At 39.6% G+C, this 125,038-nt stretch overlaps 4 protein-coding genes across 4 annotated transcripts; 2 read left to right on the top strand and 2 right to left on the bottom strand.

Annotated features, from left to right (window-relative positions):
* Window positions 1-26,016: 26,016 nt before the first annotated feature.
* Window positions 26,017-58,016, bottom strand: LOC136395486 (keratin-associated protein 13-1-like). The gene is made up of 2 exons (XM_066370379.1): window positions 57,983-58,016; window positions 26,017-26,836 (listed from the first exon to the last, which is right to left on the bottom strand). The coding sequence occupies exons 1-2, from the start codon at window positions 57,999-58,001 to the stop codon at window positions 26,322-26,324; spliced, it is 534 nt and encodes a 177-aa protein (XP_066226476.1). The 5' UTR covers window positions 58,002-58,016; the 3' UTR covers window positions 26,017-26,321.
* On the top strand, window positions 44,865-45,309 carry KRTAP23-1 (keratin associated protein 23-1). Its single transcript, XM_066370381.1, is given in 2 exon segments — window positions 44,865-45,033; window positions 45,036-45,309. Coding segments are annotated over 2 exon segments (255 nt in total). The 5' UTR covers window positions 44,865-44,921; the 3' UTR covers window positions 45,179-45,309.
* Window positions 58,017-66,986: 8,970 nt separating the features above from the next.
* Window positions 66,987-67,776, bottom strand: LOC136395488 (keratin-associated protein 13-1-like). Its single transcript, XM_066370380.1, has one exon. It carries the CDS (start codon window positions 67,752-67,754, stop codon window positions 67,269-67,271), a length of 486 nt encoding a protein of 161 aa, XP_066226477.1. The 5' UTR covers window positions 67,755-67,776; the 3' UTR covers window positions 66,987-67,268.
* Window positions 67,777-85,580: 17,804 nt separating this feature from the next.
* Window positions 85,581-86,120, top strand: LOC136391858 (keratin-associated protein 15-1-like). Its single transcript, XM_066363741.1, has one exon. The coding sequence runs from the start codon at window positions 85,581-85,583 to the stop codon at window positions 86,118-86,120; it is 540 nt and encodes a 179-aa protein (XP_066219838.1).
* The last annotated feature ends 38,918 nt before the right edge of the window (window positions 86,121-125,038 follow it).

The raw sequence follows: 125,038 nt of genomic DNA, 5'->3' as shown, positions 1-125,038 counted from the left end.
ATTATTAATTTTAGTGGGGTGACATTAATAAAATAGGTTACATATGTTCAAAGAAAACATCTCCAGGTTATTTTGACATTTAATTATGTTGCATACCATCACCCAAAGTCAAATTGTCTTTTGTCACCTTCTATCTGGTTTTATTTGTGACCCTCCCTTCCCCTCACCACCTCCCTCTCCTGCTTCTCCCCCACTCCCCGTAACCACCACACTCTTGTCCATGTATCTGAGTCTCATTTTTATATCCCACTTATAAATGAAATCATATAGTTCTTAGTTCTTTCTGATTTATTTATTCCACTCAGTATGTTATCAAGGTCCATCCATGTTGTTGTAAATGATCCGATGTCATCATTTCTTATGGCTGAGTAGTATTCCATAGTATATATGTACCACATCTTCTTTATCAATTCATCTATTGAAAGACTTTTTGGTTGTTCCCATGTCTTGGCCACTGTGAACAATGCTGCAATGAACATGGGGCTGCATGTGTCTTTATGTACCAATGTTTTTGAGTTTTGGGGGTATATACCCAGAAATGGATTGCTGGGTCATATGGTAGTTCTATTTTTCGTTTTTTGAGGTACCACCATACTTTCTTCCATAATGGTTGTAGTATTTTACATTCCCACCAACAGTGGATGAGGGTTCCTTTTTCTTCAAAGCCTCCCTAACTTGTCTTATTGATAATAGCTAATCTAACAGGCATGAGGTACCTCCCATTGTAGTTTTGATTTGCATTTCTTTAATAGCTAATGAAGATGAGCATCTTTTCATATATCTGTTGACCATTTGTATTTCTTCCTGGGAGAAGTGTCTGTTCATGTCCTCTTCCCTTTTTTTTTATTGGATTATTTGTTTGCTGGTTGTTGAGTTTTATGAGTTCTTTGTATATTTTGGATATTAGGCCCTTATCTGAGCTGTTGTTTGAAAATATCATCTCCCATTTAGTTGGCTGTCTGTTTGTTTTGTTGGCAGTTTCTCTTGCTGTGCAAAAACTTCTTAGTCTGATGTAGTCCCATTCATTTATCTTTGCCTTCACTTTCCTTGCCTTTGGAGTCAAATTCATAAAGTGCTCTTTATAACCAAGGTCCATGAGTTTAGTACCTATGTTTTTTTCTATGTACTTTATTGTATCAGGTTTTCTGTTTGGGTGTTTGATCCATTTTGAATTAATTTTAGTACAAGGGGACAAACTATAGTCAAGTTTCATTCTTTTGCATGTGGCTTTCCAGTTTTCCCAGCACCATTTGTTGAAGAGGCTTTCTTTTCTCCATTGTGTGTTGTTGGCCCCTTTATCAAAAATTATTTGACCATATATATGTGGTTTTATTTCTGGGCTTTCTATTCTGTTCCATTGGTCTGAGTGTCTATTTTTCTGCTGATACCATGCTGTTTTGATTGTCGTGGCTCTATAATATAATTTGAAGTCAGGTATTGTAATGCCCCATCTTTTCCCTTAAGATTGATTTGGCTGTTCGGGGTTTTTTTATAGTTCCATATAAATCTGATGATTTTTTGTTCCATTTCTTTAAAAGATGCCATTGGAATTTTGATGGGAATTCCATTGAATTTGTATATTGCTTTGGGTAGTATGGTCATTTTGATTATATAATATTTATTCTTCCTATCCAAGAACAAGAAATTTTTTCCATTTTATTGTATCTTTTTCTATTTCCCTTAACAATGCTTTGTAGTTTTTATTATATAGATCCTTTACATTCTTTGTTATGTTTATTCTTAGGTATTTTATTTTTTTGTAGCAACCATGAAGGGGATTATTTTTTGAGTTTGTTTTCTGATGCTTCATTGTTGGCATATAGGAAGGCAATGGACTTTTGTATATTAATTTTGTATCCTGCGACCTTACTATAATGGTTATTGTTTCTAGTAATCTTTTTGTGGAGTCATCAGGGTTTTCGATGTGTAGGATCATAACATCTGCAAAAAGTGAAACCTTTACTTCTTCTTTTCCAATATGAATGCCTTTTATTTCTTTATCTTGTCTGGTTGCTCTGGCTAGAACTTCCAGCACCACGTTAAATAAGAGTGGAGAGAGTGGACAACCCTGTCTTGTTCCTGATTTAAGGGGAAAAGTCCTCAGTTTTATGCCATTTAATATGATGTTAGCTGATGGTTTGTCATAGATGGCCTTTATTATGTTGAGATATTTTCCTTCTATACCCATTTTGTTGAGTGTTTTAAACATAAAATTGTGTTGTATTTTATCAAGTGCCTTTTCTGCATCTATTGATAGGATCATGTGGTTTTTGTTCTTTGTTTTGTTGATATGGTGTATTACGTTAACCATTTTACATATGTTGAATCATCCTTGTGATTTTGGGATGAATCCCATTTGATCTTGATGAATTATTTTTTTAATATTGTTGTATTTGATTTGCTAGTATTTTATTTAGTATTTTAGCATCTGTATTCATTAGAGATATTGGTCTTTAGTTTTTTTGTGTGTGTGTTGTCCTTGCCAGGTTTTGTTATGAGGGTTATGTTGGCCACATAAAATATGTTTGCATTTTTCCGAAGCTGGAAACAGGGAGAGACAGTCAGACAGACTCCCGCATGCGCCCGACCGGGATCCACCCGGCACGCCCACCAGGAGCGACGCTCTGCCCACCAGAGGGCGATGTTCTGCCCCTCTGGGGCGTTGCTCTGCCGGGACCAGAGCCACTCTAGCGCCTGGGGCAGAGGCCAAGGAGCCATCCCCAGCGCTCGGGCCATCTTTGCTCCAATGGAGCCTTGGCTGCGGGAGGGGAAGAGAGAGACAGAGAGGAAGGCGCGGCGGAGGGGTGGAGAAGCAAATGGGCGCTTCTCCTGTGTGCCCTGGCCGGGAATCGAACCCGGGTCCTCCGCATGCTAGGCCGATGCTCTACCGCTGAGCCAACCGGCCAGGGCCCATAAAATATGTTTGAAAGTATTGCTTCTTCTTCAATTTTTTGGAAGACTTTGAGTAGAATGGGAACCAAGTCTTCTTTGAATGTATGATAGAATTCACTAGTATAGCCATCTGGCCCTGGACTTTTATTTTTGGGGAGGTTTTTAATAGTTTTTTCTATTTCCTCTCTCTTTAGGCTTTCTGCTTCTTCATGACTCAGTCTAGGAAGATTGTATTGTTCTAGGAATTTATCCATTTCTTCTAGATTGTTGAATTTGGTGGCATATAGTTTTTTATAGTATTCTACAATAATTCTTTGTATATCTATGATATCTGTGGTGATTTATCCTCTTTCATTTTGGATTTTGTTTATATAAGTCCTTTCTCTTTTTTCCTTGGTGAGTCTTGCCAAGGGTTTGTCAATTTTGTTGATCTTTTCAAAGAACCAGCTCCTTGTTTTATTAATTTTTTCTATAGTATTTCTGTTCTTTAGTTCATTTATTTCTTCTCTGATTTTTATTATTTCCTTTTTTTCTGCTGGTTTTGGGTTGTCTTTGTTCTTCTTTTTCTAGTTCCTTAAGATGTGAAGTTAAGTGGTTTACTTGAGCTCTCTCTTGTTTGTTCATATAGGCCTGAAGTGATATGAACTTCCCTCTTATTACTGCTTTTGCTGCATCCAGAGATTCTGCTATGTTGTATTGTTATTTTCATTTGTCTGTATGTATCTTTTGATCTCTGCTCTTATTTCTTCTTTGACCCACTCATTTTTTAAAAATATGTTGTTTAGTTTCCACATTTTTGTGGGTTATTTTTACCTCTTTTTTGCAGTTGAATTCTAGTTTCAAGGCTTTATGATCAGAAAATATGCTTGGTATAATTTCAATTTTTCTTAATTTGCTGATGTTATTTTTGTGGCCCAACACATTGTCAATTTTTGAGAATGTTTCATGTATACTAGAGAAAAGTGTATACTCTGGCACTTTGGGATGAAATGTCCTGCAGATGTGTATCATATCCAATTGTTCTAGTGTTTCATTTAAGGCCAATATTTCTTTATTGATTTTCTGTTTGAATGAATGATCTAGAGTCATCAGCGGTGTATTGAGGTCTCCAAGTATGATTGCATTTTCATCAGTTTTTGTTTTTAGGTCAGTCAGTAGCTGTCTTATATATTTTGGTTCTCCTTGGTTTGGTGCATATGTATTAAGAAGTGTTATGTCTTCTTGATTCAGTGTTCCCTTAATCATTATGAAATTATCATTTTTGTCTCTGATTACCTTTGCTGTCTTGTAGTCAGCATTGTTAGATATAAGTATTGCTACACCTGCTTTTTTTTGGATGTTATTTTCTTGGAGTATTGTTTTCCAGGCTTTCATTTTGAATTTGTTTATATCCTTGTAGTTTAGATGTGTTTCTTGGATTTTCTTTTTTAATCCATTCTGCTACTCTGTGTCTTTTTATTGGTGAGATCAATCCATTTACATTTAATGTAATTATTGACACTTGAGGGTTCCCTATTGCCATTTTATATATTGCTTTCTGTTAGTTTTGTATCTTGTTTGATTCTTCTCTTTTGTTTTTCTATCATTTGTTTTTGTTTGGTTGTAATCCATACTTCTTTTCTCTGTTACTTCTTTTTTCAAGTCATGTGCTTCTGTTGTGTTTTTTTCAGGGGTGGTTACCATTAAGTAATGGAAAGGGTACCTACCATGTTCATTGTAGTACACTTATCTCATGAGTGCTTCTGCACTCCATCCTCCTTTGCTACTATTAATCTTCGTCCTCTCCCCTTATTTGTTTTTGTTGTCACAGTTTAAATTTGATTTTATTGTGTTCTTGGTGGAGCTTTTACTTGTGGTTTTATTTTGTTTTGTATCTGGTCAGAAAACCCCCTTTAGTATTTTTGAAGTGGGGATTTTCTGGTGATAAATTCCCTCATCTTTTCTGTATCTGTGAATGTTTTTATTTCTCCTTCATATTTGAAGGATAGCTTTGATGGGTACAGAATTCTTGGCTGGAAGTTCTTCTCTTTCAGAACTATAAATACCGGGGTCCACTCTCTTCTAGCTTGTAGAGTTTCTGCTGAGAAATCTAATGATAATCTAATAGGCCTTCCTTCATGTTGTGTTCTTCTTTTCCCTGGCTGCCTTGAGAACTTTTTCTTTGTCATTTGTTTGTGCCAATTTCATTATGATGTACCTTAGAGTAGGTTTGTTGGGATTAAGATAACTCGATGTTCTGTTTGCTTCTTGAATTTGAGTCTTTAGTTCTTTCCATAGGCTTGGGAAGTTCTTGTCTATTATTTGTTTGAATATGTTCTCCATTTCATTTTCTCTTTCTTCTCCTTCTGATATACCTATTATTCTTATATTGCTCTTTTTGATGGAGTCAGACAATTCCTGTAAGGCTTTCTCATTTTTATAAATTCATGAGTCTCTCTTCTCTTTTCTCTGTTGTGCCTCTAGTTGCCTGTCTTCTATGTCACTAATTCTCTCTTCTATTAGCTAAGCTTGTTACTTTGTTTTTCAGTTTATGAACTGATTTTTTCATCTCTGTTTGATTCATTTTCATAGTTTTAATTTCCTTGGTAATATATTCTTTCTGTTTATTGAGTTGTTTTATGAGCTCCCTAAATTGTCTTTCTGTGCTTTTTTGTATATCTCTGAGTATTTTTTTAGGATTTCTATTTTAAATTCTCTGTCATTTAACTCCTAGGTTTCCAATCTATTAAATTTTTTTTCTATATATTTTTCCTCATCTATCTGTGCTACATCTCTGTCTTTTGTATTCATGATATTTGATTTCCTTTTTCTTAATGGCATCTGAGTGTGGTTTTGTTAATAACACTAGTAAGAATTGATAAAGAATAAAAAATAAAAAAATTATTATTTTTTTTTTCTTTGAGAAAATACCATGAGAAACTGAGAGTTATATTGTGCTAAATGGAACAAAAACTACCTGGAATGGAGGACCTGAGTTGAGGAGAAATGACAAAGGAGCAAAACACGAGGTAAGGACCCACAAAATGCTACAAGGAAAGAATTTGGATCAAGAATAAAGTAATTTGCTTGTAAATGATGGTCAAGTGAGAGATATAGTGAAAGAGACAAAAAGAAAGCAAGAAAAAGAATATTATTGTATTAAGTAGAACAAAAACTACATAGAGTGGAGAGCCAGGGTTGGGGGAATGCTAATGAGTTAAAAAGCAAAGCAAAAGCACAAAATGCCACAAAGAGAAAATTTGAATCAAAAATAAAATAATTTGTTTGTGAGTGAGGATTGAGTGAGAGGAAAAGTGAAATAGAAAAGAAGAAACCAAGAGAGAGGGAGAAAAAGAAAAAAAAAAGGGAGAGAGTTAAGGTTTTTGAGATGTAACGCTCATAGAGAGAAAGAAAAAAGAAAAAAAAAGAATGGAAAATGTAACACCTATGGGTAATAAAGTTAAGGATGAAGAGAAAAGAATAAGAATAAAAGAGGATAAAAGGACCAACATAGATGAAAGAAAAACAAAGATAAAAAAATGAAAGAAAAAAGTGGAAAAGGTTATAAAGACTGTGGATCATTCTTGATTTTGAGAGGTTATCTTCTTCCATTTTCCTTCTTCTCTCTCTTTTTGGTCGGTGGCAATGTACCTCAGGCTCTGCCCCTGTGGCATGCTTAGGTAGAGATTTGCAGTTGATGTGTCGCTATGTCAATGACATACACTAAACCTCAGTCTCCTTGGTAGTTGGGGCTTGTGAGCATTTGCAGGCTCCAACAATGGGAGAGTCTGTTTTCCCGGAGCCTCTCTCCAAGTCTCTCCTTCCTGAACCAGCATCCTGGTGAACCAGCTGTGAAGTTGCCCCTGCCACTGCCTGGAGAGTAAGAGAGTAAGAGGCCCTAAGAGTTGGCAAATCCCCACTCTATCCCCACTCAATGTAGGGCTCTGGGTAAGGCTTTGCCAGCCAGAGCCACCAGCATAATCAGGCAGGGCTGGGAGCCAATTGCTCTCAAGATGTATTTCTATGAGCCTCCAGGCATATCCTAGTATGTCTCAGCACTCTGCGGGACCACTCTCCCCAGGCTTTTTGCACTTTGTAACCTGTATTGGCTGGGAAGAAGATGCCCTAGTTGCTGCCTGCAGAACAGGAGGTCTTAAAAGCTGCCAAGTCCCTCCTCCAGGTCCTTTTAGGGCACTGCCCTGAGTATGAAAGCTCTGCTGACCAGAGCCACCAGCTTAAGCAGGTAGGGGGGCGAATTGACTTCTGTTCAGGCTCCTTTTTATGGTTCCCCGGGTATATCGAGGCAAATTTATTTGCCTTAGCATTCTGTGGGACTGCTCTCTGCAGGCTTCTCCCTTGTTAAGAAGCCTTCAGCCTAGCCTTCCCAACTTCTGCAGACTTCTCTGAGGTCTATTCCATAGGAATGTTTTTTACCCTGTATCAGCTGGCAGGAAGTTGCCCCAGCTACTGTGTGCAGAGAAAGAAGCCCTAAAAAATATCACATCTCTCCATCAGGTTCTCTTAGATCACTGACCTGAGAAAGAAGACCTTGTCAGCCAGAGCAGGGATTACACCGAGACTCTGGTCGCAGCCCACACAGAAGGCTACTACTGACAGTCTCTGACCCTGCCCCTCTGTCTGGGAACACAGGCACCCATGCCTGGGGCGCTAGGAGGAGCTACTCAAACACTGTCCATGCTCGCTGACCAGGATTTCGGGAGAAAACAAGGCAACTGCTCACCCACCTCTGCCAGGGTCTGTCACTGGCATTATCTCACGTGGGCTGAGCCATAGGGACACTCTCTCCTCAACTTGAACATCTCTGCCCTAGATGATGGGGCTTTTTCCACGCCCCCAGCCCTCACTTCCTCTCAGTTCCAAGTGAAAGCAGCCCTTGCTCAGGTCAGTGAGGAAGGCGGAGTGCTCCTTTCTTCATCTTATTTCCTTCAGAGTTGATTATATATTTAGCTACCATTTCACCCAATCATACCTTTATTTGGTGTATGTGTATTTCAGGTGCTCCTGGGATTATTTTTCTGTCTCTAGTTGAATTTGTTGAAATTTTGGGGAGAGGTATCGGGTACCGTCCTCACGGCGCCATTTCTCTGATGTCCAACTGCTTTCTAATATATACTTTGACCAGGGATCTACAGCAGACCAAGTAACCTTTTGCTCAAGCCAGCGACCTTGGACTCAAGCCAGTGAGCCTTGCTCAAACCAGATGAGCCCATGCTCAAGCTGGCAACCTTAGGGTTTCGAACATGAGTCCTCCACATCCCAGTCTGATTCTCTATCCGCTGCGCCACTGCCTGGTCAGGCAGCAATAGCTTTTTAATGCCTTCAGTTACATGTTTTGATATTCAAAGTTACCATGGAGATGATTGTCTCAAACTATCTTCCCTTTGTCCTCTTGTTAGCTTATCACTTATCCTGAAGTGAGTCACGTTATTGTTTCCAACGTGGAGGTTTTGGATCCTTTTTTCCAGATGAGGCAGAGACCTCTGTGGAAATCACTAGGCTATCCTGAGAATAAATGCTGAAAACTGATACAGCTTGAGTGAGTTGGCTACCAATGAAATACATTTGCAAAAACTAGAATTTTAATCATACGCTAACCTTTACCACCCAGCAGGAAGTGAGAATGAGACACCTTAGCGTGGTTCCTCCCACTCCTTGCTGGGTTCCCTTTTGCTTGTCCCATAAAGACAAAGCAGCAGGAAACTCATCTTTGTATGAATTTGTGAAAATCGTCCTTATCACTATAAAAAAAACCCAACGGTAGAAAGAAAAGTCCTGGAATTAGAGTTTTTATGTTTTTGGGTGTTTTTTTTTTTTAACTTGTTATCACATTCAACTTCTGCCTCAAAGCATCTTTTAGAAATTGGAAACCAAGAAGCTATTTATGTAATTGGATCTTTTCTATTTGTTGCAAAGATAAATGTTTTTTCTAAGCTCTTATAGAGAGATATTTTCTTATCTGGCACCAATGGAAGTGCCTGTCTATTGTATTCCTTACAAAATTCTACCAAAGGTATTGCTTGTATCTCCAAATCCTTCCTGTACCTCAAAGCCAAAAATCTCTGACAGGTCTTCATCTCACCTAAGCTTTAACTCTTCACCATAAGGATCTTATAGTCTTATAATCTATCTACTTGAATGAAAACACACACACACACACACACACACACACACAGCCATGGAGAAATGGGAAAGGATTGCTTTTGAAATGGATCCTGCAGATTAAGTTCTTTGAATTCTCAGAAAGGTCACATCTGTGGAAACAGCTGGGAACATGGGAATTCCTCAGGGTCAGCAAGTGGGTTTTGTCTTCTTTGATTCTGAATTTGGCACATCATGGGTGCCCTATTTATGAAGTGAAGGAATATATCAAATCATTAACTTCTCATCAGCATACCATCTAAAATAAACATATACGTGTGAACAAATTTATTTTTAATTTAGAAACTTACCTTTAATAAAATACCAAGTGAACCTAAATATCTCTTTTGTAATTAACTGTAATCCCCAAGATAATCATCACTAGTTCAGTGCTTGAAGTGGCCATAGATTCTGTCCCCCACCACCCCAAGCAAAGCTACCTTGGGGACCTTGACCAGTTATTATTTCTTTTTTCAACAGCTTTGCCATAATGTGTTATTTATTTATTTTTATTCAACAAGAGGAAGGGAGGAAGAGACAGACTCCCTCATGCACCCCGAACAAAATCCACTTGGCAAGCCCACTAGGGAACGATGTTCTGCCCATCTGGGGCGTTGCTCTGTTGCTCAGCAACTGGGCTTTTCTTAGTGTCTGAGGTGAAGGCCATGGAGCCATTCTCAGCACCTGGGGCCAACTTGCTCCAATCGAGCCATAGCTGCAGGAGAGGAAGAGAGAGAGAAAGAGAGAGAGAGAGAGAGTGAGGGAAAGACAGAAGCAAGAGGCAGTGGGGTGGAGAAGAAGATGGGCTCTTCTCCTGTGTGCCCTGAACAGGAATTGAACCCAGAACATACACACGCTGGGCCAACATTCTACCACTGAGCCAACTAGCCAGGAATGTCATAACATGTTTTGATGATTCTGTTTCCTCAGCTTTATAAATGTGGTCAACCATCTTCAATCCAAAAATTTCAAATAGTGTGATTTCCTCTACAATTATGTAGCTCTTTTCATTTTTAAAGAAAGACTTTTCTAAAGAGTTGTGTGATCAACTTGTGCATTACCTCACTTCTTATATCAGTAACCGTGCCATTTCTCTGCGGTTTAACACATTCTGAGATCTCACTGACACTGTCTGTGGTGGTTCTATGCTGCTCCATGTGATGGATGTTGTTAGGGTAATCCCAGCTTATTTTTAGTCCATCAGTCACTGCATGTGTTCAGTTGACCAAAAATATATTGTTTCTTTGTCTGAAAAGTATAAAAACATGGCCGGTTCATCATTATTTATGACTTAGACACACATATTAAATTTTTTTTTATCCTGTTAATCTAATTTCATGTCAATTTTATTATTATAAAAGTTTGGTCATAAGGACTCAAGGAATGGGTGGGAAGAGTTTTCAGCCTCCCAGAAAGTATATTTTCCCCATAAGGAGGCACATATAACAATCCATTTTCTATGTCATTCAAATGAATATTTCCAGCACATAATTTGAATTAAAATTCTAGACCCTAATTTCCAGTTACTTACTTGCCATTTCCTTTAGGAGTTTTCATAAGAGTGCCAAACTTTTATGTCTATGAACCTGAACTACACACACACACACATACACACATTATGACAATAAAAAGTGTCCCAAAATCACGTGGGGGCCAGGCGGGTCTGATGGGGATCCCCAGCTATAGGTTGAGGCCATCTCCTTTCTTGGTGGAACTCCTGCAGGGTTCCAACATGGCCTGTCTCATTTTCAAAGGCATCTCTGCCAATCTCTCTCTCTCTCTCCTGCCCTGCCTGAGAATCTTCTCACAACGAAAAGCTGGTCACATCACTCCCCTGGTGCAGCCTTCTCACTGTCCTCTAATCCATGTGTGATGAAAGCCTTCTGCCTGATTGACAAGGCTGTATGTGGCCCCCTGCCCACATCCCCAGCACTGTCTTCACCCCACACTCCTGCTCTCCCACACACCTCTGCTCCATAATAAACTCCCTCAAGCGTCTTCCTACCACAGAGACATGCTGTTTTCTCTTCATCTGGGTAATAATTAAGATAATTAAATGTTTCCTCACTTTCTAACCACCAGCTCCCAGGGTACATTAAGTTCCCCTGTGCTGATATCTGTTATTTCTGCACTTAATTCTATCATTTTAGAATGCACTTATTTTTTTTAAACTGTCCTCTAGACCAGAGCAATGACACTTAAGCTAACCTGGGAGAGTTCATTGAACACTCTGCCATGGGATTAATCTATCAGCAAGTAAATCGATGCATTTGTTCCTTCATTATGAAGTCTTACATGATTAAAAGCAGCTTAACTAATTTATGTGTTGGGCAACATCATTGATTTGTCTCGGTCTATGACCCACTCTTTGAGTGGTGGTACCTCTTTGTAATATCTAAGGGTAGTGGGGATGGATAACTATGTTCTTGCTTATTCAACACTGAATTCTCAGCCCAGAAGCAGTCAAAGTCCTATAGTGTTTGCTCAGTAAATAATCCATGGATACGTTAGGAAATGGATGGTTTTGTGGTCACCTAAATATCTTCTGTCTTCTCCTGGCTCTAGACCTCCAGGCTCTTTGAGGGTTTGCTGCACATGGATGGTTGCACAGATAATGAGGGTGTTTCATAGAAACAGGAAACCGGGGAGGCTCACTACCTCACAGGCAGTCTCCTGGCCTGGACTGTCCTCTGCTCACTGACACACCAGCTTGGTTACAGTGTACTGTCTATGCAATTCAGAAAACAGTATCATGGGAGACATCTAGGACTTCCCTCTGCCTCCTTGCCCCCATTCAATCTTGGGTCAGCAAGCTTTGGTATTTTTATCTCCAAATATGTCGGCATCCTGTGCTTTCCTACATTACAGTAGCTTGACTATTTTGTCTCTGGGGTCACAGGTGGTCCTCCACGTGCCTCTCAAGACCCTGATCTCGCCTATTTCAACTCTATTTTCCATGTCTTTGTGGTTTTCTAAAAGTCTATATTAGCCTTTTCAAGCTCAAATTTAATTTCCTAAATATTTTACTCAAGTTGTGTTGTAATCTGACCCTCAGTTATTTCATGTCAATGTGGTCAACCGTCTCATAAAGTGGTTGCAAAAAGAGACAGAGAGAGGGATAGACAGACAGGAAGGGTGAGAGATGAGAAGCATCAAATCTTCGTTGCGGGACCTTAGTTGTTCATTGATTGCTTTCTCATATGTGCCTTGACCGTGGGGCTACAGCGGATGGAGTAACCCCTTGCTCAAGCCAGTGACCTTGGACTCAAGCTGGTGAGCCTTGCTCAAACCAGATGAGCCCGCGCTCAAGCTGGCAACTTCGGGGTTTTGAACATGGGTCCTCCACATCCCAGTCTGACACTCTATTCACTACGCTACCACCTAGTCAGGCAAGAATAGCTTTTTAATGTCTTCAGTTAATGCCTTCAGATGCCAGGTTGCTTCAGCTCATCTTAACACTGAAGACAGAGAAAAAGTCAATGAGGTACCTGGGTCTTGTTTCAAGAAACATAGCACGCACAAGCAGGGAGTGTCAGGGGAGGAAAGATGGGCGACAGGACTGGGACAGACAGGAGCTGGATTATCAGGGGCTCCATAGGTCGTGGTGCAAATATGGACCTTTTTCAAAGGTCCAAAATCTGCAAATCCAAAGGATATTTTCAGAACTAATTTGGTGGTGAAAGGCGCCCTAATCTCGTCTCATTATATGGAATTATGTGACTCAAACTCATGAAAACTAGTCATATCTTTTCTTCTTCTTATAGTGTGGATATCTTTATGGTGTGCCTCAGAAGTGAGTCTGTTTGATTTGGGGGTGTTGTTTCTGCAACTACCTGGGGTATTATATATACTATGCAGTTCATCCAACCATCTTTCTAAAATGTGGGAAACTCTGCATTCTAAAACTTCTCTGTCCCATTGGCTTAGACAAGAGAACAGGTTATAAACATGACCATAACTAGATCAAATTTGCTTCCTCCAGAGATGACTCTGGCCGCACAAGAAAGAATGCTTTGAAGGATCCCAGAGGAGAAAGAGTGGACCCTGGATTGTAAGCCTGGCAGAATCACTCAATAGGCTATATATATTTTTTTGTATTTTTCTGAAGTTGGAAACGGGGAGGCAGTCAGACAGACTCCCGCATGCGCCCGACAGGGATCCACCTGGCACACCCACCAGGAGGTGATGCTCTGCCCATCTGGGGTGTCACTCTGTTGCAACCAGAGCCATTCTAGCACCTGAGGCAGAGGCCACAGAACCATCCTCAGCACCCGGGCCAACTTTGCTCCAATGGAGCCTTGGCTGTGGGAGGGGAAGAGAGAGACAGAGAGGAAGGAGAGGGGGAGGGGTGGAGAAGCAGATGGGCGCCTCTCCTGTGTGCCGTGGCCGGGAATCGAACCCGGGACTCCCGCACACCAGGCCAATGCTCTACCACTGAGCCAACCGGCCAGGGCTTAATAGGCTATATTTAACCACAGTGCTTGGCTGCCTCCCATAAAAATGGTCATTAAAGCCCAGCAACATGTGTTGGATAAGATGGGAAAGGAGCCTGGGATGTCACCCTGAGAAAAATCTTATACTTAAGAAATTGGCAACATAAAAGGACCCCACACCAGACTGACAAAGAATGGCCAAAAAAAAAAAAGCAAATTGGCTAGGTTACAAAGTCAAGTGCAAAATGCATTGCACATCAAGGAAAGCTGCCAAGAGCATCCAGTGTTAGAAGGAGGTCAACTTTGGCAAATCCTCCTGGGTACTGAGCATCTCACTATCAGACACTATATATCTCTATCTCTATCTCTACCATCTACATCATTTTGTTGTTCTGCTTTTTATTTAAAAATGGCCACAATTTCAGTAGTGTCTGGTGCATAGTTCCTGCCAAATAGAAGCTTGTTGAACTGAACCATCTTGTCCAAGGTTTTGAAAATACATTAACATGGCATGTAAAATCTGAAGTTTGATTTCAAACCAAGTCTGTAAGCAAACATTGAACCACCCGGCACTGCCGTGGGGGGTGAGGATGGGAGACTGTGAAGGGTCCTCTCCAAAGAAAGTGTGTCTTCTGCCATCTCTGGGACAGGAGTAGAAATGTGTTAAGAGAAGATAAGTGACTTGAGTCAAGTGTCTTAGAGGCAGTTCAGTTCAGTCACTTTTGTTTCCCTTAAGACCCCTCAGCTATGACGCAGAGCTGAAGGAGATCTTGTGCCCTTGGGATTTACATACGGTGAATCATTTTGAATTCTGTTTATGTTTTCCACAGGAAACAGAAATTCTTTAATTAGAAGTCACTTCATTCTGCAGGATTTTCCTGCTGGTACAAATGTGCTGTCCTCGCTCTGTTTTATACTGCTTCTCACAAAAGCAGTAACCAAAGTGATCCATAGAGTAACTATATATAAAAATAAAATGCAACCACAGTAAGCCAACAGCTCTAAAAAAATTTTCAGAAAAAAATGAGTTCAAATTCTATAAAAGTTTTATTTATTAAAGAGCAACATATCTGTCCCATTGTAAGAGAGCAAAACAACATGACCTAGCCTCATCATTTCTCTTATATATAACTTCTCATAATAGCTGACATAAAACTCGGAGGTAGTTTCCCAGCTTGGACTATTCTTAGATTGTATTATGAGAACAGAATGTGCGTCTCTGAGAAACACCGAGTTAGTGGTGGTCGGTCAGTTCCTGAGCCGGGGGTTGTAGTAAATGGGTGTCACAGAAAGCATCATGTGGTGTAGGCATGTGATGAGGCGTTAAGCTGATGTACAGAAGCCAAGACTTGTAGGCTGCTCTGCATGAACGGGATGCTCATAGCAGGGAAACAGTTTGTGTGTCAGGAGCAAGGATGATGAATTGGGTTTTGGGACTCACAGGTCTCCAGACAAAAGCTGGTTTGTGGCAGCTGGTGGGTGAAGAGCAGCCTTCTGGGCAGTCATTACAGAGCAACCTGACAGGTGGAGTGGGAGAACACAGGCCAGTGTGTGGACAGAGAGGCTGATATAAGAGCAGCCACAGCATAAGACCGATAGACTAGGAACCTTCTGACAGGCAGGAATGGCTGTGTCCCACTGGCAGCTGTAACATGTTATCTCTACACCTGATTCATTTGTTATCAATGTCAGAGAGTCTCTGATTGTTCTCTGCTGGACTAGAGAGCTTCTATCCCCTCACCATGTGGGTGTGATGTTTTTGACAGCCAACTTCAACATCCTCTTATGCTACATTTGCCTTAGAACATCTCCTTACTGTGTTTCTAATGTCAAGCACATAAGATGAATACCTTTGTTGATATTGGCTGGTTGGCTCAGTGACAGAGCTTCAGCCCAACATGTGGATGTCCCAGGTTCGATTTTTACTTGGGGCACACAGGAGAAGCAACCATCTGTTTCTCCATCCCTCCCCCTTCCTCTTTCTGTCTATCTCCTCGCCCTCAGCCATAGCTTGAATGGTTGGAGCAAGTTGGCCCCGGGCACTGAGGATGGCTCCATGGCCTCACCTCAGGTGCTGAAATAACTCAGTTGCTGAGCAACGAAGCAGCAGCCCCAGATGGGCAGAGCATGCCAGGTGGATCCGTTCAGGCGCATGCAGGAGTCTATCTCTGCATTCCTGCCTCTCGCCTCTCCCTTAATTAAAAAAAAAAAAGATGAAAACTTTTGTAAACATGCTTACTTGTATTTTATAGCTAATAGCCAGTTTGCAATTTTGTCTGGGACTTTCAATCTGTACTGCATACTCAACACTGTCAGTCATCATTGCAGGTTCAATCAGTGACTCATGTGGTCATTTACAGGATGCTGAGTGTGAGCTCTTACCTGCCTGCCCTAATCACCAGTTCTTGTCTCGGGCATTCCTAACATGGCCCACCCTCTTATAAAGTGTGTGTGTATGTCCTGTAACAATGAACACGTGTGATATAAATGGTGCTGAAAAGATAAAACCGTCACTGCATGATCCCAGCACCCCACCAGCATCACGGGGTTTATGTATGGGTGTTTCTGCTGGGCTCTCTTTTCCAGCTGGGTGGATGTGGGGTGCCTCCTAGACGTGGACTTCCATTATATAAGCTAAGGAGATGGAGATTTCAGCTCAAATACTTTTTAAAAAGTAATTTGCTGTCAAATTTATAGCATGTAAAATTTTAATGGCCCCTCAGGGGCTGTGCTTATAGACACAATAATTTACTACATTATTTTCTTCAAGCACACTGAAAATTGGCGAACAAATAAAAATTTCCAAAGCAATGTCACAAATAGTCACATTTTCATATTATGTGAGGGTGTGCATTGCATCGAGAGAGCCTTGGTTAACCTAAATAGAGGGGTGTGGTGTCTTGAAGCACAGATAGATGCTGCTGAAACCAGGAGTTAAAGGCAGAGAGAACACTGCCCAGAGGGTCACAGTATACAAATATTGATGGACTTACGACCTATGCAACTTACGACCATTCAATTTTACGACCACAATTGCTAGCCATGACTGCTCCGCATCTGGCAGCGCAAGTGTTGCCCAGCTGGGTGTACAACAGTGTGGACCAGCTTCTGGCAGCACTACCATCTCCACGTGCACCATTTCAACTGTTATCCCAGACTCGGTACAGCAATTTGTGTTTTGTGTCTTGAATATTTTTCATCAAACCCCTCCCAAGATGTCTACCAAGAGGAAATTGTCTTTGCAAATATTAAACCAGTTGTACTGGTAATGCAGTGTTTTACTTAAACCTGACAAATTAAAAATAAGAAACAAAATGATGTAGAGATGATAAAAATGGCATAAAATGAACAAAGAAAATTATGATATATAACAATAATGAAAGAAAATTATGATAAAATATAACTTAAAGATTTTTATAACATCATTTCACAGTACTGTACATATAGCCTACTCAACTTACGACCAAATCGTGTTACGACTGCTCTGATAGAACAAATCGTGGTCATAAGTTGAGCACTAGCTGTACAAGAAATGTTTAAAATATACATAGATAGATAAATAGGTAGGTAGGTAGGTAGGTAGGTAGGTAGATAGATAGATAGATAGAGCATTATAAGGAAATTCTGAAGTAGGCTATACCTAGGATATAAAAAACATATTGTAAAGGAAGTAGATCAAAACATGTTTCTTTACATATTATGGTGTTTGAGAAGAAATGGAGTACATTATTGTATATTTTAGCAAATAGTTAAAATATTTAGAAATTGATAAATATTTCCTTTTTGGCTGTATAAAAGAATATGATGGTTCACATAACCAGAGAATTAGGTCAAGGGACCCATGTACATTTATGTTTTGGACATAAGTTGCAAGTGTTTATAGTCTAGTAATAGTTAACATTTCTAGGTGCTTTCTGTATTTGAAAAACTGAGTTGCTACTCATATCTTAACATAATTTTGTGATATATGATGCCACTACTGTCTCTCTTTTACATTAAAAAATCAAATTTTTTGAATTAAATTTCATTAGGGTAACATTGGTTAATAAAATGATAAGTTTCAGGTGTACAGTTCTGTGATACATCATCATTACATCTGTATGATGTACTGTGTGTTCACCACCCAAAGTCAAGTCTCCCTCCATCACCGTTTATCCCCATTTTGCCTTCTTCTACCTCCTCACCCCTTTTCTTTCTGGTAATCCCCATGCTGTTGTCTGTGTCTATGAGATGGTCTTTTTTCTTTCTTTTTTTTTTTTATTTTGCTTTGCTTAATACCTTCACCTTTGATTTTTGAGAGGGTCTACAATACATATAAGACAAATAACCAATGAGTGTTAAAATCAGAGATTCACATATGCATAGTATTTTTTCAGAAGTCACATAATTAGACTCACTCCCACAGCAGACAGATTAATGCACAAGTAAAGAAAAAAAAAGTGAGACTTCTTATCTAAAGGATTCAATATTCTAAGAAATAATTCTGAAGCACAAAGACTCAGAAGGTTCTCTAGGTAGAAAACTTGGAGGTGACATTCTGATAGTCACATGCTCATGTTACCTGGAGGACAACACAGGACTCTCATACAGATTGGGACATCAATTGCTCAGTACACCTGACATCCCTCACTCCTCTGCCCTTTGAACAAACTTGATCTTGACTGATTCTGTCCCTACCATGAGAATGGGCTACCTTAGGTTTTGTTGCAGCTTGGGAGAAAAAAAAATTACTACCAATAATCAAGTAATAACTTACCAAGAGACCCCATAACTCAGGAGCCGTGTGTCTACTAACAAGCAGAAGCTCCTTGGACTGTATCTGTTCTGCATGGTTCCCAAAGCTTGAAGGCCATATGCTTTCACTAGCTACCATGTTGACAAGGCTTCAAAGGTCAACAACAAAAACAGTAACAATGGCGCTAATTCGTTTTGAGTTCCAAGACTATTAATAAGCAATTTTCTGTTTAACATTCCCAACAGAATCATAGAGTAATGACACTGTGATCCTCCCCCGCAGAATAGATTTTAGTGGCTAATGGGCACCAGGTGGCCCTTGGCTCCATAGTCATGCTTGTCTAACTCAACCTATGTGTCAGTGAAGTTTGCCTGTTTGCTCTGATCCAGTGTAACAACACAAGGGAATATGTTAAATTGGTTACGAGTGAACTTAGAAAGACAAAATTTATTTTCCTCCTTATTTAAGAAAGCAACATTTAGCTTTGCTTTAAATCGTGATGCTATGAGGATATATTTTGGAATCTCAGTAATGCAGACCGAAGCCTGTTCTATGCTCCACCTCATCACTAGAAGGAGATCAATTTGTGAACACTAATTGCCCAATAAATGCTAATCACATCGCATATTAAGGGGAAACGCGCAGAGAAGAACAGCGGTATCCGAGACCTAGTACCTTCAATGTGTTCCTAATCTAAAAGCCCATACATGACACAATTCTCACATTCTACAGGGTGTGGCAAAAGTAGGTTTATAGTAGTGAGTATGCACAACACAGTTTATTCCTTTATTATTATTTATTAGTTATTGTATGATTTTTCTATATGAACAACTGTAAACTTACTTTGTCCCAACCTGTATATTTCTCAGAATAGCCTTATAAGTTAACTAATATTATTTTTATTTTTTTCCATTATACAAATGTGACCATGTGTTCAATACTGTGTTCAAAGTATTTTGGAAACAACTTCATGAAGCCAGAAAACGTGAGACTATGTCTGTCTCTGGTCACTTCATTCCTCAACCTTCTAAGTGTGTGAAGCCACATTATCTCACTTAATGAATGCAGGAGTCAGAGGGGGGAAGTTCATTACTAAGCTCTGGGGCACTTGAAACCCTCAGAGGACAGGCCTGAAATGGAGAGGAAAAGAAGCATCCCCTGCTCCCCAGGCAAAGAGCGACACCATGTCAAAGGTGTAGATTAAGAAAAGGACAGGCCAGTCATTTTAGACCCATAACCATTCTTTCTGCCCATCTGAAATTTGGAAATGACAAATTTGCTGAGCAAACTTCCATCTCATGACCTCAGTGGACCTCGGTGGACATGGGTTTGCTGTGCAAAGCCTTCCCCTCCCCCTTCCACATGAGGACAGGCAGCGAGGACAATGTTGCCACCTCCTTCTCCCAGAGTATTCTCAATGCCATTGGACTGTTTGCTTTTCCTTCACCAAGTTCAGTAATGGAGCATGAAAAAATGCAAAAGCGGTTTTCAAATTAGGTTTATAAGGGAGAGAAGATGAACAGTCAATGATTCCCCCTCACCTCACAATGTCCATGGGATAAAGGGGATGTCCCTGCAATCAAGCAAGGCATTAACCTCTTGGTCAGTAATTCAGCAAGAAAAGCAAACTGTTAAAAACAAAAAACAGAATCAACCACTGCTCACTTTTTCTATCATGATTATGTGTGTGATAACTTGTTTTCCTTTCATTACATGACTTGAATTATTTTGCTGATAAAATACCAAAAAGAGAGTGTCTATCAGACATAAATCTAGGTCTTATATCTTTGCAGGAACTCACTGAAATAAATACTGGAGTATTGGTTTTGACTAAATGTTATTATAATATTATTTGGCCCCAAAATCTTGAGGCCCCCAAATCTTGAGACATCATATGTGGTGTCTCCACCATGGTAGGGGAGGTACTAGAATCCTCCCCACCTCCATTGGGCATTCACAATATGCTCAAGCATATTTAAAAACACTTCAGGGAATAAAGCAAACCCGGTCAAAGGTTCAATTTTCAACACGTTAATGTAAGCTTTGTATCTAATCAATCACTGTCTTCTAAAATAGTATTCTAAGAGACAGACCTTGAGACGTGGAGTGAACATGGGAGAAAAGAAAACCTCTGGGCTATTTCTAGTCCTTTAACTTTATTCACAACCCTTCTGTCTACCCTCAGTGAATTCAGAGCTTCAATACTCCAGCCAGACCTGCATCTTGTCACTTTGACTGACAGGTGCCAGTGGGCCTGCATAAATGCTCCAGAAATAATCCCCATTGTAAACCTGCAGCACACCAGACTGTGGATAGTCTACTTTGTCTCAAGAGATGGTTCATTTTCATTCAACCTTTTTAAAAAAAATTACTGTAGACTTACAGGAAGTTGTAAAAATAGTAGATAGAGTCCCATGACCCTACCCTGATTCCCCAAATAAGGACATTTAACTGTACAACAGCAAAACCAGGAAATTGGTATTAGTGCAATACTGTTAGCTAGACCCCTGACCCGACCCTCAGTTTATGTGTAAGCCCACACTCACATGTGGACATGGGAATGTATAGACATCTATGAAACTCTGTCCCACGCACAGAGTTGGTGTGACCACTGCCATAACCCAAGTGGAGAACTGCTTCTTTGGTTATTAACTGTTTTTCTTGTTACAAAAGTTAAAAGGATAAAAATGGAGTCACTTTTTCTTCTTTTAACACTTATTTTGTCATTTTATATTTACATAATGTTATTGAGTTTAATTAAATCTGAGATTTAAAAATAGAGTGAAGCTTGGCTTTGCTAAAAGCAAAATGACTGAGTCGTGTAGTAATTGAGGTTGAGGTGAGGGCACGAGGTAGGTGGCAGAAAGAAAGATCAAGTCACAATATCACATTCTGTGTGATAACATTCCTTTCCCAAGTAACAAGCAGTCACAGTGCCATTAAAAAGCATGAATTGTTAGTAGACTAATTCCACCCATCAGCCCTAACTGACATGTTAGGGCACACGGTGAACAGCAGGCATAATTTCTTTTTCTTTGTAGTTTCTTCTTTTACTTCTTAGTTTCTATTTTAAAAGGGAAACATTATGTTCACACAGTTGCAGCACATGAATCACTGTGTCTTACAATTAATATTACTGACTTCATAAGCTGTTGTCAGGGAATAAAAATAAGAAGAAAACAACAATGAGACTTTGAAATGGGGCGTGTGGGGAAGGGTTTCTGTGTGACCTGTCGAGTTCACCTGTCACAGTGCCCCCACTTCTCCTGGCTTTTGATCTATCATGTAATTCTATACATTGTGGAAAACAGATAATGAGGCAAGTGAAAATGATTTTAGTTTAATGACATGCACTGACTTTGACTCTGGTACAAGAACCACATTGCATCTGTCTTTGTGAATTGGTTTTTAGCGTCCAGACAGCTTTGAATTCTCCTCTGGACCAGTTGTAGCTTCTGAATGGCCCCCTCATTCATTGATGAGTTAAATAATTAACATACTGTTTTTTTTTTATCTGCATGAGGAACATGATTTCACTTCTTTGAAGTTATCACCGAATACTATGCTGTTTTGAATTGCATCACGTGGTAAACATTTGCTTTATATTTACCCACTCAAGGCCATGTAGAAGAATCTAATGTGTTATTGAGGTGTTACCAGCCCACCTCTCACATGCTACTATTATCATATAATATGGACAGGTGGGCAATGCTGGATGGAATGGTAGAGATCACAGATTATCAGGGACCATCTCACTTCACAGGTCAGGAAGACGATATCCAAAGAAGCTAAGTGATGTGTGTAAGATAAAAAAAAATACTATAGTAAGAGAACTGGGAATAGACGCTATCTCCCAACACATTTTTCTACTTGCTTTATTTCTCTGTATGTAGTACAATAGAAGAGAGGTTTTAAAACTCCAGTCTACCTATTGGACTCATACATATAGTAGCATCCCTCTATGCTAAAAACTTAGTGTATATTTCATAGGAAAAGGAACATTACTTTAGAACCCAAAGCATCCCAAATATACACATTGACACACACATACTAATGAAAACAGAGTGCTCATGTTTGTGACCCGTGAGCTGCATCTACACAATCTCATTTTTCTCTATTGTTTTCTACTTGCCTGTAAGGTTTCACTTCATGCAGGATATGCCTTGATATGTTCCTAAGACTAAAATTTTTTAATGGAATAATCAAATGGAAGATTGATGGACAGAGGCTCTAAGTAGGTTATCACTTGTCCGGCTGTAAGGGCACCTAGAAAGAACAAAGTCCAACAAGAAAGTGGTCACACCTGACAGGTGATGTTTAAAGGGCTCACCATCACAAGAGCCTCGTGTAATTTTTGCCCTAAAAATTCTATTATGCAGCAGTTGTAAGAGCCACCCGTATATACAGAGGGTTTTCAAAATAGAGAAACAATTTAGCGAATAAGAAAGTAGCTTGTGCGACAGGAACAATCCAGGGTGGAAAGGACTGTGTCCTTAAAGAGTCACATCAACAGTTTGGCAGGGTCTGTGGAAGGCAGCAGTTCTCAGGGGGCAAGTATGTGACAGCCAGCGTCGGGGAAAGTGGAAAGTGGAGGTGCATATAGGACAGACTGGGCCAGGGCAAGGCAGGTGGGGAGCCTAGGGGGACAGCATTTAAGGAGCAAACAATGGTGTGACCTTGAAGAGAGTGTCTTCTCAAGAATGAGATGCTGCAGTAAACAAAATTGATGGGAGAGGAACAGACACAGCAGGACCCTAAGACATCAGCAGCTCCCTAAGGGACAACATGGGATGATGCCCCAGAGCATCCATGAGGAAGGCATGACTTCCTGTGGAATAACTAATTAAAGCATTTTGAACTTGAACAGTTCCCTCTCAGGTGACAGTCCACACATCACATCTGAACTCTGCCCCACATGCATTAGCATTTTATTAGACTGTTAATTGCAATCGAACAAACTCCCAGTGGCATAAATGAACACATTGATTTTGCTCCCCACAGTAACAGAAGCCCAGAGAACCAGGCCCACATAGTAAACGTGAAGGTTGTTTCCTGTCATTGACATCTTGCCACCCTGGATGTGAAGCTCATGCTTTCTCAGGGAATGGTGTTGCTTCTGTCTCTGTGTCTTGACCTGTAGGGTTGGGCAATCCTACCTATAGTTCTTATGAAGTCTTCTTCCCAGATATCACACTTTAATAAAAAAAAACAAAAAAACTCATAGCTTTCCTCCCTAAATCCTTCATCATATTCTTCCAAGTAACTGTGCCGTTGACCAGACAGGTCCCCCCTGCCTCTAGGTCTCTGCACAAATCCCCTTCACGCCAGTTTAATGAGGGACAGTGTGTTTCTCTCACTCAACATGATGCAACTCTTCAAAGACAAACATCCTGGGCTTTTCTAAATTAACAGCATTTTCCACAAAACTCCAATGTAAAGCAGAAGATCAACCGTATTTAATGAGCTAAATTCAGAACACAGAGTTGACCTCCCTCGGTGCACTGAGGGCATCGGAGGTGGGCAGCTCTGACGACCAGACCAACTGTGCTTGGAGGCCAGGGTGGGCCCTTTCACTCCTAGCTTCCTCTCAGCCAGTGGCAGACCCCCGTCTTCCCTTCCGGTTTTTGTCACCACCATGTAGCTCAGTCACTGACACGATGTCCCCTGGTGCCCAAACTCAACAAGATGGACAGAAGAACAGGTGTACACAGAAGAGGTAAAAAAATTCATGGAGACAAAGGGAGAAAGAGAGAGAGAAAAAAGCTAAGACAAGCTAAATGGAAAAACAGGTGGAAATCAGCAGTGATGAGATACTATGAAAAGATTATATAGAGAAAAAAAGATGCCAATGTACTTACATATCTTGTCTGGTTCCTGGAATGTGGACCTTCACATTATACTTGGGAAGGGTAAACACTGAAGTATTCAAACCTGTGACTCTCCTCCCCACCCTAGGCTTCCCTGTTTCATTTTTTTGGCCTCTCCCCTCAAAGATTCCATCAGAACAGAGAAGTTCTCCGAGTCTGTCCAGAACTGGAGCCTCTAGGGTAGTGGAGACCCTTTCCTTCCATCTTGAGGCTGTCCTCAGTTTTAAGCATGTTTATGTGCTCGTCACTCCTTGCTTGAAATGAGAATTTTCAAGTTCTAGTGGGTTTGATGATGGTGTTCCCAGGACGTGCCCACTGGCAGCACAACTGTGACCACTCTGTGTCTGGTTCCCAGATGAGTTCTTTATCCCACACTTTCCTCACTCTGCGTCATTTAAAGAAGAATGACTAGTCCTCCTTTGATGCTAATTCAGGCTCAAGGGATCTTCTCATCTTGCTAATGGAAAAACTAACTGCCTGTTTACACCAATGTCAAGGAGTAACTCTGCACTCAATGACACATTTTTAATAGTTATTACTCTTTGGATGTGAGTGACAGAAATCTTATTGCACTTTAATTATTTTAATTAGTTTAAACCCAAAGAAGATTTTTACTGGCTTGTATACTCAAGCGCATGGAGGACCAGCAAAACTGTCTCAGGGGTGATGAGAACCAGGGGTTCAAGAGCCCCTCTCTGTGTCTTCTCGGTTCCTGTCTCTCTGTGTTTGAATAGATTCCGCGCACAGAGGACTGGGTCCCACAGCTCCATGCTGAGCCCATGATAGTCTTGAGTATATGAGGAAAGGGGCCCAATTTTCTCAGGTTCAATTAGAAAAAGGTTGAGGAAAGGTGTCAGGGAAGAGAAATCAATACACACGCAGCACATGTTTGGAGTAAAGGATGATGGCTGATGCTTATTCTCCCTCATGGACAGTTATCACTACATACGTTAAGGAAAAGTCTTAACAGAATTCTGGCCATGCATTTAGCCACTGGTACAAACACCTTACTTGAATGGAAAATGAACATGGATCTGAATATCTTAGAAGGACCTGTTTTCTTCTCACTATCACAGCAGAGCAGTGGGTCCCAAGGATCTCTAGGCAGGTTATAAGATTCAGAACATTAAACATGATTTAATTATGTCTCCAATGCAATGCAAGAGTCATCAAACACCGGGGGAGAGTATTCATCATCTGCTACTTGAGGAACTCAATAAGTTAAAAAAAATTTTTCCAGGTTATAAAAATTCTGTAAGTTTATAATTCATAAATATATATTTCTTTGTAACAAGCCAATATATTCCTCCCTATAACTCTCGCCATTCCTCACAGTTTTAGTCTTTAAACTTTTGCCTTTCTCTCTCTCTCCTTCCCTCTCTCTCTCCTTCCCCCTCTCTCTCTCTCACTCACACACACACACACACACACACACACACACACACTCACACTGAAAAACCCATTTGCCTATAAGTATATTTGGAGATAACTATAATGCCTTCCAACCCCTGGCATTTTATATTTTCTCTTCTTTATGCCATTGTATTAGGTTTACTCAAATAATTTATATAACCTTTTATAAATATTTCACCACCTAGTGTCATCTGAACAAACTTTAATTCACTATTGTTTATAAAATGTATAATCAAAACCAAATATAATTGTCAGTCTGAAGTTCCCTCATTGAAAACACAGTGAGGATGTTGACCATTGTGGGCAGACTCTCAGTAGTAAAACCTCACCAGCCTTTGTGGTAGGACACTCGCAGACTTGTCACCTGCCAGGCAGTGAAGTGACCAGAGGTCTCCCCCTCATCCAAGGCCTCGTGCCATTTCCTGGGAAAAGAAAGTACCCCGAAGGTCTGGTGCCCAAAACAGATCACAAATCAAACTTGGAAAACCAATAAAAACAAAAACAAAACAAAACAAAACAAAAAAACAGTGAATATATATCAGATGCAAGAGTGAATGCGTTTATTAGGTCAAACAAATGTGAATTTCCACACATTTTGTGAAGGGAATTTATATAAATCTGAATCAATTGTTTCAAAATGACAGACACTAGGTAACATTTTGATCACTGATTGATTTCAGTGTTTGAAAGAACAAGGCTGTTAGTCAGGCTTAGTGCCAGTGAAAAGGTCAGAGCTGGTGGTGAGAGGGGTCAGCGACCATCCCTTGGAGAAGTTGATGGTAGCAGGTCTAAGGAGATCTGGAGACCTTTTGCTCGGAAGGTCTGGGAACTCAAGAAATTGATCTAACAGGTTGGTTGGTAACACAATGATTGGCAGCTCCTAGAAGACAAGTAGGTTGGACGGCAGAATCTGGACCCATAGCTCTGGGAAGGGAAGCCACAGACTCCAGAACCCAGGGGTCTGAAGCCACTGGACCCACAGCTCAGGGGGTAGCATCTTCTGGATCTGTAGCCCAGGGAGCAGCTGCTGCTGGACCCACAGCCCAGAGACCCAGAGTAATTGGTCCAGCGAGGACGGCACAGTGTGGCGGTCGTTGGGCCAGAGCGGAACGTCTGGCAGCTGGTGGGCTTACAGCGGGTCTCCTGGCGGCCACTGTGAAGAGAGGAACCCCGCTGGCTGGTGCTGGGGAAGCAGAGGTCAGCGCCGTAGACCAGGTTGCCGGAGTAGGAAGAGCCACAGGAGGAGCCTGGGTAGCGGCAGTAGCCCCCAAAGGAGCGGGAAGAGAAGTTTCCAGAGCAGCAGCTGTGGGACATGTTGACAGGAGACGAGAGTTCAGCTGAGTGACAGTGAGGAGAGTCTGAGTTTCAGTGTCATAGTCTGGCCTCCGAGTTATATATACTCTTAGACTGGGTGTGCCACTGTCTGGGTCCTCCCTCTTTTTTGCTCACATTTTATGGAAGAATGACTCTTTACATTATTGCTTAAGTTCAATTTATCACATCACCACATACTTAATTGTACCTTAATCACTCTGATACACTTAGGAAGAAGCTACTCAGTTTCTTTCCCCAGGGATTTTCTGTGATTTGACCCTCAAGGTTGTATTTCCAAATGTCCTCCCCCCTTATTATCTGTGTGCCAGGAGTCCTTCTTGCCAGGTGGAATTGTATCAACATTTTCCTCACTCCCATAAGGTCATCAGGAACTATATAGCTATTCAAAATAGTTTGTCTTCTTCCTCACAAGGATATTATCATGAATGTCTCCAAATAGGACATTCAGTAGTCTCAACAATCATTGCAACCTTTCACTTGCTTTTTTGTTGTTGTTTGAACTAATCCATTTAATTCTTGATTGAGCTTAATTAGATTGTGGGCTCCTTGGCAAAGCACTTGGCTGGCCTTCCCTGTGACATTGACTTTCTCATGTCTTGAGCTAGTGATTAAAATTAAGGGGTGCAGGCACCATCCTTGGCGTTCATGCCAATAGACTTCCACACAAGGGATAGAAGCCTAACAGGGTTCCTTCCAACCCTTTTAGTGGAACTTCTGGTAGAAGTCTTTGCTACAATGTCTCTCTATGTATTTTCTGGTGAGCCTGTCTTGTGGTGAATGCTATTCTCTGCTTTGTTGTGAGTCAACTCACAGCTTTTTCTTTTGATTACCTGATGGAAGGATGTATAAATTCTTAGTGGTGATGATGACCTTATACCTAAAATAGTATTTCAGGAATGCTTAACATTTTCTGAAGCAACAAACTGGAAGTATTACAGCTATGTGGGGCTTTAATAGCCTGTGGTCAACTCATGCTTAGAGAAATGATGTCTCAGAGAGATTCTATAAATTTCTCCTAATTGCTCAGTAAGATAGAAGCAAAATTAAAACTTGAACCATGGTCTCCTCGTGCAGAGTCAACATCCTGATACTCTGCAAAGATAAAAGCGAATTCAACTTTCACTTGTCTCAGACAGAATCTATTAAATTTATTTATACTAAGATATAAAAGTCTAAGAAAGCCTTATTTCCCTTTCTTAAGAATATTTGTATTGAATCATGTTCATGAGTAGAATTCCATGCACCACTGATCTTTATACCTATGAAGTATATATTACATTCTAGCCCAAAAAACAGAAACAAATACTTGGATTAACAGGGGGAAAAAAAGAGGAGGAGGAGGGAAAGAATATCTTGTTTGTGTTTCATCTGTCTTCTTTTGAATCTGATATTTTATTTGGTTCAAATGAAGGGAAATGGAATTCAGGACTGTCACTGAAAAGAGAACACCTTCAACACCTGGAAATTCCCTGCTTCTCTCAAGGCACCGTGCTCAGAACCCCATGTTCCTTTGTCTGATTATCTCTCCCATGCAGAATCCAAAGCATGGCGCCCAGTGCACAAGCTTTCTTGTTGCAGGTACTTAACCTGTTGCTCTGATTCAAGGATGGAAAACAAGCTATGCTTTGTGAATGGAAACCTATAAAGTTTACCTAAGGAGTTAATGCCACCCCAACATACAGGAATCCTTATAACACCAGCTTTTAATTCTGTTTCAATGGGTGGTATTTCTCTCTTTTTAGTAAGTGTTGATTCTGCTTAAAATAATAATAATTAATAATAAATAAAAGACTTGTTAATACCTAGAAGTTCTTGCTTTTCCAGGCCAGCTCCCAAATCTGGGAGTTAATATTAAAATAACTCAGGAATAAGTCAAGTCTAGTTAATACCCCCACACACACCCACCCATTCCTATTTAGGTTAACACTTTTCATTAGAGTCATTTGTGCACTTAATGCAAATGCAAATGAATAACTCACAAAAAGCTAATAAAAATGTCCCTCTGGGAGAAGGAGCAAAACCAAAGTAGAGTCACTTGAATGGTCCAGAAGTGGATCCTAAAACTGATAAAATAATTCGTGTGTGCTGTGTACACAGACTGAGCGTTTGAGGGGAAAATGATTCACCATCTGGATATGTCTGAGGAAAAGTGTGATAACGGGAAAACGTGTTTTTCTTTCAGACATGGAGGAATGCTAGCACTACATAGAATGAAACACATGTTAGGGTGCCTGCCACCCACAAGTAGCAGGTGACCTGAGTTACCTAAGCAGCAACTGGGTCTCCGAGCCACCGTCTTCAGACAATTTCTGTTGGTGATGTGTTCAGAGATTTTTGAACTTAAGTTTCCAATAGGTCAATTAAATTTCCAATTTAAATAGGCCAATATTAGGCAAAGGAAGAAACAGTAGAACTATGTCGGCTCTGGTTGATAGCCTCTCCCTCCTGTTCATATTTCCCTTGTTTCCTCAACACGGCCTTTTCTAGACGTGCAAGAGCGTCCTCTTGTCCCTTCCCCAAAGATGTCCCTCTCCACATCCTCTCACCCAGCAGGTGATTGCTCTGTTCCACGTTGTTGCTGGGTTTGGGCTGGAAGGCCATGTCTGGACCTGTCCAGACCTGTCTCCCAGGCACCAGGCAAGTTGGCTGGGCTGCTGCTCCCAGAGGTCACCCTGCCTGTCTGTGAGCGCACCTCACCCTGGCTTGCCACTCTCGTCCTCACATCCCTGCAGCAAACTGACCTGTGTTGTGATCTGTAGAGCCACATGATCTACATGGTTGAAGGGAGGAGGACGGGGCCCCCTGATTTCTGAAGCACCCTGCTTACATTACAGACCTCTCTGATCTCCTTAGACTATTATTTAACTGATTCACTTCAAAAAATGAAACGTAAAGAAAATTACGCAGAATAAGAAAGCAAACTCTAGAGTAGTTCTCTGGAATGCTTAAATTCTCAGCTGTTAACCATTTTGTCATATGCGTCCTCTCCCTCTCTCAAATGCAACATTACAGGTAGAAGCTCTTGGTGGGCCGCCTGCTGTTTGAGTCTCCCTCCAATCTCTTCAGTCATCCCGGGGATGCATCCAGTTTTGTGTGGAGTTCCAGGGAATTTTCCCTACACATATTTATAAGTTTATACAGCTTATTCTTTTATTGTTATCATTTTCAGTTATGAGAATGCCATTTTATTGTTTATGTATTTGCAATGTTGTATTAAAGTCATTTTTGAACTATAGCTATTCTGGAATTTATTTATTTGTGTCTTTTTTAATCATCACTAATAACATTTTCTAAGTGCTATGAACGTTATTATTACAAACATGAGCTCATTCAATCCTTCTAGCAATCCTACGAAGTACATACTGATGTTATTCTCGTTTTAGGGAGGACAAATCATGTGACAAAGGGCATATTTGTCCTTAAAACTTTGCACCCCATCAACGGCTTCTGTCAAGTGTGCATTGAGAGGTGGGACTGTGAGGCACATGTGAGATCAAGTCTGTGCTGTCATTGGGCTCAAGACCCTTGGGCTCGCCGGCTGAGTGTGAATCCCAACTGTGACACTTACCTGCTGTATGACCTAGACTCCCTCAGGTTTCTTCTGGGATAATTTTCTGCTGCCTATCATTCTATAGTCACTTCTTTTTTTTTTTTTTTTCATTTTTCCGAAGCTGGAAGCAGGGAGGCAGTCGACAGACTCCCGCATGCGCCTGACCAGGATCCACCCAGCATGCCCACCAGGGGGTGATGCTCTGCCTCTCTGGGGCATCACTCTGTTGCATCCAGAGCCATCCTAGTGCCTGAGGCAGAGGCCACAGAGCCATCCTCAGCGCCTGGGCCATCTTTGCTCCAATGGAGCCTTGGCTGTGGGAGGGGAAGAGAGAGACAGAGAGGAAGGAGAGGGGGAGGGGTGGAGAAGCAGATGGGTGCTTCTCCTGTGTGCCCTGGCCGGGAATCGAACCCAGGACTCCTGCACACCAGGCCGATGCTCTACCACTGAGCCAACCAGCCAGGGCCTTAGTTACTTCTTCTTTTAAATTTACTTTTAGGATGTTGTTTGTGTATGGTTTATTTTTTACTTTTGCCCTTTCCAGCAAATATATCTCTCTAATCAATAGTTTGACTATTATGAGCATTATTTTGGTCAGGTGTATTGACATACAGTGTAAAATGAAATCCCTTGTTACATGTGTAGTTCAGTGAGCTTGACAAACATAGAAAGTCATGTGATCACCCACACAACTTAAAAACAAAACGTTTCCATTATCACCCAGTTTCCTTGGGCCCATTTTTGCCACTTCCCTCCCACTTCATATCTGCATTTCTGTCCCTATAAGCTTCTCTTTTCTGTAATGCTCCATGAATGGATTTATGTTTTGGATAGATGTTTTTATATCTATGTTTATTCACAGAGCATAAAGATTTTGAGATCCATCCATGTAGTTATATATTTTAGTCATCGGTCCATTTCTATTGCTAAATGGTATTGCAGTGTGTGTGTGTGTGTGTGTGTGTGTGTGTGTGTGTGTGTGTGTGTGTGTGTGTGTTACACAACATGGTTATTCATTCACCAAGTGGTGAACAGTGGGATGGTTTTCAATTTGGGCTAAAAGTGTAAATCTGCCACATGCAGTCACCTGTCTTTCTGTAGACACATGTTCCGATTTTCTTAGATAAAACTTGGGAGTGGATTGCTGGAAACTGCAGGTTAGGTTTGTTAGAAACTGATGAACTGTTTCCCATAGTGGCTGTATCATTTTACATTCCCAACAGCAGCGTATAAAAGTTCAATTGTTCCCCATCTCCAACAGCGCTGTGCTTAGTATTATTATTATTTTGCCTACTGTAGTAAGCATGTGGTAGGGAAATTTTCATTTCCCTAATGATTAATAGTATGAAATTCCTTCCCGCGTGCTGCTAGCCTTCCATATCTCTGCTTGAGTGGTCTCTGGTCGATGTTTTCGGGTCCTCTCTCTTTCTATAGTTGAGTTGCAAAGATCCCACGTCTATCCCAGATCCAAGTTCTTTGTCAGATATATGCTTCTTACATATTCTCTCCAAGCGTGTGGCCTGGCCTTTTATTTCCTTATTAAAGTGTTTGGAAGAGCAGATGCTTTTTTGTTTTAATTAAGCCTAATTTATCAAAAGAATATTTTGCTACAGTGGAGCCACAAACAGTGTAGGGTGAGGGGTGCCCACTGCTCATAACGTGTAACTCACATTGCACCTCCACATAAATGGTCTTCAACAGCCATGAACCCTTCACAAGGAGATTGGAACTGCGCAGGTCAACCGAGCTACGCGAGTCAATTGGAAAAATCCATATATAAGTGGACCTGTGCAGCTCAGATCTTCATTTAAGAGTCAGCTGTGTACTATGCAGTTTTCTTTTTTTGTTGTTGCATGTGGCTGTCCACTTATCCCAGTACCATTTGTTGAAAAGACTGTCTTTACCCATGGACTCAATATGATACCTTTGTCAAAATCAATTAATTATATATGTATTGAGCTATTTCTAGAGTCACTCTTCTGTTCCATTAACATATATGCCCATCCTTAAGGCAATACCATGGTGCCTTAATTACTGCAGCTTTATAGTAAGCCTGAACTTACAATCAGATTGTGAATCCTTGACCTGTCGGGAGCCGATCAACGACTGCTGGCTGACAAGGTCACAGCAGGAGAAGACCCACAACTGCTGGCTGACAAGGTCACAGCAGGAGAAGACCCACAACTGCTGGCTGACAAGGTCACAGCAGAAGAAGATCAAAAACTGCTGATTGACAAAGTCACAGCAGAGAAGACCAATGGCTGGTGGTTGACAAAGTCACCACAGTGAAGACCAATGGCTGTGGGTTGACAAAGTCACCGCAAAGAAAAGGCACAACGATACTTCCCCCTTTGACATTTTGAATTAATCTGGCCTTATATCCCCCCTTTTTCTGGGTGTGTGCTATTATTTATGGCACAGGGATAATAGTATCGTGCTTTCCCTGTAGATTCGTAGTAATTTCTTTGGAAATGAGACAGAGGGTGTGAGTTCCACAGAAAAGCCTGTAAGCCCCTTGAACTGGGCTCATAAACATAAGAGGCTGGCTATGATATCCCTTGTAAAGGGTTAAGTTTGTAGGAGAATTTCTTCTTATTAATCATGTTAGAAAGAATATAGTTAGAACTTAACTAGTGTATGAATATAGTAAATAAATAAAATTTGACTAGACAATAAAATCTTAGGTAAGGTGTAGCGGAGTGGCCCGTTGCGTGGCCTTGGATGGGAGCACAGCTGGCAAGTAAAGAAGTTTTGTTAAGAGACTTGTTTTGTGACTGAAGGCAGTTACTGGGATTATCTCAGTGAAACATTCTCATGAGATTTTTGTATTTCCAAAGATAAGGAGAGGAATGTGGTGGGATCCATAGCAGCAATAGCAATTAATGCCTTCTGATATTATGTTGCTACTAAGCTATCTTGCAGGTGCACTCTATGTATCTTTACACAAAAGTTACTCTTGATGTTATGCCAATTTCTCAGTAAAACAAGCTTTTTTTAGTCTTGTGAAAAAATTAGGACACTGCATGAACTCAAGGCCATTTGCCTGAGCAAGTGGTGGTCCTTTGCTAGTCCTTGATGATTTCGTCTGTTAATCTCTCTCTCTGTGCCCTTGACTCACAACAACAGTAAAGTAGAGTTATTAATTAGTACTAATCTTTTAGAAGTTTGTACCAATATTGTTATTGTTATTGTATATCTGTACTTTGAATGACTTACCACCTGATTTGTAGCTTATAGATATGAATTAACTGTTATCTGGAAATATGTAACCATAGTGAAACAAAATATCATGTGATTGTAACTTAGTGTGTGTGCATAAAAAGAAAGCTAGACCAGCATTTGACAGAGATGCCTGGCAGTAAATGCTAACAAGACAATAAAGAGAAAGAAAAGAATTCGGCTCTCACTCGATTCACGCCGACGCCGTCTCTTCCTGTGGGACCGCTGGATTCCCTCCGGGGCTGGACCCCGGCATTGACCCATCTTACAACCACAGAACAGTGTGAGCCATTGTGAGGATACTCAGGTTAGAAAACAAGGGACATTTAGTAATACTGGTAGGAGCAAAAGCTGAACCCAGAAAAGATGAAAGCAACAATGTCATCTCCATTATCTACCCTATTTGGTTTTGTCTTCGTTTTAATTCATTCTGTCATGATCCTAATATGCCTATATTCTCTCAAATGTTTATTCTAATTAAATTTCCTTTTTTATAGTTATTAAAGGTTTTTTAAAGAAACCAAACATCTTTTGAATCATATTCAACATGATATCTTCAAAATTGAATCCATGTTCCTGCTAGAGACTCCCAGTTCTTGCCACCGGGTAACTAAGCTCACTTGCTTTCAGAGCCTTGTTCGGTCGAAGTTGGTGATAGGATTTCACCTTGCATTTCAAGTGCAGGCCACAGCCTGTGCTGATGGCTCATGTATCTGGGGGGGGCCAGTGAAGTCCTGTCTTTGGTTGGCTTGCCCGTTGATAAACACTGCTGATTCTTTTAAGAGGACTGGGAAATAGCCAACCTCTCTCCTGTGTCTGAAACCTAGTTCTCTAATCTTCATCTTCAATTTTTCAAAGATTGTGTGTGATCTAGAAAGAAGTCTTTGGAGGCCAGAAAGAGAGTCCAGTATCATGTTTAACATCGGTTTCCTTATTGTTCTATGTGTTTGAATTTAGTACTCTAGATGCAATGGACACTCAGCAGGCACTGAGCACAGCACAGACATACTTTGCAGAGTAAGGTATCCCCAAAGCTACTCAAGAAATATCAATACATGAGACAATGTCTGATTTCTTACTCTGATAAAGATAATCTGTAGTTGTTGTGATGGAAACCACACTGAATTACAGCAGTTACCTTAGGCTGTTATTTACATATTAGGCAATACTCTGTGGTGTTACAGATCCTAATAATTGTAAAATTCTGTGACTAAGTGAAAAAACATGTGCTGATAATTTCATTTCTGTGATGAGTTTCTGTAGGACTACATTTTGTGGTTTAGTTTTTGTTCTTTGGCTGGTACTGAAGGAACAGGTACATTCCCTCCCTAGTGAGATTCAGGCGAGATTCCCAAGCACATGACCTGTCTGGTTAGAGAGGGTATCTGTCTGCACAAACAGTAAGAAAAGTATCCGTTTCTTAGAGAGTGTAAGAGTTCTCCAGAGAAACAACCGATTGTGTGTGTATATAAACATGATGTATGTGAGTATATATATATAATGCATATTCTTACATGTGATATATGTATGTGTGTGTATATATATATACATGTAATCTATATATGAGTGTGTGTGTGTACAGAGGCAGAGAGAGAGAGAGAGAGATTTATTTTTATTTTTTAAAAAGTGGATCATGTGACTGTGGGGGCTGGCAAGTCTGAAACCTACAAAACAGGCCAGGAGGCTGAACATTAAATGTTCAATGTTCAACAGGCTGGGAGAGTCTCCAGTCTAAGTTCCACAGCACAGCAGGTGGGAAGCTTAGGTAGGGTTTGCATGTTGCAGCCTTGAGGACTCCTTCAAGAAACCATAGTCTTTACTCTTAAGAACTTCAACTAACTGGATGAGGCTCACTCACATTATGGAGGGTAATTTGCTTTACTCAAAATATGCTCATCACAGCAACATCTGATGTTTGGCAACTGGACACCAACAGCCTAGCTGAGTGGAAACATGCAAGTTAGCCATTATAGTTGGCTGATTGAGATTTTAAACATGAGCAAATCAGTTATTATCAGGCATCCAACAATGTTAGCAAACAATCATTTCATCAGAAAAATATAATTATTTGCTACTTTCCTGTTTATTCCTTTTGGTGATTTATTGTTTCTTCATGTTTCAATACTAATTATAAGGAAATTATGGAAATCTCAATATCTTTGAGTCATTCAGAAATAAGTTATACTTAAGTCACACACTTTAAAATCTCAATACCACTTAAAAAAATGAAGCTCTTGACAAGAGTGTTTTAGAAGGTACAGGACCATCTGGGAAGACATCAGTCTTGTTCATATATAAGAATGTTTAAGAGTCACAAACCAGTGCTATTAAATGTAAATTAAATCCATATGTACTCTATACCTCATCATAATGATGAGGTTCTATGTGGTTATTTACCAGAATGTACAAATTGATTTCCTATGATATTGCCATGTTTATGATAAAAGTTTTAGGAACACTTGACTTTGAGACATGAGACTATAAACCTTTGTTACCAGAAGCCACATTGGCTGAGATGGGTTGGTTCACTTAAAGTTATAAACTATGTTTGCCATTTGCTGAGTATATAAATTTCCACTCACTACATTTTTTATTATTAATATCTTAACTATGACATCACTGCTTAGTCATCATTAACTCATAGAAGAAGCATCAAATCCCTGGAGAACTCTTTGTAACTAGAAGCATACCTAAACGTGTGCCTAGTTCTTAAACCAACAAACAAAAAAATGTAGGTAAAATAGAATAGAGAGTTTAATGATTAATTTTTAAACACATTACAAAATCTCAATTTTCTCTCTGAATAAAATAACTGTGGCTAATATTTAGTAAGCATTTTATATGGTCCAGACATTGTGTTAAACATTATAAATGGTACATACATTATCTTATTTAACTCACAGTGACTCTGCAGTAATTTCTATCCTGTTACAGATGAGCTGCAGTGTAGCAGAGGCTATATACCATCATAGCTTTATCTGAGTCTACGGTCTCAACCGTACTGCCTCAGAAACTAGGAAGATAAAAAATGGTGGTTGGGAGAATGGAGAGCCCAAGATTGGAGGGAGGATAAGGAATGAAGACATATTAAAAGAACAAAGTGAGAAATATTGGAATAATTAGTGTTGGAGTGTGCTTGGTTTTCGGCCCCAGTTATACAATTGTGTTGAAAATAAATTTTAATTAGACTGTTGTTTTTATGTGACGAACCCAAACCAGAAAAGTCAATATCTAAGATCTATTTCAACTTCAGGTCACCATCCTAGGCTTTAAAATACCAAAAGTTTTTTATATACCCTCAAAGAAAAGAATGAAATCTTCTATCCTGATTCTCTAACCATTTATAATTTCTTGGATCTTTCCTGAATATCTTCCTCTTCATGTGATTCAATTGAACTCTAAAGAGTTGACCCCTTAGGTCGACCTCTAGTAATGGTCCCCATTAAGCTTATTTAGTTTTCTCTGATAAAGATCTCATTGGTTCAAAGATACTCATCAACCTCACACCTTTCTGTGAGTCGATCCTGAAAATTATTTTAACTTCTAATTGACATGCCATAAGTTATGAGTATACACAGTCATAATAGCACAAATTCAAGAACTACCAATCAAAAGCAAGTTCATTTGGAAGAAAAGTTAAAAAGGTGAGAAAGTTTATTTCGAAGAGTTTTCCTGGGTAAAAAGAGATGTCCTGGACAAAGAGAGGTCAGAACCAAGGAGTATCACAGAAGTTAGATGAGAGAAAAGAGAGTAAAAGTATAAATACGTATTAACTAAAACACTATGGCAGTACATTTTTACAAAATTTAGTAATTTATGGGATGTCATTTCTTATAAGTAAAGGATTTAAGATTCAAGTTCAGGTTTCTATTACTCCAAATTTCATTCTTTTCATTCATTCATTCTATCTACTTCATTTGTCCTCATAAGTACAAGTTTCTTATGTGGAAAAGATATTTATTAAAACTTGAACAATTGAGTCAGTGTGTAGACATGTAAATGATGAGCAAAGGAATAAAGTCCCCGAGATCACAGCAGTCCAAGTGATGAGTACCAAATCCATTCCCAAGCTCTTTCAAACTCTGACTCCGTGAGGAGCCTGAAATGTATTTCTGGATGACAAGAATTGTATTCTGATCTTAGGTTAAATTTGGAGTCTGCTTCTTTGAGATAACACCCAGGTCTCAAATGGAACAGCCAGCATGAAAGGAACATCTTTTCTCAGCACATTTCTGAAGTTATGCGCTGTGTGTTTTATCTCACAGGAGATGGGGAGAAGCCAATCACTGTTGGGCTTTTCAAAAAAATATCTCGTTTGAGGCTCCAAGTTTGGATAGAGGTTGAGAGAAGAAAAAAGAGGAAGAAGAGAGATGATTAAGAGTCTACCTACAGGAGTGACTTCAATATCTGGGGCACTGGGCTCGTACACATTCTCCAGAAACTCTAAACCTCTCTGTGGAATGAAGCTTCTAAGGGAAAGCAGGGATAGCACATATTTATGCCAAACAGAACACCCTAAAATAAAGAAGCAGAATCGTGAACCTGATTACTATGGTAAGTTAAGCAAATTATTGCAAAATAAGCCAGCCTTTTTCTATTCCTTTGTGACATGCTGAGAAGAGATGGCCCAGAAAGGAGGTAACAAAAAGCATGTCATTAGAAACAGAGGAGAAGGAGAGAGACGGAGAATTTCAAGTGATGCCTTGCAGATGTCCTGCTGTAGCAGAGGTTACTGTGGACACCAAAAATGGCTTCAAAGGTCTCACTTTTTGGAAATTGATAAGCAAGCTCCTGAGTTGGCAGACCTGGAATTTCCTTAGTAATATAACTTTTAAAAATTAGTTGTTAAGATCCCAGAATGCAACATGATGGTTTGTAGACCTTGGGACACACATTGGTTGGGAATGAAGTGGCAGACCACCCCCAAGTGTCAAAGCAGCCTCACCCATCACCAGGAGCAGGAGTGGTCCCAGGTCCACAGTCTGGAGACTGGAAGCCAGAGTCCATCGCCATAGCTAACAACCCTGTCCTCTGGACAAACTGGTGTGGAAGGGGCACGGGATCACTAGAAGGTTCCCTGGTGGCTGGCAGACACTTGGCAAAACTGGACAAAAGGGGTCACTGTGGCAATTCAATTGCTGAGATGAGAGAACTCTTTTGATGGAGGATGTGTTAGTCTGTTGAGGCTGTCGTGACAAAGAACCACATATTGGGGTCCAAACAACAAAAATGCATTGTTTCACACTCCTGAGGGCTGTTGGTCCAGGTCCAGGTGTTAGCAGGGTTGGGTCCTTTTGAGGCCACGAGGGACTGACCTGCTCCAGGAGGTTCTCCTAGTCTCTCCACATCACTTACCTCTCTGCATGTCTATCTCTGTACCCAAACTTCCCAGTTTAGGACACCAGATTAGAGCCCATTATGATGACCTCATGGTAACTTGATTACTTCTGTAAAGACCTCATCTCTGGATAATGTCACATTGTGAGGCACTGGGGTTCAAGACTTCAACATAGGAATTTTAGAGAACACAATTCAACTCCCAACAAGAGGCAAGTAGTCATTCAAAGTAGAAAAAGAGGCACTTTAGAATGTTGGTTAGATATGGTTTTCCAATTTCGGTTTTTCTTGAGGATAATGAGAAATTAGAGTGAATTTTCTCCCAAAGAATTTTATAAACCCTCACCACTGGGTGTGGTTCTGTATAAAGAAAACTTCCTGGCAGAGTCCTCTGGGCTTTCACTAATCAGGTCCCTAATTAGAGTGAAATTGATTTTCCCCTGCACAGACACAGCTGAATATGTTTTATTCATTTATTGCAGAGACACAAATTATTCCTTTCTCATTTATAGGATAAAGGTGGCTATTTTCATGGCCAGCAATCCAGAAATCACCAGGTAGCACAGCAGGGCTCCCCATCTCCTGTGCTCTGCCATCTCACATTGATGAGACTGAAGGCTCCTTTATGCCTGTTCCCTAAGGAGCCAGGCAGCAAAATTTCAACTCATGAAAGCAATAATCCCATATTTGCAATTGTCAACAAGTAACAATGATAAAGTCAATGCTTAGAATGCTTGGCCTCGTCTTTTACATAAACATTACTGAGCGTCTGTTACCAGCCAGAAACTGAGAAGAGAATGTCATTCCTGTCACCTCAGTGGAGAAAGAAGTACAAAGCTGGGGCTTCCTAGGACTCCACAGGAACAGACTAAGGGCTACGAGAAGGCCAGACACATACAGTGGCAAACAGTTCCATCACGGCGGCCATTGCAAATCACCTTGAAGTTCTTTTACCTCCTGCAAATAGTCTACTCAAAAGGCATCATGATACTGAAATTTCAAAATTTTACAAGTGGGAGCTGGAAACTTTTGACTCAATAATTTTGAATCTAAAATACCAATGAAACCAGTGTTATTTAGAGCACTTTGAGAGCCATGACTGGAAATGCTTAACTACTCTTGAAAAATAAACAGAGGAGAGTAAACTCTGTTTATCAACAGTGCCCATGGAGCATAGAGCGGCTTCCTTCCTTTAAGTGCATCCTCTGTTTAGAATACTTCCAGGGCACGTGCAATAAACATAAGGGGGTGGGGAATAAAGAGAGAAGAACCATGTAGCCTGCACAGCATTATGACATCCAGTTAAGAGGTCACTTATGGTGGGTTTTGAAATGCTGATCTTGTCCCTTAAAGGTTGAAAACAGTGCTTTCTCAGGATTGAAGTGCTCTGTTCTTTTTTTAAAAAAAGGGTATTTTTTGAAATCCCAAGTTTTTCATTTAATTACAAACACTTTGCTCTTTAACCCCAGAATGACTCAGTCAATAAAAATGGAGTTAAGACAGTTTCATCAGCGACTCTCCACGCGGATGCCTCAGAGTCACTTGGGAAGCATTCCCCTTGCTTATTTGAGCAAAGATTTACATATATCCCTTACTAATTGCCAGGCAGTACTCTGGGTATGTCCCATGTATTACCGCATTAATTTTCATAATAACCCAGTGTGAGAAGCACCATTATCCCCATGTCACAGATTAGGGGCTTGGGGCACAAGGTCGCTGTGCTGGGAAGGGCGGCTCCAGGGTTGCCTCCCAGGAGTTGTGACAGCAGAGATCTTGCTGTTAGCTGTGTGGTACATTGTCCGTCAATCACGAGGGTGTGCCCTTCCCTGGAGCTGCTCACTGGGCTGCTGGGATTCCAGCATCCAGGTTTTAACAGGCATTACTTAGACTCATCAGAGCTTACGATTCTGAGTGATTAAGCGTACTCCATTCTACAGTGCCTTGAGAGTACCTTGTTTGATTGCTTTTAATACCATGTCTTTAAAAATAAATCAAATCCTGGTGTTAAAATACATTAAAAAGTCAATATCAAGAAAGATAGCAACTACAACAACAACAAAAAGAAGAACAATGGAGCCCTGTGCACAATGCTTTCCTAGAACTGAGCGGGCTAACCTGCGTTTATAGCTCTAACCACTGTCCTCAAAGCCCTAGTTTACTTTGAGTGGGATCAGACATGCGAGGGAATTACTCTCTGGGCACCAGGGATGTTGTCAGCATCAGAGTATCTGGACAGTGAAATGGAACAATGAGCCAGCTGAGCTCACACTGCCAGGAAACAAGAAAACGAAAACAGGAGCCCCCACTAGAGGGTTTCCAGGTGCTAAGGCCCTCACCAGTTGTCTCTCACCACCACGGGGACACCGCTGCCTGTGCTGTGTGAGTCTCCCCTCATCTGCTCAGCCAAATGAGCAACCCTCACCAATATACACTCCAGAGGATCCGGTCCGGAAAACTGGGCTCTAGTCCCATCTAGGGCCCCTGCCTAACTACAAGAGTAAACATGCCTAGGGAAGAAAGGAACCACAAGAGACCTCTACTCTAAGGCTCGGAACATCTGGAAGCACCGTGGAAGGACCTCTTCCTCTTCAGCGTTTTTTCCCTCCCATGTTTCCTCTCCCCATCGTGCTTTGGAGACAGAACTCCTGGACAAAAAGCTCACCCAAGCCTGCGCTACCCTTTAAAGGGTAGGTGAGTGCATGCAGAGGATATGTGGACCTGCCTCCATTCAGCAAAGAACAAGGAGAGGACGGTGACGCCAGAAGACAGCTCATGACGCGGCGGGAGAAAAGAGGTGCCCGTGCACACAGATGTCTCTTGGCTGGGCTCTGTCCTCTCACCTCCCTGCTCTCCCCCAGCCCAGGGCTGGATGCTGACTGGGAATGAAAGCCCACTGGTCTCATCTGACTATGGCTTCTGAGCAGAAAAGCTTCCAAGTCTGGTCCTAGATACAGTCAGCCCTTTCTGAGCTACCCAACCAAAGAAAGGACGTGCAAAAGAAGGCAGTTAATATTTTCACTGCCTTACATGTCTCCTTTCGTTTAATACACCTGCTTTCTAACCTCCCTTTTCATTCAATCACCATGTGTTGAAGGGCGTCCACTACTCGCCACCACCCACCCTGGTTCTGCTCACACAGTCAGCACGCCGTGCATCTCATTTCTAACTAGGAAGCCTTTTTCACTCTGCCTCCCAATTTCAGCCATCACCATCCATCACAGTTGCTGTTCTCGCCGGAATTCCTAGTGAGACATTACCCATCATCACGAGGCCATCTGCACCATGTCACCGGGCAGTGACATGCAGTCTTTGTTCACACCCTAAGATGCTGCATCTTGCAGGATGGATGGATGTTCCTGCTCGTAATCCATCTTTCACTGGCTCGACAGCTACATTCTAACAGCTATTGTATCCACGCAGGCAGAAAGACAAGGTACGGCATGTTGTGAGCAAGAGGACCCTGTTACCATAGAATTATGATGTTATAAGCAGAAAGATTTCCTTTCCCCTTTTTCTAATGCAGTGCTTTACATTCTTGGAAAGATGCTCACTGTGCACACACGGTTACTATTGTCAGGAACATTGTGTGACTTCATGGGGCTCTGAGTTTCTCCTGCGCGAACCTCACTAGATATCAGCCCTTTATTTAAGGAAGTGATTTTCATCTGTAGCTGGTTGGTGCATCATGGTCACATGTGGGGCAGCAGCCCCAAGAGGTCAATCACCTGGGTTATTTTTTTTATTTGTTTATTAATTTCCTGGTTGGTTTGTATGTTTTCCTATCTAATCAGTAGTAAGATACCACTGATTTATGCCTTGGCCCACCATATAAAAACCTACTCTAATTCTGTTGGTGTGCAAAGTATTTTAAGTCAGACAATTGTAAACATAAATAACATTGTCTCATTGACCTGGGATTTGTTTCAAGATTGACGTTTCTTCTTCTAATCCTTTGACACAGGTACATGGTGCTTTTTTCTATCAAAAGCAGAAGAACATTCTTCAAGGGCAATAAGGGAGCTTGTTCACAAATTGTTTTAGAACCAAAGACTCTCAGTTCATCTCTCATTTTCCTATTTATGAAAGGACATTAACACAGGAAAATAATAGTGCAGGATTGAAAACAAATAGCCATTGAAATGTGGCCTCAAGGCTGGGCAGAAAGAAAGTCGCGGTAGGAAATATGGGGAATGGTAGGGAGCACACGCCTCACAGGACAGAGCAGCTGTGTCCCAGGCAACTCTGAGCCAGGGAGTTGAGTTTCATCAGAGTCGCAGAATTTTTAGAAGACATCCAAAGACCATATTTTATGTGAATTATTTTGATATTTAAATATTGGCAACTAAAAGGCCATAGGGCCTGTACCTGTGCAATGAATGAACCTGTGTGGGCTGATTCCGCAGAGGACCTGAGCGTTTGCCATCTCTCGTTTCAGCTGGTACTGTGTCAATGTGAGAAAAGTTAGACATGTGCAGGGGGAAGAAGGGCCACCAGAAGGTAGTGTCCCTGTTGACAAATTTTCTTGACTCTATTTTGTAAATTAAATTTATTGGGGTGATATTTAATAAAATGCTATAGGTTTCAAATGTACATTTCTATGAGGCATCATCTGTGTATTGCATTGTGTACTCACCACTCCAAGTCTAGTCTCCTTCCGTCACCATGTACTTGACCCTCTTTACCCTCTTCAACCTCCCCCTATCCCTTCCCTCTGGTAACTACCATACTGTTGTCTGTGTCTATGAGTTACAGTTTTATGTCCAATGTATCATATGAGTGAAATTATTCAGTTCTTGACTTTGGTTGTTTGCATGTCTTGGCCACTGTGAATAATGCTGTGACGAACATGGGGCTACATGTGTCTTTGTGAAGAACTGTTTTTGAGTTTTGCAGGTCGATGCTCAGTAGACGTCTTGCTAGGTTATATGGTAACTCCATTCTTAAATGTTTGAAGATCCACCAGACTGTTTTCCATAGTGACTGTCTCAATCTACATCCTCACCAGGAGTGAATGAGGGTTCCCTGTTTCCACAGTTTCTCCAACACTTGCTATTTATTACCTGTTTGTTGATAATAGCCATTTTCTAGACATGAGGCAGTATCTCATTGTAGTGTTGATTTATATTTCCCTAATAGCTGGAGAAGATGAGCATCTTTTCATTCATCTGTCAGCTGTTTGTATATCTTTTTGGGAGAAGTGTCTGTTCAGGTCCTCTCCCCATTTTTTAATTGGGTTGATTATTATTTTCTTGCTGAGTTATAAGTTCTTTATTTTGTTGTTGTTATAAGTTTTTTATTGGCTCTATTATTTTAATTAATACTGGCCCTGCCTCCAGTTGGCAAAAAAATTACTCTTACTTATAATGTAACAATGATTTTCAAGAAATTATTTGAAAAACAAATATTTGAGCAAAGCATGATCTTCACATCATTGCAGTGACCAGGGCTATTATCCCAGGGGCTAGGAGCACATAGCAAAAGTTTAGAAAATTAAAAGATAATAAGATAAATGTTTGGAAGTGGCTGTTGGATGTGAGCATGGCAACTTCAACACTCCTTTGATTTATAAAAGTCCTCTGTAGTGCTTCCTGTCTTTAAAATTGCAATAAAATATACCTTTAGATTAAAAAAAAAGTTTATAATTTAAGCAGATGCACAGGTAGTCATAGACAGGGAAATAAAAGAGACTTTTCTGGCCATGACAAAGTATTAATTATATACTGTCATGGCATTTGTAACAGATGCAATTCACTGACATAGAACAATAAATCCAAAGTGAGTTCACCCATTAATATGAGATGAAGAGAGTTAGTTAACAGCAATCAGAAGGACAATTACTGAGTTACGTGTATTCAAATGAGGGACTTCAAAATATGGAAAAGATAATCCTGGAAGGTACCACACCTGTTGCTGGGAATATATAAACAACACAGTCCAGGAGATGACATTCAAACTCAATCTCTTCTCACTGATACTCAGCTGAACTCACGTCTCCCGTCAACATGTCCTACAGCTGCTGCTCTGGAAACTTCTCTTCCCGCTCCCTTGGGGGCTACCAGCGCTACCCAGGCTCCTCCTGTGGCTCTTCCTACCCCAGCAACCTGGTCTACAGCACTGACCTCTGCTCCCCCAGCTCCTGCCCGCAGGGCTCCTCTCTCTACAGTGGCTGCCAGGAGACCTGCTGGGAGCCCACCAGCTGCAAGATGTCCTGCTCCAGGCCAAGGACCCCCACGCTCTGCAGTCCCTGCCAGACAAATGACCCTGGATCTCTGCACTGTGGGTCCAGCAGCAGCTGCTCTCTGGGCTATGAATCCAGAAGATGCCAACCCCTGAGCTGTGGTTCCAGTGGCTTCAGACCCCACACTTTCACAGTCCATTGTGTCCCTTCCCTGAGCTGTAGATCTAGATGCTGATGCCTGTTCTACTGACATCTAGGCTCATCCAGTCTTCTTGTTATAGACCAAGCTGTGGATCTGCTCCTGATTACTTTACTAAATTTCTAATCTTGTAGTCAACATCCATCAATGCCTTCTTTATCTTCATCATCCCCAGAATGAACCTCACCTTTCTTTTCTGATTATCAAGTTCCCCCCTTGGCTCTGACCCCAAGTATGATGAACATGCTTTATCCAAAAAAATCTGTAATTAATGTATTAACTCTTCACTGAAGATGGAATGGATGTTATTGAGTTTTCTTCTAAAATTGTATAAAATGTCAAATCATTATAATCTAATAAATTAATTGATTCTAAAACTTAGCTATGTTTTTTGTTGCTAGTGGTTTATTTACTGGGGTTTTGATTGTGATATGTAAAGGAGATGTTATAAATAGGTTAATATGCACATGGAAATAAGTTGTGACATCCTAGGATCCTAGGAATTTAGAGATTGGAACTAATTTTGAGGGACCACAGACAGTTTTCTTACTCAAACTATTGGACTTGAAGACTCTTGTTTGAATATGAATACTTTTATGAATTAAAAATCTTAAAATGAGGGCCCGGGCCAGTTGGCTCAGTGGTAGAGCGTCAGCCTGGCATGCAGAAGTCCCGGGTTCAATTCCTGGCCAGGGCACACAGGAGAGGCGCCCATCTGCCTCTCCACCCCTCCCTCTCTCCTTCCTCTCTGTCTCTCTCTTTCCCTCCCGCAGAGAGGCTCCATTGGAGCAAAGATGGCCCAGGCGCTGGGGATGGCTCCTTGGCCACTGCCCCAGGTGCTAGAGTGGCTCTGGTCGCAACAGAGCGACGCCCCGGAGGGGCAGAGCATTGCCCCCTGGTGGGCAGAGCGTCACCCCCTGGTGGGCATGCCGGGTGGATCCCGGTCGGGCACATGCGGGTGTCTGTCTGACTGTCTCTCCCCGTTTCCAGCTTCAGAAAAATACAAAAAAAAAAATCTTAAAATGAGAAATTATATTTATTCCCTTGTGAGGTCAGGATTCTCATGTGTGTGACATCAAGTATAAGGTACCAGACTAGGGGATACTTATATAAGAAATGCAGAGAACAAAAATTATACTTTAGAGATGACGTCAGAGTAGTGGCAGGGTAGGAAGCGATACCAATAAATCTCCCCCAAAACTCAACAAGATCTTCAACCAGAAACAGAAAAACCTATCCTTGGAGCCTCCAGATGTTTCGCAATACAGCCGAAGGTATGGTCGAGCAAAAAATTGGCTAAATATATAACCAAACCCCGAAGGAAATAGGGAGTAAGAAATGCTCTGCCTTCCTCACTAACCTAAACAGGGCGGCTTTCACTGGGAACTGAGAATATAGAAACTGAGGCAGGCAAAGGGGGTGAATAGACCCAGGCTGCAGCACAAACGGCCGAACCGGGCTGTGGCACGGAGATCCAAGCCGAGGAAAAACTATTCCTGTGGCAACGCGGGCAATACAAACTAACACTCACGCCAAACCCAGACAAAGAAAGACAAGTGAGGCAGCCATTTTCCCTGATCCCCTGGTTGGCGCACGCAGATAGTGGGCGAGAGATTCCTTCCAAAGCTCCGGGAGTGGGCCCCCGTGTTATCCGACAGAGAGGCAGAGTCAGAGGCCTTTGTGTGGGCCGAAAGTGGAATCTCCAGGCCGCCCCAGCGCCCTGGGAAAGCTGCGCACGGGGAGGGAGCGAGAACTAATTCCAACGCTGGAACTTTTCTGTGCTGGTGGGGGTTTCACTCAGAGGGTGAGGCAGTCGGCCTGATATCCTGGTCTGCATGCACAGATAGTGAGCGAGAGTTTCCTCCAAGCGCCCCAGGAATGGGCACCCGCCCGTGTTACCGGACAGAGTGGCAGAGCCAGAGGTCTTTGAGTGGGCGGAAGACCCGCGTGATTATGCTAGCAGCTCTGACTGATTGAGCCTTACCCAGAGCCCTGTGCTGAGTGGAAATAGAGTGGGGAGTTGCCAGCTCTTTGAGCCTCTTACTCTCCAGACAGAGGCAGCAGCAACCTCATAGCTGGATTATCAGGCTACTAATTGAGGAAGGAAAGACTAGGAGAGAGGCTCCAGGAACACGGACTCTCTCACTGTCGGAGCCTATAAATGCTAATGAGACTCTACTGCCAACGAGACTAAAGCACAATACATGACATCACCATAGAGACTTATCAACTGCAAACCTCTACCTGAGCGTGCCAAAGTGGCAGAACCCGGGTACAGAGTCACCGACCAGGAAGAGGGAGAGAAAAGAAAAAGCAAGAAGATAACCTCTCAAAATCAAGAATAATCCGCAGACTTTATAACCTATCCCATTTCATTATATTTGTTCATTTGTTTCTCTTATCTTCATTCTTGATATTTTTTTTCCTCCTCCAATTTGGTCGATTAACTCTCTGCCGGTCTTACCCTCTCCTCTCCTTGAACTACACTACCCATAAGTGTTACATCTCTCATTATCTTTTCTCTTCTCTTCCTTTCTCTCTATGAGGGTTGCACTCCAAAACCCTTAAATCTCTCTCTCTCTCCCCTTTTTTCTTTTTTCTTCTTTTAGTGGGTCCCTCTTTTTTTTTCTCTCTCTCTTTCTTTTCTCCCTCTATATTAGTTTCTTCCTTTCTCCTTTATATCTCCTCTCATTCAAACCTCAATAACAAACAAATTATCGTATCTGGGACTCAAACTTATGTTTGTGGCATTTTGGGGTTTTTTTACTTCACCTTTTTAACTCACTAGCAGTGCTCCCATCCCTGGAGCACTAGTTCTATCTAGTTCTTGTTCCACTAAATACAATAGTAATTTTTTAATTTGTCCCCCCATTTTCCTGTTTCCCTCTTATTCCTCTCATCATAACTCTTAGTCAACCAACACCTAAAAGCAGATCATTTTATTCTTGACCCAAATTTTTTCCTTATTTGCTTTTTGTAGATCCATATCCCCTTCTTTATTCTTTCTTTATTTTTTTTTTGCCCCTTTATTACTTTTCCCCAATTCAGGCCCTCCATTACAGGCACTGTTTGTTATAATTCACAGTTCACCACAAGACTTTCTCAAGAAAGAGGGAAGAGGAGAGGAGAGAAAAAAAGGAAGGGGGAAATAATTTCCTTTTTTTTAATTTTTATCTTATTTTATTTTTATTTATTTCATTATTAATTTTTTTTAAAAAAACAACTCTTTGATTTTTTATTTTTTTAACTTTTTATTCTTTATTAAATCTCATTAATACTATCAACAAAACCACCCTCAGATGCCATTAAGGAAGAGAAAATCGAATATCATGGATACAAAAGAAAGAGAGGTAACACAGCTAGATGAGGAAAAATCTATAAAGAAAAAATTTAATATATTGGAAACCTTGGAGCTAAATGACAGAGAATTCAAGATTGAAATCCTAAAAATACTCAGAGATACACAAGAAAACACAGAAAGACAATTTAGGGAGCTCAGAAAACAACTCAATGAACACAAAGAATATATTTCCAAGGAAATTGAAACTATAAAAACAAATCAAACAGAGATGAAAAACTCAATTCATGAGCTGAAAAACGAGGTAACAAGCTGAGCTAATAGAAAAGGCCAGATAAAAGAGAGGATTAGTGAAATAGAAGACAAGCAAGTTGAGGCACAACAGAGAGAAGAAGAAAGAGACTCAAAAATTAAAAAAAATGAGATAGCCCGACAAGAATTATCTGACTCCATCAAAAAGAATAAAATAAGAATAATAGGTATATCAGTGAGAGAAGAGAGAGAAAATGAAATGGAGAACATACTCAAACAAATAATAGATGAGAACTTCCCAAGCCTGTGGAAAGAACTAAAGCCTCAAATTCAAGAAGCAAACAGAACTCCGAGTTTACTTAACCACAACAAACCTACTCCAAGGCACATCATAATGAAATTGGCACAAACCAATGGCAAAGAAAAAATTCTCAAGGCAGCCAGGGAAAAGAAGAATACAACATATAAAGGAAGGCCTATTAGATTATCATCAGATTTCTCAGCAGAAACTCTACAAGCTAGCAGAGAGTGGACCCCGATATTTAAAGTCCTGAAAGAGAGGAACTTTCAGCCACGAATACTATACCCATCAAAGCTATCCTTCAAATATGAAGGAGAAATAAAAACATTCACAGATACAGAAAAGATGAGGGAATTTATCATCAGAAAACCCCCACTCCAGGAATTACTAAAGGGGGTTCTCCAATCAGATACAAAGAACAACAACAAAAAAAAACAAAGCCACAAGTAAAAGCTCCAAGAAGAACACAATAAAACCAAATTTAAACTGTAACAACAACAAAAAGAAAGGGGGGGAGAGGATGGAGATTAACAGTAGCAAAGGACGATGGAGTGCAAAAGTACTCACAAAATAGTTTGCTACAATGAACAGGGTAGGAACCCTTTTCATTACTTAAAGGTAATCACCATTGAAAATTCCACCACAGAAGCACATGAGATAAAAAAGATAGCAACAGAGGAAAGATGTATGGAATACAACCAAATAAAAACAAAAGATAGAAAAATGAAAGAGAAGGATCAAACAAGACACAAAACTAACAGAAAGCAAGCTATAAAATGGCAATAGGGAACTCACAAGTGTCAATAATTACACTAAATGTAAATGGATTAAACTCACCAATAAAAAGGCACAAAGTAGCAGAATGGATTAAAAAAGAAAATCCAACTGTATGCTGCCTACAAGAAACTCATCTAAGTAACAAGGATAAAAACAAATTCAAAGTGAAAGGCTGGAAAACAATACTCCAACCAAATAACATAAAAAAAAAGCAGGCGTAGCAATACTCATATCTGATAATGCTGACTACAAGACTGCAAAATTACTCAGAGACAAAAATGGCCATTTTATAATGGCTAAGGGGACACTGAGTCAAGAAGACATAACAATTCTTAATATATATGCACCAAACCAAGGAGCACCAAAATATATAAGACAGCTACTTATTGACCTTAAAACAAAAACTGACAAAAATACAATCATACTTGGAGACCTCAATACACCGCTGACGGCTCTAGATCGGTCATCCAAACAGAAAATCAACAAAGATATAGTGGCTTTAAACAAAACACTAGAGCACCTGGATATGAAACACATCTACACGACATTTCATCCCAAAGTGACTGAGTATACTTTTTTCTCCAGTGTACATGGATCATTCTCAAGAATTGACCATATGTTGGGCCACAAAAACAACATCAGCAAATTCAGAAAAATCGAAGTTGTACCAAGCATATTTTCTGATCATAAAGCCTTGAAACTAGAATTCAACTGCAAAAAAGAGGAAAAAAATCCCACAAAAATGTGGAAACTAAACAACATACTTTTAAAAAATGAATGGATCAAAGAAGAAATAAGTGCAGAGTATATATACAAACAAATGAAAATGACAATATTACATATCAGAATCTGTGAGATGCAGCAAAAGCAGTGATAAGAGGGAAGTTCATATCACTTCAGGCATATATGAACAAACAAGAGAGAACCCAAGTGAACCACTTAACTTCACACCTTAAGGAACTAGAAAAAGAAGAACAAAGAAAACCCAAAACCAGCCGAAGAAAGGAGATAATAAAAATCAGAGCAGAAATAAATGAAATAGAGAACAGAAAAACTATAGAAAAAATTAATAGAACAAGGAGCTGGTTCTTTGAAAAGATCAACAAAATTGACAAACCCTTGGCAAGACTTACCAAGGGAAAAAAAAAAAGAACTCATATGAACAAAATCCAAAATGAAAGAGGAGAAATCACCACGGACACTATAGATATACAAATAATTATTGTAGAATACTATGAAAAACTTTATGCCACTAAATTCAACAACCTAGAAGAAATGGATAAATTCCTAAAACAATAAAACCTTCCTAGACTGAGTCAAGAAGAAGCAGAAAGCCTAAACAGACCAATTAGTAGAGAAGAAATAGATAAAACCATTAAAAAGCTCCCCAAAAATAAAAGTCCAGGCCCTGACGGCTATACCAGTGAATTTTATCAAACATTCAAAGAAGATTTGGTTCCTATTCTACTGAAAGTCTTCCAAAAAATTGAAGAAGAAGCAATACTTCCAAACACAAGTGGGATTTATCCCAGAATTTCAAGGATGGTTCAACATACATAAAACGGTTAACGTAATACACCATATCAACAAAACAAAGAATAAAAACCACATGATCTTATCAATAGACGCAGAAAAGGCTTTCGATAAAATACAACACAGTTTTATGTTTAAGACTCTCAACAAAATGGGTATAGAAGGAAAATATCTCAACATGATAAAGGCCATATATGATAAACCATCAGCTAACATCATATTAAATGGCATAAAACTGAGGACTTTCCCCCTTAAATCAGGAACAAGACAGGGTTGTCCACTCTCTCCACTCTTATTTAATGTGGTACTAGAGGTTCTAGCCAGAGCAATCAGACAAGACAAAGAAATAAAAGGCATCCATATCGGAAAAGAAGAAGTAAAGGTATCACTTTTTGCAGATGATATGATCCTATACATCAAAAACCCCAAAGAATCCACAAAAAGACTACTAGAAACAATAAGCCAATATAGTAAGGTCGCAGGATACAAAATTAACATACAGAAGTCAATAGCCTTTCTATAAGCCAACAATGAAACAATTGAGAACAAACTCAAAAGAATAATCCCCTTCACGATTGCAACAAAAAAAATAAAATACTTAGGAATAAACATAACAAAGAATGTAAAGGACTTATATAATGAAAACTATAAACCATTGTTAAGGGAAATCGAAAAAGATATAATGAGATGGAAGAATATACCTTGTTCTTGGTTAGGAAGAATAAATATAATCAAGATGGCCATATTACCCAAAGCAATATACAAATTTAATGCCATTCCCATCAAAATTCCAATGACATTTTTTAAAGAAATAGAGCAAAAAATCATCAGATTTATACGGAACTATAAAAAACCCTGAATAGCCAAAGCAATCCTAAAGAAAAAGAATGAAGCTGGGGGCATTACAATTCTTGATTTCAAACTATATTATAGGGCCAGGACAATCAAAACAGCATGGCATTGGCAGAAAAATAGACACTCAGACCAATGGAACAGAATAGAAAGTCCAGAAATAAACCACATATATATAGTCAAATAATTTTTGATAAAGGGGCCAACAACACACAATGGAGAAAAGAAAGCCTCTTCAATAAATGGTGCTGGGAAAACTGGAAAGCCACATGCAAAAGAATGGAACTGGACTACAGTTTGTCCCCCTGTACTAAAATTAACTCAAAATGGATCAAAGATCTAAACATAAGACCTGAAACAATTAAGTACATAGAAGAAGACATAGGTACTAAACTCATGGACCTTGGTTTTAAAGAGCATTTTATGAATTTGACTCCAATGGCAAGAGAAGTGAAGGCAAAAATTAATGAATGGGACTACATCAGACTAAAGAAGTTTTTGCTCAGCAAGAGAAACTGATAACAAAATAAACAGACAGCCAACTAAATGGGAAATGATATTTTCAAACAACAGCTCAGATAAGGGCCTAATATCCAAAATATACAAAGAACTCATAAAACTCAACAACAAACAAACAAACAATCCAATTAAAAAATGGGAAGAGGACATGAACAGACACTTCTCCCAGGAAGAAATACAAATGGCCCACAGATATATGAAAAGATGCTCATCTTCTTTAGCTATTAGAGAAATGCAAATCAAAACTGCAATGAGATACCACCTCACACCTGTTAGATTAGCTATTATTAACAAGACAGGTAATAGCAAATGTTGGAGAGGCTGTGGAGAAAAAGGAACCCTCATACACTGTTGGTGGGAATGTAAAGTAGTACAACCATTATGGAAGAAAGTATGGTGGTTCCTCAAAAAACTGAAAATAGAACTACATTATGATCCAGCAATCCCTCTACTGGGTATATACCCCCAAAACTCAGAAACATTGATACATAAAGACACATGCAGCCCCATGTTTATTGCAGCATTGTTCACAGTGGCCAGGACATGGAAACAACCAAAAAGCCCATCAATAGATGACTGGATAAAGAAGATGTGGCACATATAAACTATGGAATACTACTCAGCCATAAGAAATGATGACATCGGATCATTTACAGCAAAATGGTGGGATCTTCATAACATGATACGAAGCGAAATAAGTAAATCAGAAAAAAACAGGAACTGCATTATTCCATACGTAGGTGGGACATAAAAGTGAAACTAAGAGACATTGATAAGAGTGTGGTGGTTACTGGGGGAGGGGGGAAAGGGGGAGGGAAAGGGGGAGGTGGAGGGGCACAAAGAAAACAAGATAGAAGGTGACAGAGGACAATCTGACTTTGGGTGATGGGTATGCAACATAATTGAACAAGATAACCTGGACTTGTTATCTTTGAATATATGTATCCTGATTTATTGATATCACCCCATTAAAAAAATAAAATTATTAAAAAAAATTATACTTTGATATAGATAATTATGGTTATACATGAAAAAAAAGTTGAATAGAAGACAGATGGGACTTACATTTTATCTTTACATAGAAACCTATGATATAAATGTAAATGCAGATATGGTCTTATGAATAGATATAGAAAAATTATAGATATAGTTACATAAATATAGATGAATACATGGCTATAGATATAGATGAATATATAGATGATATAGAGATATAGTCTGATACCCAAGAAAACACTACCAGACTTCCAGAAGTTAAGAAATGACTAAATCCAAAATACACATCATATAGTAGAAACATACTTGCATAAGATTCAGTAAATGAAAATATTAGAGATGTTAAAATAACAACAACTGATAAGCTTGGAAAATATAAGACAACTAGAGAAACAATTAGTGACTGCTCACTAGACTAAATTCAAAATAAAAATTGAGACTATTGTTGGAATACTGAATGGAGCTTCAGAATATAAGGAAAGGTCTAACATAATTTCAATTGAAGTCCTTAAACAAGATTGTGCTTGTGTGTGTTGTCTATGTGTGTGTATATATACATTTATAATCACAGTCAATGAAATATTAACAACTATTGACAAGCCTAGATATTACTAAATCCAAGAGAATCAGCATGTAATAGAAACAGAGAGAAATTTTTCAAGTAGAAGAACAAAATCAATTCACAAACTTAAGAACTGTCACAAACCTTGCATATGACACATATGAAGAAAGGCCCACACTGAAGTCAAATTGATGAACAAGAAAGGAAAAGACAGTGATTGAAAGTAACCAAAGGGAGGGAAAACATACAAGTGACTCTTTACAAAGTAACCCAAGATTGACAACTGAATTCTAAACAGAAGAAAAGTAGCTGAAAAATAATTAAATATCCTCAATTCCTGAAGAAAGACAACTTTAGAATGGTTGATGAGTGAGTAGCTGTTTCAAAAACAAAGGGGAAATATAGACACTTTTAGACAAGCAAAAGCTGAATTTGTCACTAGCCTTTCAGCACTAAAATGTACAATAAATGCCAAAAGCAAAATGATCCTAGAATATAGCAAAAAGATGTAGGAAGAAATGAATAATAAAGAAGAGAGATATATTGGATAAATTTAAGATATTATTGCCCATAAAAAATATAGAGACAAATATATATCAATATACATAAGCAGCCCTGGCCGGGTTGCTCAGTTGGTTGGAGTGTCATTCCAATACACCACGGTTTCAGGTTCAATCCCCTGGTCAGGGCATATACAAGAATCAGCCAATGAATGCATAAATAGGTGGAACAACAAACCAATGTTTTCTCTCTCTCTCTCTCTCTCTCTCTCTCTCTCTTCCTCTCTCTCTCTCAAATCAATAAATAAAAATTTAAAAATATATACACATATATGCATAAGCATAACTGCAATTAAAATACAGAAATTCCTAAAACATAATAATACATGAATTGGGGTATAAGATAAATGACTTTATAATTTCTAACAGTCTTGCATTCTAAAGGAAACTGTAAAAGCATTAATTTATACTAAGAGATCGACAATGCATGCTGTGTGTATGAGGAAGCCCTTCACAATAGAAATGTATGTGATGCTGAAAATACTTTTATCTTCACTTTCCAAAATTTGATATCCATTAGCAGCAAGTATCTGTTTTGGCACTTGGGATGTGACAAATACGGTTGAGGAACTGAACTTTAATTTAATTAATGAGAATTGAACTTGGCATGTAGGTAATAGCTACTCTACTGCATGGCATGGCTCCAAGGTAACCTCTAAATCAGGGGTCCCCAAACTTTTTACACAGGGGGCCAGTTCACTGTCCCTCAGACCGTTGGAGGGCCGGACTATAAAAAAAACTATGAACAAATCCCTATGCACACTGCACATATCTTATTTTAAAGTAAAAAAACAAAACGGGAACAAATACAATATTTAAAATAAAAAACAAGTAAATTTAAATCAAGAAACTGACCAGTATTTCAATGGGAACTATGGGCCTGCTTTTGGCTAATGAGATGATCAATGTGCTCCTTTCATTGACCACCAATGAAAGAGGTGCCCCTTCCGGAAGTACAGCGGGGGCCGGATAAATGGCCTCAGCGGGCCGCATGTGGCCCACGGGCCGTAGTTTGGGGACCCCTGCTCTAAATGAATGGTGAAATCATGTGTACTATCCTGGAAGGCTGACGGGATGGCTGTTAAGAAATATCTAATAAACTTCTTATCATATAGCAAACTTTAATATTAATAAAGCAGAGCTAGCATTTTTTGTTTCTTCTGTCTAGTATATCATTTTATTTTTCTTTTCTCTGTTTTCTTATATTTAATAAAATCTATTTTAAGTTTTTTAGTGCAGTTTGATATCCTCTGAAATTTAATCATAGTGAATTTGATCACTCAGATTTCTACCTATATCTTTATTGCTTTGTTGCTATTGGATTTAACTCTTATTTCTTTCTGTCTCCTTCTGTACATTAGGAGGGTAATAAAATATGTTAATGCTATAAGATTACTCTTTTAAATTATTGTCTTTCCAGATTTTTAATTTTAAAGCAATTTAATATATTTTTATTATCATTCTTAATTTCTTATTTTACTTCTACCTATATATTAAGAACCACAAACCATTTTATTAGTGTTGTGTACAATGAATATTTAGACATTATTCCATTTTCATTCTCCTTTTTCCCCCTCTGGCAATTCCAAATGACCATTTTTATATTACTGTCTTTCTAAGTGGAAAAAATTATTCAGTATTCTTTTAGCTTGGTTTGCCTGAAACAGAGAACTCTATAAAAAAAGATATTTAGATATTTTACAGTAGAAAAATAATCTTTTCTTTTTATTCAGTGAGAAGAGGGGAAGAAAGGCAGAGAGACAAACTCCCACATGCACCCCAACCAGGATCCACCAGACAAGCCCACTAAGAGGTGATACTCTGCCCATCTGGGACATTTCTTCATTGCTCAGCAACTGAGCTCTTCTTGGTGCCTGAGGCAGAGGCCATGGAGCCATTCTCAGGGCCTGGGGTCATCTTGCTCCAATTAAGCCATGGCTTTGGGAGGAGAAGAGAGAGAGAGAGAGAGAGAGAAGCAAGAGGGGGAGGGTTGGAGAAGTAGATGGGTGCTTCTGTGTGCCATGACTGGGAATTGAACCCAGGACATCCACATACCAGACTGATGCTCTACCACTGAGCAAACTGGCCAGGACCTGGAAAAATAATCTTAATAAAATAGAATAAGGGGAAAGTATCTTTTACAATGAAGGAGACAATGAAAGAATTTGATGGTACAAATGTTGAGAAGGTACCGCGTGTTAGAGAGAGGGTCTCCAGACCAACTGTGAATGTAAATGACAAGGAGGCAGAGAACATGTGAAAAGCCACAAACTCTACCGATATTGAACTTTTTTATTTAAAATCACAGAGATGGAAAAACCCATAAAGTCATTATTACCCTCCTTCAGCTGAAGGGTTTGACTCTGAGTTTTTCCTCGTGTGCACAGATTGGAACCCCCTGAGTCTGTCCCAAATCACTCTTCCCTCATTGTCTTGACTGTAAACACTGGCCCTAGTTCATTGTTGTGGCCCTGCAGTGTTCTTAGTTACTTTTTCTTAGCTGTTTTCCTCTTCCCAATGAATTTGAGAAGGAATATATTATACATATAATGAAATACATGGAGAATAATTTCAGGGAATGAAATAAATTCAGGAAAAGGAAACCATGGCTGACAAGTATGATGTCTTTATTCCACTGATGTAGAAAAAAAGTAACTGTGCCTCAATCCCCACCCTTAGAACAAAGCATCCCCCAGCCAGTCAACAGGGAATGTGCCATGAGTCTTGCTAAGGAGAAGCATAGGTCTAAATAGAAGATGCTTATGGCATGTAGTCATAGAACTTCTGATGTTGAAATCTTTCATTGGCTTAGTACTCTAACAACCTAATGAACTCACCCGTGAATATGAGGTGGACAAAAGTATTCATATGCAATTACAAAAGATATTATTGAATTACACATATGAACATAAGAAACTCCAAGCAGGGAAAAAATGACCTGGCAGAAGGCCACACCCATAGCTGACAGTGTATAACCGGCTCAGTCCAGGAGGTGATATCCAAACCCAGACTTTACTCACTGATACTCAGCCGAACTCACATCTCCTGTCAACATGTCCCACAGCTGCTGCTCTGGAAACTTCTGCTCCCACTCTCCTGGGGGCTACCAGCACTACCCAGGCTCCTCCTGTGGCTCTTCCTACCCCAGCAACCTGGTCTACAGCACTGACCTCTGCTCCCCCAGCCCCTGCCCACAGGGCTCCTCTCTCTACAGTGCCCACCAAGAGACCTGCCGGGAGCCCACTAGCTGCTGTACATCCTGAGGACCCCCACACTCTGCAGTCCCTGCTGGACGACTTACTCTAAGTCTGTGGGCTGTGGGTCTAGCATCAGCTGCTCCCTCAGTTATGGATCCAGAGGATGCTACCCCCTGAGCTGTGGATCCAGTGGCTTCAGACCTCTGGTTTCTGGAATCTGTGTGTTCCCTACTTTCAACCATGGAGCCAGATTCTGCCATTCATCATATTGTGGTTTTCCTAATCTACAGCCATTTTGTGATGGGCCAGTCCACGGAACTCACTGTTACCAATTAACTTGTTGAACATCCAGATATGTTTGCAGAATGGCAACTATTTTATTCTCACAAATGACAACTCTTTTTCTGATCTCCAAAGACAAATTCCTCACCATTCTGTAGCCACACAGCCTAGCTTACAGATTGGCTCTTGCAGAACGTAAAACTAAGTAACAAACTTAAACTTTAAATATTAGCTGCATTAGCGATGGAATCAACTAGTTATTAGATTTCCTTCAAAATTAAGAAAATCAACCCTGGCCAAATAGTTCAGTTGGTTACTAGAGCATCATCCCAAAACACAGAGGTTGCCAGTTAGATCTCCGGTCAGAGTACATACATGAACAGATCAATGTTCTTGTCTTTCTCCCTCTCTCGCTCTCTCTGTTCCTCTCTCACTAAAACCAATAAATAAAAATATTTTTTAAAAAAGAAAATCTAGGCCCTGGCCAGTTGGCTCAGTGGTAGAGCATTGGCCTGGTGTGCAGGAGTCCCGGGTTCGATTCCCGGCTAGGGCACACAGGAGAAGCGCCCATCTGCTTCTCCACCCCTTCCCCTCTCCTTCCTCTCTGTCTCTCTCTTCCCCTCCTGCAGCTGAGGCTCCATTGGAGCAAAGTTGGCCCAGGTGCTGAGGATGGCTCCATGGCCTCTGCCTCAGGCACTAGAATGGCTCTGGTTGCAACAGAGCAATGCCCCAGATAGGCAGAGCATCACCCCCTGGTGGGCATGCTGGGTGGATCCTGGTCAGGCACATGTGGGAGTCTGTCTGCCTGCCTCCCCGTTTCCAACTTCAGAAAAATACAAAAAAAAAAAAAAAAAGAAAAGAAAAAAAGAAAAAAATCTAATTGCCTTAAGTAAATAAACACATTTATTTTGGCATCCATATATGTCATTGTTAATATCAATATTTGTTACTATTGACCAAGAATTTCACTACTTATTGGGTTTTTATATGCAAAGGATTAATTTGCTTTGTAAAGCAAGCTTTGAATTTTTAGAGGTTGGGGGATAGGAAATAGATATTTTGGTCCTTAAGAGTTTGCTTCCATTTTAATATAAACTTTCATAAATAAGCAAATCCAGAGCTCAGAATTTCTAATTTTTGCATCATGTGAGTTTTTACGTCATTTCAGGAGAAGAAGAGCAGGAAGTTAGTGGGTGTACCTGGAAGGCAGAGAAAGAACAAAACTTAGTAACTGTTAGGTTTGTACATGAAACAAACTTTGAATAGGAATCCAACTTGCATTTGTGTGTTTTCAGAAAATACTAAATATAAAGTTGAATAACTTACCTTAAGCTCATCTGATGTTGGTGAGTGAGAAGCCCATGTCCCTGAAACCCTGTGAATCCTTCTCCATGGAATTCATTTCTTCCTGATATGTGAGGATGAAGCCAAAATTCCCAGTATCAAGCCTTTGCCTCAGGATGTGTTACCACCACATTCACGGAGGCTCAAACTATGTACCGCTCAGTACCTCAGCCTTAACATCAACAAAAAATGGAGCTCCTTCCATTGTATGTTTTATAGTCACCTGTCCATCTTTTACAGACCAGGTATTTCAGAGAATGACACATGACTTTGTCAGACACCATTTGACCTGGAGAGTGACCTAAAATGAAAAACCATTATCTTTGTGCTGAACTAAATCAGTATTTAAAGAGACTTTCAAGTCATTATTTCTATAAAATCTTAAGCAGCTTTCGGAGGAAGATAAATGTTATGTCCCACGTTCCTTTAAACATGAGGCAGCAGAAGCCCAACTTGAGTCCCATCTAGCTGAAGATCCCAGTCCTACAGAGAAATTGATGCTCACAGTTTCCTGAAAGATGCAGTCCACCACAAAAAAACAAAACACAGGAGGAGTGTAGGGTAGATGTTTGGGACGATGACTTAGAATGGACACACCCCAAGTCTTTACAACATTTTGCACTTACCAGGGTCCAGGTAAGGCTATCCTTGTATGCCAGCAGCTTAGCCATAGTGACCCAGGTTTCCAGTTAGCCGCAAAGACAGCCCACTCTATCCCAGGTTCCCATTAGATCTCCCACAGGTCCTGTTCCTAACCAGACCCAACTTCCTCCTGCTCCATTCCCTGCCCATCCGGCACCCTCATTGGCTCTGTGAACTTTGTACTCAGGGGTTCAGGGCCAAAGCTCCTGATATCCAAGCCAGTCGACATCCAGGAATCCCAGTCAGCCTTTTACCAGCCAGCACATGATTCTCACTTCTAGGAATTAATGTATTCTGTCTCCCAGGAAACTCATAAGTCATTTCCATGCAATTTATTTCACCAATTTCTATTATTTATTTTTGTCACATTAGTGATTACAGATAACAGCTTTGCTTCCCCCCAACCCTAACTCTCCTATTTGCATTAGTCATGCCTCAGCAGTACCTTGTCAAACATCTTGTCAGTACCCATCCGTGCTCTAAATAACATTCATTCGGCTCTGCTTTTAGAGAATGCATTATGAACAAATGTTCTATTGCATTATTTTCCCCAGGGAAAATAGAATGCAGTCATTCCTATGTGACTCTATAATGAGAAAATTTGAAAACAATTTTTTTTAAAAATGTGGTTCCTGTTTCTCTGAACTTACCATTAGCAAGGTTAACCAAATAACAACTTAACAACAGTGATTAAAGCTGTAAATGAGTATATCCTCAAGTATAAGTGCACTTTAGCAATAAGAACTGAACTACCTTAGACATCAAGAAAGCTTCCTAGAGAGAGTATTTTACAAGCTGAATCTGGAGAATGAGTGTAAATAGCGTAGTTGTGGTTGAGACTCTAGTGAAGATAAGCAATTAGGAGATGAGTGCGCTAATTCCAAGGATAAAACCGATGGTTAATGGGGTCCAGTCATCAGAATATCTGCCTGTGTCCACCCTGCATTGTTCTGTCTCCCTTTTCTGCAGAAACCTTTCTCTTACTGGAAACCAACTGAACTTCAGTTCTTCCCTGAACAAGTACAGTAGTCTGCATTTGTCTTCTCTGCTTTGGTTGTTTGACTTTTCTTCCTATACTTCCCTTTACTTGTTCTCAGAGTTCTGGTGTTTTTAATAAAATAAGATAATCACAACTTCTAGGTTCATTTTTTTTTTATAGATAGAGACAAAGAGAGAAAGGGAGAGAGATGAGAAGCATCAACTCGTAGTTGTGTCACTTTAGTTGTTCATTGATTGCTCCTCATATGTGCCTTGACCCGGGAGTTCCAGCTGAGCCAGTGACCCTTTGCTCAAGCCAGCAACTTTTGGGCTCAAGCCATTGACCATGGGATCATGTCTATGATCCCACGCTCAAGCAGGCAACCTTAGGTTTCGAACCTAGGACGTCCCTGGTTAACGCTCTATCCACTGTACCAACATAGGTCAGGGAGGTTCACTTTTAAATGTCATTTTCTTTAGACTACTTATATTACCAAATAAAAGTTTGCTTTGGATCCTGTGAAATAAAGGCTACGATGAATTACAGTGAAATTTAAAGAGTGAGATGATAGGAATAAAGTCAGGTGAGTAAAGCAATCTCAAATTTAAAAATTTTTTATTAATAAATTGCTATATGTAAAGTTCCCATTTTCTGAGCTGAGGAGAGTTTGAAAATACAGCTCCCAGACTCACTGGGGTGAGAGAGAAATTAAAGTCTGTGGTCCTGGAATAAGTGTGGATAATTAACTAATGGAACAGAACAGAGTGTTGAAACAGACTCAAATGCATGAACCCATTGTGAAGGATCAAATCAATTCAAATAGGGAAAATTGTTATTTCAACAAATGCTATTAGCATCCTAAAATCACTGGATTCACGTAGACAACTAAAAAAATAAATAAGGAAATGTGTTGGTGTGTGTCATAAATTTTAAAGCTTCTAGAAAAAATAAATAAAAGAATATACTTCCAACCTAATAGTAAGTAAAAGTCCTCTTAGAAAATATTAAAAAAGCACTATGAAAGAAAAGTAATGGATAAATTTGAAATGAAATGAATGAAAGCTTTTTACTTATCAGAAGTCATCACTAAGAAAATATCCCACCCTGGCCAGGAAGTTCAGTTGGTTGGAGCATTGTCCTTATATGCCAAGGTTGCAGGTTCAATCCCTGGGACACATACAAGAGTTAACCAGTGAATGCATAAATAAATGGAAAAACAAATTGATGTTTCCCTCTCTCTCTCTCTCTCTCTAAAATCAATCACTAATTAAAAAAAAGATGAAAGCTAGTTACAAATAAGGAATCTAGAAATATATAAATTTAACTCTAAACTTATTTCCTGAGACTTCCAGAGTAGTAGGTGAAGAATTTCAACCTGTCAATAAAAAGAGGAGTGGAAAATTTTAAGTGTGAATTAACATAACTAAACATTACAAAAAAAGAGAGAAGATATAAAGATAGCTAGTAAACACAGGAAAAGGTGCTGAAAATCATTATTTACCAAGTAACTATAACATAAGATACCACTTATAACATCAAATGCTGATGAGAATGTGGACCTCCTAGAACCCCAGGGTATTGCTAGTGGTAACAAAATGATAATACTAACTTTGGGAAAAGAGGTTTCTCCCCCCAAGAAAAACTAAAACCGCCTCCATAAAATGACAAGAACAGTTGATGTTCATTGCCGTTTTATTGATTTGAAAAAGGAAACTTTTTCTTTTTAAATCTAAAAACAGTTCAATGTCCATCAAAGACAGAAGGATAAACACTTTGTGACATATCCACAAAAGAGAGCAACATTACACAGAAATAAAATGAATAAAATGTAAGCAACACAAAGGATCATAAGAACATCACGTTCACTGTAATAAAGCTGGAGATGCATGAGAACATACCACATGATACTAATTTTTATGAAGTTCTAGAACAAGCAAATCATTCGATGACAGAAATTACAGTAGCTGACTCTGAAGGCAGAGAGGCAGGACTAATTGAAGAGGAGAATGAGGGTATTTTCTGGAGTGGGGGAGATGTTCTGTATCTTCACCAGGTACTAAGTAGTGACATAAGTGACACATTCATCAAAATCACCAACCTTTTCTTAAAACCTATTCATGTCATTTTATGTAAATACTAACAGAATAAAAAGATTTTTAGAACTAACCAACTAGACAGTCTTAGACTTCTGCTTTACAATCCTCCCATGGCCTTTGTTGCTCTTAGAAGTCTATGGAGTAGATCAGTAAGAAACTGCGGAGAATGTCCCCAAATCTTTCTGGCCTAATTTCAAGTTGTTCTTTCCTTTTCCCTCAGTGACTAAAACTATAATGGCTTTTAGTTTTATAATGACATCTCAAGACTTCGGTCCTTAAAACCCTTCTTCTCCAAACCCTACCCGATACACCCTGCACAGTCTTTAAACCTATTTCAGATGTTATTCCTCTAGGAAATTGTTTTAGAATTCTAGTCTGGCTGAGAGTCTCTCCGTGTAAGTTATTTTAGCATCAATAACTCATTCACAATGAAAATGTGTACAGGAGGAAATATTTTGAATACGTAGTTAGCCACGAGAAGTTTATTGCTCAGACTGATTGTAATAGAGAGAACAACTAAATATGTCATCACAGGATTCAATTTAACAAATTAGCTAACATAAAAAAAAGTCATTTACAGCTTAGTATTATTGTAATTAAATAACTTTATTTAGCATTTGCTGTCTCTGTTAGACTTTCAGTTGAATTAAACTACACATTATCTTAATATATTGTTCATTGTGAGGTAACACACAAATGTAGTTTTGGTGTTTTTTTTTTAAATGTATTCAACAGTATATTTCCATAGCACAGATTTTAGTTCATGGTCAAGTCTCAATGAAAGTATTGTGGGAAACAATGGTACTGATGAAATATTTGGCAATGTGTTCTGAAGCATGACTAAAAAATTGGGGCAGGGAGTTGGAGAGGAGAGACCTGTTCTCACGAACGAGCTGAGCATTGATCAACAGAAACTGTTGAAATCAAGTGCCCAGAAATGATTTATGAGGAAATTACATGGAAACTGGTTACATTTACTTTTGGAAACGAGTGGACAGATGCTCAGCAGCTTTGGGAATTATTTTTGTTTACCAGGAGATGATTGGGGCCTGAACCTCCGAGTTCAAATCCACAGTGTTATGCGTCTGTTGTAGGGCAAGGCCTGAGGAAGTTCCAAGACTGGAAGCAACTAGGTGTGAGCCAGGTTAGAGCCAGCTGCTCTCGCGTCACTGGGCAGAGTGTGATTGACTCGCTGAGGTCTGGAAGACTGGAATTCACTCTACTGTGCTTAACTGTTGGGATATAGAAAGAATAAAAGAGGGGAAATTTAGAATGTGCCACAGACTTTGAATGCTGTGGAATGCAGTTTCCTGAGTGGGGATGTGACAAGACATCCAGTCAGGATTCATGAGCTCCTTGTTGTACAATAACAGTTTTCCTATCTTGGCTATCATCCTGAAAGGGCATATTGGACACAGTTTTGGATATGATTGTGGTTTTTACGTGTTCACTGTCTCCACTCTTTGTTAACATTCAGCAGACTGTTATCTGTTTACACACCATACATGAGTCACTTTTGTTTTGTACACTGACTGGTGTTGTTTATTGGCTCAGTCACTAGTGCTGGTAAGCAGAGTAACAGCCTGGCAAAGACATTTATACCCTAAGCCCTAGAACCTGTCAATGTGTTACCTTCTGTGGGCTAAGCAAGGTAGTGGGCAGACTTAAAGTTGATCGTCTCTTAACCTTAAAATAGGGAGAGTACCAGGAGGAGTCAAGATAATCTTAAGCATCCTTAAAGATGAAAGAGAGAGGCATAGGGTAGGTGAGAATGACGGGATGTAAGAATGGTTGGACGTACCGTTGCTGGCCGTGAAGGTGGAGGAAGGGGGCATGGATGAGGTTAACCCAGGTCACCTCTAGCATCTGAAAAAGGGAAGGAAAGAGATTTTCCCTTGGAGCCTCTGGAAAAGAGCACAGTCCCACCAGCTCTACTTTGCATTCAGCCCAATGAGGTTGTATTGGACTTTTGATTCACAAAGTTGTAAGAACCACCAGCTTGGATATAACTTGTATAGCATAACTAATATATCCTTGAAGGAAAACTACCCCTGCAACTGAAATCCGGGGACACTAAGAGAGGAGACCTCAGCTTTGACTGCTCTTTGGCTTATGTTTTGGGATACAAAATTTGACTCTTTCTCTTGGTTGAGGAGTATGGCTAGGCCAACTTGGATCATAAAAATTCATGAGCTGGACTGTTTACAGGAGTCCACTGTTGACCATGTTCACTTTTATAATGCAACGGCTAATGGCTTTTCCCAAATTTTTTTTCATTATGATTTTATCTTTATCTTCTCCTTTATAAGCACTAGGACTGTTTTCAAAACAGAGTCGAGAAAAGGAGGAGGGAGGGAAGCGCAGGAGAAAGGGGGAGCTGGGAGAAAATGGGACTGCTGGGTAGAAGGAAGCAGTTCTCCGGCTACTTCGGCAATGACTTCCTGTGTCATCTTATGAAATTCTAACGCTTTTGTGTTGCAATATAGAAGCTCATGAGGTTGAATTTGATAAACTCTACAATCTCTTTTATATTTCACACTTTACTACATTTCTAGAAAAAGAGGTAGCAGGACAGCATGATGAAAAGGCTGACGTGTATCTATAAGACTGGGTTCTTTTGGCCAAGCCTCTAATGCTCTACATCTCATTTCCTAAATTCAGGGTTGTTGGAGGATCTTATATAAAAAAGAACAGGAAAAATATTTATACATTGCTTGTTCTCTCTAAAGATTATGTCTCTAGTTACTATCACATTCCCTATGTTAACTCCTTACTTTTTATAGCATTTGTATGTAGGAGAGGATAGTGTAAATGAAGGCTATCAAATTTTATTTTACTATATATCTAAAATAGTTGCTTTTGATGATACTAAAGGCTTCTCATTTGCAGCTTCAGGTGCAAAGAACCCAGGTGTAACTCTGCACCTGCTGAGTCGAGGTCCTTTCCATATAGGTTTGTTCCTGGCTTCTTAGACCACTTGTCTAATTTGAACAGATAATTTGAACAGATTGGAAATAGTAATTGACATACATGTATTTAGTCAATTTTTAAAATATGAGAAATTTTCTGCTCTGTGATTACCTAAATCTAATTGGTGCTTTTCTTCTAAAATGTCCCACCCACACACTAGGCCGCCATTTTAATATCTGTCAGGCACTAGCCTCATCATATATAAATCTAAATCTTGTTTCCACATACTTTAACCTCTCTGACAGACTGTGTCTTCAGAGATGCATGATCCACTTCATTGTGTGAACAAGGACGTGCTAGACCTTTAATATTTTTATTAAGAGAAAGGACTTACCTTTCTTTATTAAGGGAAATTATGAGCATCCAGGGAAAACTCCTGCTTAGAAAGGGAATTATACCTAAGCCCAACCAAAATGAGTACATAGCCCCCAAAATCTGAGCTTTCAAAATCCCACTAACAGAAAGCAATGGCAACATAAATCCTCATTGATGTGTTACAAATAAATAACAAAATGAACAACATATTTGGATAACAGAATGAAGAGTTTATTAAAATAAAATTGTTTTATTTCTATCTATTTGGGGGAGAAAGGCAAAATCACAAATTCTATCAACAAGGCAATTTGGGTTGCTCTTTAATTTTGTCGTTTGACAGAGTTCATCTATTAGCCAATGTCTGAGGGATGAAGCATTAAAGACTTGCTACTGATCAAGGAAGATTAGAATACTTTTTGATGGAGGAAATTCGATAATAGGTCATCTCAGTGCACAATCTGCATTTCTCAAATGGATCAGGCTCCTCTACAAATTAATCAATAAAAACCAGATCTACAGAGTGGCTGGTAACAAGATGAATGGAGACTTCTGGATGGAATATAGGTTGGGCAGAAGAAACTAGATCCACAGCTCTGGGAAGGGAAGCCACAGATCCCATAACCCAGGGGTCTGCAGACACTGGACCCACAGCTCAGAGGGTAGCGTCTTCTGGATCCATAGCCCAGGGAGCAGCTGCTGCCTGACCCACAGCCCAGAGACCCAGGGTAGGTTGTCCAGCGGGGATGGCAGAGCGTGGGGGTCCTTGGGCTGGAGCAGGACGTCTGGCAGCTGGTGGGCTTCCAGCAGGTCTCCTGGCAGCCACTGTAGAGAGAGGAGCCCTGCAGACAGGAGCTGGGGGAGCAGAGGTCAGCGCTGTAGACCAGGTTGCTGGGGTAGGAAGAGCCACAGGAGGAGCTTGGGTAGTGGCGGTAACCCCCATGGGAGTGGGAAGAGAAGTTTCCAGAGCAGCAGCTGTAGGACATGTTGACAGGAGACGTGAGTTCAGCTGAGTATCGGTGAGAAGAGACTGAGTTTGAATGTCACCTCCTGTACCAGGGTGTTTATATACTCTCAGCCATGGGTGTGTTCACCTACAGGGTCATCCTTTATGTAATTATGCTTCTCATTTGCATAAATGTAACTCAGTAATCGCTGTAATTGCAGTTGAATATATAGTTTTCTCTATATTGTGTTTATGGGAGCTGTTAGTCTGGTGTCATAGCCAAGGCTGGTGAACCACTCCTGTGTCTGCAGGGCCGTGAGTCTTTCCCAATAATGCGCGTCCGTCCTAGTCAGCAAAATCCTTACTTCCTACCTCCTCATAAACTTCCCATGTCATATTTCTGGAAATGAGGAGCAAATATTGTTTTCAAATAATAAAGAATGAGATAGAAATTCTTTTTTTTCCCTCTTTGTTCATGGATCAGAGGCACCGCCTTGGCTTTAAACATGTAAACATGTTTTTATGAGGAACCTGCTGCATACTGACCTTCCTTGTCACCCTGTTTTCTCATGCTCCCAAAGTATTGTCCACCTGCCACATTCTGTCTCACAGTGTGTCTCAGACCCAGTGAAGAGAAAAAATATACCAGCCAAGACAAATTGGATATCACTGAAGGCTAAAATCAGAGAGAAGCTTGGACAATTATTTAGAGACACGGTGACAGCAAGGGACAGAACCTAGGCAGTGCCATCACAAGTGGAGACCAATCTGAATCCTCAGGGAGAGAATCAAAGAGTGCAGCAATACTGAAATAAGGGAAACCATGGCGTTTTGGATTCAACGTCTCTGGTGTGATGCCAACAGTCCTCAAAGATTCTCGTCCATGTGTGTAGGAGCCCTGAGAATTGACTTCAACTCTTCAATACAAAGGGCCCACCTGCTGTAATCCAAAATCTAGCAGTGCATTGGCATGGAAGCCTCCCTTTCCATGGGCTGAGGACAGCAAAGATATTAGGGAGTGTCCTTCCTGGGGCCCATAGGACTCCCCTCTGGTCAAGGACTGAGGCTTCTCCGCTGATCTTGGTCTGTGTGGCTACGTCCAGCATTTCCTTCCTTCCTTCCTTCACTCCAGTCAGACGGGTCTCACAGTCTGACAGCTGTCCTAGTCTTCTATACCCCCTTCCCCAATTCTTTTTTTGTCGCTGACATTTCCCAAATAAAATCCTCATTACTTTTAATTCTGCTTCACAATGACCTGTATTAACGCATTGAGTTACAGAGTGACTTTTGCCTCCCCACCTGGGTCTCTTCTAGAAATAGCCAATTTGTTACCAAAAAACAAACAAACAAACAAACAAAAAAACTATCTGACTTTATTGATTTTTTTTTGTTTTCCATTTGTGTTTTTAAAAAACAGAAAAAAAAAATCTGCTCTTCCATTATTTCCCTCTTTTGCATAATGTGAAATTAATGTTCTTACTCATTTTCACTCTTTGATATGTATATTAAGTCAACGATTTTCAGCCTTTCTTCTAAAATGCTTGTATTTAAGGCTATAGCTCTCCCACTAAGCATAGTTAAATTTGGTTGCTTTATACATCGTTATGCTTCCTCTTGGATGGTGGATTACTCAGGAACACAGTGCCTGGTTCCTGAGTCTATGAGGGTTTTCTAGTTTACGCTGTGTTTCCTATCACCATTGCTTTTAAGCTTAAACCACTATGCTCAGCCTGTGATCAATTCTGATAAATATTCTGTGGCCTTTGAACAGAATGGACATGCTGAAGTTTTGACTGCAATGTGTTATGCCTGTGAGTGGGTCTGATTTGCTATTGATAATTGGTAATGTTTTTTATGCTTTACATTTTGTTGGTCATCTGTGTCTTTTAGAAGTGACAGAGTGTTACAACCTCTAGTCATAGTTGTGGATTTGTAGACAAGGAGGAGCAAAAGTAGGTTTACAGTCATTCATCCAGAAAATAATGCAGTCATTAATAAATAATAGTGCAAGGATAAACTCTTGTGTTTCACGTACTCACAACTGTAAATCCATATTTCTCTTTATAGATCATCATTCTTGGTGTAATGACCTGAGTCATTTTAATTTGTATTGATCTTGTATGGAATTTGCAGTTTCTCCTTAATCTCTGAGTCAAGGAATACCCAGAAACACTTCCTTGTTTTGAATGTTAAACATCCTAATGCTTGCTTAAATGTGAGACAGTCATTAAACTTTGTTCTTAAGAAACAAAGGCAAGACAAATGTTATACCATAAAGCAGGGGTCGGGAACCTTTGTGGCTGAGAGAGCCATGAACACTACATATTTTAAAATGTAATTCCATGAGAGCCATACAACAACCCATGTACGTTACGCATCATCCAATAAAAATTTGGTGTTGTCCTGGAGGACAGCTGTGATTGGCTCCAGCCACCTGCAACCATGAACATGAGCAGTAGGAAATGAATGAATTGTAATACATGAGAATGTTTTATATTTTTAACGTTATTATTTTTTTTTTTTAAGATTTGTCTGTGAGACAGATGCAGCTATCAAAAGAGCCACATCTGGCTCACGAGCCATAGGTTTCTGACCCCTGCCTTAAAGGGAAGATTCTGGAGAGAGAAAAATGCAGGGCATCTGAGGATAGTGAATCTTGTTTTTAGACTTTTTTTTTTTAAAGTTAACTAATTGGTCAAGCGATAATCAAGAATTCAGACTGGACACTCTCTCTTTTGCATGCAAACCAGGGTTAGCACAGAAAAACAACCACTTGGGAGTTTAGCTTCGGAACATGTGTTGCAGACTGTCTCTGAGGAGTGTCTGCTAAAACCTACCTTGCAGCATCCTCAACCTTGGCAGTCTCTCTGCATTTCTCTCACAATCATTTTACATGTGAGATGATAACTCTCATCAGTTTTGGTAAAGTCTCAAGTATAGTATGTTCAAATATTGTTTCTGTCGCAGTCTCATTTCTCTTTATCTGAGATTCTAATTCTGAGTGAAGTACACTATTAGCTATGTAATTGTGCCTCTGATACTCTTTTTCCTATGTTCAATCTTTTTGTTTCTTTACACTTTAGTGTCAGAATTTCCATCTTTCTCATCTTCCAGTTCACTAATTGTCTGTTCAGCTATGTTTAATCTCCTGATAAAGCTCATCAATAATGTTTCCAAGTCAGTTGTTAATCATAGGTTTCTAAAATGTTAAATAGGTTCTCTGAGATGGTTTCCAGTTTTCTGCCAAAATTATCAATCTTGTCTTGAATCCTTTAAGCATGATTACTCCTTGATAATAATCCCTTGCTTCTTCTTATTTTTGGATTCTTCACATAGTTTCCTTAATATCTGATTTTGACATGTCCATTGGGTGGATTGCATATTTCAGATTCTCTTTTCTGTGTTCTCTTTTATTTCTGCCTTATTTTCTCATATGCCTGCTCTATTTGTCTATGTCTATATCTATATATGTATGAAACACCTGGATGGTTTATTCTCCTCCTGAGAGACTGACTGATGATGTTTCTGGCAGGCTGTTATGAGAATGACACCCATATCCTAGATCATTTTAATTCAACCAAGATTTGAGCTCATTCAAACCTGGTCATCAGCCCTTATAAAAAGCAGTCTATGAGTAATTCAATGTTACTTTTAGAAATTTGGTTCCTCAGGGTCTGGGATATTTTCCATGGTCCCAACTCCTTGGTGGGCCTCGAATTCTAATTTTGTTTCTCTAGCCCTCTAATTTTAGAAAAATTCTATTAGCTTCTTAATCACAACTTTAAAAATCATATCTAGGCCCATTTCTTTTAACTCTGGTTCTGGCCCCTAGAGTATCTCTGTGACTCTGGAATTCTTTGTTATTTCTCTGAAATTTTTAAATAGAGATTATTTGAGGTTGTTTTTCTTCCTCCAGCTTGTCTATTCTTGTTGAGAGGAATGGTTCAATACTTTAAGCAATGTTACTGTGCTAGTTTAATGCAATTCTGAAAGATATGTTTATTTTTCAAATACATAAGACAGATTCAAATATGTGATTAACTGCAGTAAAGCTGGCCATTTAAAAGCCTGTTGCAGTTGTTTAAATAGTACCAGATGACACTAAACCTCAGAACACTCCAGTGCTGCCTGCTGTTGTGGGTGTCCAGACTTTCTCACTTAAGCTTGTCTCCCATTTGCATACAACGTCCATGTGCCTTATACTGTTGTACAACATGGCCAAACTCACAGAAGCCTCCATACCTTTTGCATTTCTCATCATTCCAAACCTTATGGTATTGTTTTCCATATTTATTGTATTTTTGCTTTTCTGAGTAACACCTATTCTGTCAGCTCCCTGCCTGTATCCCCTGGGTAATGATCTGTACTCTCTGAAGACTGGTTACAGGGGGGACATTTGTAAAACTGTGTTTAGAATCGGTTCACGTCACTGTGCAGAGGATTCTCTACTACAATTGAGCTCCGGTTTCAATAGTGGGATCAGCTTAGCCGCACTCCCACCTACCTTCCTTCCATTTCCTGTCACATGTTCCCACTGCCCCATAGAGATGTGTTAGGATCACCTCCCAAATAAACAACTTGCATTTGAATTCATGTTCTCAACCATTGTTTCTGGATAGTTTATAGAAAAACACATACTTAGATGCCTTATTAATATGTTTATTGGAAAACCTTTAATGAGAAGGGAACAGGCCTTGGCTGGTTGGCTCAGTGGTAGAGCATTGGCCTGGTGTGTGGTTGTCCCGGGTTTGATTCCTGGTCAGGGAACACAAGAGAAGTGACTGTTTATTCCCCCCACCCATCTATCTCTCTATCTATCTCTCTCTTCCCCTCCTGCAGCCATGACTGGAATGGTTTGAGCAGTTGGCCCTGAGTGCTGAGGATGTTTCCATGGCCTCTGCCTAAGGCACTAGGAAGAGCTCAGTTGCTGAGCAATGGAGCAATGCACCAGAGGGGCAGAGCATCCCCCCCTAGTGGGCTTACCAGGTGGATCCTAGTCAGGGTACATGTGGGAGTCTGTCTCTGCTTCCCCTCCTCTTGCTGAATAAAAAAAGAGAGAGAGAGAGAGAAGGGAACAAAAGTGACTGAGCTTAAGCCTGACTGAGTCTGGAAGTTTCAGCTTCAGACACTCCAGGAGACAGTGCATCCTACACCACAGGGGGGAACAGGAATAAAATAGTAGGAAAATTTTTCTGCTGGGACATGCTGCCGTGGGAGCTAAGATAGGGACCATAAAGGGGAGGAGTCTAGCCTGGAAAAAGGAACAGATTGATAAAAGACACAAAACCCAGAAAAATCCAGAAAAGAGATGGCATAGAGGGAGGACTCAGCACAATCCAGGAAGAACCAGGAAAGAGATTGGCTAGTTTGAAAAACAATGGGCTGTCCATTGTTTTTACTCCAATAAATCTTGCCCCAATATCCTCCTCCAATGTGTGTATGTCTGAAATGCTTTTCCTGTGATTCTACAAAAGAATCGTGTTTCCCCTAGCAACACCTAGGAAGAAACACCAAGACTATATCACAGAGAACAGTGCTTTAGTATTATTGTACATAGCATATTTAAGAAAACCAGTCATGGCCCTGGCCAGTTGGCTCAGTGGTAGAGCGTCGGCCTGACATGCAGAAGTCCCGGCTCGATTCCTGGCCATCGCACATCTGCTTCTCCACCCCCCCCCCTTCCTCTCTGGCTCTCTCTTCCCCTCCCGCAGCGAGGCTCCAATGGAGCAAAGATGGCCCGGGCGCTGGGGATGGCTCCTTGGCCTCTGCCCCAGGCGCTAGAGTGGCTCTGGTCGCAAAAGAGCGACGCCCCAGAGGGGCAGAGCATTGCCCCCTGGTGGGCAGAGCGTCACCCCCTGGTGGGCGTGCTGGGTGGATCCCGGTCGGGTGCATGCGGGAGTCTGTCTGACTGTCTCTCCCCGTTTCCAGCTTCAGAAAAATACAAAAAAAAAAAAAAAGAAAAAAGAAAACCAGCCATGATAACTTTGTCCAATAAAAGTACACTTAAGAATACAGAATTCAAAGCCTTGTGTTCTATGTTGGATATAACAGTGTATTCTGTGGCTGATAATTAATATACCGTCCTGAAACCTATGTACTCTTATTGACCAATGTCACTCCATTCAATTTAACTTCTAAATAAAAAATAAAACAATACAGGGTGAGTACAGAGAATCCTTACAGAAAAGTGTTGACTTTTGTTTAGTAAAATCATAACCTTCATCGTGTTAGTGACAAGTTCACAGGTAATTAAGAGGAGAAGAGGAGGTGGGTGTCAGAAAGTGGCAACTTTTAACAGCGGAGGAGAGAGTCCTCAGGAAAAACAGCCCACACATCAGAACCATTTTGCTCACAGCCTAAGTCCAGCACCAAGTGATCAAAACAGCAGAAAAATGTTCACTCTGGGCCACGCACCCTGCCGACGCCGGGCTCACAGCTGTAGCCCTGGGTGCACAGCCCAGCATGAAAGTTTTTACGTGAAATATGTCAGTTTTTTACTTGTTTATAAATAGCCCAGTTACAAAAGAAAATGTTGGAGGTTTGTTAGAATGAACAATATTATCTCTGGGCCAAATTTCATCCAAGATTGAGGGAGATTACAAATCCTTCCTAAATTTATATTGACTTAACATAGGTGAAGTTTTTACATTTAGTGGCTTGTGAGAGGAGGCTCCTTACACAAGGAAACTGAAATAACCAAAGACAAATTTACTAAACTTTCCAGGTATGTCTAATAAATGTATGCTCCCTATTTAGCTCTTAAATTTTATCTCCAAGATTCTCTTAAGTTAAAATGGCAAATAAAAGTTACAAATATTGGAGGTATACAATGTGAGATTTTGATCTAGATACATAGTGAGGTTACCAAAACCAAACAAATTAGCATATCAGTCATTTCTCACAGTTACAATTTTGTCTGTATGTGCATGCTGAGAACATACAGAAGGGAGCTTAAAGTCATCCCTCTTAGCGAATCCCAAGCATATAGAATAGTATTATTAACTATAGTTATCATAGTTTACAAAAGATCTCCAAAATTTATTCATTGTGCATAATTGGAATGTTATACCCTTTGATCAACATCAAGATAATTTTAAAGAATTTGTGTTTGAAAACAGAAAAAAAAATGGAAGGAATATTGTCACCGTATTGTATCCATAAGACACTTTACTTACTTGTTGAGTCACAAAACAAGGAGAAATAAATTGTGGTCTTCAAGAACAGAAAATAAAGGACTCAACAAGTAACTATTTGAACTGAATGCATTCATTTCTCTCTCAGTCCTCTTCTTTCTAGGTGGTCTATGTTATGTTACATTTTAAATTTCTATAGATTTTTAACATTACTGTTGTAAGTTTACAACAGATTTATAATAAAATATTGCCATCAACCATGATTACACATTTCCTTCAGTCTGGAATATTACTTAACTGGATGTATTTTATCATCTAGTATTTCATGAATGAATTTGGAAAGCAGCTATCATATTCTTAGCTCTAAGAATATGATAAATTGATCAAACTTTTCTATTTAGAAAATTAAATTTAATGGAGTGACATTGATCAATACAGGTACATAGGTTTCAGGTAAACATCTCTATAGCATTTGAACTGTTGATTGCATTGTATTCCCATCACCTATCGATCAAACTTTAAAAGAAAAAGAAAATGTTGACTCTGTTGCTACGGAGAGGCAAAAAGGATAACAAAGCAAGAAAAGCAAAAAGGAAAACCAAACTTAAAAACAGAAATGAAAAGATGGTAGGAGAAGGGAGAAAAGAGGTGGAGAAAGAAAGAGAAAAAGAGGAGGTAGAGAGATAAAGAGAAAGAGAGAACTGGAGAAGAAACTTCTCATTTAGGCAGGAAAAATTCAGAAGGTTATTAGAATATTGTGCAATGAAAAACTAGAGCCATTGTAAGGGGATATATTCATAAATATGGATGATGAAAAGAACAGCATGTCCAAATTCATGAAACAAACAAATTTTGAAAAGTTTTAATTCTAAAAATAGTGGGCTCAAACAGACCATAACTTAAGAACTCAGTAGAAGGAAAGGCTGAACCTTCTGAGCCATCTCTCTGCTCCCTTCCAATGACCACCTCCAGTGGGCTGGTATCCCCTCTCGGCTGTGTAGAGATGGGCCAACACTGATCTTCCATGAGATTGTTTAAATTGAGCCATTTTTTGACACCTGGCAAGAAATTTTTCCATGTCTAGTCATCCCTCTAAATCTCTGTTTTCTCTATTTTTGGTCTTTCCACATGGATGAGAGACACACAGTGTGTCTACAGTATTTGGTGCATTAGCTTTCTATTGCTGCCATAACAAATTGACACAAAGTCAAATAAATGGTGACACGATGGATCATTCTCAGGAAGGCTTCCATCCCAGGGAAAATTGTGTTTTTCAGCTATTGTACCAGAAGGGAATGGATATTACCTCATCCACCCCTTGAAAAAGATTATCCACCAGCAAAAGCTGGTGGGTACGCGGGATACAGACACAAGTAGCGTCAGCGGAGGAAAGCTTGCTTGGCCATGACACCTTCTTGCTCATGATGGGATGTGCATTAATGTAAAACAGTCATAGCATTTCTGACATAACAGTTCATTGGCTTTGGTTGTAACAACAGAATTATAACATCCATAAAAGCAATATGTGAAAAAGTATTCAAATGTAACTGCAATTACAGAGGTGATTATTGAGTGACACATATGCACAAGAGCAAATCCAATGTAGGACCATAATCCCCTAGTGTGCCACACCCATGGCTGAGAGTATATAAACACCCCAGTACAGGAGGTGACATTCAAACTCAGTCTCTTCTCACCGATACTCAGCTGAACTCACGTCTCCTGTCAACATGTCCCACAGCTGCTGCTCTGGAAACTTCTCTTCCCACTCCCATGGGGGCTACCGCCACTACCCAAGCTCCTCCTGTGGCTCTTCTTACCCCAGCAACCTGGTCTACAGCACTGACCTCTGCTCCCCCAGCTCCTGTCTGCAGGGCTCCTCTCTCTACAGTGGCTGCCAGGAGACCTGCTGGAAGCCCACCAGCTGCCAGACGTCCTGCTCCAGCCCAAGGACCCCCACGCTCTGCCATCCCCGCTGGACAACCTACCCTGGGTCTCTGGGCTGTGGGTCAGGCAGCAGCTGCTCCCTGGGCTATGGATCCAGAGGATTCTGCCCTCTGAGCTGTGGGTCCAGTGTCTGCAGACCCCTTGGTTATGGGGTCTGTGGCTTCCCTTCCCAAAGTTATGGGTCCCGATTCTGCCGTCCAACCTACTTGGTCTCCAGGAGCTGCCAATCAGCGTGTTACAGACCAACCTGTGGATCTGGCTTCTATTGATCAACTTGTATTGGTTTTAGATTCTTTTAAGCAGTGAGGTCAAAGTCCACTGAGTATAGCCATCGTTTTTACTGTCACCAATTATCACTATTATTTTATCCTTAAACCATCAGTTTCTTGCATCAGCAACATTAGACCCTGAAATTAATCAATAACCCCCAAATTAAGTCTGAATATCTGTACTATTGTTAAAATATATACTATTGCATTTTCACTGAAGAATAATTGAAAAGTTTTAATTTAATAAATTTATGTAATCTGGCTCACAAATGTATTGTCTATCGTATTATTAATACTACTTTGTCCCTTTTTTGCCTGTAGTTTTTGTATTCAACTACGTGGATGATTTAAGTAATGATCAATATGACTTTAAAACTGGATTTGAGCACAATACAATTTGACAGATTTGAGTGAATTTCTGTTGGTAATGAACATGTTCCCTACTAGAAGGAGTCATTTTCTGTGGGTCCATATTTTGCATTTTGCAGTACCAGTGACATTTGCCTGAGAATGGGAGACATGCATTTCTGTTGCTAAGGGAACACAAGAAATTGGTACATAAACCAGAACTGCAGAAAACAGAAATATTATGTAATTATAAGGTGAGGTGACACATAGACAAAAGCTCACCTAAAAGTCAGGTATCTGAGTATAGATTTTCCAGCCAAGCAGCTCCAAGGACAGATGTCCAGCTCTTTGTTGGTTCAGTTGTTGCCATAATCCCCACCTCCCACAGGCACAGCATTCCTGAGCCTCCTCTGTGTACGGGTGTAAGGAGGTGTACCATGCCCTCAGGTGGGGAGTGCCTGAGGAAAGAAGGGTGGGATAACCTCCTGATGCTTCTCCAAGGCTTCACCTGAAACAAACTAAGAGTGACACGCCTGAGCCATGTTGAGCATTGCTACTCTTTGCCTGAACCCCCTCCCTCAAAGCAGAGGTGAGGTCAAGCCCTCGGGCACAGATAGTTCATTTGGCACACGATTCCAGAAAGCAGGCATGGAAGACCCTGGGAATTATAGCAATCAAATAGGAAAATCTCCTACAAGGGTATATTTCTCAGTTGATATTCAAGTGGACAATTGAGAGTCTAGCATTCAAGGCCTTTGAGGAATTACACAACGACCCCTGGGATTGTCCGCTGCACAGCCTGATTAACAGGGAGAAGTAGCTGTCTCCTGGTGGGGAGATGTTGTCTCCAATGTGTGTGAATGTCCCAGGACATCATAATGATTCAAAGGAGCCACAGTGGGCTCCTTTTGTTCTGCAGCTGGGACATCTGAGAAGCCCAGGTGAGAAATGGGAGTAAAGGTATGAGTGCTGGAGGGGGTGCTCGCTGTGCAGAGAGGTAGAAGGTGGCTTGAGTCTGTTCAACACAGCTGCTCCAGGTCACAGGCAAGAGCCCAAGGGTGTGACAGGGGCACTGGGCATCAGACACACTACTCCCATTTAATATTCCGACATGCCTGTGAGAAAGACAAGCAGTATGTCCTGTAGACCATTCCGGACATGAGGGAATGAAAAGTCCTAACGGATTAGGAGTTTACAAACCAAAGACCTAGTAGAATCAACCTTTGGTTGTTCTTTCCTGAGTTATTTATTTATTTATTAATATATGAAACTCCCTGTTTAACCAGAGTCCCGAGAACTTTCCATTCTGCAGGAATTGCTTTACCTGAATAGGCTGCAGCTCCCTCTGGACCTTGTATTTTTTGTTTTTATTTATTAGCCTCACTAGTAGTTTCCATAATAAAGAGAAAAATGAATACAGATTTAGAGTCTAGGAGAGGGTCACTAAAATGAGGGGGACCAATTTCTCTTGAAAACAGTGGCATTAAGTATAATACCTAATAATAGATGGATAATAGATCATCGATACAGAGAGAAATGTCTGAGCACCTCTCAGAAAGGTATCACTGTAATTCCTGAGTGCTGTGACAAATTCTGTGTTATTCCTTTAATTATCATTATCAGTGCCACAATGCACTTCCTTCCTCAGCATGAAGCACTGTGAACAAGAAAAGTTAGAAAAATACTCTCTCCTGCCCACACATACACAGATTCAACACCAGCAGCCAAAACATTGGAGATGTCAGCTTCTTGTTAAAGATTTAAAGATAAAATAGAGACGATCAAAATGATTCTTATGTGATGTGACAGAATTCTTATGTTCATTTAGAGGAAGCCCTTTCTGTCTTCTCACTGGTGTATCTGAATTGCCAGCATCCCTACTCTCATACTTGGGGACCCTTGTTCAGTACAATAGAGTGACTTGAACACAGCACTGTGATAGGCTGACAGTGGACATGATAACCCCAGAGCTACTCTAAGGGTTGGGACTGGGGACAGAGTGGAGACTCTGGACAAAGGTTGATTCATGTCCCAGGTGGATCAGGGCAGGAACTGATGATGTAATCACACTCCTAGCACAGCATGCAACTCAAAACTTAATGAATGGTTTATTTCCAAATTTTCCATATAATGTTTTTGGACCATGGGTGACTATAGGTATCTCAAACCATAAGGGAGACTACTTGCTGGGGAGGGTCATCAAGAAGACGTGTTCACCGTTTGACCCACTGCTGCACCAAGGCAATTGGAGACTTCCCATGCCTTCACCTTCTCCTGCTAGGAGCTGCCCAAGGACAGTGACTTGAGATAGAAATGTGTTGTTGATGTCATCTGGATTGGGCACATGACTGGTACCCAAGTTAGAGCCTGGCTGACCCTAGTTCTGGCCTCTATAAACTTTTAGTATTGGGTGGGTGGGGTAGGGAAAACTTCATGTTCCTTTGCTCATTAAACCTGCCACCTCTCCTCTGACCTGGTCTGACTTTTCCTTAAGTTACTCCCTGCCCTCCCCCTATGGGGCTGGTCTCACATTGCCCCTGGGAAGCTCCCCAGGGCAGCATGAAGCATCGATGCTTGCATGCCTCATCAGTTACCCTGAAGTCTCCCACTGTCTCCACCTGCTGGACGCCTCGGGTACGGCATCCACACTGGAGGTGCAGGTGTGAGGAGAGTCACGGGAGTCCTGGCTGGGTCACAACTACATGTAGGTAGCTTTCCACCACACTTGAACCTGTGAGTGGTCCTGCCTTCCGCTTGTTATCAGTGTAACTTATTTTGCAGTGATCCCTCTGCAGTCTCTCTTTGCCGGAAAAGTGATAGGTCTATTTTGTTCAGAAAGAAGTGAGCAAAGAGAGGGCAGGATGTGGATATTCTTCACTCTGACTTCACGTGGGTGGAGGGAAAAGCTGTGATCGCTATACGTGCACGCTGGCAAGCACAGACTGGAGGGCCCCTACACCAGTTAATCTGATCATTAGTCATTGTAAATCAAGAGTGAAAAGTCTAAGACAGTTACCAAATGGGGTTCAATACTGAGGCAAACCAACTAAAGGAAGACGTATGACTGCCCTTCAGTTAGCATCAAGGTCATCCGACTCTTGGTAATGTTGTCCTTGACTTAATGACTGTCTGCATCACTGCTTGCTGATTCCAGGGTCGTCAGCTAACTGGATGGTGAGTTGAATTTCATAGCAAGAGAATATTTGCATTGGTTTGGAATTTTGTTTTTCCCAGTAAGTGCTATGAACTGAACAACTAAAAACAAACAAACAAAACAAGAGCAAATGAGGACTTCACCAAACCTATAGAAAATATTGGGCCTACTTGATCAATAATGGATGTGTTAGCTATTTCACTGAGAAGCTTGATTTCTGGTATGGCGGGACAGCTGGGGTCACTGGAATCCTCACCAAGTCTGACTCACTGACATATAACTTCTTATTAGACACCCTCACACCAAGTTCTTAAACACTTTAGGACATATTTAATGAGCAATTTTTCTTCCAAAATTATATAATGTAGTCAATTTAATATTCCTTACAATATGTGATTATTTTGAGTAAAAATAATGAAGTTTCTAACTCCCTACAGAACAGAACAAAGGCCACAGCTGTTAGTCTGTTTGTAGTCTTTAACATGTGATTCTAGCTCTTTGTCATATGAAGCTATTAATGGATGGATTAAACATAAAAGATAAAAAATTTCTTCCAAGCCAAAAGCCATTCAACAATTTTACCTTTTAAAGTAAATTTTTTTAAAATAATAAATACAAGATACAGAATATACAACCAGATTAATTATAAGTAGTTTCAAATACAGTAAAAAAATAATTTTAAAACAAATATGTGACTGTCACATAACATTCTTAATTTAAACTTACAGTATTTTCCCACTTTGTAAAACTTAAAACAAATATACTAGAGGAAATAAAGAGGAGAGATACTAGAAAAGATATATGCTTTAATATTGCATGTCTGCATAACTACAAGGAAGAAGTTGGGGCATTTTTCTTCAGTGACTACAATTTCCAGTTAATGGAATTGAGATTATTCTGAATCCTTCATAGGTAGCAGTAAAAGTCAAATTTCTAAGCTAAAAATAAGACAGAAGATCAATAGATAGCATGGGTCTTGATATAGGAGGAATTGTGTTAAATTTCTAAATATAGTAGGTGTTGTGTTCAAACCTAAGATTAGTATGAGCCAGATCCATAAGCTGGTTGGTAGGAAGGTAACAGGCAGAGGACTAGGTTGGACGGGAAGAGCTGAATCTACAAGTTAGAGATGAGAAAACACTGGGGCCATACCCACTGACTGGAAACCACTGGACCCAGAGCCCAGAGACCCAGGGCAAGTAGTCAAGCAGGAACAGCTGAGTGTCTGGCAGCTGGTGGGCTCCCAGCAGGTCTCCTGGCAGCCACTGTAGAGAGAGAAGGCCTGCGGGCAGGAGCTGGGGAAGCAGAGGTCACCGCTGTAGACCAGGTAGGAAGAGCCACAGGAGGAGCCTGGGTAGCGCAGGTAGCCCCCAAAGGAGCGGGAGGAGACATTTCCAGAGCAGCAGTTGTGGGACACGCTGACAGATGTGGCTTACAATAATAAGATTCTGAGTTTGACTCATGGGATTGGGGCATTTATATACCCTTATCATTGGGTGTGGCATCCACCTAGCACATCACAACAGGTTACCTTCTGCTTTGAATTGAACTGGAAAGATGATCATTGTCATATATTCATAGCATTTATGGTTTTACAACTGGAAAATGAAGTCATGTGTGTGCCTTGGAAGTCAGGTCATAGAGTTGAATCTTCAAAGCTCTTAGTCATCTTTCTCTCTCAAAGGTCACCCCGCAGATCACTCAGAGGACTGCTTTAGAGGTAGACGGCGTCTGGGTTGAGGGAAGCCGGAAAGATTAGAAATAATTGATGCCCCTTTCACAATCTGTCTCAACACTGCTGCCATCTGGTTAGCAAAGTTGCTAACTGATCTGTTCACAGTCATTTATTTTAAACAAAAGCACGTGTCCATTGTTGCCAGGATGTGGCAAGGTCACTGAATAGACTGCACCAATGTGAAATTGAGGAAGACATGAGAGGATTGTTTTCTTTTACAATCAGACCTCACTTTGAATTGTCTTTAGTAAAATAGAAAATGAAATGTGCTGTTATTTCCTACACTCCTGCCTAAAACTCTATGCAGACTCGTAAGAGTCAATCTTAGCTCTGTGTGTGTGTGTGTGTGTGTGTGTGTGTGTGTGTGTGTGTGTGTGTTTCCTGTGGCATGAGTTAAATATTATAAAATTGCTTCATGCTATTTTGGAAGGTAAGAGGCTAAGATGCTGAAGGAGGCATTAACAATAAGCACAGAACAAGCGGCAAAAATGTACAATGTATTTTTATCTCTGACCGGGGGCCATGTATACCACTCCCCAGAATCTGGATAATGTTCTTGTTCTAAAGAAAGGCAATGGCCTTAAAGTATTGGACCAAAGGAGCCACCTTCAGGAGAGTCTTCCTTTGCTTCCTAAGTCAACATACATCACTTTGAATTAAGTTGTTTTCAGGTGTTTCTGACAAGTAATAGAAAATTTTTAAAATAATGGTGATATTTTTTCTTGCTCTGTGACTTGTTTCCCAGCTCCGTGTAGTAAGGTAATGAAGATTAATACCTCAACGGGAGCAGAGAGTGAGAAGGCTTAACTTTCTGTGGCTCTGTGCCATTTGATGTATGCACTTTATGGAAAATCATTTCCCTTGCACTTCTCAACAAAATTGTTTGGGTACAAAACCTCCATTCTGTTGAGAAAAGAAATTCAATATTACTTAATATCTGATCTCTCACAACATTCATCCACAGAAGTCGCTTACAGAAGAAAGGACGACATTGAAGCAAGTAAGCAATTCAATGTAGGTGAATTCCATGTTTATAGGAGTGTTTTGATGTTCAGTCTTTTATTGACAAATAAAACAGGAAGGCTCGCAATCTAACTGGAATGCTATTTGCTATTCAAAATTAAGGAGCATCATAAATAAGAATTATTTATTTCATAAACAGAGGACACACGAACATGATGAAGATCAATTTGTTTATTCAAAGATGCTCAGACTGTAAAGGCTACAATTTGGATGTGTGTTCAGCAGTTGTCTCTGGTCCTCTACAGACTGGAATCCCATTACCACAATATCGTGATTAGATACTCCCAGTGCCCTCGAGATAAAATCTCATTACCTATAAAAGTAGGTCCTTTTAGATTTTTAGCTAAGTTTTTTCTTAAAACTCCTACCTGATAATCTGAGTTCTTTGCAGCCTGAGTCTCTGCTCACTTCCATGAACAGCCTATCATTTGTGGAAGATGGATGTTGTAAGGGTTGCCCATTCCTATGGGTTGTTGTAAGCCATTTCTTGCCCCATGCTACCCGATTTACAGTTAACAATGAGGAACTTTATGAGAGAGCCTAGAAAAACTCATATATAGAATACCAATCCTCCAGGCAGAATATATGTAACTCAACTCATGTACCAGATGAGAGAGCCCAAAGGAATTCATTCTTAATTTCATATTATCATGTGTTCCAATACCCTCCCCATTTCCATCTATAAAAGTCATTTGAAATGATAAATTCTTTAAATACTTGATTTTCCTGTGGAGTCCACATGGAGATACTTTCTAATGTACTGATTTTCTTTACCTTCTGTTGTAAAAATACCACTCTGTGAGGGAAAACTAAGGAAATATAAAGGCCTATTTCTCATGTGTAGTGCTTATTACTTTGTCCTTGATAGCATCAACATAACCAAGAAGTTACTTAAAATGTGAAAGAATGGAGAATTTTGATAATTCAATGTATTGATGACTGCTATGAAGAAGCAAGTCAACTTCCAAGCAAGGATTCCTTGACTTAAGTATCTTTACGATATAATGTTCAAAGTACAGCTTAAATATTAGACCCTTTAGTCTCAAATCAAAAAATAAAAATAAAACTGTGTTTTGATTGTGCAATTCCACTTCTGGGAATATAGCTGAAGAAATCTAAAACACTAATTCAAATAGATATACGCTCCCCTATGTTTATTGCAGTGTTGCCAATAGCCGAGACATGGGAGCAGTCCAAGCGTCTACCGGTAAAATAGTGAATAAGAAAGCTGTGGTTCATATATACAATGGAATATTACCTGTTATAAAAAAAAAAAAGTGAAATGTTACTACTTGCAACAGCATGGATGGACCTAGAGGGTGTTATGCTAAGTGAAATAAGTCAGTCTGAGAAAGACAAGTACCATATGATTTCACTTAACACATGAAGATGAAGAAAAGAAAGGAACAAGCAGAACAGAAATGGCTCGGATACAGAGAACAGACTGATGGTTGTCAGAGGGGAGGAGGTCGGAGGGACTTGGTGCCATAGGTGAAGGGCTTGAGAATTACAGACTGGTAGTGAAATAGTCCCAGGATGTAAACTTCGGCCTAGAGAACAGTGTCAGTAATACTGTAATAACTATGGATGTAAGGTGCCAGGTGGGTGCCGGAAATATCAAGGGGAACACTTTGTAAAGTGCATGATTGTCTAACCACGATGCTGTACATCTAAAACTCATGCAAAGTGATATTGAATGTGAACTTTAATTGACAAATAAAAACAATAAAATAAAAAATAAACCCATGTACATGACAGTGGCTGGGGTACTTGGGCTAGGAAGAAACTAAAATCCAAGTATGTCAGACACTCATTTAGCATTTCTACCAATTAAGGGGTTGTTACCGGGTTATTTTTCTATAAAGTACACAGATTTGCAGGTGAAACAGATATTGAGGGTGCTTTTTTTTTCTGTTCTTGATTGGGTTCCAAAACTGGAATGAAATAAGTGCCTCCCTCCAGACTACAAATTATTTTTAGAGCTTTGAACACAATAAAAACGATACTGCATTACCCACTCTGTATGATATATTCAAGGATAGGATGAATGAAACACCAACATTATAGGTACAATTATGGTATGATTGCATTCACCTACCCAAGCTAGATGAATGGGAAACAACACTTGGGTTTCATGAATAATTGCTTTGAAATACTAATAAAATGTTTTCATTAAAAGTCTGCATTCATCAAAAAAGGCCTTTGAAGGTTATCGTATTGCACCTTGACTGGAGCCTCATGAAGCACTCCCATGACCATGGATGCATGCTACTGCACCCAGGGCTGGGGTATAAAGGCGTCCAGCACAGAAGGGACAATCACAGTTGTGGACTGCTCTCTCTGCTGCACAGCCGAACACACGTCTCCCGTCAACATGTCCTACAACTACTGCTCTGGAAACGTCTCCTCCCGCTCCCTTGGGGGCTACCTGCGCTACCCAGGCTCCTCCTACGACTCATTCTGCCCAGGGGATGCCATCTGCCCTCCAGGCCCAGGTCCACAGGGCTCCTCTCTCTACGGTGCCTGCCAGGAGACCTTCTGGGAGCCCACCAGCTGGCAGGAGTCCTGCTGTAACCCGAGGACTACGACGCTCTGCCGTCCCTACCAGTCACACTACATGGGGTCTGTAGGGTGTGGCAGCTCCGGCTTTGGGCCTTTTGCATCGGGAAGTGCCGGTGTCCAGTCTATGGGCTACAGGCCAGGCCTCTGCCGCCCCACCCACTTCTCTCACAGGGGTTACCAGTCTCATTGTTCGCAGCCTTCCTTCGGCTCTCGCTGTTTCGGACAGACTTACTGAAGACCCTCGGTGTGTGTCACGGTGGTGTCTGCAATCTATGAAACTAGAACGCACATCCTGGCAGATACCTGCAGTTAATTGCTGAACCCGACTCACCAGGACTTGCCCAACAGCCTCGTGGAAGCTCGTGACTTCCTGTGGACGAGCGACCTTGCCGTGACCTTCTCTGAACCAGACGTATCAATAGATCTAACTCTCATTCTTCTGCTGATATTTAGAATTACTTCTGTTACTTCCTTTCTAAGATTTTTCTCTTCTTTCTTTCCTAGGACTCATTCATAAGACTGCATTTCAAATAGATAAGGCATTAAAAATAAACTTACTTCTTTAGAATGAATTATGGTATTTTTTGTTTTCTTTGTTTCATATGTTGTATTAATATTTTGCTGGATAGAAAACAGAAAGTTTAGAGGAGAATTTAAATATATGGTGTATCTTGCCCTAAACAGTTGACTCAATGGATAGAGCATTGGGCTGACATATGGATGTCCCAGATTTGATTCCCGGTCAGGGCACACAGGAGAAGCACCCATCTGCTTCTCTTCCCATATCTTTCCCCATTCTCTCCCTCTTCTCTTCCCACAGCCAGTGGCATGATTGGTTCAAGCGTTGGACTCCCTGGCACTGAGGATAGTTCAGCTGGTCTGAGTCTTGGCCTCAGGCACTAAAAATAGCTCGGTTGATTCTAGCATCAGCCCAAAACAGGGGTTGCTCTGTGGATCCTGGTTAGGGCGCATGCAGGAGTCTGTCCCACTATCTCCCCTTCTCTCACTTGAGAAAAAGTATATGGTGTATCTTAATGTCTTAAAAGATTTATATCCCTTCATTAGGTGCATTTGTTCATCTAATTTCTTCAAAAATTTTGTTAGGTATTCATTGAAAAAAAAAATTACTGAGTTCTGATTGCAGAACAGAGTCTGTGTTGAGGAAAGACACAAATATCCTGCCCTCACAGAGCAACATGCCCACAGTTCTAACCTGCCGAGAGGTAGCAAGGGCAGCAATGAGGACAAAAACCTAGGTTTCAGCGGGAACACAAACAACAGGGGCTTCGCAACAGCATCAGGAGATCATGTGAAATTCATTATTGACTATAGAAGGAGTAAGTTTCCACTTTGTCTAAGAAATAAATCTTGCTGATCTAATGTGTTGGTGATGTCCTTTGAGAAACAGCTGCAAATGGAATTTGACCTGAAGGAGACTGGTTGGTGAAAACACATGTCAGGGATGGGGGGGAGGTAGCTGGAAGATTCTGGGAGAGCTGTCAGACCATAGACCAGGGGTCGGGAACCTATGGCTCACGAGCCAGATGTGGCTCTTTTGATGGTTGCATCTGGCTTGCAGACAAATCTTTAATAAAAAAAATAATAATGTTAAAAATATAAAACATTCTCATGTATTACAATCCATTCATTTCCTACCACTCATGTTCATGGTTGTGGGTGGCTGGAGCCAATCACAGCTGTCCTCTGGGACAACACCAAATTTTTATTGGATAATGTGTACACGGGTCGTTGTATGGCTCTAACAGAATTATATACATTTTAAAATATGTGGCGTTCATGGCTCTCTCAGCCAAAAAGATTCCCGACTCCTGCCATAGACCATGAAGCATGTCTAAATTCAGTGAAGGAGGGAGGAAAGCAGGCAGGAAGGAAAGGAGGGAGGGAGGGAGGGAGGGAGGGAGGGAGGCAGGGAGGAAAGGTTCCAGTAATATCTTCAGGGTAGTTCCAAGTCAGTTTCGGTACACCACTCGTTCAGGGAGTTCCCTGTGTCACAGGACCTGCCTTCCTTAGTGTCCCAGCCAAGCTCCGGCACTGGCCAAGCACAGGGCAGAGCATGACCTTGGCCTATATGCTTCAGTAGGTTCAGAGACTGGCTGCTAGAGCTGTCAGTCACATACGCTCCCTGTAGGGGAACATTTGACAGCCACAGAGCTTCCATGTCCGTGATACTTGTTCTGATTTTAAATGAGCTAAAATAGTAATAAATGGTGAAATGATAAATGACACCATGGAATTTTTATGAATTAAGTTCAATATACTTTATTTTACTTGCTTTGATCAAAAAGTAATAATTGCCTGACCAATGGTGGTGCAGTGGATAAAGAGTCGACCTGGAACACTGAGGTTGCCGGTTCGAAACTCTGGGCTTGCCTGATCAAAGCACATGTGGGAGTTGATGCTTCCTGCTTCTTCTATTCTTCTCTCTCTCTCCATTCCCCTCTCTCTCCTCTCTAAAAATTGAATAAATAATAATATTTAATAATAATAATTATAATATCATGCCTATACAGAAGTCATTGAGTGAAAGTCTAACGCCTCCTTTGAATATGAGAAAGAATTGAGAATAATTGGATGGTCATCGCATTATTCATGTTTCCCCATTGATTTGTTTCGTCATGCCCCCCCTCACTCTTTTTGGGTCACACTCTTCTTTTGTCATTGTTTGTTATTCTGCTTGATTTCTTGCCTTAAACCAAGCATTCACTCTTTCCCAAGCTCTTGGCACTGGTGTCGTTTGGGTGGCACTCTCCCTCGTTAGGGCAGGTCTGTCTGCACATTGTAAGACATTCAGCAGCATCCTGGCCTCTTCCCACCAGGTGCCAGTATTACCACCAGTTGTGACAATGAACTTCATCTCCAGACAAATGTCCAATGGAGACAACCCTGTAACCTGTTTAGAACCATTAATTTATGCGAGCATCCTGGGCATGAGCAGTTTGGGGATGTTCTAAACTGTGAACATGGGACATATCCCCCGTGTAGGGAAGGGATAGAGCAATAAATTCCATGTACTATCACTCCACACATGAATGAGGTGTTGTGAATGATGGCTGCCAATAAATATGTTGATACTTCATACATCTACAATAAGGTGGAGTTACTGACTTGGTACATATAGTCCACTCCAGCACATGATGGAGCAGTTGGGGTTTTGTTTACAATTACAGTGATTATGTTTATAGTAATCATCTTATGTTTACCATTATAATGGAGGAGGTGTGATTGTGTTTATAATTATGCTTACAGTTATAATGGCCTGTTCAACTGCAATTGAAGGGAAAAATGATGACATTTTTGTGACAATCTCCTTAGTTGCAGGATTTCTGGGTTGTTGGTTATGATCATACCCGCTTTTTGATTATCTTAGACCAAGAGGAAATAGTGAGACTTAGGTTATTTCCTTACTGCATTTGAAGTAAGGCCAATTCAGACCAACTGAGGGTTTATAGACCCTGCTTTAATACCTTCTGGGCATTCTGAACCTTTCTCTAATTTGTCTGACTCATTCTATATACTCCACAAAACAGAATTTAACTCTTCTGGTGTCCAGTGGCAGTGATAGAGTTGACCGTAAATGACACTTTTTATTTTGAAGCTTTGTAGCTGATATCACAGGTGTTCCTCTCTGAGCACCTCAACATCTAAGTGCAACTCACCATAGCAGGCTTTATTGACTACGGACTTCCTGAGGCACATCTACCAAATATTTCACAACAACCATATCTCCACAAAGAGATTTACATTTCAAAAAGAGGCAGTCCCCCGTGTTACGAATAAGATAGGTTTTGTAGTTGAATTAGTATGTAAGTTGGAACAGGTATATTTACCTATTAAATGCAACTTAGCCAGATGTTTGTCTTAACATAGTATTTATTTTTGCCTTTCTGTGCATATATGTACTTAAACATTTTCAAATCTACAGAACCTATTTTGTTCTTAACCCGGGGACAGTCTGTACAAGAAAACAGGTTGATTTAACCAAATATTCATTTGTCCCTGTTGCCAAGGTTTAGGCTAGGTCCTGGAGGTTGCAAGTTTAAGTGATACAATAAAATGAACTCACAGCTTTCAATAGTATTATAAACTAACTGTAACTTTAGTTAGTCAATAATCTTACAAAAAACAAACAAAAAAAAGACATGGAGATTGGAGGACTTTTCCCAGAAAAAGTAAAACTGAAGTTAGGACCCAGAGGACAGTACATATGGGCAGGCAGAGTAAAGTCACAGGAAATAAAACAGAATAGAAAAAAAATGTGCAAAGCACGTGTTTGAGGAAGGATGAGGATGCCCCCATATGCTCTGCATGTGAAAAGGAGCTTGGGCTTGAAGAGAAAGTCTGTTAGGCCATGGAAATCATGCAAACAAATTTGTATTATATTACAGAGAAAACTACAGATGCATAGAAATTTCTGAGTAGTAATTTTAGAAATTTATTCTTTTAATTTTTAATGTTTATTTGTTGATTCTAGCGAGAGAGGAAGGGAGAGAGAAAGACAGGAACCAATCTGTTCCTGTATGTGCCCTGACCAGCAGTCGAACCAGCAACTTTTACACTTTGGGATGATGTTCTAACCAACTGAGCTATCCAGCCAGGACTAGAAATTTGTTCTTTCATCTAAATTTAAAATGGCTTTTTTTTTTAATTTAAAACTTTTTTTTAATTTAATTTAATTTTTTAATTTTTATTTTTTACAGAGACAGAGAGAGAGTCAGAATGAGGGATAGACAGGGACAGACAGACAGGAACGGAGAGATGAGAAGCATCAATCATTAGTTTTTCGTTGCGTATTGCGACACCTTAGTTGTTCATTGACTGCTCTCTCATATGTGCCTTGACCATGGGCCTTCAGTGGACCAAGTAACCCCTTGCTTGAGCCAGCGACCTTGGGTCCAAGCTGGTGAATTTTTGCTCAAACCAGATGAGCCCACGCTCAAGCTGGCGACCTTGGGGTCTCGAACCTGGGTCTTCCTCATCCCAGTCTGACGCTCTATCCACTGCGCCACTGCCTGGTCAGGCTAAAATGGCTTTTGAAGGCAGATTTTAAATAAGACTTTTGATTTTAGTCAATATTTCATTTGCAATAATATTTGTATTTCACTCTGTTTGTTTTTTTCATGTTTTAACATACATTAGAAATATTTTATCGTTTGTAGACCATATCCTATTTTCCAAATCTTGGGCAACTTACCCAAAAGAAACCCTCAAGGTAGGGATTGTTATTTTCAGAATATTATTTAATAAAATGTTCCCAAGTGATTCATTCTTTTGTCAAGAGAGCAACTCAGATATAAATTATTTATTAAATGTAGGAAACTAACTTGATACCTTCTATCCCTCAGAAGTTGTTTTTATCAACAAAATGTCTTCCTACTGTTCTTTAGTGTTCCTGTCCTGTAGCTCATTTTGTAGCATACAAGGTGTGCTTCCTTATGGGTAGTAGAAACCTTATGGGGATGTAGCAGTCCTCCCAAATGAGATGAATGTCCATCTCAGAAGAGCAGACATTTCCATTAATGACAGTTTCAAACATGCTTGTGTACAAATGAATAAAAAATATTTTAAATAATATATCACAGTTAATACCAAATTTTATGGGTAGATTTTTGTTGCTGGCTGAAAATAAGACCACAACATTTAAAAAGTTTTATTGTAGACAAAAATAAAAATAATTTAGGAAAATTAAAATCATCCTGGCCAGGAAGCTCAGTTGGTTCTCATCGCTCTGATACGTCAAAGTTGAGAGTTTGATCCCCAGTCAGGCCACGTACAAGAATCAACCAGTGAATGCATAAATAAGTGGAACAGTAAGTCAGTGCTTCTCTCTCTCTTCCTCTCATTCAATCAATAAAAATTTTTCAATCAATAAAAATCATTCAATCAATAAAAATTTTTAAAAATGGAAATCATTGGCCCTGGCAGCCTGGTTCAGTGGTAGAGCGTTGGCCCGGCATGTGAAAGTTCCCTGTTCGATTCCCAGCCAGGGCACACAGGAGAAGCGCACATCTACTTCTCTACCCTACCCTTTCTCCTTTCTTTCTCTTTCTCTTTCTCTTCCCCTTCTGCAGCCAAGGCTCCACTGGAGCAAAGTTGGCCCTGGGCCAGGCACTGAAGATGGCTCCATGGCCTCTTCCTCATGTACTAGAATAGCTGTGGTTGCAATGGAACAACAGCCCCAGATGGGCAGAGCATCGCCCCCTAGGGGGCATGCCAGGTAGATCCCAGTTGAGCGCAGGCTGTCTCTCTGCCTCCCTGCTTCTCATTTCAGAAAAACACAAAAATACAAAAAAAAGTGGAAATCATTACTCTGTTCACTTTTATGTTATTTTTAAAAAACAGCAGTCAAATTTTGTAGGCTTTATTTTTAACAGTACATGTTATAGAGATATATTCTTATCTTTTGTAAAACAACATAAAGAGTTGGGCTGGGTGTTGGTTTGATACTTTTTTGTTTTGCTTCTTTTTTTTTAATAAGACATCTGAGATACAGAGATGCAAATTTGCCAAAGATCACACAGTTAGTTAGTGGTGTACTGAAAACTCAGTTCTACCTTTAACCATATCACCTTATGAAAGGAGTAGAAATAAATAAGTTAAAGGACACTCACTACAAGCAAATTGCATCTCTACAAAATTATTTTGTAAAGCCTAGTAAAAGATAAAATGAAAGCTGGACAATATTCTCCATGGATATAGCAGTACACATGATAAAGTATCTAAGAATATTTACTGGAGCAAGCAGAGCACAAATTGAGGAATGATGATACAAAGAAAATAGGGTGGAGAATGGGACAGGGTTGCATGCAAAGAGGGTTCTACCTGAGTGTTGACGCCTCTGCGCAGAAAAAAGTGTTCTGAGTGAAGAGCAGGCTTTTTTTTTTTTTTTTTTTTTTTTTTTTTTGTATTTTTCTGAAGCTGGAAACGGGGAGAGACAGTCAGACAGACTCCCGCATGCGCCCGATCGGGATTCACCCAGCACACCACCAGGGGCAACGCTCTGCCCACCAGGGGACGATGCTCTGCCCCTCTGGGGCGTTGCTCTGTTGCGACCAGAGCCACTCCAGAGCCTGGGGCAGAGGCCAAAAAGCCATCCCCAGTGCCCGGGCCATCTTTGCTCCAATGGAGCCTTGGCTGCGGGAGGGGAAGAGAGAGACAGAGAGGAAGGAGGGGGGGTGTGGAGAAGCAAATGGGCGCTTCTCCTATGTGCACTGGCCGGGAATCGAACCCGGGTCCCCCGCACGCCAGGCCAACGCTCTACCGTTGAGCCGACCAGCCAGGGCCAAGAGCAGGCTTTTTTGTGGAAGACAAAAGGAGATTTCTAACTATTGTGATATTGACTTAAGTGATTGGATTTCACGTAATTAGAGAGGGAACGCTAAAAGCACCAGTAAAAAAATTTAAGAATATGGGACTTTTTAATTTTGTTCTTTCATAGGTCATGCTCAAATATTCTTTTGCTGCATATTTAAACAGAGTACTGAAAGTCTGTAATGAGAAATTCCACGTTGCTCAAGCTCATAGTACCAGGCTGCTCTGAAGCTGTGGTCCATTGATTGCAAATTCTTTCTGGTCCTTTAAAAACCGGAAAATCTGCCAATTTTGTACACATTTTATCACAAGAATTAGTAGGATTTATCTAGTTTATCTACTGTTCCCCTCAACAAAGACACCCTGCATTTCAATGGGTATGCATAGCTATTAATTCTTTATATTTTCAAATCTATTACACAAGCAACCATTTTGCATGTAAAACCATTTTATATTTGATACAATTAAATGAGCTTTACTGAAACTTGACCTGAGTTCTAGTAAGAATAGAAGTGTTTTGTTTTTGTGGGGGCTTTTTTGTTTGTTTTGCTTTTGTTTTTTAATGTTTTCTTACCATGGCCAGATAGCTCAGTTGATAAGAACATCATCCTGAAACACAGGTTGCCAGTTTGATCCCCGGTCAGGCATATACAGGAACAGATTGATGTTCTTATTTCTCTCTACCTCTCTCCCTTCCTCTTTAAAATCAATAAAAAATATTTAAAAAGTGTTTCTTTAAACTGATGAGACAAAGGAATAAAAAAAAAGAGAGTAAGGGAGGGAGAAAGAGAGGGAAGAAGGAAGGGAGGGAGGGAGGAAGGAAGGAAGGAAGGAAGGAAGGAAGGAAGGAAGGAAGGAAGGAAGGAAGGAAGGAAGGAAGGAAAGAAGGAAAGAAGGAAAGAAGGAAAGAAGGAAAGAAGGAAAGAAGGAAGGAGGGGAGGAAGGAAGGAGAAATTTTATTGAGAGACTGAGAGTCTGTGTATCTGCTAAACTGGGTTATCAGGACAACTTGAGTTAATCTCTCCTCTACACATTAGTCTTGAAAAACTTTTAAAATATATTTACTTATATGGGGTAACTTCTCTCTTATATGAGATATTGACTTTTGGTGACTTCCCTCCTAGCCTGAAATTTTTTTATTTTTATGGTTGGATAAAATCATATATATTTGGCAGAATTTGTCTAGGAATTAAAGAAGGTATTATATTAATAAGAAAACCTTATCTAATGAAAGGCAGTAGAGCAATGTTAGGTCCTTCCCACTGTTATTTTTACTTGTTTTAATTGTTCTAAAACATGGAGATTTCTTGGATGGACAGTTAACAACCATTTACTGAATGTCAGTTGTATGAACAGTCATGGTGTTAGCCTTGGGTTTACAAAGATGAAAAGGCAGTTCTTGCTCTCAAGCCACTTACATGGCCATTTAAGACAAAGTGGCAGAAAAAAGGAAACCCATGTGTATTTAAGGACATTAGAAACAATAGGCTCTCTGCAGCTCAAGAAGAAAGGTGTTCCTAAGTGCTGTCAGGTCAAAACAGATTCTCTGTAGGAACTGTATTATTTCTCCTTTGTTGTACATGAGCCTCAAAACTGTATCCAGGACAGTTCAGCTAGCTAGCAGAATATCTACACCACCTCAACACAGAACTGTCCCCATTCAGTCAGGGCGGTGGGTGCCTGGGGAAGGTCTTGTAGAACAGAGGTCCCATTCATGGGACCAGACCCATACTGGACACACATTTCACTTTAGAGCCTGCCTCTCTGTCCCTCTCCCTCTTCTTCTCTCTCATCAAGCTTTCACGAAACTGAACATTTCCATCCCATCTCATCCTATCCCATCGCATTTCATTCTATTCTATTACTTCCCATTGGAAGAAGTACTAAACATCATCAATAAATAGATTCGGTGATCCACTGATGATACAAGACTCGTACATTGAACACCTTTGTGCTGGAGATTACCCATGTGAGAGTTATTAAAGCAGCTCATTGCACGTCTTCTGGCTTAATCTTTATCTCCGAAATTTTCAAGTGAAACAAAATCTTTATTAAACTGTAGTTCAGTCACAGGGTCATAGGTCACTCGATGTCCACAGAAGAAATCTTAGATTTCTGGAAACTTTTTATAAGATGAAATTGCACACCTCAAGCACTGAAGGAGAGTTGAGGACAAAAATTGATGTGAAATCACCTCACACCTGTCAGCATGGCTTTCAGCCATAAATCAACAAGCGAGTGCTGGTGAAGATGTGGAGAAAAGGGAAGCCTCGTGCACTGTTGGTGGGAATTCAGACAGGTGCAGGACCTTTCGCTCAAAATAAAAACAGCCACATCTTCTCTCCAGACTTCTTGAGCATTATTAGCAATGAGCATGACATAGGAGCAACTTGCATCTCCACTAGCTGATGGATGGGTTAAGAAAAGGTAGCATATGAAAAAAAATGGAATGTTATTCAGCCTTTAAAAGAAGGCATTCTCGCCAGTTGTGACGACCTGGATGAACCTGGAGGACACTGGACTCAGCAAAATGAGCCAGACACAGAAGGGCACATACTGCATGGTACACTGAAACAGCGAACCTGGTCAACTCAAACTCACCGAAACAGAGTAGAAAGTGGTTTTCAGGGCTTGGGAGGAGGGGGAAGTAGCAGTCAGAGGGCACAAAGTTTTAGCTGTGAAATACGGATAAACCCTGGAGTTCTGCCTGGCATAGTGCTGTAGTTACCAATGTTGTATTGGTTCACCTAAAATTTTGCTAAGAGGCTGGATCGTATATTAAATGTCACCATCATCAGCAGCAGCATCATAAGGAGGATGACGGGGGAACCGTTAAAGGTGATGAATATGTTTATGGCACAGATTTTGCAATGGGTCCATGAATGTACACTTATCTCCAAACTCACAAGTTGCCTGTACATTAAACATGGGTAGCTTTTTGTATTTTGACCATACTTCAATAAAGTAATTTCAGTAAAAATAAAAGCAACAGCAAAGCAGCAAATAAAGACTAACAAAGATACAAGATTTTTCATAGGTCTACAAATGTATACAAATGTCAAGCCCTAGCCAGGGTACTTTGCAGTTCTGTAAGAACACTGCTTGTGGAAACAGGATTTATGAAGCTTACCAGAAGCTGGTTTTTAAACACTAGATGAAAGGTGAATGTTGTGATTAATTCCTGGTGAGCAATCAGTTATGTTTGAGAAATGCATTCACTCCTTCCTTCTGTTATTGACGGTTTCCCAATGTTCGTATAGAAGAGTAAAAGCAATCTAGCAAAGCCCTCTTCTATTTTCTCTGCACTTTTCATTTTGATTTCAGAAGGCTCAGTTCTCTTCCTTCAGGGACTTGAAGAGAAACAGAAGTCACAATTTCAGTGACACTGGCTGATAAACACTCAAGTTGAAGCATTCGACTTGGTACATTATCAACGTGTATAAAAAGCACTTTCTTTTCTGTTTTGCCTGCTTTTAGACTTAATTCTCAAAAACCTTTCAGCCATCTAAGATTGAATGTATCCCTGCTAATAGTGATACTGATGAAGGTTAATACAAATTCCACAGGCAAATTGCTTGCTGGGGATGTCCCTCACATACTTCAAAATCAACTATATAAACACACATAGGCAGTTATTCCAAATGCAAATACATGCTTGATTGTTATAAGAAAGGGAGGTATTTTTGGCACTTGTAGTTTCTACTCTATTTTGTCAAACTGTTGAAGTTGATTCTGTGTATCATTTTCCATCAATTTAGAGATACAGCATACTGTAGGAAGAATTTAAGGAGGCAGATGCTGGAAAGGGAGGCTTTTGTTTTGTTTCAGTAAAAGGACATGTTTATTTGAAATGTTAGAGGAAAGAATGAGAAATGTGGTAAAGGGTGATAAGACAAAAGCAGATAGAATGAAGAAAAGCATGAGACAAATAAACTTGGTGAGACCAATCATATTCTTGACCACCAATGCCTTGTGATAGAGGGAATAAAAACTTCATGAGTTTTATGAAGGGGGAGCCCTTCGGTTTCCCTTCCATATACATATGTACATGTAATATGGTGAAAATGGAGTGTGGAGTGTGAAACTGCATATTTAAATGGGGAATTTTTTCTAGCTTTATTGAAATATGATTGACATATAACCATTACATATATCTAAGGTATAAAATACAATATTTTAATATTCCCATGTTGCAAATGATTGCTATAATTGAGCTAGCTAATGTAGTCATCACCTCACCTTTTTATGGTCAAAACACTTAAGGTTTTACTCTCTTAATAAGTTTCAAGTATGCAATATGTTATTAGTAATCATATTCATTATGCTCTACATTAAGTCTTCAGACAGGACTTATTTGTCTCACAATTAAAATTTATACCCTTTGCCTGTTGTCTTCCTGTTTCCTGCAACCTCCTGGGCCCTGGTCACTCTTCTGATCTCTGTCACGATGGGTTTGAAGTTTTTCAATTCCACATCGACGTGATATTATGAAGTATTTGCTTTTCTGTGCCTGGCTTATTTTATTTAGCATAACGTTCTTCAGATTTCTCTATGTTATTGCACATTAGTCATTCTTAAATGGTGGATTTTTTTTTAATTCAAATAAAATTGATCCTAGGTGATTAAAGCTGAAGCCAGCAAGACTAATTTCTAAACACTACGTAACTCAGACTCATCTAAAAGCATATATCTACTTGTTTTATTTTTAGTCACAAGTATCAATTCATAAAGGGAATGTAAACATCTTGAAAATAAAACTTTATTACTCCAAGTATTTGCAAGTTATGAATTTAAATACTCACTGGATTCTTCAGCAAACACTGAGGAGCAGTATTTTTTATGGCTCATACATCATATCAAGCTGGAGACATGCGTTCAGCTGGAAAATTATAGCATTTTCTTTACAGACTTTATAGGCTACCTATCTGATAATCAGACAACTGACAAAGATAGATAATTAACATTTAAGATATATTTAAGGTCAAATAAAAATTATAAAATTATATATACTATAATAATTTATAGTAGGAATATGAATTCTTACCCATTTATCTTAATCCAAAATGACTGATTATTTTAAGGCATTTGGCTTTATATTTTAAAGAATCTCAGCTTAGTAGTAATGGCAAAAACAGGATTATAGGTTGTAAAAATACCTTGGTTATTCCCTTATTTTATGGATGAGGGAGAATGAGATTCAGTAAACAATGAAAATAGTATACAAGATGTGAGCATAACTGTAAACAATGCGTGATGTTTTCACTGTGTTACTCTGTGAAATAAACATTGAAAAAAAATAACTCCAGAGACACAGTCACAGCTAAAGTCACCATAGACTATCTACCGGTATTTCCACAAGGGACAAAAGGGCAAGTTTCTGTTAAGAGTTAAAGCATTGTTATATCAGCTACATCATTTAAATTAGCTTTGCAAAGCCACTGTCTAACCAGTCATTACAATCAGGTGTCTATGGGAACAACACATATTATTACTGAAAATAAGAAATCATTGCTCATCTAGAAGGTTCAATCAACACAAAAGAATCATAATACTTAGAAATCATTGCTAGATTCAGTGTAAAAATACAAAGAGAAAACTGTGCCTTGCCCAGTCATTATGAAAGATATAAACTGAATGCCGGGGTCATGGTCATGCAAATGTTAAAAAGTCACGGCACAAGTGTAACCACAAAGCCAAGTGAGTTGATGTAAAACTGGCTTTCTAATTTGAAGAATTAGTACAATCAAATAGGTCAAATAGGTTGTATATAATGCCATAATCCTGATATTTTTGGCTGCTAAATCTTTATTGAAATGGCATTGCTATTTCTTCATACAAGTCTCTCATAAATATAGATTTGGGGGGGGGGGGCAGACGCTGAATATTTAATGCATCAAAAATATTAAAGAAAAATAAAAGCAGATAAATAACTGAGAATTGCACTACATGTTGCAAAATCAACTTTTTTGACGTTTGCTTGGACTGACTTGCTTTAATTTCTGCAGACTTAGTTTTCTTTTCTTTTTTTTATTAAGTGAGAGACCAAGAGGCAGAGAGACAGGCTCACATATGTGCCCCAACTGGGATCCACCTGGCAAGCTCACTAGGGGGCAGTGCTCTGCCCATATGAGGCCACTGCTCCATTGCACAGCAACTGAGCTATAAATATTTTAGTGCCTGAGGCTGAGGCCATGGAGCCATCCTCAGTGCCCTGAGCCAACTTGCTTCAACCATTTGAGCCATGGCCATGGAAAGGAGAGAGAGAGAGAGAGAAGTGGAAGGGAGAGTGGTAGAGAAGCAGATGGGCACTTCTCCTGTGTGCCCTGACCAGGAATCAAACCTGGGACACCCATATGGTGGGCTGATGCCCTACCTCTGAACCAACTGGCCAGGGCTCAGACTTAGTTTTCACTAGTATCTATGCTGCCCCAAAGCTAGTTATGTATTTGCTTTTTTGGTTTTAAATAAATCACCTGATAGGGTCCTACCACTCAGCATAAAAAAATACTATCAATAGCAACCAAATTTCCTCATTAGAAAGATTATAACTGTGAAGGAACTGTAAAAGGACCCTCCAGAAGAATTCTGTCCTTCGAATTACTCTGTCATACCTCATCTCAGGTACAAGGTACCTCATGCATTTGTTTTTTCTTTCTCATACAAACTTTCTTTTATGTGATATATCCAAAGTGGGGATTAAGCAGCCTGGAAGATTTTATTGTGATTTGTAAGGTATCAAAATTGAAATTTATTTTGCACTTAAATACGGAACGAGTCACACTGAAATCATTCAGGAAAGAAAATGTCTCTTTAAAGATAGACAAATGTCTACAAATGTCAAAACAGTTCCTAGTGATGGAACAAAGAGGGTATTAACTCAATGAATGCAAAATTTTTATATCTTGTTAATGGGTGTTGAATTGATTACTGAAGACATATACTCTTCATGACCAGACAGAAGCCAGAATACTATCTTTCCCTTGTCTTCCAAAGTCCTCATCTCCACGGCCAAAATATGAGTGGTGACTTACACCACGGAGGTTACGATACACAGGGCAAAGCTGCTGCAGAAGCCTGGTCTGTCATGACTGTAGCTTACTCTCTGTCCTATCTGTTATGCTTCTTTTGTGTTGATTGGACCTTCTAAATGAGCAATGATTTCTTATTCTCAGTAATACTATATGTTGTTCCCATAGACACTTGATTGTAATGACTGAGTAGACACAGTTGTTTTCCAAAGCCAATTCAGTTGCATAATAAAAGTTGCCTGAGCTCAAACATCACTCTGCACAGTAATTTGACAAATCCTCAGAGGTGGGGCTGGAAAAGCCTGCAACGTTTACCTCTCTAGTGGTATCTGGGTCCCCCAAACATTGTCCTGTTCCCTTGATTCCAGCAGGGGACATCCTGCTTCATGCCAGCATGTGTTAATTCAGTGTTCCTTTAATCAGCTTGGTGCCTATTAGAGGTAATTTCTTCCTCAGAGCCTGGGCTTTTATCTGACTCTGGTTCAGATTCCCATAAACTCATCCCACAACATGAGGTAATATCCCACCTGTATTTCCAAAGATTATTTTGATTCACTAATTATACATGACTGCTTCTGACATTCTCAGTAAGAAGAAATTTTAGAGTAAGCATCATAGTGTGTCCACAACATTCAAAACCAACCTCTCTTTAAAGGTTAACCACTTCAACCAACTCCCTGGGACAGACACATCTCTCAACTTGGCAATAATAATAGTAGGAAGAGTGTTTATCCAAACTTATCATGTAGTATGAACTTGAGCTGTCTTAATTCATTTAATACAATCATCCTGTCAGGTAATACTATTATTATCCTCATTTCACAGATGGCTTACAGAGCTTAAGTAGTAACACACTCAAAGGCATCACGGCTGTTAGGTACTCAGTTGGATTTGAACGTGGGTAAGCAGACATGAGAGTTTATGTGTTTTCCACTTGCCTGCAGTCTGATTTAAAGAGATTTCCATTTTGAGTTTATTTTTGTGAGTGGTGTAATTTGGTGATCTACTTTCATTTTTTTGCAGGAAGTTGTCCAGTTTTCCCAACACCATTTGTTAAAGAGGTTGTCTTTACTCCATTGTATGCTCTTACTTCCTTTGTCAAATATCAGTTGTCTATAGAGCTGTGGGTTTATTTCTGGGTTCTCTGTTCTGTTCCATTGATCTATAAAGAGATTTCCAGATGAGAATAAGGCAGATCCTTCTTTGCCATGTTTTCTACAGCACACTTAGATCAACCAGAAGCGGGAGCATCATTTTTATAATGGTGAGTATGTTTGCTGACTTCTCATCTATTTCTTTTGGGTCTCAGCCCATCACCTGGCCATGTCTACTCTTAGGATCTTACTCACATGGTTCTAGAGCTCTCTGCCACTCTTTGTGAACCTGTCCCCTTGACACTCCACGTCCAGTCCAGATCTGTCCCTTAATTTTTTCCTTCTCTTTTTCCTTTCTCCTCACCACATCTGTGCACCTACTCTGCCAGTATGAGGCTATGAGTAATTCATATCCTGTCCCTCACAGACCCAGGGAATAAAGTTAGAGTTCTAAACATGTCAGATGTCAGAACCCTAAGTGCTAAGTGGTGATTTGATTTGATTTAGGAGAATTTTCATCATTTATGGCAGTGATTTTCAACCTTTTTCATCTCATGGCACATATAAACTAATTACTAGAATTCTGCAGCACACCAATAAATAATAATATGTTGATTTGACCAAAAAATAAGTATAATTTTGATTTATTCACACTAAATGGCTATTGTTGTGTTGGCTGTTGTCATTTTTATATTTGACAATCTAAGGGAAAATAAGTCAGTGCTCCTAAGTACTCAGGTGTTTTATGTTTGTTTGTTTGTTTTGGTGTTGTCTGTTTTATAAATTCTGGCAGCACACAAGTTGAAAATCTCTTATCTATAGAAAACTGGAAGGACTGTTCGAAAATTGGAAGGACTGTATCCATCAGGGTTCTCCAAATAAACAAAACCAATAGTATACACACAAACTCTCTCTCTTTCTCTCATGTGTTTTTGTATATGTGTGTGTATATGTGTGCATAACTATTAAACAATTATAACATTATATTTATATACTAAAAAGGCAGTTATGATGGCTTAGTAATTTTTCACTTCTTTGCTTATTAGATAGTGCTGTCCTAAGATCTCTAAAGAGAGCCTTGGAATAGATTGGTGGAGAGAAATTGAGTTTGGGCTTTTTCATATAGTACAAATTGGGATGAGGGGTGTTCTAATAATTCATTGTACTTGCATTGCGCATTGGCTGTCTGCCTAGGAAACAAACTGGCATTCCTTATGAGCTGTTTAAAAATTTTTAGCAAATTATTTGTTATAATTTCACCATGAAAATATAGCAGAAAATAAATACAACTTATAATGGGAACATATCAAGCTTCATAGCCATGTAGTAATACAGCCATCAAGGAAATATGTAACATAGTTCATTGTCTGACTGTCTGAGTCGATAATGAGGTTTTTTTAATCAAATGAGAGGCAGGAAGGCAAACAGACAGACTCCCAACAGGGAACCACTTGGCAAGTCCCCTACTGGGCAATTCTCTACCAATTTGGGGCCACTGCTCCATTGCTCTGCAACTGAGCTATTTCAGCTCCTGAGGCAAGGCCATGGAGACAACCTCAGTGCCCGGGGCCAACTTGCTCAAACTATCCAGGCCATGGCTATGAGAGGAGAAAAGAGAGAGAGAGAGATAGAGAGAGAGAAGAGAAAGGAGTGGAGAAGAAGACAGTCACGTCTCTTGTGGGCCCTAACCGGGAATCAAACCCAGGACTTCCACACACCAGGCTGACACTTTACCACTGAGCCAGCCAGCCAGGATGGTAATGAGTTTCAATGGAGGTGCAGTAAGTTGAGTAAATCTAGATTTTTTAAATTTTTTATTGACTTTACTGGGATGACGTTAGTTAATGCAATTATACAGGTTTCAGGTGTGCAATTCTATAATACATCATCTGTATAAAGCACTGTGAGTTCACCACCCCATTTGAGATTTCTATGAAGGAGCTCTCTATTGAGCAGGAGAGAAAGACAAGCAAACATGACATTATGTAATCAGGGTAGTTGTGGAAAAAATAAAACGTGGAAAGAATATAGTCGAGCCCAGACTGGCATTTTCCCCCCCTAAACCATAATATAAGAGTAGTTTTTATATGTTAAGCCTTAAAGGATGAGGAGGTATTGCTAAGAAATGAAACAAACATTTATTATAAGGAGATAAAAGTATTAAGGTAATACTAATAGTTACAGTTAATGTCTATTATTTACTCTGTATCTGGCCATTCCTTTACGCTTTACAAACATCCACTCATTACATCCTCACCACATTACAGGAAAGATAATATAATTATCTTCGTTTTGCAGATAAAAGATACAAGAATTAATGAGGCGAAATACAATGTCCCAAATCATGGGTTTAATCAACAGTCGAGTTGATATTACAACCCAAGCAGTCCAACTTGAATCTTTGGGTTTCTAACCAATAAGATAGACAGGAAAGATGTGGCATCTTAAGGTGTGAAAGGAGTAAAACTTGAGTTAGGCAAACAATAGGGACTGTCCAGATGATGAGATGAAAAGACCCTAAATGGAGGAGAACCAGTGATGGAGAAGATGGAATCTCCTTGTGGAAGATTTCAGTGGCAGAATTAAGGATGACTAGTAGCCAACTAATGAGGAAAGGAGAGAAATGAAGAGTTGTTTTTAGGACTGAGTTTTCAGTCTCGGAGTCCTAGGAGGGCGAAATGCCAAGTGGAGATCAGAAAGCAGAAAGAACCTATACATGAGAAACATATCTACTGATCATAACATGTTAACATCCAGGTGTCTCTATAGACACATTTGGATACATTCTTCAAACAGAATAATTATCAGAAGAAAGGCCATATTGAGAGGGATATTGTGCAAATAAAAGTACACAGTTTCAGTTAAATTTAAATTTCAGATAAATAAGGTGGGTTTTTTTTATTGATTTTTAGAGAGAGAAAGGGAGAGAAACAGAGACAGAAAATAAGAGAAACATCCATCTGTTGTTCCACTGATTTGTGCATTCATTGCCTGACTCTTGTATGTGCTCTGACCAGGGATCCAACAGCCTTGGCATATGGGGATAGTACTCTAACCAGCTGAGCTACCTGGCCACAGCAAGCTAAACAGAGTTTAGATGAAAGGTGTTGAAAATAAAGATCAATGCCTATTTTTTCATTAATAGAATCATATTATAATTAATGGCACTCTTAATGTAATGGAGAATGTGGTGTATAAATACATAATTAACAGATTGGTGCTATCACAGATTTATTTAGGACATAGTTTACGAAATACTCCCAGTAGGTCAGGATTGCTCTAGGCACTGAGGGTTCATTGGTAAGTGAAATGGGTTAAATCCCTGCCCATATGGAGTCAATGGGAGTAAACAAGTAAATATAAACAGCCATTGGCATTAAGTGCCATGGGCACACAAAGCTGTGTGAGGGACTAGAGGCCCATCGGGTAGTCAGGAAGCAGCCTGTGTGCATGATGACATCAGGTACCTGGTGGAATAAGGGGAGGCACCTCAGCAGGGATGATAGTTCAGCTGGGTTTTAGACATGAGTGGGACCTCATTATGGAAAGTGAAGACCTTTCATCCAAGGTGAGGAAGGAACTCGTACAAAGACAAGTGTCTAAGAAAGATTACAGAGTATTGAGGTAATTACACATATTTCGGTTACCATTTACCAAGCTTTGTCTCTGGTAGACCAATGTTATGGTCCGTGGTCTTGTACAAATTGATTTATCTTACATTTATTTCCATATCAGTACTTTGAGAGCTGCATTATTCTATTAGTAACAGCAGCATTGTGTATCACACTGAACAGACATATAAGGAGCCATTTGAACAAAGTAATTTAGGGGTAAGGGAGGCTTTAAGCCCCAGTAACCAAATAAGAATAGATGAGAAGACAGAGCTATAGTCTAAGTGAGAAGTGCTAACAATGGACATAGAAAATGGGCAAAAGAAGGTATATATAATATATATGTAAGGAGGTAGCATAAAAAAGTTGATTTTTTTTGTATATGTTACTGGATGTGGAAATGAGAGAAGAAACATGAGAAGCCTCTCCAAATTTTGACCTGAGTGGTTGCATGGGTCATGATGCCATTAGCAACCAACTGGACAATAGAAACCATATGGATTCTATAGCTCATGGCAAGTTGCTTGGCATATGTGTGCGTGTGTAAACATTATACTTAAACTTGGAAAAATTGATCAGGTGGCCTGAATTTTTATTCTATACACATAAATGATAAGACATTCACTAAACTTCCCTCTCATAGTAATAAAGCATTTTTCATTGATTAAAGAGTGTGTATATAGATTTTCATCATTAGATTGCCTGTGACCAATCTGAGCTCAATAATGAGATGTGATTATGATTATTGTGTCTCTAAAACCCTTCCCAATGGAGATGAAAATTTTTAGTTTTGTATCTATGATTCAAAAAATGATTCTCCTTCCAATTCTATCTTTTAACATTATTACTGGATCCTAAATTATGCAATCTCTACTCACTAGCAGACAGGGGTACACTTAACATTATTATGCCTTCTTCAAAATTAAGATCTATAATTTTAATTAGGGATCTCTCCCCTAATTTCATTGAGAAGAAATATATATTCAACTGTCTTGCTGTAATAATAAATGCAGAAAAAGGAAAAAGTTTTTCCAACAGAACTATTTAGTGAGTGCAATTGAGAAAACCCTTTCATGTTCCCAGCTCCCAATTCTTTAACAATGAAACCAAGAACATAAGCACAGCTTTCGCAATGTGCTTCTAAAAGCCATGCCATTTGGGAGAATAGCTAATTGTGTTTTGGCACAAATAAAATTTAATAGCTTCTGGACAGTTCAGATAAACAAAGCAGAGAGACTTAGAAATAAGACCAGCGTTTAAACCCAATATACATGGTATAGTGTCTGTCTGGGGGAAAAAAAACAAAAACAAAAAACCCACATTGTTTTATGTTTATCGGACCAAACTTTCAATAGTCTAAGCTTTATATATATTTATACCCCTTAGAGATCAAACTAGTTCACATATTGTTAAATTTTAAACAATAAGAAATTTTAAAAATCAAAGCTATAAATCATAGCTTTACAGTGAAACTGTGGATCATTCCACTGCACCCTTTGGTTCAAGCATTGAATAATAATCGGAACAACTCTTCTTTTTCATCCCAGGAACTTAGAACATGCTAAGCTTTAGATTTCAAAACCTCCAGCAAGATGAAATCCCCACAACGGGGTCAGCTGGGGGTTCCCTGAATTGGTGCCTTCCAGATTAATAATGCATGGGTATGCAGTCACTCTGGTTCTCACGTCATCCTCACAAATCGTGGAAGAAAGGAATGTTCTGTGGAAGTGACCGGCCCTTGATCTATAAATTCTTTTATTTTATTTTTTCTCTTGTTCCCCATGTTGGGTTTCATGATTTGAAATCTAAAGCACAGTGTATGTAAAGACGTAACAGTTTCACTGTGGGAAATTGTTCCTAGTAATGTTTCCCCTTTAAGTCTATAGAAGGATCAAAAAAAAAAAATAAGAAAAATAACTTCTCAAGAGATAAGTAGTTGTTGTCCCAGTATGAATTTAAGTGGCTTCAGACATATCTGGTCATGTCAAGACAACTGGGCATCCAGGCTGTTTGGAATACTTAAAAGCTGGCTAAGAAACCTTCTACAGGAGGATTCCATCTGGGTTCATTGTTGGCCTTCCATGAGGCTTGTTTCAAGTGGAGAACCAATGGAAGAAACCTAAAAGAAATTCACTTTGGACAAATTGATGAACTTTCTGGGAGAGAATGCACTATGAAGGAGGAGAGGGCCAGGTTTCATGACCTTGACTGAGCTGCTATCCATGAGAGACTCTCACCAGTAATGCTCTTGTGTTACTAACGCTGGACTTTGCGCTTTTATCCATTCATGAGAGCATGTGTAAAATATAGAGCCCTCTAGTGAAGTGTAGAAAGACAGGAACACTCCCACCACTATCTTCCACAGATCACAATGCCCCTGGGTTCCAGTGCATCATGGTGGGGCTCCACCGAGTAGCCTCAGGAGGGACAACAGACCCCGTGTTCGCCACCTATAGAAGTGAATAGTGCATCCTGACTGTCTCCTGTGCTTCAAGTCAAAGGTTATGAGAAAGCAAATGTGTGTTTGGCCAGAACAGTGGTACCAGCAGGACCTTCAACAGGGGAAGGGATAAATAAATAGCACAAGCATAGATGTTATTTATAGCAGTGAAAATACTCTGCATATTATAATGATGAGTGTGTATTTTTATATACACTGCTCACAAAAATTGGAGAATCAGGGAACGTGCAGATACTCCAGTACTTTCAGCCTTTTGCATAGTGCATTTTCACCAATGAAATAAAAGTTGGTTTTGCATCTCATTTGCATAATAGGACAACTTTCTTTGCCTTGTCGTTTGCTTTTCTGATGCTCTTGTTTAATAATAAAAAAAATCAAATGCTTTTTTTTTATCTCTTCATATTCATTTTGAAATATCCCCTAGATTTTGTGAGCAGTATATTTCTCCAAACCCATAGAGTGCAACACCAAGAATGAACCCTAAGGTAAACTATTAACTTTGGGTGGTGACACATCAATGTCGGTCCATCAGTTGTAACAAATGTGCCATCTGGTGGGGGTTGCTGATGGTGGGAGAGGCTGTGCATGGGGTGGGGGCAAGGTGTGCGGGACACCTCAGTACCTTCCTCTCAAGTTTACTGGGAACCAAAAACTGCTCTGGTACAATAGTCATAAAAAGAGAAGATGTTTAACGAACAGCAAAGTGACACAGAACGATGTAATATGAGAAGGACACAATCCTTCATAATTCCAGGAACACTTGAGGGACATGTAAGGAGGCTAATACCTCAGTGAGTAGACGGGGCAAGTTATTTTCATTTTATGTTAACATCATAACCACCAGCTTCTTTAATGTGGTGAACTCAAAACATTTTCAGGCTACTCTGTCAGAAAATAAAGACAGAAACATCACAATAAGCCAATTTATTTACATTTTAACTAACCAATTTATTAGACAAAAGCAACATGCCAGTGTTTGCTAGCATCTAGCTAGAAAGGTAACATCACGGTAATGGTGACAGGAAAAGAAAACCAAAATGAGTTCAAACCAGAATGGTTACACATACTGAATATGCATAGAGATAATGAATTATTATAGTAGGTCCAAAAGTCCAAAATGTTCAAAGAAGCAGTTTAACCCTTGAGAAATACGTAGCTATCCCCTGGTCCTGGAGAACATGGAGTGACTGTTTCAAGACAGAAAGCACAAGGTAGGACCAAACCCATTTGGAGGTGTTCCATCTGCGTCCACTTTTAGCAACATTTTTCAGTAGAAGCCAGAGGACCAGTATCTCCCGTAACTCCATGGGCGCCAGGAGCCATAGCCGTAGCCTCCATAGCCACAGCCACAGCCGTAGCCACAGCCCAGGCCACCGAAGCCGCCCCAGCCGTAGCCCAGGCCTCCGTAGTAGCTGCCGTAGTAGCTCATGGTGTCAGGGGTGAGTCTGTGTGCTGTTCAAGGTCAGAACCTGAGTGTGAATGTTGACCTCTGTGCTGGGATGCTTATATACCCTGAGCAGAGCATGTGGTAAATCAGGTGACCATTTTTTGGTGTCACTCCATGAATTATATTTGCCTGAGACAACTCATTAAATCTGTGGTCCCCTGACCACACTCATTAAGAATGCCTGAACTCGCCTGGCTGTCTACTTCGGTTATTTCTGAGTGTGTTGTTTTAATTTTATTAGAAGGAGTCGTTGTATCTTCAAAGCACAAACAGACCAAGCCCTATATAGAATTCTTCATTACCAGTCACTTGACATCAGTCTCATTAAATATTGTTGAATTTCTAATTCAGTATCTTGTCATAGCAGGCTTTTTGAGGAATTATAATTAATTATAACAAATATCAAGAAACAATCAAAATTAAAACTCTTAAATTTGTCAGTTTCTTCAAAAAACGCACCTTTGTGTCATGAGGGGCACCTATCCTCAGAAGATTAAACTGTAAACATTGTATGTCAGGACAGACTTGGTTCACCTGCTGTGTGTACCAGCAAACACCTATAAAAACTCCATTGATTTCTCGAGTTTCAGAACTTTGATTTTAAAACTCTAGCACAGTTGGCGCCAGAAGGAGAAAGACTCTCACAGTGATCAAATGTCCATCCTGTGGGAAGCTCTCTCACTGTCCTCTCTTCATATCCTGGGCCCTTTCTCCAGAATGAGTTCTCCTCACTGCTACCACAAATGCAGGTTACACCATCTTTCCCTCTTTCTCCATCTGGCATCCTTCCTCCATGCGTGTTAGATCTTTCTCAAGTTGCATTTCAAACATGAACCAACCTCCTTCCTTCATGATATTTTCCTCACCCAGGTAAAAGTGTAAGGTGGGTAAAAACAGTCTGGGCTTCAACTTACATAATCAAATCAACACTCCACTCCTTCCATCAGCAGGATTTCCACAGTCAATATAAAGCCTTTGCCCCTGTCTTCTCTTTCTTTTACCTCTGCCCATTTTTAGTTTTGGGGCCATTTCTAACTGACCTTTCCTAAGATATCACTAGACCTTTGTAAGAAATAATAATATTGTTACTTGTTTAAAACACTTAATTAATTACATTTAAACTAATTACATTTAAATTAATGTTTAAATTAATTACATTTAAACTCTTAAAATCACCTTTTTTGAGAGAGAGTATGAGAGAGAGAGAGAGAAGCATCAACGTGCTCCACTTTAGTGGTGCCATTGATTGCTTCTCATATGTGCTCTAACTGGGACTCCAACTGGTGACTTCAGTGCTTTGGGGCTGCACTCTACTCTATCCACTGTGCCACCACCCATAAAAAACTTATACAACCTGGAATACTTTAGAAATTCTCTGAATGTGTGAAGCAGTTTTTTAAAAGATAGGGAATAACAAAATACTCTTTGGAGACCTGATTAAGCCCTATGCAAATGTGCCCATATCTTGAGACTTAGGACTCAAAAAACATGTTTTGTATAATTACAACCATATTGCTAAGATTTATAAGTAGTATTTGGGTGATATTTTTGAATGGGCTTGTTCATTGGCTCAAACCAGTGTCTAAATAAAACCTAGCACTTTTTGGTACTCAACAATATTTTTTTGAAAGAATTATGACTTTAACATTAAAGCAAGAACCATGTATATTATAATATGAGCAACTGACTGGCTATTCTAGGAAATGCTTTAAGGCTGACCTCCATTCCAAGAGGCTTCGTGGTTTTGGGTGGCATTTAAACCATATTAGCCTTTAATCTCCCTGCACCTCCAACCTAACTTTATTTCATTTCTATTTCTCAATTAAGAAAATCAGCCAATTGATAAAATAAGTATTTTTATTTTAGATGATTCATTTAGAATTCAAATTCCACAAGAATTTCACACTCTGTATAGTGCAGTCTGAGCATGTAACCATGATTAAGGGCTATTCTTTTTCTTTTTGATGCATGAGACTGTTTCTATTTAGGATACACACAAAAACTTCAATAACACAAAAACCACAAAATTTTCTTTAGAGAACACATGTGACTATGACATGCATAACTTATGAATGTCTTTAGCTGTGAAGACAAGAAAAAATAGTTTGAAAATACAAATGTTGGAGAAGCTGTGGAGAAAAATAAACCCTCATTTACTGTTGGTGGCAATGTAAAGTAGTGCAACCATTATGGAAAAAAGAATGGTGGTTCCTCAAAAAACTGAAAATAGAACTACCTTATGACCCAGCAATCCCTCTACTGGAAATATACCCCCATTACTCAAAAACACCGGTACATAAAGACACATGCAGCCCCATGTTCACTACAGGCCAAGACTTGGAAACAACCAAAAAGCCCTTCAATAGATGATTGGATAAAGAAGATGTGGTACATATACACTATGGAATACTACTCAGTCATAAGAAATGATGACATTGTATCATTTACAACAACAGGGATGTATCTTGATAACATTATACTGAGTGAAATAAGTAAATCAGAAAAAACTCAGAACTATATGATTCCATACATAGGTGGGACATAAAAATGAGACTCAGGGACATGGAAAGAGTGTGGTGGTTACCAGGGGTGGGGAGGGGAAGGGAGAGGGTGAGGAGAAAGGAAGGGCACAAAGAAAACCTGATAGAAAGTGAAGGAAGACTATATGACTTTGCGAGATGGGTACGCAACATAATCAAATGTCAAAATAACCTGGAGATGTTTTCTCTGAACCTATGTATCCTGATTGATTAATGTCACCCCATCAAAATTAAATAAATATATAAAAATATAACATAATCACACACACAAAAATAAAGAAAAATATAGAACAAATTTGTTTCTCTATTTTTATACAAACAAGTGAAAAAGTCACATTGAAAATTTCTTTGTCAGGGAATTATGGTTCTCTTCTATCCATCCAGTGGACCAAGAGCAGATTTAGATTATTATTATTTTTTATAAAGTTTTATCTCATGACCCAAGTTCCTATCCATGTTAATAGATGGAGGAGTAAAAGTGTTCTCCCATTTCCCTGGAAGTAAAAAAAAAAAAAAATTACTATAAATTTAAAATATTTTATCTCATTTCAGACACAGATTGGTATAATATTAAATAAAGCAAAATTATGATAGTATTGATTATGCTAGAATGTCAACAACAGTAATATTTATATTGATTACTGCTTGTCAGCCCCATGGAAACCATCCCTGGAGAAATTAGCCAAATGAAAGAAAATTAGAAATCCTGTTTTACCAGATCTGATTACATAACCTAATCTTTCAATAGAGTTACTTGACTCTATAACCTTTGCATAACCCATGGTGTTGAGACAGCCCCTAGAAGCATTGACCAAAAAAAATTTAAAAAGTTCATGATGGTTTTTTTATTTAGTATTGTTTTGACTTTGTCATTTTTATCAATAGTTGAGTTTTTTAATTAACTTTACTGGATCATTGCTAGTTAATAAAATTATATAGGTTTCAAGTATACAATTCTATGATACATCATCTGTTTACTGCATAAGGTGTTTGTCATCCAAAGTCAAGTCTACTTCCATCACCATATATTTATTTGACCACTTGTAGAGTTGATTTTCAACATTACTCATTATTTAGTTACATTCAAAAGCAGACATACAAGAAATTGATAGGTATAATTTTCACTATGAAAGCAGTAAAAAGTGTTAGAAAAACATAGGTGTTACCCTAAAAAAGGGACAAATCTCCACTAAGTCAGTTGTAATAATTCAGCTCATATCACCATGACCAGAGCTTTCAAAATGATTCATCTGACAACATTCAAGGAGAAAATACATAAAGAGAAAGTCAGCATTGTGCAAATACTTAAGACTGGTTCTGACCCCAGTCTAGCCAGGAATCCCCAGGGAAAACCCCAGGTTCAGAGTCACCCTGCCTGCAAGCTCATGGGACAGCGCTGCAGAGATTTAGTGTCTCTTTCAGGGATTTAATTCTGTGATTCCAGTTTTTCCCCTTGTTTCCTTACATATTCTCAGCTTATACCCAATATCACTAGGGTTATATAATTGCCTGAAGGTTTCATTCAGTCTTAAGAAAACAATACTTTTGCAGATATTTTACGTGGGTGATTCCTTGTTTCATATACTGGCAATAAAATGGCCAGTTTTAAAGAGACAATATTTTAGTGAAACTCTTGTTTATATAATTTTTTAAAAAACATATTAAATGGTATTTTTAGTCACTTGAATCCACAGAATGGTTTGCTCCATGACAATGTTTCTGTCTGTTTATCACTCTGACTTCATGATGTGAACCTCAGCAAAGTGATGATGGGGACGATGAGGAACCTAGTTCTTCTCTGAGAGGACAATGAGGTGAGCGAGCTAGAACCCCAGGTCACCCCTCATTATCAAGTTCATCAATGGCTTTCAGCACAGTCTTACTTTATGTGTACAACACATAAGATAAAAGCAGAAAATGATGAACTAAGGAAGATAATATAGAATTCAAGCACTCCTAGAAAAAGAATTTACTTTCTCTAAATTTTATAAATATGGATTATAAGGTTTTTTGGCCCTGGCCAGATAATTTAGTTGGTTAGAGCTTCATCCTAAAGCATGGAGGTTGTCAGTTCCATTCCCAGTCAGGGCATACACAGGAACAGATTGATGTTTCCCTCTCTCTCTCTCTCTCTCTTTCCCTTCCTTTCTCTCTAAAATAAAATTTTTAAAAAGTTTCTAATATTTGTGGAAGGAACATTTGCTATGATTACAGCTTTAATAATTCAGATGGGTAGTAACCATATATAGTTATATCTAACACCACTTGTTTTTATAAAAAATATTTTAAAAGACAATCAAAACGTTTGAAGGCAGGAGAAGATTAATTCTGAGATTAGAACTCCATTAAAAAAAAACAAATAAGCCTGACCAGGCAGTGGCGCAGTGGATAAAGCATTGGACTGGGATGCTGAGGACCCAGGTTCGAGACCCTGAGGTTGCCAGCTTGAGCGCGGGCTCATCTGGCTTGAGCAAAATAAAAAATGCTCACCAGCTTAGACCCAAGGTCTACTGAAGGCCCGCGGTCAAGGCACATATGAGAAAGCAATCAATGAACAACTAAGGTGTCGCAACAAAAAACTGATGATTGATGCTTCTCATCTCTCTCCGTTCCTGTCTGTCTGTCCCTGTCTATCCCTCTCTCTGACTCTCTTTCTCCATGTAAAGGAAAAAAAAAAAGTAAAATATAAAATATGTAAAATAATTATATTTTGATAACATATATAGATTTATAATTCCATATGTGTATTAAATGGCTAACCAATCAACAAATTGTAAAATTTACATATATTCAATATATATGTATACATAATTGAATTAAATGAAACAAACAAGCCATGTTTTCTAATTAAAATGAATTATTTATTGAGTATTCAGTATATAACATCTGGTAGTGCCCAAGCTGAGGATTCCAGGAGACATGATAGAGACATTCTCATGAATGATGAATTCTCTAAAATTTGGAGATTTCTCTTGATCATAGGCCTAGAGTAACTCAGTCCAGTAGCAGAACGCTGGTTTGGAAAACCCACTCATAGTAATAGCAGTTGGGTTTCTAAAGATGAGGTTCAATAGAAGCCAGAATATCTGTACCGTCCACAACAACATGGACGCCAGCACCTGTAACCATAGCCTCCACAGCCACAGCCGTAGCCACAGCCCAGGCCCCCAAAGCCACCCCAGCCGTAGCCCAGGCCTCCGTAGTAGCTGCTGTAGTAGCTCATGGTGTCAGGGGTGAGTATGTGTGCTGTTCAAGGTCAGAACCTGAGTGTGAATGTCGACCTTTGTCCTAGGATGCTTATATACCCTGAGCAGAGCAGTTGATACATCACATGCCCACTGTTCTGGATCATTCTAAAATATTTGTTTACTTGAGGCTCCTCATTAATCTGCTGCCACAAGAAGAGGTTCTCACTCATTAAGTTCTGAGTTTGCATAGCTGCCTGGTTAGAACACCCCGAAACTCACTGCATTCTTTGTTTTTAATGAGGAAAACATCTGTCTTCAAAGTCACAAAATCAAAATCCCTAAAGAGAATTCTTCATTACTAAGTGTATGGCATTATTTGCATTAGATGGCATTTTCTCATTAAATATTTTGTCATTTTTAGTTTGTATATCATTCCTTGCATTATTGTATTTTATATACATATAGATTCAAATACACTAATCAAGTTTATAATCTTTAAATCTATCAAATTCCTTAATTGTCAAAATCACTTATCAAGCTGAACACACACACATACACACACAGAAAAATATTTTAATTTTGTATATTCTCTTGCAAAATATCCTTTTGGTTTATCAAAATAATTTGTTCCAGTAAAATTTATTCTAGAAGCTGAGGATATATCCACAAGCTCATAGTTAAAAACAGTCTGAACACCTGCTCAAAAACTTCTCTTTAAATATTACCCTCTTTTCTAAAAAGGAAATATATGATATAAAACCATAGATAACCTTGTGTTCCTGACTTAGAGTTACTATATTTCTTTTTTTTTTCTTTTTGGCATTTTTCTGAAGCTGGAAACAGGGAGAGACAGACAGACTCCCGCATGCGCCCGACCAGGATCCACCCGGCACGCCCACCAGGGGCGACGCTCTGCCCACCAGGGGGCGATGCTCTGCCCGTCCTGGGCGTCGCCATGTTGCGACCAGAGCCACTCTAGCGCCTGAGGCAGAGGCCACAGAGCCATCCCCAGCGCCCAGGCCATCTTTGCTCCAATGGAGCCTTGGCTGCGGGAGGGGAAGAGAGAGACAGAGAGGAAGGAGGGGGGGGGGTGGAGAAGCAAATGGGCGCTTCTCCTGTGTGCCCTGGCCGGGAATCGAACCCGGGTCCTCCGCACGCTAGGCCGACGCTCTACCGCTGAGCCAACCGGCCAGGGCCGAGTTACTATATTTCTCTCTGTACTCTTCCTGGTAATCCATGAACGTCTGTCTCTGACCTCTCTAGGTCTTTGCTCTGCAGTCATCCCCGAAACAGACTTGTACCAGTCAGGCTTTCCCTCTTCTCCATTTTCTCCAATCAGCATTTCATCCCTCTGTTCATATTTTTAATTTTAGCATGGTATTTTTATCAATATATTATTTGCCAACTCTCTGTGCCCTGCCATAATTTTCTGTTGAGAAATCAGCAAAACATTTTTAGTTTTATATTGTATTTCACTATAATTGATATATAGACTGTGTAGATCTATTAGTTCCAGGCGAACAATATAATGATTCAACATATTTATACCTTACTGTATCCTCACCCCAGTAATAATCTAGAAATCACCTGTCACTGTGCAAACTTATCACAATTTTACTGACTCTATGTCCCCTGTTCCCTTTCTCCCAGCCCCCGAACATTTTTAACAAAATATTCTAATTTATTAAGGTTTTATATTTTAAAAATACTTCTATACTCTTAATATTATGTGATATTTTTGATAGAGTTTCCTGAAATCTTGAGGCCTGGAATATCAACAACAACAACAAAAATATATATATATATATATATTAAATGACTGAGAGAAAAACAAGAGTATAAAGGTTGTCACCCAGTGTTTGTGAATTCCCTCAGCTCACTCTGTGACCGTGGTAAAGGGAACCCAAGTGTAAGTTCAAGTTTAAGCCCTCCTGAAATGTGACCATGCCTTAAGACTGGGTCTTTCCCATTAATTTTACTTTACATGACTCTAACATGTCACTGAGGGCTTTGTTCTGTTGTTGTTGATAATATATATTTCATCTGAAATCACTCAATGTTCCTCCAAACAAAACATATTCGGCGAGTGACTAAAAGAATAAATTCTGCCTGCCGCACTTATGTATGATGGAGTAGAGACTCAGTCAAATACAGTGTACCAGGTTTGACTAAACAAAAAAATAATCTTAATTTTATATCATTACCTGAGTATATCATTTGATTATAGGCACACATTGGTATGTGCCTCCATAATATTTTGTTTTTATCACAAATGAATTATCCATCTTGCACATTTTTATCTAGGGAAATTCAGATTTCGCTGAAAGTTAGAGTTTTAAGAAAGCTCTTTTTTTCAGCTTCAGCAAAACAAAAAGTTTACACTAACATCTTGTTGTTTCTTTCCCTTGTCCTGTTGAAATGAATTCTTCAGAATGACGATGGTGGTGAGAAGATGCCAGTAGAGGCAGTAAGAGCACAGGAAGCCAACAGAAACCTTTTGTTGTAATGTTTTGAGTTCAATGAGTTCATATAAAAACAATATACCCCAATTCATTGTTGACATCTAGATCAGTCTCTTGATGACAATGTCAAATGAAATAATGTGCAGATGAATTTGAACACAAGTTTAGAGTATACCAAATAAAAGTTCTCAAAAAGATGGTTTACTCACATGATAAACCTACCATATGGTCTGACCCATTACCACGAGCCTGTGCTTACAAAAATAAAACCAAAAAAACAAATGTTGAATGCTTTAAAACACTGGATTTAGAAATGTGAGTTGCATTAAATACAATACATATGTTGATAAATAAATGAATAAATATGTCAAATTTTCATTGTTTTTCTGTTGTTGACTTCAATCTGAATATTTTCTAAATAACAAGAGATTGAATATTTTAAATCACTTTCCATTTTGAAACATTTTTTATATTTCTTTCAAGAATTACTGATCTTTATATTCATTTTTTGTCTCTATGTCAGCTTGTGAGGTATAAAAAACTTGATTTTTAGCCAAGAAGATAGCTTATCTTTTTAACAATTTAGTAGAATATACCAAAATCATTTCCACATAATTGAGTTTCATAGCAAAACAAAAACCATAATTAGTTTTAAAATTTATTATTTTATTAAAGGGTAAATTTGTAATCTAATCTAATCAGTCATAACAACAAACGTAGAGGGCTCTAGGATTATGATGGAGATACAAGCATATTGATAAACTGTCCATATTTCTGAGAAGCTAAATACTTTTGTTCAAATAACCCCCACATGTTTGCTGTCCAGTTCTTGAGCTCAAATTCAGAAGTCCCTTAATAGTTCAGATGCTGAGTTGCTGGGCAGGATTTCAGTAGAAGCCAGAGGACCAGTATCTTCCATAGCTCCACGGGCGCCAGGAGCCATAGCCGTAGCCTCCATAGCCACAGCCACAGCCGTAGCCACAGCCCAGGCCACCGAAGCCACCCCAGCCGTAGCCCAGGCCTCCATAGTAGCTGCCATAGTAGCTCATGGTGTCAGGGGTGAGTCTGTGCGCTGTTCAAGGTCAGAACCTGCATGTGAATGTCAACCTCTATCCTAGGATGCTTATATACCTTGAGCAGAGTGTGAGATACATCATGTGACCACTGTTCTGGATCATTCTAAAATATTTGTGGATTTGAGGCCCCTATTGATCTGCTGCCACAAGGAGAGACTCCAGCTCATTAAATTCTGAGCTTGCATAGCCTGTTTGGAACATCCGGAACTCACAGCATTCTTAGTTTTTCATGAGAAAAACATCTGTCTTCAAAGTCACAAAATAAAAATTCTCTAAATAGAATTCTTCATTACTAAGCTTATTGCATTGTTCATATGAGATGGCATTTTCTCATTTATTATTTTGTCATTTCTAATTTGCATTATTCTTTGCATTATTGTATCCTCCATCTAGATTCACATATACTGATCAAATTTAAGAAGTCTTTGCTATCAATTTTTTTACTGTTGAATGTATTTATCAAGCTGAATAATAACACACACAAGAAAGCTATTTTAATTTTATATATTCTCGTTTTCTAATTTTATTTAGAAAGTTAAATTTAACTGTGTGACATTGATAAGTAAGAGTACATAGGTTTCAGGTGAACATCTCTATACCATTTGAATTATTTTTTTTTCTTTTGATTAATTTTAATGGAGTGACATTGGTAAATCAGGGTACATATGTTCAGAGAAAACATCTCTAGGTTATTTTGACATTTGATTATGCTGCATTCCATTCCCATTGCCCAAAGTCCAATTGTCTTCCGTCACCTTCTAACTGATTTTCTTTGTGCCCCTCCCCTCCCCCAACCCCCACCCTCTCCTCCCCCCCCATCAAGTAACCCCCACACTCTTGTCCATGTCTCTGAGTCTCATTTTTATGTCCCACCTATGTATGGATTCATATAGTTCTTAGTTTTTTCTGATTTACTTATTTCACTCAGTATAATGTTATCAAGGTCCATCCATGTTGTTGTAAATGATACGATGTCATCATTTCTGATGGCTGAGTAGTATTCCATAGTATATATGTACTAAAGCTTTTTAATCCACTCGTCCACTGACGGACACTTGGGCTGTTTCCAGATCTTCGCTACTGTGAACAATGCTGCCATAAACATGGGGGTGCATTTCTTCTTTTCAAACAGTGCTATGGTGTTCTTGGGGTATATTCCCAACACTGGTATAGCTGGGTCAAAAGGCAGTTTGATTTTTAATTTCTTGAGGAATCTCCATACTGTTTTCCACAGTGGCTGCACCAGTCTGCATTCCCACCAGCAGTGCAGGAGGGCTCCCTTTTCTCCACATCCTCGCCAGCACTTATTCTGTGTTGTTTTGTTGATGAGCGCCATTCTGACTGGTGTGAGATGGTATCTCATTGTGGTTTTAATTTGCATTTCTCTAATGATTAGTGATGTTGAGCATTTTTTCATATGCCTATTGGCCATCTGTATGTCCTCTTTGGAGAAGTCTCTATTCATTTCTTTTGCCCATTTTTGGATTGGATTGTTTGTCTTCCTGGTACTAAGTTTTACAAGTTCTTTATAAATTTTGGTTATTAACCCCTTATCAGATACATTGTCAAATATATTCTCCCATTATGTAGTTTGTCTTTTTATTCTGTTCTTATTGTCTTTAGCTGTGCAGAAGCTTTTTAGTTTGATAAAGTCCCATTTGTTTAACCTGTCTTTTATTTCATTTGCCTGTGGAGACAAATCAGCAAATATATTGCTGCGAGAGATGTCAGAGAGCTTACTGCCTATGTTTTCTTCTAAGATACTTACAGTTTCATGACGTAATTACATTTAAGTCTTTTATCCATTTTGAGTTTATTTTTGTGAATGGTGTAAGTTGGTGGTCTAGTTTCATTTTTTTGCAGATAGTTGTCCAATTTTCCCAACACCATTTGTTGAAGAGGCTGTCTTTACTCCAATGTATGCTGTTACCTCCTTTGTCAAATATCAGTTGTCCATGAAAGTGTGGGTTTATTTCTGGCTTCTCAGTTCTGTTCCATTGATCTATATGCCTGTTCTTATGCCAGTACGAGGCTGTTTTGAGTACAATAGCTTTGTAGTATAACTTGATATCTGGAAATGTGATACCTCCCACTTTATTCTTCCTTTTCAAGATTGCTGAGGCTATTTGTGTTCTCTTTTGGTTCCATATAAAGTTTTGGAATATGTGTTCAATATCTTTGAAGTAAGTCATTGGTATTTTAATCGGTATTGCATTGAATTTATAAATTGCTTTGGGTAATATAGACATTTTAATGATGTTTATTCTTCCTAACCATGAGCACGGTATATGCTACCACTTGTTTGTATCTTTCCTGATTTCTTTTATCAATGTTTTATAATTTTCCGAGTACAAGTCTTTAATCTCCCTTGTTAAATTTATTCCTAGGTACTTTATTTTTTTGGTTGCAATGGTAAAAGGGATTGATTCCTTAATTTCTCTTTCTGACAGTTCATTGTTAGTGTATAAAAATGCCTCTGATTTCTGAGTATTAATTTTATATCCTGCCACCTTGCTGAATTCATTTATCAGGTCCAGTAGTGTTTTGACTGAGACTTTCGGGTTTTCTATATACAATATCATATCATCTGCAAATAATGATAGTTTTACTTCTTCTTTTCCAATTTGGATACCTTTTATTTATTTTTCTTGTCTGATTGCTGTGGCTAGCACTTCCAGAACTATGTTGAATAAGAATGGTGAAAGGGGGCACCCCTGCCTTGTTCCTGATCTTAAGGGGATTTCTTTTAATTTTTGCCCATTGAGTATGATATTGGCTGTGGGTTTGTCATAGATGGCCTTTATCATGTTGAGGTATGTTCCCTGTATTCCTACTTTGCTGAGAGTTTTGATCATGAATGGGTGCTGGATTTTATCAAATACTTTTTCTGCATCTATTGAAATTATCATGTGGTTTTTCTCCTTCCTTTTGTTTATGTGATGAATCACATTGATTGATTTTTGAATATTGTAACAGCCTTGCCTCCCAAGAATAAATCCCACTTGATCATGGTGTATGATTTTTTTCATATATTGCTGGATCTGGTTTGCTAATATTTTGTTGAGGATTTTAGCATCTAAATTCATCAGGGATATTGGCCTATAATTTTTTTTCTTTGTGTTGTCTTTGCCTGGTTTTGGAATCAGAATTATGCTTCCCTCATAAAAGGAGCTTGGAAGTCTTCCTTCCTCTTGAATTTTTTGAAATAGCTTGAGAAGGATAGGAGTTAGTTCTTCTTTGAATATTTGGTAGAATTCACTTGTGAAGCCATCAGGCCCAGGACTTTTCTTTGTTGGGAGTTTTTTGATAACTGTTTCAATCCCATTTGTTGTAATAGGTCTGTTTAGGTTTTCTGATTCTTCCAGATTAAGTTTTGGAAGATTATATGTTTCAAGAAATTTGTCCATTTCATCTAGTTTGTCTAGTTTTTTGGCGTACATTTCTTCATAGTATTTTCTTACTATATTTTGTATTTCTGTTGTGTCAGTTGTTATTTCTCCACTCTCGTTTCTAATTTTATTTAGTTGAGTCCTCTCTCTCTCTCTCTCTCTTTTTTTTTTTTTTTTTTTTTTTGGTGAGTCTGGATAAAGAATCATCGATCTTCTTTACCTTTTCAAAGAACCAACTCCTGGTTTCATTGATCCTCTGTATTGTTTCTTTAACCTCTATGTCATTTATTTCTGCTCCGATCTTTATTATTTCCTTCCTTCTACTAGCTTTGGGCTTTACTTGTTGTTCTTTTTCTAGTTCTTTTAGATGTAGGGTCAAGTTTTTTATTTGAGCTTTTTCTAGCTTCTTGAGGTATGCCTGTAATGCTATGAACTTCCCTCTCAGGACTGCTTTTGCTGTGTTCCATAAATTTTGAGTTGATGTATGCTCATTATCATTCATTTCTAGGAATTTTTTAATTTCTTCTTTGATCTCATTGTTTACCCATTTGTTATTTAATAACATGCTATTTAGTTTCCAAGTGTTTAGTATTTTTCAGTTTTTCTGTTGTGGTTGATTTCTAGTTTCATGCCATTGTGATCAGAGAAAGTGCTCGATATGATTTCAATCTTCTTAAATTTGTTGAGACCGCTTTTGTGCTCTAACATGTGGTCTATTCTAGAGAATGTACCATGAGCACTTGAAAAGAATGTATATTCTGCTGTTTTAGGGTGAAAGGTTCTGAAGATATCTATTAAATCGAGTTGATCTAGTGTGTCCTTTAAGTCTGCTGTTTCTTTGTTAATTTTCTTTTTTGAGGTTCTATCTAGTGATGTTAGTGGGATATTGAAATCCCCTACTATTATGGTATTGCTGTTGATCTCACCCTTTAAATCCATCAAAGTCTGCTTTATATATTTAGGTGCTCTTATTTTAGGTGCGTAGATATTTATAATGGTTATATCTTCCTGTTGGATTGCTTCCTTTATCATTATGTAGTAATCTTCTTTATCTCTAACTATAGTCTTTGTTTTAAAGTCCATTTTGTCTGATATAAGTATTGCTATCCCAGCTTTTTCTCATTTCCATTTGCGTGAAATATTTTTTCCATCCTTTTATCTTCAGTCTATGTGTATCTTTTGTTTTAAGGTGTGTCTCTTGTAGACAGCAGATGTATGGGTCCTGTTTTCTTATCCATGCAGCTACCCTATGTCTTTTGATCACATCATTTAATCCATTTACATTTAAGGTTATTATTGATATATAATTGTTTATTGCCATTTTATTCTTTAAAACTGTATTCCTCTTTTGCTATATTCTTTTTCTCCTTTTATCTGTTACAACAGGCCCCTTAGCATTTCTTGCAGCCTTAGTTTGATTGTAGTGAATTCCTTCAGTTGTTTTTATGTCTGGAAAGCTTTTTATTTCTCCTTCAATTTTAAATGATAGCCTTGCTGGATAAAGTAGTCTTCGTTGTAGGCTCTTGTTCTGCATTACTTTGAATATTTCTTGCCATTCCCCTCTGGCCTCAAGTGTTTCTGTTGAGAAGTCAGAAGTCATCCTTATGGAGGCTCCTTTGTAGGTGATAGTCTTTTTTTCTCTAGCAGCTTTTAATATTTTCTCTTTATCCCTTAGCTTTGGTATTTTAATTATGATGTGTCTTGGTGTTGATTTCTTTGAGTTTCTCTTTAATGGAGTTCTCTGTGCTTCTTGAACATGTGAGATGTTTTCCTGCCTTAATTGAGGGAAGTTTTCACCTATGATATGCTTGAACAAAGTCTCTATCCCTTGTTCTTTCTCTTCTTCTTCAGGAACCCCTATGATGCGGATGTTATTTCTCTTCATGTTGTCACAGAGCTCTCTAAGAGTTTCCTCAGACTTTTTGAGTCTCTTTTCTTTTTTTCTGCTCTGTTTCCATGCCTTTATTTATCATGTCCTCTAACTCACTGATTCGATTCTCAGCTTCATTCATCCTGCTTTTAATTACTTCCATTGTGTTCTTCATTTCTGATATTGTATTTGTCATTTCTGATTGATTCTTTTTTATTATTTCAATGTTCTTTTTTATATTTGCTATCTCTTTATTTAGGTGTTCTTAATGACTATCTATTCTTGTTCCAATATCTTTGATCATCCTAACAATCGTTATTTTAAACTCTGCATCTGATAATTTGGTTATATCTGATTCATTCAGGTCCTTTTCTGGGGATTTCTCTTGATTCATTTGTGTTGCATTTCTCTGCCTTGTCATTTTCTCTGCGTAAAGGAAGGTTTTGGCCACTGGAGTCCACTGGGGTGTGGCCTCTGTTCCCTAGGTATGGTTTGTCTGTAGGCCCATCACCACCTCTGCTGTTGCTGCCTAGGGTGTTTGGGTATGGGCGTTGCCGGTGCCTGCCCACTGGGGCTGTTGCTGTGGTTTCTGCCTCTCCTTCACGGGAGTGGCTGTGATCACATGCTTGGGTGTACAAGCTTTGGTGGCCTTGGCCTTTACCCCACCCCCGTGGGTGGTGTAATGCTTGGCACTGAGGGCAGTGTCGAGCACCTTTGCTCAGCTGTGGGTCTCCGCCTATTTCCGGGCTTTTGCCCCGCCCTTGCAGGAGGACCCCGCTCACTCGTGGGACAGCTGCAAGCCTTGGCTCCACAGGCCAGGTGGGATTGCGTGCCCATGCTCAGTAGCAGGACTCTGCCTGTTCTGGGGTTTTGGCTCCACCCCCACAGGAGGAGTCAGCTCCCAAGTCAAGCCACAAGCCTTGGTCAAGCCACAAGCCTCAGTTCCGTGAGTGGGGCAAGGCTGTGCTCTTGCTCAAGGGCTGGTCTCCACCCCTTCCGGGGTTCCCGCCCTTCTCCCGCAGGCTGGATTACAGGCTGCCGGCTGCTGGGCTTGACTGCTTTTGCATGTCCCTTCCTTCCCAGCCGGGCAAGACTGAGCTCACACCTGGGCCTCAGTGGTGGCCAGCCGGCTTCTGCCCTTGCTGACAGAACCGCGCTTCTGTGTCCCGCCTCCGCCCGCCCTCCGGCAAGCACTCAGCCTTGTGGGTGGGGTGCTGCAGCTCAGACCATAACACTCACCACTGAAGTCCCGAAAGCTCCCTCCTTCTAAGCGACTCTGCTCTGAGTGCCACGGAAGAGCTTGTTTGGCTGGTGTCCTATTTCCCTTTGCTGGTACTGATGTTTCCAGGGGAAATATTCACTTCAGATTTGGGGAGTGACTCAGCCCAGAGGTTAGGGTGGCTGTCTCTCAAAATGTTTCTCCCTGTGCCTCCTAGATTCTCTTTCTGCTACTCTGGTACTTTCCTCTCTCCCTATCCCCTGGAGTCCTGGGTGAGTGGTTGTGAGAGAGGTTTTCTGTGTGGTCCCTTTAAGAAAAATCCTAGGTCTGAGAAATCAGTCTCTTTCTCACAAACAGTATCCTGTCTTGTTTCCAGCTAAATACTGCCCTTACGCCTCTTCTAGGCTCTGGGGCTGCAGGCTGGGGCTTTGTTCCTGGG

This window comes from Saccopteryx leptura, chromosome 2 (assembly GCF_036850995.1).
Source record: "Saccopteryx leptura isolate mSacLep1 chromosome 2, mSacLep1_pri_phased_curated, whole genome shotgun sequence".
NCBI classification, from domain to species: domain Eukaryota; kingdom Metazoa; phylum Chordata; class Mammalia; order Chiroptera; family Emballonuridae; genus Saccopteryx; species Saccopteryx leptura.
Note: the sequence above shows the minus strand (reverse complement) of the source record. Positions and strands in the feature narration are given on the sequence as shown.

Excerpts from the sequence above, each read along its gene's own strand:
- LOC136391858 (XM_066363741.1), top strand. The coding sequence starts at position 85,581 with ATGGATGCATGCTACTGCACCCAGGGCTGGGGTATAAAGGCGTCCAGC.
- LOC136395488 (XM_066370380.1), bottom strand. The coding sequence starts at position 67,754 with ATGTCCTACAGCTGCTGCTCTGGAAACTTCTCTTCCCACTCCCATGGG.